Below are 120,813 nucleotides of genomic sequence, written 5' to 3' on the forward strand. Positions count from 1 at the left end.
TGGGGCCCTTTAGATGTCCAGCTGTCCTTTGCCAACAACAAATTGTCACTGTTTTTTGGGTTGAATATATGCTATATGGTCATTTATGGACCTAATAGGTATCTAAAGCCTTCTGCACGTAAATATGTATTTTATCAAAGTAATTGTTGAACTGAAATACAATTAAGAAGTATATTAACAGTGAAATACAATTAAGAAGAAGTATATTAATAGTGAAATAATTATTAAGCTCTTAACTTAAAATAATTGGGGGTCCATTACTTACATCATAGGAGCCGACACATCACAAAACACTTGTTGCTGTATGTAGGTTTTTGTTTTGTATCTTACATTTTGGAAATGTACACCCAGTTTTTTTCGCCTTTAAATTTTTTGGGAGCCCCCAAAAGAGTGTGGCCTTAAGCTATAGCTTGTTTATCTTATACATGTCTGCGATACAGAGTTGGGCTTGCTTTTATTGCAATGCAATGACAAGGGGGAAAGGCACTCTGCCATAGCTGTCAACGTTTCCCTTTTTTAAAGGGAAATTCCCTGATTCCAAATAGGATTCCTCGCAAGAAAAGGGAAAAGCTGATAGCTATGCACTCTGTGTGAAAAAGTGAGGAGGAATTAAAGAACCTTTTAATGAAGGTGAAAGAAGAGAGCGCAAAATATGGTCTGAAGCTCAACATCAAAAAAACAAAGATCATGGCCACTGGTCCCATCACCTCCTGGCAAATAGAAGGGAAGAAATGGAGGCAGTGAGAGATTTTACTTTCTTGGGCTCCATGATCACTGCAGATGGTGACAGCAGTCACGAAATTAAAAGATGCCTGCTTCTTGGGAGAAAAGCAATGACAAACCTAGACAGCATCTTAAAAAGCAGAGACATCACCTTGCCAACAAAAGTCCGTATAGTTAAAGCCATGGTTTTCCCAGTAGTGATGTATGGAAGTGAGAGCTGGACCATAAAGGCTGATCTCCGCAGAATGGATGCTTTTGAATTATGGTGCTGGATGAGACTCTTGAGAGTCCCATGGGCTGCAAGAAGATCAAACCTCTCCATTCTTAAGGAAAATCAGCCCTGAGTGCTCACTGGAAGGACAGATTGTGAAGCTGAGGCTCCAATACTTTGGCCACCTCATGAGAAGAGAAGACTCCCTGGAAAAGACCCTGATGCTGGGAAAGATGGAGGGCACAAGGAGAAGGGGGCGACAGAGGACGAGATGGTTGGACAGTGTTCTCGAAGCTACGAACATGAGTTTGACCAAACTGCGGGAGGCAGTGGAAGACAGAAGTGCCTGGCGTGCTCTGGTCCAGGGGGTCACGAAGAGTCTGACACGACTAAACGACTAAACAACATGTACTCTGCACATGCTGCTTGAACCTTGCATTGCAAGTGTGGGCCTTCCTTGCCGCAAAACAGGAGACGGGAGAGAAGGCATGAGCAAAGCAGCATGGGGCGCCGGGGCTGGATCCTGGGGCAAAGGAAAGCCGTGCCTCTCTGCAACATAGTAAAGGTAAAGGGATCCCTGACCATTAAGTCCAGTCGTGGCCGACTCTGGGGTTGTGGCGCTCATCTCACTTAATTGGCCAAGGGAGCCGGCGTACAGCTTCTGGGTCATGTGGCCAGCATGACTAAGCCACCTCTGGCAAACCAGAGCAGTGCACGGAAACGCCGTTTACCTTCCCGCCAGAGCGCTACCTATTTATCTACTTGCACTTTGACGTGCTTTCAAACTGCTAGGTTGGCAGGAGCAGGGGAGCTCACCCCGTTGCGGGGATTTGAACCTCCGACCTTCTGATCGGCAAGTCCTAGGCTCTGTGGTTTAACCCACAGCGCCACCCGCTTCCCTTCCCTGCAACACCCCCCCTCAAAAAAAAGGAACCCCGCATGCATGCCCCGCCCCCCTTAAATGAGGCGGCCCTTTGAAGTGCCTGGGAGGGAATCCAGCCTTTGGTCACGTGGCCATGCCCAGCAAAGCCCCTCCCTCCCTGTAGAAGCTTCCACATTCGCCCAGCAATGCACCGGGTCGCCTTGGCTATGGGGATCCCTCGGCGGAGCGCCCTGCTGCTCCTGTCGCTGCTGCTCTGCTTGGCCCTGGAGAGCAGCTGCGCTTTGCACACCAAGGGCGCCCTCCCCCTCGACGCCATCACCTTCTACAAGGTAGAGCAAATGGCCTTTTATTTCGTTTTCTTAAGGGGGGGGGGATGATGCTGGAAACCACACTTGCATGCTTTTTTGGGGAGGAGGAAGGAGGGGGGGGGATTTCTGCTCCGATTCCTCCCTCCTCCGGGCGGACATAGGGGCATCTCTCTCAAATCATGCCCAAAATTGCAAATTGCATTTGCAAAGCGTTGCGCGCCCGGTTTGCTTCTTGGGTAAAGCGATTGCCCATCGCGCCTGCTCTCTGCTTGGGATGGCGCGCCTGAAAAGGGATCAGCTGCGCAACCGGCCCCCTCCCCATATTACTGGGTGGCAGAGGGCATATTCCAACTGGATTATGGGGGGGGGGGTGGAGGGGGCGCGCCCGTTGGCATGAAGCAGGAAAGAAGGGGAGGGGGTGTTGGAGAGGACAAAGGCGACCTGGAAGCAGGCTAGGTGCAGCCATACTAACGAGAATCCCCGCGCATACAGTATTTGCCTTAGGTTTTTATTTATTTTTATTTTATTGCTGTTAGATCCCCCTTTTCATCCAGGGAACGCTCAAGGTGGCATGGATAGTTCTCCTCCCCCTTTTATCCCCAAAATAACCCTGAGAGGTAGGTTAGGCAGAGAGTGAGAGACTGGCCCAAGGTCACCCAGTGAGCTTCAGGGCTGAGTGGAGGATTTGAATCCAGGTCTGCTTTTTACACACACCAGCTTGGCATCACATTTTCAGGACACAAAAGGCCTCTGAACACAACATAAATCTCACCCTGAATTATTTTAGCCCCGCTGCCTTAAATTATGTTATCTGATCATACAGAATCATGCATGTTGATAGCAATAGATTGCAATATTGATTCAATGGACTGGATTAAATTAAAAATAGAGCCTTTATACCACTGTTACTATTGATATTCCTATAGTATCCTGTGTTTTTGTTGGGGGGGGCGGAAGGAGTGCTTGTGCCTGTTTTCTTAGAAATAACCTCCGCTGTCTTCAGTGGAATTTACTCCTGTGTAACTCCACAAGTATTGCAAGTGGGGCGTTTCACTCCCACTTCTTTCTCTGCCCTTAGTTTCTGATATGCAGCCTGCAGTTTAATTGCAAAATTTGTCTCCTTGCTCCACCCAGGCGAGGGAAGTGGCTTCAGACAGTCACCAATCATGGTTGTCCAAGTGGATGCCAAGGGCAGTGCAAACTTGCTTCGCTTTCCAGGGTGAGGAGGGGCACGATTCCTGAATCAGCACCAAGGATTTCTCCCCTGAGCAAAATGAAGTGAGAGTACCCCTGAGAATATGCAGAGGGCTCATTTCTAAGCAAGCGTATGGAAGGATCAGTCCTGGAGTGGTGGGTGGAAAATGGGTTCAAGACAAATTAAGAGTCCCAGCGACTCATTTTGAATACACACACACACACACACACACACACACACACACCACACCCTCCCCATTGTATATTCCTAGCCTCAGAGGTGTACTTCCTCTTGATATGGAGAATTTATTTTCCTGTAATATATAATACGCGGGACGCATATTATAGTATATAATATATAGGGACGCGGGTGGCGCTGTGGGTTAAACCACAGAGCCTAGGACTTGCTGATCAGAAGGTCGGTGGTTTGAATCCCCGCAACAGGGTGAGCTCCTGTTGCTCAGTCCCTGCTCCTGCCAACCTAGCAGTTCAAAAGCACGTCAAAGTGCAAGTAGATAAATAGGTGCCACTCCGGCGTCTGGTTCGCCAGAAGCAGCTTAGTCATGCTGGCCACATGACCCAGAAGCTGTAACCAGCTCCCTCGGCCAATAAAACAAGATGAGCACCGCAACCCCAGAGTTGTCCACGACTGGACCTAATGGTCAGGGGTCCCTTTAATATATAATAAGCCAGCAGTAGACCTCATCTTCCAGCAAAACGTTAAGAACATACAAAGACCCTGCAGGGTCAGGTTAATGGCTCATCTAGTCCGTCATCCTGTTCTTGCAGTGGCCAACCAGGTGTCTGTGGGAAACCTGCAAGGAGCTTCTGACCACAAGAACTATCTTCTTTTCTGTGGTTTCCAGAAGCTGGTTGTCAGAAGCATTGCTGCCTCCAATTGTGGAGCCCAGAGCATAGGCAGTTGGCTAGTAGAAGCCATCAGTAACCCTCTCTTCCATTCAGGTATCTAAAGAAGTGTGCATGCACACGAAAGCTTATACCCTAACAAACTTAAATAAAGAAATAATAATTTTTTATTTATACACCACCCTTCCCAGTTTAGAAAACCGGGCTCAGGGCGGCTAACAACAAATTTAAAACACTTAATTGATGCAAAAAGAAAAAAGAAAAGCATAAAATACAGTATAAACCGTGAATAACAATAAATTCAGAATTCAAAAATCAATTTAGGGGGGAAAATCCATCCAATAAACATTAGATGATCACCAGGGCTAGCTGGCTAAATTAGTCCTATTTGGGCCAGTGAGGAGACCAGGGGAGAATTAGCTGTGGGATCCCAGAGCGGGTAATCTCATAAAAGGGGAGGGGGAGGGAAGGAAGGCGAATAAAAGATCAGACTTAAGTTCAAATTGAAAGCCAGGCGGAATAGCTCTGTCTTAAACTTAGTTGGTCTCTAAGGTGCTACTGGACAATTTTTTAATTTATTCCTCTCTTCCATTAATTTGTCTAATCGTCGAATCATATAATTGTAGAAGGAACCCAGGAATATACACCTGTCCCATGCAGGGATCAAACCTGCAACCTTATCAGCACCACACTCTGACCAACTGAGCTACATACCCCCCCTGCCCTAAATTACATTTCCGAAAAGAAGTAAGAGGTGGGGAGGTAACCAGAAATGGATTTTTGTGTGTGGAAGGACTGTGAGGTCCATTCAGTTCTACCACTCAAAATAAATTCCCGGGCTCATAATTCTGTATGAAAGATCTTTTGCTCCCAGCTCTACTCAATGGGTCTCCTGGGAGTCTAGTTAAAAACAAAGCAGATCCCATGAGCATAGCATCTGTGTACCCCTGCTAGATCATATATGTTAGATTATATGTAGCGGTATTATTGCACCTGTGCTTGACTGGAATTTCAACCAGCTTAAAGAGCTTAATAATAATAATAATAATAATAATAATAATAATAATAATAATAATAATTTATTTGTACCCCGCCCATCTGGCTGGGTTTCCCCAGCGACTCTGGGTGGCTTCCATAGAAACCAAAAATACACTAAGATATCACAGATTAAAAACTTCCCTGAACTTAAGATGTCTTACTGAATGTCAGGTAGTTATTTATCGCTTTGACATCTGATGGGAGGGCGTTCCACAGGGCGGGCGCCACTACCGAGAAGGCCCTCTGCCTGGTTCCCTGTAGCTTTGCTTCTCGCAATGAGGGAACCGCCAGATGGCCCTCGGTGCTGGACCTCAGCGTCCGGACAGAACGATGGGGGTGGAGACGCTCTTTCAGGTATACTGGGCCGAGGCCGTTTAGGGCTTTAAAGGTCAACACCAGCACTTTGAATTGTGCTCGGAAACGTACTGGGAGCCAATGTAGGTCTTTCAAGACCGGTGTTATGTGGTCTCGGCGGCCGCCCCCAGTCACCAGTCTAGCCGCCGCATTATGGATTAGTTGTGGTTTCCGAGTCACCTTCAAAGGTAGCCCCACGTAGAGCGCATTGCAGTAGTCCAAGCGGGAGATAACTAGAGCATGCACCACTCTGGCGAGACAGTCCGTGGGCAGGTAGGGTCTCAGCCTGCATACCAGATGGAGAGGAATTATGCTGAGGAATTGAATGGAAGCGCTAGGGTGCAACAACTTTATAATTTTTGGAAAAGAACTTAGGATTCCTATCTTGCTAGCTGCATTTCCAGAGTACGTTTGCGTGTAGTCATAGCCGCTCAAATTTTATTAGCCTACTGTTAACATGAAGCACTTCTGCAGCAAAGTCCAGGCATTTTGCACTTATTACCTTGCTAAGTCAAAATTAAGCAAGGCTGCCTCAGAGGCGTGGGAACTAGAGCGTCTCTGCCTAAAGCCTGGGAACTGTGCAACTCCAGACAAGTCACATCCTGCACTTTTGTGCCCTGCAGCAGTTCTGTCCGATAAGTGGGGTGCAGCAAGAAACCCCACCTCCGTGCATTTCAAAAATATTTAAATTACTAAATTTTATTAAATTTTTAATAACCAAGAACAAACATCATATTTCCCTTTGCCCTTTTTTTGTTAAATGAGACTATCCCTGGAGAATAGCCTGTTTTACCCTCCTGTAAAATGAGCTCAGTGACATCCAACTCTGCAGATTCACATGAGGATTGCACCTTAGAATAGCTTTTTAAGTGAGATGCTTGGCAGGTAGAAGGGCCATGCTCAGCGGTGGGGCAGCTGCCTTGCATGCAAAAGGCTCCCTGGCCTGGCGAGGTGGACTAATGGCATGGCTCAGTGCATTATTGGAAATGTGGCATATATGCTATTGTTGTTGTTGTTTAGTCGTTTAGTCGTGTCCGACTCTTCGTGACCCCCTGGACCAGAGCACGCCAGGCACTCCTGTCTTCCACTGCCTCCCGCAGTTTGGTCAGACTCATGCTGGTAGCTTCACGAACACTGTCCAACCATCTTGTCCTCTGTCATCCCCTTCTCCTTGTGCCCTCCATCTTTCCCAACATCAGGGTCTTTTCCAGGGAGTCTTCTCTTCTCATGAGGTGGCCAAAGTATTGGAGCCTCAGCTTCAGGATCTGTCCTTCCAGGGAGCACTCAGGGCTGATTTCCTTCAGAATGGAGAGGTTTGATCTTCTTGCAGTCCATGGGACTCTAAGAGTCTCCCCCAGCACCATAATTCAAAAGCATCAATTCTTCGGCAATCAGCCTATTAGTACAGTATATAAAGCCAGTAGCTACTGGGGACCAGTTTACCTGTGAGATTGCCTTACAGCATAAATGCCCACTCAACTACTTTGGTATACGGAATTGACACAGATGCCGCATAATACCTGTATCTGCATTTGTAAGAAATCAGTCTTTTAGTATGATAGTCAGCAGCCTAAAACCACTGCCTGTTGACATCAGACGGGTGCCTTCACTGTCCTCGTTTTGGTGCCTGCTGGAAACCTGAAGGAGAGTCTCTATCCCCATCGTTGAGCCCGGACACTGGCGGTTCCTTCCCTGCAAGAAGTGAAGTTACAGGGAACCAGGCAGAGGGCCTTCTCAGCAGTGGCACCCGCCCTGTGGAACGCCCTCCCGTCATGTCAAGAAAATAACTATCTGACTTTTAGAAGACATCTGAAGGCAGCCCTGTTTGAGGAAGCTTTTAACATTTTATGTTTTATCGTGTTTTTAATATTCTGTTGGGAGCCGCCCAGAGTAGCTGGGGAAACCCAGCCAGATGGATGGGGTATAAATAATAATAATTATTATTATTAATAATAATAATTTAGGCAAACACACCCACCAATGTAGAATGTTGACGTGTTTTAATCTGTTTTTCGCTTATCGTCAATTTTGAAATTTCGAATGTTTTAAACAGCTGCTTTTAACTGTTTTCGATGATAACACAGAATCCTATTGGCTGAAGATATTTTAAGACTGAATTAATTTGTATTTGCAAATTTATATAAGATTACTGATTACTTACACAAGATTGTCTTTTTTCTTTTGTTTTTTGTTTATTTAAGATTGTTTTTTCTATGAATTTAAATAAAGTATGGCTTTAAAAAAATATTTTAAGATCTAGTGTCGATTGACTAAATTATTTCTGGAGGTCTAGGAACTTAGCTAGAGTTGGGGGTCAGCACTGGTGTTTGAGAAGGAGCAACACAGTGCCTCTCTCTTTTTAAGCGCATGCTGAATTCCAAAGGACCATTCCCAGTCCCCAGCAATAACCAATGGTCAAGGATGATGGGACTTACTGCCCAGTCATTATTGAGGGAGACAGGCAGGGTGGGGACAGGTTCCTTATCCCAGCTGTAAAGGTTGTGTGACCACTGACAGCTTCAGGTTAGATGTTCAGTAGTCAGAATGCCCCAGGTGTTTTGCAAGTGACTTTGGAAACCAGATCACTTCCAGACACCGCACATTCAGAGCTTTTGTGGTGCTTTCCTTTTAGGTGATCCCGAAGCACAAGTTCGTGCTGGTGAAATTTGACACCCAGTATCCTTACGGAGAGAAGCAGGATGAGTTCAAAAAGGTGGCCGAAAGCTCAGAATCCAGTGACGATTTGTTGGTGGCCGAGGTGGGGATATCAGGTGAGAGGCTTATGGCGGACTTGTGCACAGATTATGAGGTCTATTAATTTATCTTTTACTTCTTTTCTTTTTTAAAATGGATGCCAGATTAACTGTTGTATCTCTTAACACTGTGCAAACACCAGTAAAGGAGGCAGGGCTTTTTGCTTAGGATAAGCTGATCAGAATGATGGCTTTCCTCCTGAATCTCTGCAAACATCTTTTCCTCCTGGCTGATGCAACATACTGAGTTTAAAGGTAAAGGTAAAGGTACCCCTGCCCGTACGGGCCAGTCGTGTCCGACTCTAGGGTTGTGCGCTCATCTCACTCAAGAGGCCGGGGGCCAGCGCTGTCCGCAGACACTTCCGGGTCACGTGGCCAGCGTGACAAAGCTGCATCTGGCGAGCCAGCGCAGCACACGGAAACGCCGTTTACCTTCCCGCTAGTAAGCGGTCCCTATTTATCTACTTGCACCCGGAGATGCTTTCGAACTCCTAGGTTGACAGGCGCTGGGACCGAGCGATGGGAGCGCACCCCGCCGCGGGGATTCGAACCGCCGACCTTTTGATCAGCAAGCCCTAGGCGCTGAGGCTTTTACCCACAACGCCACCCGTGTCCTCTATACTGAGTTTAGCAGAGCTTTAATTGTATTAACTGGTTGACATTGCTGAATATTGTGTGTGTGTGTGTGAGAGAGAGGGAGAGAGATGGTCTTGTGGATTATTAAGAAATAGAGAGTAAACTCACTATCTGACTAAGATAATGAATTTTTTGTTTTTCAGGGGTTAGGGGAAGAATTTGTGTTGAAGATGCTTAGAGGGAGGCAGAACAGACAGGCATGGCTTTAATTTCCTCTTTCCCCCTGCCATTGCCCAGTCTGCAGGAGAAATTTTTCCTAAGTTCCCCACTCCCATGCAAATTCCATGCAAATTTTGATTTGAGAAGCAGGAAAACCATGTGAGAGAGAGCTAGTCATTACTGATTTTTATGTTATATGGGTGGAGTGAGAAAAGGTGCTACACACAGCCAGAAACACAGTGCTTACCGTATTTTTCGCTCCATAAGACCATAAGACGCACCTAGTTTTTAGAGGGGGAGTGCAAGGGGGGAAAATTTTTTTAAGGGAGCGCTGAGCAGAGCATGTATGCATCCCAGGCTCTGCTCAGCGCTCCCTTTCACGAGCTGTGCCTAGCGTGTGTGGGGCGCTTGCAGGCTTTTCCCCAGGAGGGAGAAGGGCAGCTCCGCACAGCTCGTGAAAGGGAGCGTGGCTCTTGGGGGCTTTGTGGGAGGTGGGGGAAGGGACTGAGGGGCTGCCCTCTGTCCCTTCCCCCCACCTCCCACAAAAGCCAGCAAGAGCTGTGCGCTCTTTAAAGGGAGCACGGCTCTTGCGGGCTTTTCTACGAGGTGGGAGAATTCCCCCACCTCTTGCAAAAGCCAGCAAGAGCCCTTCTCCATCCTTAGGGAAAAGCCCGCAAGAGCCGCACACACGCTACGCACGGCTCTTTAAAGAGCGCACGGCTCTTGCGGGCTTTTCTACGAGGTGGGGGAATTCCCCCACCTCCCGCAAAAGCCAGCAAGAGCCGCACGCTCTTTAAAGGGAGCACTGCTCTTGCGGGCTTTTCTACGAGGTGGGAGAAGGACAGCCCGTCAGTGACAGGCTGCCCTTCTCCCTCCTCGGGGAAAACCCCGCAAGAGCCGCACGGAGCGTGTGTGTGGCTCTTGGGGGCTTTTCCCGCCTGCCTCCTGCCTGCATTCGCTCCATAAGACGCACACCCATTTCCCCTTACTTTTTAGGAGGGAAAAAGTGTATCTTATGGAGCGAAAAATACTGTACTTCATTATTTCTAAGCTTGATTGTTTTGTGATGCGGTGGAGGAGCTTGAACCCTTAGAGCAGTGTTGCCCAACCTCGGGTCTTGAGCTGTTTTTGAACTACAACTCCCATCATTCCTAGCTAGCAAGCCCAGTGGTCACAGATGGTGGGAATTGTAGTCCGAAAAAATGCTGGAGACCCAAGGTTGAAAAACACTGCCTTAGAGAAACAGGGGCACTCTCATTCCATTTATCTGCTCCTTGTCAGAGAGGGAGAAAATGTAGCAGCGTAAAAGTTTCCTCCTGGATCAGGCTAACGGCCCATCTAGCTCAGCATTCTGCTCTCACAGTGGCCAGCTAGATGGGAAACCCCCGAGCAGGATCCGAGCACCTGCAGTTCTCAGCAGCTGGTAGTCAGGTGCATGATGCAGCCGACAGTGGATGTACAATACCTTCCATAGCATTTGTCATGTCTCCTGCCGGTTTGAAAGTCGCCGATTGCGTTTTGCTTTTTGCAAAATTCGTGTTGACTGCACCAACGAATCGCAGGAAACCCTCTGTGCGTGTTTGCTTAAAAGGAGCTGGGATTTGGAGAGAGAGAGAGGTTGCATGGCTTGCAATGTGTTGAGTTATGAGGTATGGGGTATTTTGAGGAAGCATAAGACTGGTGTGTGTGTGTCTGTGCATGCTCCTTTCTGCATCATCACTTTGCCTGGGAATGTGCAAGGCATGTTGCGTGACAAGTGCTGTTTCCCAGCCCCACACCGTACACAACCCCCTTCCGTTTTGCTATGGAAATGGGAGAAGCCTCTGCCGGCCCAAGGGAATCCATGATTTTACGCAAGTGAGCAGTGATCTCCCATTGCAAGCAGGAGAGTTCTGATATGGGATTCTCCCCTCTGCAGGGGGCAGGCTTTCCCTACTGGCTAGATGGGTCTTTACCATGTGTTCACTGGTCAGGATATTAGCCTTTTATTAAACGGTATTTGGTTTTGTGTGTGTGGTTTTATCTGTTTTTAATTATCTTACGTGTGAATCGCCCTGAGACAGTGGTTTAGAAGGCGATTAAGGAATTAATTGTAATAATAACATGGTGCTTCCCCAGAATAGAGATCCCCGCTAAGTTAAGTTAGGCCTAAACGGCCTCAATCCTGTATACCTGAAGGAGCATCTCCACCCCTATCGTTCTACCCGGACACTGAGGTCCAGCGACAAGGGCCTTCTGGCGGTTCCCTCATTGCGAGAAGTGAGGTTACAGGGAACCAGACAGAAGGCCTTCTCAGTAGTGGCGTCTGCCCTGTGGAACACCCTCCCTTTAGATGTGAAGGACATAAGTAGCTATCTTATCTTTAAAAGACATCTGAAGGCAGCCCTGTTTAGGGAAGTTTTTAATATTTAATGCTGTATTGTTTTTAACACTCAATTGGAAGCCGCCCAGAGTGGCTGGGGAAACTCAGCCAGATGGGCGGGGTATAAATAATACATTATGATGATGATGATGATGATGATGATGATGATAATGTGGCACTTACTTCGGTGTGGGTATAGGACTCAGCTCCTCTGTCCCGAGTCTAGAACATTTCAAAATGAAAAACGATACAGTCCAGATTTAGACACTTTAAAAACCCACAGGTTTCAGTGAGAAAGACTAGTATATGTTTATTCACTGAAACCAGGGCGGTTCAACCGCAGCTGTCTGGGAACATGTTGCATGAGTTTTTGGGCTTCCCATTGGGGCATTGTAGGATTGCAGCCATAGCCCCATTTTCAAGCCCTGCTGTTTTATTATCGGTCTTCTGTTTGCAGATTATGGTGACAAGCTGAACATGGAACTGAGGGAGAAGTACAAGCTTGATAAAGACTCTTACCCGGTTTTTTACCTGTTCCAAGATGGCGACCTGGAGAACCCTTTGCCTTACCCTGGGCAGGTCAAAGCGAGCTCCCTGCAGCGCTGGCTGAAGAGCCGGGGGATCTACATGGGGATGCCGGGGTGCCTGAAGGAGTTCGACGCCTTGGCCAGCAAATTTGTGGGTGCCACGAAAGAGCTGGAGCGCCAAGCCCTCCTGGAAGAAGGGCGGAAGCTCCTGGCCAGGGCGAAGGAGACAGAGCAGAAGTCCTCGGAGCAGTACGTCAAGGTCATGAGCAAAATCCTCGCCCAGGGGGACCAGTTTGCCGCCAGCGAAGTCTCCCGGATCAGCAAGCTCATTGAGGAGAACAAGATGAGCGAGGGCAAGAAGGAGGAACTCCAGAAGCGCTTGAACATCCTTGCTTCCTTCCAGAAGAAGACCAAGGAGGAAAAGGAGGAACTTTGACATGCTAGAATCTTAAGTGGGTCGAGGTCCCGATCTGGTGCTCCTTCATGCAAGCAAAAATGCCCTGCTCTCTTTTAACGAATTCCCCTCATAGAGAAGCTTCCCACATACACACATGCACACCCTTTTTAAACTTTTATTTTGAACGAAAAGCATCCCTTAGGTGCCACTCAGAACAGTACGGAGACTGCCATCGGTCCCAGCACTGTTGAGAGCATTTCAGGTAGAAGATCCGTTAATCCTTTGTTTCAAAAGGCAAAAAAATAAATAATCTTTCCTTCCCCCTTGCCCTTTTCTCCTCCTCTAAGAAAAAAGCTTCTCCTCACAGGTGTCGTCCATGCCAGTTGTGTTTCCAAGATGGCCGCCCTCAGGACTTGGCGTAGCTTCTTCTTCACTGGTGGGGTTTTCAAAATGGCTGCACTTGGAACACAAGGCGACCTGTTGTCATTGCTTGAATTCTCAAGGTGCAGCCAATCCTGGCCCCACCAGGCCTGTAACATTGTGGACCGTGCCGGCTGGCCCACAACCAACACAGAAGGCTTATTGAGTCATTGGGTGGGGAGAGTTGCCAGATATTCATGGCGGGCTGCAGTCAGGGTGGTGAGCTCAAAATGGCCGCCCTCAGAATGGTGCTTGGTGTTCTGGCGGGCAATGGAAGAAGATGGCCGCCCTCCCTGTTTTTGTGTGATCTGTGCTGAGGAATTCAACCATCTGAGCAAGCAGGGGGTGGAATTATTTGTGTGTGTGTGTTTTTGGGAGCCCAGGTTTGGCCAAAGCAAAACATGCATTTGAGATGGGGAGGCAAAAATGGCGTTCGTCTCTTTACTGACCAGTATTTGCAAAAATGTTTTTGGAGGGGAATTACATGGGTACTTAATTTGCTAATAAAGGTTATTGGGCGGAAAATTCAAAGTCGGGTAATTATTTCCCTCCCATTTCTTGCTGCTTTTGTCAACAAGATTAGCGTTGCCCTCTGCTGAGCGAAAGAAAATGGAGCTCTCATTCAATCTGAACTCTTGCTCAGAGTAGTTTGCGATTTGTGAGAACTGATTGTGGAAGTTGGCACTTCAATATGATTGATTTTCCTCCTTTTTTGTTTTAAATAAACTTTTAAGTGTTTGAGAACAAACTGCCCGAGGTGGGAATGCTGAGATTGGAGTTTATGTTCTTCCCTTTATCAAAACCAGCAACAATGGGGGCGGCAGTTTGGATTGGGGGCATGAGAGAGCGAGGCAAAAGGTTAGACCCTCTCCCCTGTGCTGTGCTGCAGCCTAATCCAAATTAAGTGTGCAAATCTGCAGCTGCTTTTTTTAAAAACAAAAAACGGTGGAAGCATGGGGACTTCTGGTTGGGGAATGCCCCCTGTGCTGTCCCTAGCTTGGCCCTCCGTGTAGCAGGGAAAACCTTCGGACATCACCCTACTAATGTCTGGAGACCTGATTCGAGAGCCCTGATCTCCAGTCCTCTTCAGTTTCACCAAGCTTCAGAGCCGATCCGTACCATCATATGATCTAGAAACTTGTGTGTGTTTTTGGTGACGCTGAAATCTTTGCCCAGTACCAGATCCCCCCACATAAACAATATGTGTCCACCTCACTCTCAGTGGGGAGAATTGGGTGGGAGCAGGAAGCTGAACTGCCGCACTTGCCCGATTCCTTTTGATTGCCCCCTGGAGTTTCTCCTTAAGGATGTAACTGGCCATCACTGCCCCTGTGGGAGAGAGTTCCACAGGCCAGCTATGCACTGTTTGAAGAAGTCCCTCCTTTTAGCTGGCTGCGTCTACTAGCCATGATGGCTGTACTGCTGGAAGCAGAAGGAGGGGAGAGTTGCTGTCAGGGCCAGCCCACCCATGAGGCAAGGTGAGGCAGACGCCTCAGGCAGCAGATCTGGCCTCCCAAGGAATGCATTGCCCGCTGCCGCCGCTGCCAGTGCTGTGGCACGCTGCTTGAAGGCGTTTTGTGGCTTGCCTCAGATGCCAAAATGTCTTGAGCTGGCCCTGGTTGTTGTGCTTGAAGCCTGCTTGGGAGCTGTGCTTTTCTTTAAAAATTAAATACTTTTGACAAGAAAACAGCCCTTGGGCTAGGAAAGGATAGCTGCTCCTGTTTCAGGAGACTGAGCTGGAGGGACGCTTGTCCAAACAGACAAAGGCTTGTGTCGACTGCTGGCTCTTCCTGGTTCAAAGGTGTTCAAGAAGGGTAATGAGTCTGTGGAAAAAGTAACATATCTGATTGACAGCCTGAAATTGTCCCCCTGCCCCAAGTGACTGGGCCAAAGCCACAGGGCTTCTCCTTTTTAGTGTTCATTTTCCACTGAAGGACAAAACACTGGCTCATTTCAAGAAGACACAAAAGACTTGCTCACTCAAGTGGAGTCACAGGTGCCTGTTTTGACGAGAGAGCGGTAAATCCAGCTTGGCACATCGCTCTCTGCTGCCCTTTCATTGAGTTCCTTTTAAGTTTGCAAAGCTTGGATTTTATTTGTGATGTTCTGAAATAACAAGTACCGTACGTTCTGGCGTATAAGACGACTTTTGAACCCCGGAAAATCTTCTCCAAAGTCGGGGGCCGTCTTATAGGCCAGGTATGGTTGTGGCAGGCGGCGGCGGCTGGCTTGGAACGGCGACGGGCAGAAGGATGGTAAGAGCCGCCCCCCCCCCACCTCCATCCCTGGCCGCCTCCTGAAGCAGCAGCAACCGCGGCAGCCTCCCCTTCCCACAGCAAGGTGGTGCACGGCTTCGGCCAGGGCTCTGAGAAGCTGGGCATCCCCACAACTGCCAGAACTACCAGTCGGTGAGCGCAGCCCTCCGTTTTGCTGGACGGCCGACCGGGGCTTGCTCACCTTGCCTTGGGCTGCTGCTGCAACGGCAGAGGCAGTGGAGGGGTGTGCCCTCTGCCCCTGGCGGCACTTGGCGGGCTTTAGGTTGGGGGGCTGCCTCTAATTGGCTGCAGGCGGAGGTAGTCTTATACGGCAAGTATATTCCAAACTCTATATTTTAACAGGAAAAGTTGGTCGTCTTATATGCCCAGTTGTCTTATAGGCCGGAAAATACGGTATTAGGAAAATTTTCCCTTCGGTACTTCCTTGCAATTATAAATATTTTTGATTTTCAAAAAACACACTCGCAATAATAGGAAGCAGAGAGCAGGACGATAGGGGCAGGTCTCATATAGTTGGGACTGGTGCTTTTTTTGTTTTAACTTGTTTTTATTGGGTTTTGAAAAGGGGGAAAAATCCCAAATCAATATTTCCCCATAATTCTTAAGAAACAGTTCAGCAGAGGCACCTGCCTAAAAGACCCAGTGTTTTCTCTTAGCTTCCGTTGAACCTGGGCTAGGATTGGTGTACTCACAAATCTCCTTTTTTGCACTCTTCCCACCCTTGACAATTTTGTTGAGCAAGTCGGTCATTCACTGGCATGTTACAGAACATTTTTGTCTCGCAACCCCTTAAGGGAGGAGCTTATTCAGAGCTCAGCTGCATCCTTAGGCCACAGGCCCATCTGGTCCAGCGCCCAGATTCCTGCCATGGTCCAGCAGATGTGGCCAGCAGGCGCATGAGCAGAGGATGCTCAACTGTCTTCCACTTTTGCAACCAGCAATGTATCTGGAGGTACACTGCACTTGTCTGTGGTCAGATTTCAGTGGTCAGCAAACTTTTTCAGCAGGGGGCCAGTCCACTGTCCCTCAGACCTTGTGGGGGGCCAGACTATATTTTGGAGAAGAAAAAAATGAACGAATTCCTATGCCCCACAAACAACCTAGAGATGCGTTTTAAATAAAAGGACAAATTCTATTCATGTAAAAACACGCTGATTCCTGGACTGTAGGCGGGCCAGATTTAGTAGGCTATTTGGCCGGATCCAGTCCCTGGGTCTTAGTTTGCCTACCCATTGATTTAACCTTCGGGAGGTTTAGCCACCTGAAGTCCTACCCACCGTGAAACTGCCTAATTTGTCTTGGACATATTATTATCTAGTCAGGTGGGATGCAAATTTAACATTAAAGCCATATGGTGCCTGTGATTATATTGCCACATTTTGTCAGGGCAAAACTTGAGGGCTGAGGTCTCTGCGCTTCCCTCCCCACACACCAATTTGGCAGAATCAGTCCCACTCACAAATGCAACAAGGCTAGCTTATTACGTTTTGAAATAAGAGGTGCACGTTACAAGACACTTCAGTCCAGATTCTAAAATCAACCAACTACCCCAGTTAATTCAGATTCCAGAAATTCATTCCATGCCATGTGAATAAGCCCCTCCCCCCAGAAGTACCGTATTTTTTGCACCATAACACTCACTTTTTTCCTCTTAGAAAGTAAGGGGAAATGTCTGTGCGTGTTATGGAGGGAATGCCTATGGGTGGCGGGGGGATCTGCAGCAGTCGTGAGCAGAGGATCCATGGTTCCCCTTCCTTCCCTCCTCCGTGGCTTGCTTTGAAACAGCAAAGCGGGAGAAGAGCCGCTGAGTGGGGAGGAGAGAGGGACAGAGAGCCTGCTTCTTTAAAGGAGCAAAGTGGGAGAGGAGAGGAGCCGCTTACACGAGTGTAAGCGGCTCTTGTCCGGTTGGTTCCTTTAAAGCAAGCAGGCTCTCTGTCCCTCTCTCCTCCCCACTCAGCTCGCTAAATAGCAGCAAAGTTTTTCAGCTCGCTAAGCCGGGGATGAGCGGGGAGGAGGGAGAAAAGCAGAGCCTGCTTGCTTTAAAGGAGCAAAGTGGGAGAGGAGAGGAGCCCTCTTCCCTTATAACCCTCTTCTTCATTATTAGTAGCATCCTTCTCCACCCACCCCACGCATGCTTCTTCTCCCCTCAAAACCCCTCGCCTGCATTATTAGCAGCATCCTTCTCCACACACCCCACGTGTGCTCCTTGTCCCTTGAGTGCTTTTCCTTCCCTCCCCACTTAAAACGTGGTTACAAAGCACAGATCCACATGGATCCTCAGGATTTTTGCACTGGGTCACCCCAAATTCACCATCAGATCACATAGCATTTCCATGGCTACATTTTGCACCAAAAAAATCACGCACCCACTTGCCTGGGGCCGCAGTGGTGCAAAAACGTGGTTACAAAGCATGGATCCACATGGATCCTCAGGATTTTTGCATTGGGCTACTCCAAACTCACTGTCAGATCACATGTCTGTGGCCACAGCATGAACCACAAAAATCATACATCCACTGTTTAATTTAGAATATATATATTTTTGTTTTCCTCCTCTAAAAACTACGTGCGTGTTACAGTCGGGTGCGTGTTATAGAGCGAAAAATACGGTAGGTTTAGGCCAGGGTTTCCCAAACTTGGGTCTCCAGCTGTTTTTGGAACTACAACTCCCATCATCCCTAAGCTAGCAGGACCAATAGATTTAATCAACCTTTGCCTCCTTACGACATTTGCCTAGTCAGCGCAATGTTCAGAGGATATGATTAATCCTGGTTAATAAAAAAAAACCCTCAGGTGGTCTATATTTATTAATATTACTTGTCGCAGAGATGACGGAAAAGACGAGGCCACGATCCATTTGGATCAGTGGCATAACTGCATTGGAGAGCATTGCGCGGCGGCCAGCAGATGGAGATACTGATTCATTAGTAGAAGGGACCGCAGTTTAAATTCAGGGAATTGTAGCGGCTGGTTTCTCCTCGTATTATTCTGGGGGATTGTGAAAAACGGGTAGGTGGCTGTGGATCCGCAATAAATTCTGGAGAGCAGCAAAATAAAAGTCCTTCTCCCCAAGCGAGCGCCTCTGGAATGGATGGCTTTACCCGTGACGCGGGGGCCGCATGGAGGCTTAGAGATCGTAGACTCAATAGCGCTGCAAAGGGTTCCAAGGGTCATCTAGTCCAACCCACGGCGATCACAGCCCCGGGGCTGCACCTACTTTTGATCTGCAGAGAAATTTCCCTGCCGTTTCTTCCCACCTTTATCGAGGGTCTTTTTCCCTTTCTATTTGCTCTTTGGTTTGTCTAAAACCCCTCTTTTTCCCCATTTCACTACTTAAAATTTCCGGTCCTTTTTTCCCTTCCATCATCATTACCAACAGCATCATCATCAAACCAGTAACTTTCTGCTTTCCCCCCTCTCTCCACTCCCCGCTCATCGCCCTGTTTCTCCTCCTTTTCTCCAAGGGGGCGCGGAGGTTGCGCGGCTGCGCCTGGGGCGGGACCAGCGAAGGCGGGCGCGGGGAGGAGGAGGGCGCTGGCCGGCCGCTCCCGCGGCTGCTCCGCCTGGCTAGCATGGCTTTCTCGGCGCCCGGCGCTGCCTCCGGGGGGCTCCGCAGCCAGGACGCCTGGTCCCAGCAGGTAAGCGATGCCCTCCCTCTCCAAGCAGACCCCGCACCTCTTGGACTCCAGTCCTTCCTTCCTTCTCGGCAGCCCAGGATCACCCTCGTTTTTCCCCACCAGAAGTCAGTCTCTTCTGGACGCCCCCATCCCATCCCAATTTGCTTTCTGAGCAGAGAGAAGACCCCTTTCTGAGCAGAATGGGGGATTTTGCCCCTCAGAAGAGTTATCCATGGCTTTTCCAATGGAGAAACCCACCGCTGCTTCTGGAGTCCCTTGTGCAGGCTCCTTGCGGCTCCCTGCAGCCTAATCAGGTTTCTAGTCCTCTGCGTGGAAAGATCCATCCTTCCTCCGCTTAGCTGCCCCTCCCTCTCCCTTCTGTGCTCACGTTTGGCCATCCGTGGCTACTAGTCATCATGGCCATGTCAGGATCAGAGGTATAATATTCTTTATACCTTCAGCAACAACAGCACGCCCTCAGCTACACCGGCAATATACTCAGGCTGACGAAAACGTGCAATGGTTTGGAGGCTGTGGGCAGAATAAAGGTGCCCACCCCAACTCTTCAAATGCTAGAACTTCTAGGCAGCTGGGGACGGGGGCGGATATGTATCCAGAACAAACGAGAGGAAATTGGGTACCTGAGACAACTTTCCTCCTGCTAAATTTCCCTTGTGCATTTTGTGGTATTCTCCATCAGTGTTCTCCAATTTGCTTTGCAGGAAAGACTCTGCGCAAACATTAGTAGGATGACAATGAGTGGACATATCCTGTTTGAACTTAGAACTGCTTTGAGCCCTTAAATGCTTTTAAAAGTACAGTGGTACCTCGGGTTACATATGCTTCAGGTTACAGACTCGGCTAACCCAGAAATAGTGCTTCAGGTTAAGAACTTTGCTTCAGGATGAGAACAGAAATCGTGCAGCGGCGGCGGGAGGCCCCATTAGCTAAAGTGGTGCTTCAGGTTAAGAACAGTTTCAGGTTAAGAACAAATTAAGTACTTAACCCGAGGTACCACTGTAAGGTGAATGCACAGCAGCTAGAAAGGTTCAAGCTATGCTTCAGTTAGCAGAACTTGGATTTGAGTCTATCTTCTGTTAAGGAGGCAAATACGGAAGGTTGCATTTTTAAGTGTTGCCTTGTTTGTAAAGCCTCCTGGGGCGCATTTATCTAATGGCAGTCGGCCATGAAAATCTAAATACTAATAAAAACCATAACTTACTCTGGGCATAACTGTGGAACTCACTGCCACAGGATGCCTTGGCATTGTGCTGCCTGCTGGCTCTGATGTTTTTAAGAGTGGATTAGCCAAATGCATGAAGGATAGGGCCATGAGTAGGTTATTAGCTCAACGGAGTCTTCATTTCAAGGGCATCAGAAGAGCCTGACAGCGACTCAGACCAAAGGAAGCCCATCTAATCCAAGTCCCATAGAGGCCAGCTAGAAATCCCGCAAGCAAGAACCTGATATCAGTAGCCCTTTCCCTACTTGTGGTGCTCCCCAGGGGAATTCAGTTAGTTCCCAATGCTGGCATAATACATGACCATCATTGTCAGTAGCCTTAAAAGGTAAAGGGACCCCTGACCATTAGGTCCAGTCGTGACCGACTCTGGGGTTGCAGCAATCATCTCGCTTTATTGGCCGAGGGAACCAGCGTACAGCTTCCGGGTCATGTGGCCAGCATGACTAAGCCGCTTCTGGCGCATGGAAACGCCGTTTACCTTCCCGCCAGAGCGGTACCTATTTATCTACTTGCACTTTGAGGTGCTTTTGAACTGCTAGGTTGGCAGGAGCAGGGACCGAGCAACGGGAGCTCACCCCGTCGCAGGGATTCGAACCGCCGACCTTCTGATTAGCAAGCCCTAGGCTCTGTGGTTTAACCCACAGCGCCACCCATGAATTCCATATTTACAGCTCCGTACCATGTGAAGAAGTCCCTTACAGTGGTGCCCCGCAAGACGAATGCCTCGCAAGACGAAAAACTCGCTAGACGAAAGGGTTTTCCGTTTTTTGAGTTGTTCCGCAAGACGAATTTCCCTATGGGCTTGCTTCGCAAGACGAAACGTCTTGCGAGTTCTTGCGAGTTTGTTTCCTTTTTCTTAAAGCCGCTAAGCCGTTAATAGCCGCTAAGCCGCTAAGCCATTAATAGCCACTAAGCCACTAAGCCGTTAATAGCCGCTAAGCCGCTAAGCCATTAATAGCCACTAAGCCGCTAAGCCGTTAATAGCCGCTAAGCCGCTAATAGCTGTGCTTCGCAAGACGAAAAAACCGCAAGACGAAGAGACTTGCGGAAACGGATTAATTTCGTCTTGCGAGGCACCACTGTATTTATGGCATGTATATCCCACCTTTTTCCTCCAAGGAACTCAAGGCGGCATGCATGGTCCTCCCCATGACCACACTGGCTCTGAGTATATCCACATGTTCAGCCCCTGACCAAGTGCAACCCACAATGCATTGCTTTGCCAGCCTGGTTCCCTCTATACGTGCGGAACTACACCTCCCATCAGCCCCAGTGTCATGTGGCCATGCATGCTGAGGCTGATGGGAGTTGTAGTCCAACGCATCTCAATCTGAAGGACACCCAAGTTGTTGAAGGCTGTATCATAGAATCATAGATCTGGAAGGGACTCTGGGGATCATACAGTCCAAACAATGCAGGAATATGCAGCTGTCCCGTACGGGGATTGAACCTGCAACCTTGGCCATACCAGCACCGACTGAGCTATCCCATGGTCATGCAGGGATACATCTCATTTTGCTCTCTCTTCTCTCCAGATCTTTCCTGTCATCCACTGGATCCAAGCAGTCATGGCTACTTTGAGGTACTGCAAAGCTTCTTCTTTCTAAAGATGTAACCTGGGACCGATGGAGAGGCTGGTCTCTCGTTTTAGGATAGCTCTGGAACTCTTTGAGGATTAGTTCTCTTCTCTTTTACTGGCCGTTGCTGATGTTCTTTATTTACTTATTTTGAAAGCCTGCTGTGAGTCACCTCGAGTGTCAGAGAGGCAGAAGATGAATGTTTTGAATGAATGAAATGAAAATGTCATCAGCTAGGAGTTTTGACAAATGAAAACATTTTCTCTGCCCCTGTTGGCCAGGGACCCCCTTGAAGGGCATTTGTGCAAAGACCTCGATGCCTGCTTTGGGTCTCTACATTATCTTTGTGCCATTAACTTCAGCAAAAGTTGGCAGGGGCAGATTTTTGGTAGGATGGAGAGACGTATGTTTGGTAGCCTTCTGCTGTCTGCAGATCAAGCCGCTGCTAAAAGCACAGTAATGAGGCTTGGAAAAAATGTTGGCAACCCTTTGCATATGCCAGTCCTTTTCATTCATTGTCTAAGGCAGTGGAAGCTGGAAGTAGCAAGGATTAGGCTGTGTGTGTGTGTGTGTGTGTGTGTGTGTGTGAGAGAGAGAGAGAGAGAGAGAGAGAGAGAGAGAGAGAGACAGAGAGATAGATGCAAAAGCAAGAGCTGAAGCGGTCATCAACTTCTTTTCCTGAAGATGCTCCTACGCCAGGGGTAGGCAACCTAAGGCCCATGGGCCACAAGCGGCCCACGGGGGTCATTTATTATTATTATTTTTAAATAAATTTTTATTAATTTTCCAAACACATAATGAAAACAAACAATACACAAAACAAAAACATACAAACATATAAACATGTATAATTTCATAATCTTATTTTCATGCACCTTACTTCTCGGACATTTAACCAGCCCACGAGCTGCCCCCAAATTGAGCCACCCACTCAGCGAGTCCCTGCGTGCTGCGCTAAACCAGTGCAGCACGGCGCAGGGACTCGCTTCTGCAGCGCCAGAAAACGCGTTTGCACCGACGCCGGAAATCATGTCTGCTGGAAATCGCAGGTGCACGTGCGTGATCTGGCCCACGGATGGATCTCCGCTGGAGTGAACCGGCCCAGGCGAGGTAAACCTTGCCGACCCCTGTCCTACGTCCTTTAAGCAGAAATTCGGCAGATAAGCTTTCTCCCTCATGCAGGCTCAATGATGCAGAAACTGTCACCTACAGAATTTCTGATGGCCACCTGCTGTTCAAGGCATGAGAGCCCCACTAGAAGGAAAGTTGGCAACAGTGGTGGACCTTGGCATCTCAAATTTCAGTGGCACCCTGTGCAATGCCAAAAACTGACACGCACCCCCCACACCCACCCACTTCTTTCCCTCCATTACATGTCAGGTAACCTTCTGCTCATCCAAGCAACTCTTTGTTCCCACAGTGTAATAGGGTCCAGCTTGCTGATTGGTTATGCAATGCTCCAGAATACAGCCAGATCCCCCCAGGTAAGGGAATTTCTTTTATTGCTTTTTTATTTTTATTGGTTTTTTGAAAAAAGAATTAAGCTCAATTGCACTTTATGTAAGCAGCTCAGGAGGGAGGGGCAGCAATCTCCATGAAGAATGTTTAAAAATTTCAAGGGCATTCTTCCCTCCTAGTTGCTAAAACAAATATTTCACTCCAGAGGCTGAATCATCATCTTGTTTCCTTTCAGAGCAGCAGTCTAGAGCCCTGTTATAAAGCTGGGCAAGAGCAGAGCCCCTGGCAAGAGGTCATGTCATCCATTGGCCAATAAGCGGCTGCTATTATTATTATTGGTGGGACATGGGTGGCGCTGTGGGTTAAATCACAGAGCCTAGGACTTGCTAATCAGAAGGTCGGCAGTTTGAATCCCCGCTACGGGGTGAGTTCCCGTTGCTCGGTCCCTGCTCCTGCCAACCTAGCAGTTCAAAAGCACCTCAAAGTGCAAGTAGATAAATAGGCACCACTCTGGCGGGAAGGTAAACGGTGTTTCCATGCGCTGCTCTGGTTCGCCAGAAGCGGCTTAGTCATGCTGGCCACATGACCCGGAAGCTGTACGCCGGCTCCCTCGGCCAGTAAAACAAGATGAGCGCCGCAACCCCAGAGTCGGCCACAATTGGACGTAATGGTCAGGGGTCCCTTTACCTTATTATTATTATTATTATTATTATTATTATTATTATTTTCATCATCATCATTTGCATTTATAGTCCACTTTTTTTATCCAAGGAGCTCAAAGTAGTGTGCATGGTTTTGCCCCTCCGAACAACAACCCTGTGAGGTAGGCTAGGCTGAGAGGCAGTGACTGGCCCCCAACATGACCCAATGAGATTCATGGCAAGGAGACCAGGGTTCAAATTCCCTCTCAGCCATGAAGCTCACTGAAGTGACCTTAGGCCTGTCGCTGCCTCTCTCAGGTTAACCCGCCTCACAGGGCTGCTGTGGGGATTAAATAAGGAAAAGGAATAAGCAAACCACTTTTAGATCCCTGGAGAAAAGGAAGATGGTGTATAAATGCAATAATAGAAAAGAAGATGAAGCCTTTCACTGCATGCCTGTGCAGAGAAACTTCTCCTGTTGACTTTCTGTCTGTCATGCCACCTCTGTCTGTGTGTCACACTATAGTAGCTGGCGTGGGACACACACAGTGAGCGAGGAAACCAGCAACTTTATTACAAACCTTGGAATTAACAGCAAAAAAAAAAAAAAAAAAAAAAAGGGGGGGGGTTATTTCATTCTTCATGGCTTCATGGCTTCAAGGATGCTTTAAGCACAGGTGCCCACAATCTTGGACTCTTCAGATGTGGGTGCATTTTAAAAAGATATATTTATATAATTCGAAATATTTAAAAATTTCGCATACATGCATCCTGTTGCTACAATCAGCATCTACATAGAAAAGGCCACATTGACACCATACATTTAAAGTGCTAGGGTACCACTTTAATGAGTTGTGGCTTCCCCCAAAGAATTCTGGTGTAGCACCCTGCTTGTGGTTAACGCTTAGCTGGAATGAAATATTCAACGCAGCAATAGAGAAATTAAAATAATAATTTATTTGTCAGACAAATAAATGAGAGGCACAGTGGTATATGGTTACCAAGCTCTGGCCTGGCCTCCTGCCATTATGGCCAGCACTTATATTCCCTTAATCCAGCCCCCTTTGCTCCTCCTTGGGCTGCCTCTGTCCAATCAGCCTGGTTGGATTTTCTATTGGCTGATTGCTATAACCAATCCTAAAAGATACACCCATATCCTCCTGTCCTTATATGGAACACAAAGAGCTATATATTGTTACATCTATAAATGACAAATAAGTAGTAATATATCTTACATGTGTCTCAACAAGGAATCTTAATTACCAGCTCACCTCTTGCCCTCCTTGCCCTATTGCCTTCTAAAACAAATGGTTAATCTTAAATTTTTATCTTAAACATATGTCAAGGATCTTGAGTTTCACATCAACATTGAAAGATCTCCTTCATTTGAAGGTTTCTAAACAAATGCCTGACAACTATATATCAGGAGTGCTTAATGGCGTCTTCCTGTCTGGCAGGGGGGCTAGGCTGGTGGCTGACTTAATTTCAGGATAAATACAACTCTTACAACTATATGAAATAAGAATCTAGCATTTCTTAAATCCTTTGCATAATTACATCTATGCCAATATACTTAATACACAACACAGGTAGCCTCTTAAAAGGAATAAGGCCTTTGTAAAGTAGAAAAAGGAACTCAGTAAAAAACAGCTTCAAAAAGAAGCCTGTTCAGTCTACACCCCCTCCCTCAGCCAGCTGCTTTCCCCATTAGCTCTTTCCAACATTTATTGCCCTTCAACTCTCTCAGTTTAAGAAAGAAACAGCTTTTAAAAAAGACTTCCCAAAAATGCTCTTTTTCTGCCAGCTAGATGCTTCTCCATTGCTCTTGGCCTTTTAACCTTAGGAAGAAGATCTGGCTCATTTTACTGGGAGGCACATTGGTATTATTTTACTATTTACTCATTCCTAATTATGTTTATCTCTGCTTTTTTATCTTCTGTAACATGTAGGGTCAATGTCCTCGCTCTTAGCCTGTAATTCCCTTTTTTACGACTTTGAGAATTGTTTTCTGCTATAAATCAAGGGGCCCCTTGTCTAGGAGGAAAAACATTGCCAAGGTTCTCTAAGCAGCTGGTCTTCTGCCTGGCATGAAACTTTTGAAAATCTAAGCCCATTTAATTTAGGAACCTGATCAAGATATAAGCCAATATAAGTCTTGATTAAAAATGCAGTCTATATTCAGATGCCACACTGGGAAGTGTAGTTTTTTTTTAAGGGTAGTGAGGGACCCATCACAGGTTTAACACTCAGTTCCTCTCCACAGGGAACTGTGGGAATTGTAACTCTGAGAGGGGGATAACGGGGCCTTCCTAACAACTCTCAGCACTTTTAACAAACTACAACTCCCAGAATTCTTTGGGGGGACGACCATGGTTTTTTTAAAGCGGTATCATAGCGCTTGAAATGTATGTGGTGAATGTGGTCAAAGAGCAAGAAGACAACTTGGTACATGTCAAATGTGAAGGGGCTCTTTCCGGACCCCCATGGTTACTATGCAGTTTAACAGTTTCCTTACCCCAACAGAGGGATTTCAAAGGATGCTTATAGGATTGGAACTTGTGTCCAAAATTGCTTGGTTATGAAGGGAGGCGATGGATTCCTCTCCCAATGAGGGTCCTTCCCACATTTCATGACCGTTCAAACTCTGTTTACAGGTTGAAACTTTATTTGCATCAGCCATAGCAATGAAACAACAATACGATATACGAAGGTTAAATATCTGCCGACCAAGAATCCATTTCCTGCCCCTGATGAAGTGGACTTCGGCCACAGAACCTTGTGCTGTAATAAATTGGTTACCCTTTCATGAGCCGCAAGACTGCTTGCTGCCAAAGACTACCGTATTTTTCGCTCTATAAGACGCACCAGACCACAAGACGCACCTAGTTTTTGGAGGAGGAAAACAAGAAAAAAAATATTCTGAATCTCAGAAGCCAGAACAGCAAGAGGGATCGCTGCGCAGTGAAAGCAGCAATCCCTCTTGCTGTTTTGGCTTCTGGGATAGCTGCGCAGCCTGCATTCGCCCCATAAGACGCACACACATTTCCCCTTACTTTTTAGGAGGGGAAAAGTGAGTCTTATAGAGCAAAAAATACGGTAATTCATGTAATCTTGAAATGCTTGCCCCTCCCACAGTTGTTCCTGCTAAAGAATGGAATTATTTTACTTTATTTATAGTACTCATATACCATCATATCTTAACCAGAGTGACTACGAGGTCCTTTCTGAGAAGGCTGCGCATTTGTTTGTGAGAACCAGCTCAATGGGACAGATCTTAAAGCTTCGGCAAATTTGATAGGTCAATAGCAGTATTTTAACTGAAACCCAAAGGGCCGGTCCTATCATTAGGCAGAGTGAGGCCCCTGCCTCAGGCAGCAGGGCCTGGCTGTTCCTGCTGGCTGTTATCCCACCCAGCCAGCTATTTCCCCTTGGTTGCCACCCAGGCCGTCCTGGACCCCCTAATGCAGTGGTGGCCAAACTTGGCCCTCCAGCTGTTTTTGGACTACAACTCCCATAATCCCTAGCTAACAGGGCCAGTGGTCAGGGATGATGGGAATTGTAGTCCCAAAAAGGCTGGAGGGCCAGGTTTGGCCACCACTGCCCTAATCTAACCTGCTGCCTCGAGGGGTCGTGAGCAGAAGATGCTACCCCATCATTGGCGATGAAGAAGCAGGATTCAACCCCTGGTCTGGTTGGCTTCTGTATGTGGAATGGGAAAAGGGCACCAGAACTTAAAGCAGTGCATAGTTAAAGTACAGAACTCCCTCCAGCAGGAGGAAGTGATGGCCACCAACTTGGCCGTCTTTAAAAGAGGACTAGATACCTTCATATAGGGACGCGGGTGGCGCTGTGGGTTAAACCATAAAGCCTAGGACTTGCCGATCAGAAAGTTGGCGGTTCGAATCCCCACAACGGGGTGAGTTCCCGTTGCTCGGTCCCTGCTCCTGCCAACCTAGCAGTTCGAAAGCACCTCAAAGTGCAAGTAGATAAATAGGTACCGCTCCGGTGGGAAGGTAAACGGCACTTCCGTGCGCTGCTCTGGTTCGCCAGAAATGGCTTAGTCCTGCTGGCCACATGACCTGGAAGCTGTATGCTGGCTCCCTCGGCCAATAAAGCGAGATGAGCTTTATTGTCGGCCATGACTGGACCTCATGGTCAGGGGTCCCTTTACCTTTTTAGATACATTCATGGAGGAGGACAATGCCACAACAGTGTGGTGTAGTGGTTAGAGTGTTGAAACGGGACCTGGGAAAGACCAGGGTTTGAAACCTGAACTCAGCCATGAAGCTCTGGGGGGGGGGGGCAGCCACTGCCTCTCAGCCTAACCTGCTTCACGGGGTTGTCATGGGGATTAAATAAGATGGAGGCGAAGAAGCCATGGGCTCCACCTTGAGCTCCCTGGAGAAAAAGGTGAGTTGTGAGTGCAGTAAATAAGGAAATAACAACCGCTCCCTCTGCTTCTTCCCCAGGGACGGCCTTTGTTCTACTTGAGCCTCTTGGATCTCTTTCTGGGCATGAGCTGGCTGTTGGGGGCTCTCCTCTACAATGAAGAGGCTGCCATGTCCGCAAGCCAGGAGGCAGCTTGCTACAACCTACAAGCCACAGCGGAGGTCAGAATGATGCCGGCACTTTGGCCTGTTTCAGGGATGGAGAGTGGTTTTTTTGCCTGTGGTGCTAGCGGCAAGCTGCCTAGGGAGCCAAGGTGCTGTAGTGGTTAGAGGGTTGGACTAGGACCTGGGAGAGACCACGTATAAAGACCCCTCATAGCCATGTTCCAGAGTCTACTTCATCTAGACAAAGTTCAAGATAACATCAGTCCCATTTAAAACAAATACAGTGGTACCTCGGGTTACAGATGCTTCAGTTTACAGACACTTCAGGTTACAGACTCTGCTAACCCAGAAATAGTACCTCGGGTTAAGAAGTTTGCTTCAGGATGAGAACAGAAATTGTGCTCCGGCAGCAGCAGGAGGCCCCATTAGCTGAAGTGGTACCTCAGGTTAAGAACAATTTCAGGTTAAGAACGGACCTCCAGAACGAATTAAGTTCTTAACCCGAGGTACCACTGTAGATTACAGGTGGTCAAGCAGAAGGCAATTAGAGGCAGGGCCTTCTATAACGTGGCTCCATTTTCATGGAAAACACTCCCTGGAGAAGCCAGTCTGGTCCCATCACTGTTAGCCTTCTGCTGCGTAGTAGGGATGTGGCTGTTGTCCCAGGAGGCTTTTGGGGTCCTAATTCTATACTAATTATGCTTGGTTATTTTTTCCTGCTTCTGATACAGTTTTATTGGGTTGTTTGTTTGTTTGTTTCATGGGGTTTTGTAACTGTGGACTTACTAGTGCTCTAAGAGAACTGGTCTTCCTTCCCCTACCCCATGTTGTTAGGTGCCATCAGGTTTTCCTGTTCCCCCAAAAAGCAGAATGCCGTATAAAAAAAAAATTGACATGATTTGAAGGCATCTGAAGGCCTGAGATGGTCTGCTGGAAATTGACCAGTGATCAAATGGTCAGTGGTCCACTGGTCCACCTTTGGAGAACTAGGACTTCCTTGGACACTCTTTACAAAAGCAAGACAGTCGTCCAGTTCTGAGACTGCTCTCGCTTTTCTGGTGCTTTGCAGACTGGAGCATTGGGAATTTCTCCTTGGTTGCGCCAGCTGGAATGTGTGCTGGCTGGGTGCTGAGCTGTCACAAGAGGTGTGGTTTGGTAAACATGTCAGGCAGCCCTGAGAGGGCAGGGGTGGCTTCAAGGAGCGGAGCCAGCTTCTGAGTAGGCTCTTCTAGACCAGAGCTTTCGAAACTGTGCATCGCAACACGTTTGTGTGTTGGTGTGTCGCGCAAATGTTCCTTACGCTCCTCCCGGGGCTGGAAAGGCGTTAGTTTAACCTCTGGCTTGCTAGTAAAACTGAATTACTGTGTTGTGAAATGATGCAGGTCTAAAAAGTGTGTCACCAACATGAAAAGTTCGGAAAGCTCTGGGTTGGAGGCAGAAGACAGTTGCCTCTTTGATTAAAACATACCTGCTTGCCCCAGAAACTTGCCGATCAGAGCAGCGGTTGTCGTAAGGCTGTGGGGGTTGATTGGGTTTTGCCAAGTGTTTGTTGGAAGAAGCCTTACGCTAAACCAGGAAATTAATCTGCCGAGCGCAGAATTGTCTGCTCCCACCGGGGTCTCAGGCACCACTTGATAGGGGAATTGCAAAGGTCTCTTGTTTGCTTTGGGATAGAGCGAAACCATAACATGGGTCTGTGCCAATAGACTTTACCTGGCAGTGAGCAGGTGCAAAATTGCAGCGCACTTCCTGGAACGAACATGCAGAAGACTTTCTCAAGGGAAAGCAGTAACTGGTGTTCCTGTGCTGTGCAGATGTGTTTTATACTTTTGATCCCGGGGTCCAAAGTCCCTGTGATCCCAGTTTGGAAGCTAGAGCTAAATGCTAAATACCCACCTCACAGTTGTGGGTGGTGGTGGGGGGTGTATTCAGAGCCGGTCAACCCAATATTCCAGCATCTGAAATTTCTCCAGGCCAGGGGTAGCAGGTGTGGTACCCTCCAGATGTGGCTGGGCTCCAGCTCCCAGCCAGAATGGCCATTAGCCCAGAAGGATGGGGGCTGGAGACCAACATCTGGAGAGCATCACATTGGCTACCCCTGCCCTAGATCCTAGGGAATCCTATTTATTAACATAAATAATAATAATTAATCTGTACAAACTATTGAGATTTCTAGCATATAATGCATTGGGAGGAGCGCAATTTATTTATTTATTATCTATCACAAATAGCCATTCCCAGGGAAGACTACAGTTCAGGTCATACTCTTCATGGTAGCTATACATCCTATACAGTTTTAAAATGTGGCTCTTTTGGAGAGCGGTGATTGGGTTGTTGTTCTTATTTTTATTAAATAGAATGTGGTTTTTATGTTGATCTTTTCTGTGAACTGCCCTGAGACTTTCGGGTATAGGGTGGTATATAATAATAATAATAATAATAATAATAATAATAATAATAATAATAATGGCAAAGATGCTTTGATGAGTTTATCTTTAAGACCAGACTCATTTGTATACAGTGGTACCTCGGGTTACATACGCTTCAGGTTACATACGCTTCAGGTTACAGACTCCGCTAACCAGAAATAGTGCTTCAGGTTAAGAACTTTGCTTCAGGATGAGAACAGAAATCGTGCTCCGGCGGCGCGGCCGCAGCGGGAGGCCTCATTAGCTAAAGTGGTGCTTCAGGTTAAGAACAGTTTCAGGTTAAGAACGGACCTCCGGAACGAATTAAGTACTTAACCTGAAGTACCACTGTATTGCCCAAAATGCCACCATCTTGCACAACATGTGCCCAGTTTTCTTGTCCTTTTTATCACTCCTGTTAGGAGTTATTTTCTCACTGGTAGCCAGTCTCCAGATACTCTTAAACTTTAAATCCAGGGATAATCCTGCTGGCCTTCCAAGTTCCAGAGTGCTGTTCCTTGTGAAGAGGGAGTGATGGTTAAAGTACTCTAGGAACAGTAGCTCTGGGAGGGGGAAAGGAATCGCTTAACATCTATCAGACCTGTCACAAACTACAGTTCCCAGGATTCCTTGGGGGAAGCGATGACTGTTTAAAGTGGTATCATAGTGTTTTCAGTGCATGGTGTGAATGTGGTCTGAATTAGGAAGAACCTGGACTACTCCTTGAATAGCCTTTGCAAGCCCCACTGTAGGACTCCCTGATTATAATCACTATATTCTTTCTTTTTAAATGACAGTGGCCTACTGGTTTTCCAAACCTTCAAGCTTATTGTTCCACATGTATCATCAGTCATGCCAGGAAATCCAATCTTCCTGTTTCTGTGTTTTCATTTTTTCCATTTGCTGGCATGCAGCACATCTGGTCTTTCTGACATTTCCCCCGGTCCCTAGTTTGCTCTTGCCTTTAAGAGAGCATTTGAATTATTCTGAAGCTGTTTACACATCCAAAGGAAGTTGGAGCATCTTGCCTGTATACAAAAATTGCCCACAGGCCTGTTTAGAAGCAAAATGCTGAATAAATATAGGCAGAGCGTTTAGCCAAACCACATTCCTGGGCTCTGTACCCAGAAGTTCATCTTTGAGGCCCTTTGTAAACTGCCTCCCGCAATCAGTATGCGAAGGGTTCATATGTGTCTCAAATCAAGTTAAATCTTTATCTGTGTGTAATTTGTGTAGGTAATCTTGCAGAAGAATCTGGTTTGCCAAAGTGGGAAATAGGATACTGGATGCCTTTGGTCTGAGTCAGCAGGGCGCTCTCTTCTTAGGTTCAGAAAGTGGTCAAATGTAAAAAATTTGTTCGAGAAAAGCAAATACGTTCCCTTGAATTCAAAGTTAATGCATGTGTTGCTTTCAACCACCAAAGGGCACGTTTGTGGAGCAATCTGGCCAGCACTTGTTTGTAGCTCTTTGTTTAAATTAATTCCACCCCTAAAAGCTGGGCCGTTTTGTTTGTTGTTTTCTCCCAGCTTGTTGAGATACGTCTGCCATTTTCTCCCTCTCACCTCCACTCATCCTGTTAATAATTCCTGCATGAATAAAGCCTTTGAACTTCAGAAACTGTAAGCGATTATTCCCATCTAATTGACCCAAGCTGCAAGGTCTGCTAACAAATTTTGCCAGGAAATTAAAGGCAGGAGACAGCTTTCTCTCCAAGTTCCTTGCAGTACCTGCTGGACAGGCATGACTATGGCTCAAATTCTTGAAAGGGCACTTCCTTCCCTACAGGCCTTCTTGGGGGTTGTGATCAGCAGAGAGGGCCCTTTGGCAGATCCATCACTCTAAGAAGTTCTCTAAGGTATGTGTGTGGCGTTCTGGGGTCTAGTTCTAGATCCATATGAAGATCCTGCTGGATCAGGCCAATGGCCCATCTATTCCAGCATCCGGTTCTCACACTGGCCAATCAGATGCCTGTGGGAAACTAGTGTATTTTTCCATGTATTAGACGAGGCTTTTTGACTCAAAAATCATGCCAAAAAACTGGGGTCGTCCAATACACAGATAGTGGCATGGGTGGGGGGAGAAGCGGCATGCTGTCACATGTGACCTACCGCACATGTGACCTACGTAGCAACACCCCACCCCGGGTTTCACGACACTTTCATTCGCCCCTGATCCCTAGCTAGCAGGACCAGTGGTCAGGGATGATGGGAATTGTAGTCTCAAAACATCGGGAGGGCTGAGGTTGAGGAAGCCTGCTTTAAACCAGCAGTCAGGGTGGATTTGATTTAAATCAAATCAATTTAAATCACTAGTCCGTAAGACTTGATATAAATCATTTTTTTACAGACTCATTCTTGCTGGTATAATCTTAATATTTACAATCAGATGAAAGTTTCACTTTTTGGAATAATTAATTTTTAGAGTAGTTTTTACAGTTATATTAAAAGTTACTGATTTGGTTATACTGTACAATTAGAAATACATAGACAGTGAATTATGAAATTATTTTGAGGTTTAATAACTTAACTGTTTATAATTGGCCTTTATTGGAAGGAGAAAAATAATCACTTCCTTAATAACAATTGATTTAACTAAAACAGTAACATTATAGCATATGTATCCATATTTGTTAACTGATGTGGTTAAACAATTAAAAAAAAACTTAGACTGAGTTTTAGCACACATGAAAAAAAAACAAATCCTTATTTCCTGATGAATAGCCTTTGGACTATAATGTAACTTAAATCTTGAGGAAGATTTTTCCTCCAAAAGCATTTTATTTTTAAAATCCGATTTAAAGCAAAAAAAAATCCAATATAAATTTTTAAAAATCCAGTTTTTTTATTAAAAAAACTCATTGATTTTTATCCACCCTGCCAGCAGTCTAACCACACTATCTCTTTCTGCATGCCACTGCAATATATTTACCAAACTCCAGCAGAGCCATCCCTCAGCAACACTCCCGGCTTGCTGTCTCTGCTTGTTCCCATGTTCTCTCCAGTCGCCTGTCCAGAGTTGCCAAAGAACCATTTGTGTTCTTGAGGATCCTCTCGTGACCCCATCCAAACGTGAATTCCATGCTCCACTGACATGCAACAAGGTCCTTGTGTGGCTGTTGTACAATTTACCTGCTCCCCCGCCTCCCCGCCCTCAATTAAGTCCAAATGGCCTAGAAAGCTTTTAATAAAATTCCACTCCATTTGGCCAGCACAATGGAATCGGAGGAAAGCAAAGCAGTTATAATGATGGGCGGGAAAAGGACAGGACAAAAATATCAGAAGAGCCCAGCGGGGTCAGACGTAAACCGCATACACGCTGACCCCGTTTGGAGCACTAAAATGAACTTTCAATCCAGAGCATCTGAACCTTTTCAATCCAGAGCATCTGAACCAGAGCATCTGAACCTTGGACTGTCACTTCCGTCCAAGTGGAGACCTTTGTCGAATTCAGATCAATGAGTGTGACCTTCCCGAGTACTGTAGTGGGAAATCTGAGTGGTGCCCCAATGATGTGTACATGCAAGACGGGACGCCGTGCAGCAAACACGATTCCCATTGTTATGCCAAGCAGTGTTGGACTCACAACTACCTGTGCGCCAGGATCTTTGGCTATGGAGCCAGAGCGGCTCCAGCATCCTGCTTTCAGTCTCGGAATACTGTGGGGGATAAGTATGGCAACTGTGGCAGGGATTGGTCAGGAAGTACTTTTGTGAAATGCCAGCCTCAAGACGTAAAGTGCGGGAGAATTCAGTGTAGCAACGTCAGAGACGTACCTTCAATACCACACTATACCGTGACTCCCACTGAGTTGTCAGGCGCTGGTGCTGGCTGCTGGAGCGTGGCCTACCATGGCGGGACAGATTTGGTGGATCTCGGAATGGTGCCTGACGGCACTCCATGTGGCCCTGGGAAACTCTGCAAGAACCAGACGTGCATTTTCAGGAAGAAGGCAGTGTGTGATCCCAATAAACAGTGCAGTGACAGAGGTGTTTGTAACAACCGCAATAACTGCCACTGCAACAACGGCTGGGCCCCTCCGAACTGCAAGTTTTGGGGCTCTGGGGGAAGCATTGATGGTGGGTCTCCAAGGCAGAACTGGAGCACAAAAGTCGTGAAACGAACTTTTGAAACAGTGATCCCTCTAGGAGTCCTGGTTCTTGCCGCTATCACTTTCATTGTGCCAAGGCTGTGGAAGCTACCAGGATGGTTTAGGCAATTCACCAGCTCACAGGTTGGAGGGAATCTGCAAGGCAGCAGCCCAGATGTTGACAAAGTTGATTCCTGACGCTTTTGCAAAGTAAAGGAAGGATTGAACTGTACAGATTCCAAAGAGTAATGCTTGTGGACATTTCAAGGCATCCTTGGACCTCCTGTTAGAAGAGATCTGAAGGCTGTCTTAGGGAAGTTTTTAATGACTGATGTTTTATATCATATTTTTATTTTTATTTTTTTAAAAAATAATATTTATCACTTTTAAAGGTACCCCTGTCCGTATGGGCCAGTCTTGCCAGACTCTAGGGTTGTGCGCTCATCTCACTCTATAGGCCGGGAGCCAGCGCTGTCCGGAGACACTTCCGGGTCACGTGGCCAGCGTGACAAGCTGCATCTGGCAAGCCAGCGCAGCACACGGAAACGCCGTTTACCTTCCCGCTAGTAAGCGGTCCCTATTTATCTACTTGCACCCGGGGGTGCTTTCGAACTGCTAGGTTGGCAGGCGATTTATTATTTATTACTTTTACAACAATTTAAATAACCCAACATTATTTGTAACCTCAAAAGGGTTGCCTGTGTTCCAGATCTCCAGTCCAATCAGGACAATACTTGTGTACAGCACCCGGAAGTGCACACCCATTAAGTTAACTATGTCCAAAATGAGGTATGCCATCCTGGTTTCATTGGCACCTTCAAACTGAAACAGCTTCTCGTCCACAACAATGTAAAGCTCAATGTATTTTGGGTGCCTTGGGTCACGCCGGGTCCCCCTTTCCGCCCTCAGTTCTTCTGCCTGACGTTTTGCAACTGGAGCTCTCATTCCACACATACAAGGCTTTGGTTCGTTGATCAGGTAGAGAAGGTGCTGAAAAGCTGAAGAATCGTGGAAAGGCTCTATGCCATAATTTCTGTCTCTTGATACTTAGGAATCCTGTCAAGCCAGAGCAGGTCTTAAGAACCACAAGCGAATTGGCTACGCCATCCACATGCCCTTCGTGGTAGCATTCAAGAGGGATGTAGGGATGACTTTCGATCCGTCTGCCCTGGGAACCGTATGTGAAGAGTGGGAGGTTTTTGACCATGAAGTCATCCTTCCTGGGCTTCAACTGAATGATGTAGTCCTTTCCTGATACATTGAGGATATAGGAAAGGTCATCCTTCTTGGCTTTCCCTCCAAAAAGCACCAACTGCCTTGGGGTGATCACTTCATACCACGTATACTCAGGAGCAGGAAATGAGCTGGTGGGAAGGAGGAACCCCAGCAAAATAACAGGATTCGTCAACTGCAGAACCAACCATTTGTGGAGGCCACCGCTGCCACGTGCCATGATTTGCTTCCACTATTCACTATCCTTAAACAGCCTAGGGTAGAGAGGAGACAGACTGGGCTTTCTGACTTAACATCCCCACCAACTTCCGCAACTTTAGGGCCTAGGCACCACCATTTTCTCTTCTCAGAAGCTGTTGGGGTCACCTTTCCGGGTGATAAGAAGGACCAAAAGGAGGAAGGGTGGACACCAGAGAGAGGAAGATACCCCAATAATTATATTCCTCTAGTCCCAGGAATTCTCATTTAATCTTCTAAAGTGTGTTTCCAGAGACTTCTAGACGACAAAGAGGGAGGAGGAACCACCATACCGGAGGTTCAAATGTCCTCTCCTGTGGTGGAAAATTCCATGGCCAGGCTAACAGTTTCTCATGCTTTTTTGAATGTGGACATTCCATCGGCTGAGGCAGGTGGGCATTGGAAGAGCACGGAACACGGGAGAGAGCAGCTGTTTACTATTCTCGATGTGGATCAGGACCCACTTATTGCTGGAATCCTGGCCAAGAGGGCTAACCTAGGCCACATTCACACTGTGGGTTTAAAGGGGAATTGTGAAGGAAGAGTATACATGAGTAGCCAACAGTGACAGGGGGAAAGGTCAGGTGGGCTAAAGCTCAGAATGATCTCAGGCTTGCAAGAGAGGTGGAAGATAATAAAGCCACTTCCGAACTGAAGAGGAGGTGGGGTTGTGGGCCCACGCCCTCCCCACGCACGCGGGGGCTGGCTCACAGCCCCCGCAAGAATGAGGGAATCCTCGGGCGTCTCATCTCCCTGCCTAGCCAATCGGCTGGTCGGGGTGGTGGTGGCCTGGGCTATTTATGCCCGGAGTGCCTGAGGACCGCCCTCTCTTCGCCTCTCCAGCTGATAGCCGATAGGCCTAAGCCAATACCGCTCAATTCCTGCAATCAATAAAGTTGTGGCTGTTTTCGCCCATTAACCTTAAATACCGTGTCATGTGTATTTATTTCTCAAGGGGGGAGGGGGACTTGCCACACAATAAAGGTTTATTTGGTTATGTTCAAAGCAGCAGGAAGAAGAAGCAAGTGCTAGGTCCTCTGCGGGGAGAAAACGGAGAAATGCTCTTGAGTGACAGAGAGAAGGTGGAGGCTGCTCAGCACCTACTTGACCTCTATCCAAAAGGAAAGCCGTGCCCAACCTGGTGATAACACAATAAACAATGCAAGGAGGGAACTGCAGTCCAATAGAGGAGAAGTGGTGGGAAAGGAACACCTAGCTACCTTAAACAAATTCAAAGCTCCAGGGTCTGATGAGCTGTACCCAAGGGTACTAAAGGGGCTGGAGAATGTAATCTCAGAGCCTCGGTCTATAATCTTTGAGAATTCCTGGAGAACGGGTGAAGTCCCTACAGACTGGAGGCAGGCAAATGTTGTCCCTGTTAAGTTGTGGGTGAACATATCAGACGACACAGCGATTCTTCAAACAGCTCTTCTTTATTCAGAGGCCAGAACAGAAATTGAGCTGAAGGGCTCAGTCAGCCTGCTTATATAGAGCTCCAGTACACATCATTGTTACAACTTTCTAAAAGTATCCAATCACTGAACGTCACTTTCGATCCCTTATTTGCATAACTATCTACAGTATCCCCCTGCTGGCCCAGGGTGAGAACTTCAGTATAACAGTCCCCATCTTCAAAAAAGGGGGAAAGAAGACCCAGGTGAACACCGACATCAATACCAGGAAAGGTCCTAGAACAGATAATTCAAAAGTCAGCCTATGAGCATTTAGAAAAGGATGCTGTGATTCCTAAGACCCCGCATGGGTTTCTCAAAAACTAAGTCATGCCAGACAAATCATATTTCTTCTTTTGATAGAGTTACAAGCTTGGTGGATTGGGGGAATGCTGTGGACATAGTGTATCTTGATTTCAATAAGACTTTTGACAAAGCCCACCCATGATAATCTTATGAGGAAGATGGTAAAATGTTGGTTGAATTAGGTTAACAGGTGGATTTGTAGCTGGTTGTAGCTGGTTGTAGCTGGTTGACTGACTGAATGCTGGGTCTGGTGAGACACTTGCATGTTTGCATGTCTGGGCCAGTTCAAACTGCTCTGGGCAAGTTGGAACCTACCTGAACCTTTTCCAACTGGTTTGGGCAGGTTTGAACCTCTTGGACTGGATCCAACTGGTATGAACTGGTTCCAACCGCTTCTCACAGGGAGGGAACCGCCAGAAGGCCCTCGGAGCTGGACCTCAGCATCTGGTATGAATGATAGGGGTGGAGACGCTCCTTCAGATATACAGGACCAAGGCTGTTTAGGGCTTTAAAGGTCAGCATCAACACTTTGACTTGTGCTCGGAAACGTACTGGGAGCCAATGTAGGTCTTTCAGGACGGTGTTATGGGCCTTTTCTTCCCCACGCTTGCCCTGCTTATAGAAAAGTTCTTAAGATCTTTCTCTCCTGTTGGAGAACAGTTTGAAGACACCAGCAGTGGTACCTCGGGTTAAGAACCTAATTCGTTCTGGAGGTCTGTTCTTAACCTGAAACTGTTCTTAACCTGAAGCACCACTTTAGCTAATGGGGCTTCCTGCTGCCGCTGCACCACTGGAGCACAATTTCTGTTCTTATCCTGAGGTAAAGTTCTTAACCCGAGGTATTATTTCTGGGTTAGTGGAGTCGCTTCAGGTTACAGACTTTGCTTCAGGATGAGAACAGAAATCGTGCTCCGGTGGCACAGCAGCAGCAGAAGGCCCCATTAGCTAAAGTGGTGTTTCAGGTTACATACCTCGGGTTACACACACTTCAGGTTACAGACTCCGCTAACCCAGAAATAATACTAACAATAATATGCAGAACTTTTCTTCCTCTGGATTTGTCATTTTTCTTCTTATAGGAACAGTTATTATGGCAGGTGGGTGCTGGAAAAGCCATTTTAAAATCCAAGAATATGCCAGTCATTTTAAAATGCAAATAACCACTTAAAACCTCATATTCTGCAATTCTGTGTCATTTGTGTACAGCTCCCAGAATTCAGCATCCTGAAAATGGCACGTTTTATTTTTATTTTTTAGAAGTAAGCGGCTTCAAAAATGATGAAAATCATTTTGACAGCATGCAGGCAGTTCTTAGTGAAATCCCAAGGAGCTGGAGGGAGTTTGGCTGAGTAAAGGATTCCATACTCGCACAGATCCCAAGTTTATACACAGTGTGATTGCAGAATTGTGGGTCACGCATGTTGCCCAACCATGTTCCTCCTTTTTCCAGATCTTCTATGTTGCCTCCTTCTTGTATACTGTCAATTACACCTGGCACCTTTACATAGACCTGAAGATGAAATACAACCAGAATCTACAAAACCGGCCGCCCCAGGTAAATTTCGTTTTGGTAACAGCTTGTATATTTTTAAGAATAACTTCGTACACCGCTTAGAATCATAGAATCATAGAGTTGGAAGAGACCACAAGGGCCATCGAGTCCAACCCTCTGCCAAGCAGGAAACACCATCAGAGCACTCCTGACATATGGTTGTCAAGCCTCTGCTTAAAGACCTCCAAAGACGGAGACTCCACCACACTCCTTGGCAGCAAATTCCACTGTCGAACAGCTCTTACTGTCAGGAGTGCGCTTACTGCTTGATGCGGCAAAAGCTGTGCGATTCACACAGATTGTGACAAAGAAATCGCAAGCAGAGAGTCAGTGCATAATAGCAAAATGCAAAACATTAAAACAGATACTGACATGATTCCTGTGGGCTGTTATGATGCTTTGAAGAAAAGGCAGAGCGATCCACGATGACCCTAAAGACTCACTAGCAGGGAAGGCCAAACAGTGGTATCTTGGTTTACAAACTTAATCCGTTCCGGAAGTCCGTTCTTAAACCAAAGCGTTCTTAAACCAAGGCGTGCTTTCCCATAGCAGTGGGGGACTCAGTTTACAAATGGAACACGCTCAACAGGAAGCAAAACATGTTCTTATTCCAAGGCAAAGTTCACAAACCAAAGCACCTACTTCCGGGTTTGCAGCGTTCTTAATCCAAGTTGTTCACAAACTACCGTATTTTTTGCTCTATAAGACTCACTTTCTCCCTCCTAAAAAGTAAGGGGAAATGTGTGTGTATCTTATGGAGCGAATGCAGGCTGCACAGCTATCCCAGAAGCCAGAACAGCAAGAGGGATTGCTGCTTTCACTGCGCAGCGATCCCTCTTGCGGTTCTGGCTTCTGAGATTCAGAATATTTTTTTTCTTGTTTTCCTCCTCCAAAAACTAGGTGCGTCTTGTGGTCTGGTGCGTCTTATAGAGCGAAAAATATGGTAAATTGTTCTTAAACCATGATATCACTGTATTGGGAAAGATGGGCAGCTTCATATAAGATAAATGTATATGGGTGTGGGTTTGTATTGGAGTGTAGGTGTGTGGCACATAATGGTTAGAGTTTTTGACTAGGACCTGGGAGACAAGGGTTCGAATCCCCACTCAGCCATTAAGTTCACTGGGTGATGTTGGACCAGTCCCTGCTTCTCAGCCTAACCTATGTCACAGGATTGTGGTGGGGATTAAATGACAAGGGGAACCATGTACGCCACCTTGAGCTCCTTGGAGGAAAAGATGGGACCTAAATGCAATGAATGCACACACACTTAAAATTAATAATTACCAAAATTCATGCAGTCCTATGGAACTCCTTCCCACAGGAGGCAGTGATGACCACCAGCTTGGATGGGTTTAAAAGAGGATTAGACAAATTCACAGAGGAAAAGGCTATCAATGGCTACTAGCCATGATAGCTATGCTCCACAGTCAGAAGCAGAAATGCTCTGCTGGAGCACACAGGTAGAGAAAGCACTCTTGTGTTTGGGTCCTGGGTGGTTGCTGTGAGAACGATACGATAATCTTTATAATCATTGTCCCATACAGAACAACGAAATTGAGAAAATCTACATAAGACATTCAGAAACCAACAAGCCTGCTATCCCAGCTATTCCAACCTGGTTGGCCCCCTCAAAACTATGATACCCCATTTTAAAATACAATATACTCCCATAGAGTATACTCCTTATACTGCATTTAAAACCAAAATTGCATTTGGGTAGAAATTGTTTCTCAGGCGGCTAGTCCTAGTCTTTATAACCCTGTACCTTCTTCCAGAAGGCAGAAGCTGAAAGAGATCATTTCCGGGGTGCGCACTATCCTGCGCTATCTCTGCAGCTTTCTTATGGCACCTGGAAGCATAGATTTGATCCAAGGTGGGAAGAGTGCACCCACTTATTCTCTCCGCGGTCTTTACAACCCTGGACAGCATTGTTTTTCCCCTGATCCAAAAGGCTCTTCAAACATTCTTAGAGAACATGAATTTGATACCTGCAAATTCTGGGAGTGATTCCCCTTTATTTTATTTTCATACAGGGCTGGGGACATTTTTTGTGAGGTTGTGGTGTGGTGTGTATAGGTGTATAACCCTAAGAACATGGTGCGTGCCCATGGAGGCTCTCCAAAATTTCATGAACACCTTTCCTGCTTGTAGTTTCTCTACCTTCCACCACGGCCTGTTCATTCTGCTATATTGCTGGCCAGTTTGACACCTTCCTTGCTATCCTGAACACAGAGTTGCAGGGAGCATTATTAAAAAAACAAGTAAGATGTTTGCTCTTTTGGTTAACGATCTACTAGGGGGGGGGGGAACCATAACTGGCCTGAGATATACAATCACATGACCTGCATCATGTGATACAGCCTCCTACAGCAGGCTACTACAAATACTTTGGATCTCAAGCACTGATCCTTGATGTGAGATTCACGCTGTTACAAGCAGAAAATTCTGAGTGTCTGTTGGGGAAAAGCCATGGAGTCTGGGCTTGTCTTGTACCTGCTAATCCGCTCCCTGATGGGAAAGTGACGCATAGACTTGCATCCATGCATAGCCATGTAATGTTTGGTGGGTGTTGTCTAGGGTGGTCCGCAAAGGAATGGTTGCTGTTTGTGGTGTCAGTAACCTGAGCAGAGCAGGTTGTCCTGGAAGAGGCGGGCGCAAAATCGCTCCCTTGCCGTCATCTGCCCTCGAACAACACTCTTGAGGAGCGAGCGTCACTGTTTGGGAACAGAGGGGCACAGTTCTGAGAAAAAGACAAACCTAAATAAATACTTCACCTGCTCTGTGATCAGCAGTCCCTCCACAACTGGCTCGACTCAGAACGGACACCGCTGTCTCAAGGAACACAAGGAGTCCTCTGTGTACTTTCTGCAGGTGGAGGCAGCTGCACGATTTGTGAGCTGGATTGCTAGGTTGGTAAAGCAAGGGACAAGGGTGGGGCTGTGGGTTAAACCACAGAGCCTAGGACTTGCTGATTAGAAGGTTGGCGGTTCGAATCCCCGCGACGGGGTGAGCTCCCATTGCTCGGTCCCCACTCCTGCCAACCTAGCAGTTCGAAAGCACATCAAAGTGCCAGTAGATAAATAGGTACCACTCCAGCAGGAAGGTAAACGGTGTTTCCATGCGCTGCTCTGGTTCGCCAGAAGTGGCTTAGTCATGCTGGCCACATGACCCAGAAGATATACGCCGGCTCCCTCGGCCAATAAAGCAAGATGAGTGCCGCAACCCCAGAGTCGGCCACAACTGGACCTAATGGTCAGGGGTCCCTTTACCTTTACCTAAAGCATTTCCAGTTACCTACCAGTGGCAACAACCAAAGAGCTGGCGAAGAAACATTTCTCTCCCTCTCTCCTAACACAAGAACTCGTGGACAGTCAATGAAGCTGAATGTTGTAAGATTCAGAACAGATTCAATAAAGTCCTTCTTCGCGCAACACATGGTTAAAGAATGGAACTCACTTCCAGGCGAGGCAGGGATGCCCGCCAACTTGGATGGCTTTAAAAGACAAATTGGACAAATTGGGGGAGAGGAGGCCTGATGAGGGTGGAGCTTGTGAGTTGTGCATTGGGAAGAGTTTGCATTTAAATGCAAGGAGTAGCAAATTTCTCCCCCTTTGTTGCGAACTACAACTCCCAACATTGGCCAGACTGATTGAGGCAGGTCTCTCTCTCTCTCTCTCTCTCTCTCTCTCTCTCTCTCTCTCTCTTTCTTTCTCTCTCTTTTCACCTTCACTTACCTCCTCTTTCTCTTCTGTCAACTTTTGCCTCCTCACTCTCATGAGTGCTGCCCATAAATCCAGGTCTGAAAGAGAAAGAGAAAGAGAAAGAAGGGGGGGGGAGAAAAACACCCCCATTGCATAACAAGTTATTTGTCTCCTTGGTGTGGGATTTTCCCTTGTCAGCCTCTTCCTCCTGGTTCTCAAGCATCTACAGTGGTACCTCAGGTTCCATACGCTTCAGGTTACAGACTCCGCTAACCCAGAAATATTACCTCGGGTTAAGAACTTTGCTTCAGGATGAGAACAGAAATCGCGCGGCGGCAACAGGAGGCCCCATTCGCTAAAGTGGTGCTTCAGGTTAAGAACAGTTTTAGGTTAAGAACAGACCTCCAGAACGAATTAAGTTCTTAACCCGAGGTACCACTGTACTACCCCCCCCCACCCCCAATAGCTGGAGATGCTGAGGGCAAGCTGCCCCCAGGCACCTAAAGATTCAGGCCTGGACCACAAAACCACAGTGTAGCCTGTGCCTGGGTACCCAAAGCAGCCACAAGACTCAGGAGGAAAGGGTCTACAAACCATATGAGGAATTGTTGAGGGAGTTGGGGACGTTTAGCCTGGAGAAAATGAGTCTGAAGAGCCGCCACATGGAAGATGGAGCGATCTTGTTTTCTGCTGCTCCAGAAGAGAGGATCAAATCAATGGATTCAAATGGCAAGGAAGGAGTTTCCTGCTAAACTTCAGGAAGCACTTTCTGAAGGCAAGACATGTTTAACAGTAGAAACTAGAATTAGCTTAGAAGGTGGGAGCCTCTCCTTCACTGGAGGTTTTTAAGCAGAGGTTGGGTGGCCAGCTGGCAAGGATTCTTGAGCTGTGACTCCAGAATTGCAGAGGGTGGACAAGATGAGCCTTGGAGATCCCTTCCAATGGTACAATTCTCTGATTCCACATCTTCCTGTGAGGAAGATCTCTTAGGACACAAACACCAGATGTTGGCATTTGGCATGGCCTGGAAACCCAACACTGCCAGCCCTTACTTTGAACTTCCCAGTGGCTGGAATAACACCTATCTTTACCTCTGTGTAACCCCGCTGCAGGTTCCTGCAGCCTGCTTCCTTGCTTTCGCTCATGACCCTTCCGTGGGATGAGTGATGGATGAATCTGTCAAATCAGTGTCTCTTTTTCCAGTACACTTGTACCTTGGTTAATGAACGACTTTCGAGTTGAACGTTTTGGCTCCTGAATGCCACAAACCCGGAAGTGAGTGTTCCGGTTTGCCAATGTTCTTTTGGAACTCGAACGTCCAGTGTGGCTTCCTTGGTTTCTGGTTGGCTGCAGGATCTTCCTTGGTTCCCGAACGTTTTGGAAGTCAAACGGACTTCCGGAACGGATTCCATTCGGCTTCCAAGGTACCACTGTTCAGTCTTAAGTTCAGTTCCCTACAATTCTGCATGTGCGTGTGCTTCCCTGCCCCCCTTTAAAATGTTATTCTGAAAATTCATCAGCATATGAATAGCTAGGAATGCTCATGAGAAATCTCAGATTGCCCTACGAGATCTCGCGAGAGCATCCCAGAACTGAGCGCGCCTTGCTCTTCCAAGCAAAATGGAGAGCTTAAAAGCTCTTTTTGCACCTAATAAACAGAGAGTGCAGAGTGCAGAGAGAAGTGCCATGGTGCATCCTCAGGAACACAGCTGGACACCTTCATCTGCCCCAGCTGCAACAAAACATGTCTCTCCCACCTTGGTCTCTACAGCCACAGCAAGCGCTGCAAATTCCAACAGCTTGACTCCATCCCCAAAGTTTCACTCCTCCATTGTCTCCCAAGATAGATGGAAGCCAACAACTAACCTGGTAGGCCCAAGCAGGCTCAGCGTGGAAAGAGCTGCTAAACTCTCCAACTTCCTTGAGAATTGACTAGTGCAATTTGAGCCAGCCCACCTCCATCCGTGTGTGGTTGAAATTGTGCAAGTCAAATGAGCGTAAGATGATGGATTACTGTCACACGCAATTATTTTATGCATATCAAAACGGTGACTCCCCGTCTTGTGTCAAAACTATACAAAGCAGTAAAATCCCTTGTGTGTGTGTGTTTTCTTTCTTTTTTAGATTCTAAGCTACGCAAATCACATTGGCCGAACAGCTATCTTTTTGTCTGGGTAAGTTTAAATGGTTTGGAATAGGGCTTCCTCCATTCAGAGAGAAAGGTTTTGTTTTGTTTTTATTAAATTAAATTTTTATTGAAGTTTTAACAACACCATAACAAACCGAGAAAAAAGGGGAAAAAAAGAAAAATGACATACAAATACAAAAAATAAAACACGTATAGCTTCAATTTTTACTTTCTTTTAGCTTACTTTCACGACTTCCTCATACCTTCCCTTTCTGTATTCTAATTTCAAATTCAATTGCCAGCAAATCCTTACCCTACTTTTGAATTAGTTTTAATAACAATTATTTTCTTCAAATTATCCCTTACTGCTTTTACCCCCTTAATGACCAATCCAGCATTTTTCTAACATTCATTAATTTTACAGTATTTTTTTAGATACTCTTTAAATTTCTTCCAGTCTTCCTGCGCCGTATCCCTTCCCTGGTTTTGTTTTTAAAAAAGCAAAAGTAGTATATATTTAAGCAGCCAAGCAAACAACAATGTGGTTAGTGGAGAAGGTTGGTAAAGAAAGATTTGTCTTCCTCTCTTATTACACTATAAAGTGGTTTAACAGTTAGTCTCCATGCCCAAGGAATTCTGGGAATGGCAGCTCTGGGAGGAGAATGGGGGGTGGGTCTCCTAACAACTATCAGCACTCTTAACAAACTAAAGGTAAAGGGACCCCTGACCATTAGGTCCAGTCGTGGCCAACTCTGGGGTTGAGGCGCTCATCTTGCTTTACTGGCCGAGGGAGCCGGCATACAGCTTCCGGGTCATGTGGCCAGCATGACTAAGCCGCTTCTGGCGAACCAGAGCAGCGCACGGAAACACCATTTACCTTCCCGCCGGAGTGGTACCTATTTATCTACTTGCACTTTGACGTGCTTTCGAACTGCTAGGTTGGCAGGAGCAGGGACGGGGCAACGGGAGCTCACCCCGTCACAGGCCTTCTGATCGGCAAGTCCTAGGCTCTGTGGTTTAACCCACAGCGCCACCCGCGTCCCTCTTAACAAACCACAGCTCCCATAATTCTTTGGGGGAAGCCAAGATTGTTTAAAGTGGTGGTGCTTTAAATGTACGGTGTAGTCAAAGGGGGCCCAAATATCTGATTCCATATGAAGCACATTCGGATATCCACTCACTCTGGACTGTGACCAATCCTGTTTCTTTGTTGTCCCTGGAAAGAAGATTTACGGGAGGCCTGTCTTAACTGGGACGCTGTCCATTTCTTCTTCCAGCTCTGTCCCTCTCTTACTGATGGTTCCCGTCTTTGGGCTGGGCAACTATTACGAATGTTATCAGAACTTCACTGCGGAACATGGGTGAGTCAACCTGACCACACTTCAGTTGTTGCTGAATGAATCAAGACTTGCACCTTCCACAGCACTGAATGGAGCCCTCTAACAATTAGACATTTATTTAGCCATTGCAAAGCTATCTGCATACCGCAATTCCATTTTTTAAAAAATCAAAGCGGTTTGCAACAATGCCAAACAACAATTTAAACACTTCTTCAGCTGACTATGACGGAAAATGCTTCTTCATTTTTTTCATAAGCAGAATACCAATTCCTTCCTTAGCATTACTGGGGATATAAGGTGAGCCAAATGAAGATGGTTTGGCTATGGAATCGAATATGTATTAATTGTTAGCTGCCAGGAGGGTTATCACAAGAAAATGGAAGTATTTAGAGGGATTAACTAAGGATTTATGGTATAGCTAAATCTGGTCTGTAGTTACTGCTGGAAAAAATAACTAAAAAATCAAGGTACAGTAGAGGGCAAACAAAAAAAGCTTCACTTTCAAATACGTTGCAAAATTTAATTTTGTATATTAATGATTACAAGCTCCAAATGACTCTTAGTAATCATTGAATCATAGAATGGGAACCCCAAGGGTCATCTAGTCCAACCCCTGCAATGCAGGAATCTCGGCTAAAGCATCCATGACAGATGGCCATCCAACCTCTGTTTAAAAACCTCCAAGGAAGGGGAGTCCACAGCCTCTCAAGGAAGACCATTCCACCAGCTCTTACAACTTTAAGTGAGAATTTCACTTATATTTATAAATAAAACATCTCTGTTTACATATCTTATTACCACCCCCACAACACCAATCATATATTTTCCCCGAGGAATGTGCATGAAACAACCAAATTTGAATTTTGTGCGTATGTTTAATTTTAGTTTTCATTCAATTTTGTGGTTCTTCTCTTGTTGTGTGTCGTTGCAGTGTATGCCCTTGTTTAAATAAATAAAAAGAAAAATATAATTTTAAAGAGAAGGGGGGGGGGGGAGAAAGCCTGGCTTCAAAGAAAAGTTTTCAGTAAACATTTGAGAATTAGTATAAAAGGTGAATGTTTGACTCACTCTCGGCAGAGCCTTACGCAGGAGCTGGCTAATGACACTAAAGGCTCGCTTCTGTGTCGATCTCAGATGAACCTCGCCAACAACGACGCTCCTGCAGGTGATCTCAGTGATCAAGCTGAGATATAAGTGTTCAGTTGGCCCCTGAGATAGCCTGGACCTGTGTCATTCAGGGCTTTGTAAAATAATACAAGGAGCTTGAACCTGGCCCAGTTGGAGATGTCAGCCAGGGGCCCCATCAGCACTCTGGCCACCAGCAGAAGCTTCCAAGGGCAGCCCCACATTGAGCGTGTTGCAGTAATCCAGCCTCGAGGTTCTCCACTCATGGGCTACAGCCATCAGGCTACTTGGGGTGCCTCTAATGGGGTGCCTCCTTCTGACGATGACTGGCCCTGCCTGTGTGAGCCTCTATAGCCTGTCCCACTGGCCTGTGAGTCCATATTGTGCTTTATCAGGGACTAGGGTCCCCTTCTAATAATAAATAATAATAACAATAACTTTTATTTATACCCCGCCCTCCCCAGCCAATACCGGACTCAGGGCGGCTAACACCAGGTATAAAAACAATTAATTAAAATACAACTTAAAAACAAGTTTAAGATACAACATTAAAATGCAGCCTTATTTCAGTAGAAACTCAAATCAAAAACTTTGGGGGGGGGGGATGAAAAAGTCAAGTCTTCACCAAGGCCAACTATCCAGACTGGTCCTACGTGGGCCAGAAAAAAGCCAGGGAAGTCCCCAAACAGGAGTTCCATCACAGAAGGAGAAAGGAAAAGAAAGGGGGGGAGGGAATCAAGTTGATTCCAAGTCAAAGGCCAGGCAGAACAACTCTGTCTTACAGGCCCTGCAGAAAGAAATCAGATCCTTCAGGGCCCTGGTCTCATGAGGCAGAGCGTTCCACCAGGCCGGAGCCAGTGTTGAAAAGGCCCTGACTCTGGTTGAGGCTAATCTGACTTCCTTAGGGCCCAGGACCTCTAGGGTGCTGCTATTTATGGACCTTCTATCTCCTTTCTGTCTGGCAGGTGCCTCTTGATGCACACGGAAGTCAAGTTCATCACGGGTCCCCATCAACATCCTTGCAGTGTGATGTTCTCTTACGGCATCGGAGTGTTTTTCATCTCATTCCTGGCCAGCTTCATTGCTATCCTGGTAAGAGACACAGGTGCTCATTGCAAAAATGCTGACCTCTGGAAAAGAAGAGCTGGGCTCCAGGTGATCTGGAACTACAGGTGTGGGCAGGGAGGTATTCCAGAAGCCAGGGTGGGGTCTAAAACAGGAGGGATCAGTTACGGGTAGGTAGCCATGTTGGTCTGCCATAGTCGAAACAAAATAAAAAAATTCCTTCCAGTAGCACCTTAGAGACCAACTAAGTTTATTATTAAGGGACGCGGGTGGCGCTGTGGGTAAAAGCCTCAGCGCCTAGGGCTTGCCGATCGAAAGGTCGGCGGTTCGAATCCCCGCGGCGGGGTGCGCTCCCGTTGCTCGGTCCAAGCACCTGCCAACCTAGCAGTTCGAAAGCACCTCCGGGTGCAAGTAGATAAATAGGGACCACTTACTAGTGGGAAGGTAAATGGCGTTCCATGTGTGCTGCGCTGGCTCGCCAGATGCAGCTTGTCACGCTGGCCACGTGACCCGGAAGTGTCTCCGGACAGCGCTGGCCCCCGGCCTCTTGAGTGAGATGGGCGCACAACCCCAGAGTCTGGCAAGACTGGCCCGTACGGGCAGGGGTACCTTTACCTTAAGTTTATTATTGGTATGAGCTTTCATGTGCATACACACTTCTTCAGATACCTTCAGCTCATACCAATAACAAACTTAGTTGGTCTCTAACGTGCTACTGGAAGAATTTTATTTTATTTTATTTTGAGGAGGGATTCAGGTTCTGAAGGGCCAGAGATAGGGGCATAGAATCAAAACTAGGCAGAGATCAAGACCCAAAGCAGTACCCACAGGAAAGACTCAGACACGAGACAAGTCGGCTGGACTGGAGAGTCAAGCCTTGAGACCCTTAGGATCAGAACATGGGACGCTGCCTTGTACAGATCATTGGCCCATCTGGGTCAATATTTCCTACACTGACTGGGGTTTTGGACAGGGTTCTCACCCAAGCCCTACCTGGAGATGCTGTCGGGGACTGAACCCGGGACCTTTTGCATGCAAAGCAGATGTTGTATCTGTTATGTGCTGAAGTTCTCACCCTGGGCCAGCAGGGGGGATACTGTAGATAGTTATGCAAATAAGGGATTGAAAGTGACGTTCAGTGATTCAGCTCAGTGATTCAGCTCAGAGAGTGGCCGCATCTGGCTGTGCTCTGATATCCATCGATCCCACCTTCGTCGCCAGTGTTAAGTTGTGGGTGAACATATCAGACGACACAGCGATTCTTCAAACATCTCTTGCTTATTCACAGGCCAGAACAGAACTGAACTGAAGGGTTCAGTCGGCCTGCTTATATAGAGCTCAAGTACAACGTAACTGTAAATTTTCTAAAACTATCCAGTATCACTGAGCTACAGACTGGTGTTGCAACCCAGAGGGACCGTAGGGTCTAGTCCACCAGGCTTAAAATGGAAAGGGGGAGCAGGCAGCGCAGGTGGTGAGACTTCGGGGATCCCCAGTTTGGGACAACACTCCCCACAAACTCCCCACAGTAGAATCATGGAATCATAGATATTTTTTTCCTGGGGTGACATCACTCCCCCTGTAATCCTGGCAGCCTCGCTCTCCCAGCTCTGCTATTGCTTTTTGCAAACTAACGCACAGCTGGAGTCTATCCCCTTTCTTGCCTGAAACTGAATGTCCCGCCTTTTCTGCCATCGCCTGTTTTTGTTCTTCAATGGCACCTCTCTCAGCCAATCTCCTGAGGAAGCTGGCTTGACTTATTTTTTAGGCCTTGCCAAATCTTTTAACCGAACCCCTCATTTACTAATTTCAGAAACTGTGGGGAGAACCGGGCACCCAGGAATTTTAGGAGACCCTTGCTCCCTGCAAACCCATAACTATATACTTCATGCTTACCCAACAGTTTCATAATGTGAAGGCAGTCCTCTGTTTTCATTTTTAGCTGTGTGCGTAATAAAGCTGTACCCATCTATTGCAAAAGAGTCTTTGTGCTTTAAACCATGTGTGAATTTTATTCTGTTAGTCAATTTTTCCACAAGTGCTGCTTAACATACTTCATTGTACCAGTTTGTCAAAGAAGCAGCCCCCCCAGATTCTTCCAGCATTTCATTATTACAAGCCTGGCCACCAGGGGTTTGAACTGTAACTTAGTGCTACCTCGTGCAGAAAGGCTGAGCAGAACCAGCTCTGGACATTTAGACGTGTTTGGTTCAGTATTTGCTTTTATTTCAACAAATTCTTCCTGGAACTGAGCCACTTTCCCACATGCCCACCACATGCTGATGAGACCCCAATGTTCTCTAGCATTTTGATGACTAGGAAGAGCCAATGTAGGATGGGCGTATCGGTGTGAGATACCATTTTTGCAATACAGTGCAATTGCATCTTATGGGCAATTGACTTGCACAATTTCAACCCTGCAAATTGAAACCTTGCAGATTAATTACATGCAAGGTGGACAGCATAAAAAGCTCATTTTGTGCTGTGTTTTCCTGATGTGGAAAGAGCTTTTAAGCACCCCACGTTGCCTACTGGGCTCTGGGATCCTCTCATGAGATTTCATGGGAACTTAGATGGCCCTACGAGATCTCGTGAGAGCACCCCAGAGCTTGTATGCTGAATGTGACTTGCCCTGTAAGGAAAGCAGAGTGCTTAAAAGCTCTCTGCCTTGCTTGGAGGGTAAGGTCTGCTCTCGTGCCAGCTCAGGAAAGTAAGGAGGGTCACAGGAGAGCAGTTCAAGTATATGTGGTTTTGCATATATGGGGCTGTGCAATATCTGGTTTCCAACATCGCAATATATCACCAGCTAAACATAGCAATATACCGATATATCAAGTTGTCTGAAATAAGGCTGGAGCTATGTAGAGGCATTGGCTGGCTTCACGGTTTCCCCCACATTGTGATTTTTGCATAGCACACACACACACACATCACGTTTTGCGATATATTGCCAGGTCAAAAACTATGACGCCGATATCACAGTATAGACTTCAAACCACTTTTGGACGCTGTATCAATATATCGCCCAGCCCTAAATGTAACTCACATGCCAGATGCGATTTTGCTGTATTTTTATTTACACATTGAGTGTATTGCTCATGTTAGTGAGATTTATAGCAACACCTTCCTCTGAGGAAGTCAGGGTGTATTTAATCCTGGGCTTCATTGCTGCCTGGGGCTTATAGCCCAAGCCCTCCTCATTAAACGTGATCAGAAGGAACTACAGTGGAACCTCTGTTTGTGGACGTAATCTGTGATGGAGGCACGTCCGCAACGCGCAGCGTTCGCATCCTGAAGCGCCGCGTCTGCACAGGCGCAATTCGGTGCTTCTGTGCATGCGCGATTCAGCGCATGTGCGAGCGGCGAAACCCAGAAGTAACCTGTTCTGGTACTTCCGGGTTTCTCGCAGTCCGTAACCCGAAAACACGTAACCTGAAGCGTCCGTAACATGAGGTATGACTATAGTAGATTCTGATAACTGGTTTTGGTTTTTTTGCAGGTTTTACTTACCCAAGCCAGAGGGCTGTACAAGAGGTTTCTGAATTCAACTGGCTATGTGGGCGATCAGGAGTGGGCGATGATTAAGATGGTAGAGCAAAGAGTGTTTTTGTACCCCATGATATTTTTTTGCTGCTGGGGTCCAGGTAAGGAAAGCTGGGGAATGCCTTTGACAGTCTGCCTTGCTGCGTGTCTAGAAAGTCAATGAGAGTTACTCCCAGATAAGTAGATATACTTATAAGTAAATATACTTATAAAAGGTAAAGGTAAAGGTACCCCTGCCCGTACGGGCCAGTCTTGCCAGACTCTGGGGTTGTGCGCCCATCTCACTCAAGAGGCCGGGGGCCAGCGCTGTCCGGAGACACTTCCGGGTCACGTGGCCAGCGTGACAAAGCTGCTCTGGCGAGCCAGCGCAGCACACGGAAACGCCGTTTACCTTCCCGCCAGTAAGCGGTCCCTATTTATCTACTTGCACTCAAGAGTGCTTTCGAACTGCTAGGTTGGCAGGCGCTGGGACCGAGCAACGGGAGCGCACCCCGCCGCGGGGTTTCGAACCACCGACCTTTCGATCGGCAAGCCCTAGGCGCTGAGGCTTTTACCCACAGCGCCACCCGCGTCCCTAGATATACTTATAAGTAGATATATATATGTGGCTTGTCCTCTCAGATAAGTTAATTTAAAGGAAATAAATAAAACAATGTTCCTCCTTACCTTTTCTCCCAATAACCCACAAAGAAGGCATTCTGGAAAGTTAGGGGCGGGTGGTGCTGTGGTCTAAACCACAGAGCCTAGGACTTGCTGATCAGAAGGTCGGTGGTTCGAATCCCCGCGATGGGGTGAGCTTCTGTTGCTCTGTCCCAGCTCCTGCCAACCTAGCAGTTCGAAAGCACGTCAAAGTGCAAGTAGATAAATAGGTACCGCTCCTGCGGGAAGATAAATGGCGTTTCTGTGCACTGCTCTGGTTCGCCAGAAGCGGCTTAGTCATGCTGGTCACATGACCTGGAAGCTGTACACCGGCTCCCTCAGCCAATAAAGAGAGATGAGCGCCGCAACCCCAGAGTCGGCCACGATGGACCTAATGGTCAGGGGTCCCTTTACCTTTACCCAAAGGGGGAAAAAGAGAGGGGGTGGAATAGGAAAGAAGCAAGCTTAGATTTGTAAACGTGATGATGGGGTGTGTGTGTTGGTATGTATTGTTTTTTTAAAAAATAAGTAAGTACGTTGGACCTTTCAGCTGAATTCTGATAATTGATAAAGCTCTCAAATTATTGTTAAAACATCGGGCAGTGGGGAAAGGGTGTTGTATGTAAATCAGGGGTGGGTGATCTTTGTCACCTTGAGGGCCGCAGTCTCTGATGGACAGCCTTCCAGGGGCCACTCACTATGAAGGCCTCCCTTGTTCGCTTATAATAGCAATGGCGCCCACCTGAGAGGTGCCGTTCCAGCTGAAAAAAAGCCCTGGTTTAAATTGTTTTAAAAGTACTGTATTTTCAGTTGTATTCTTTGAAGCAGGCTTCTTCAACCTTGGCCCTCCAGATTTTTTTGCCTACAACTCCCATGATTCCTAGCCAGCAGGACCAGTGGTCAGGGATGATGGGAATTGTAGTCTCAAAACATCTGGAGGGCCGAGGTTGAGAAAGCCTGCTTTAAAGTTTTGAAGTTTGCCACCCTGGGACTTCTTTGAGAGGATACAGGTTTAATAAGTAAAACAAATAATTGGCTGGGGAAATAAAAACACCTACCTGTGCCTGACTGAAGTCACTTTGGGGCTACAGCGATGCGATTTTATTGGTGACTGAGTCCTCCCCTTTTGATTTTTCCAGCCTTTATCCTTGGAATCTTCAGACTGACATCTGTGGAGCACACCAGGCCGTACATGGGATTTTGTGTTTTAGAGGTAAGCATTGTGTTAATCTTTGAAGCCCTGAACAACTTAGGTCCAGGCAGTGGCGTAGCGTGGGTTGTCAGCACCCGGGGCAAGGCAAGTAATTTGCGCCCCCTAACCCGTGGATTTTAGCACAGGAGTGCGAGCGCCCCCCCCCATGTTGCGCCCGGTGTGGCCGGCACCCTTGGCACCCCCCACGCTACGCCACTGTTCCAACGTTCAGCTTCACTGGATGCCCACGAGTTATATTGTACGGAGAGAGGGATAAAAACTTTCCTCTCTGTCCACTCTCTCCTTGCCATGCCTAGTTTTGCAGGCTTCTCTCCTGTCGCCTCTTGCTTGCCTTTTCTCTAAACTAAAAACAAACCCAATGCTGCCGCCCTTCTTCAGGGCACTGGCTCCATCCCCTTGCTTAGATTCCCCCCACCAAAGCTGAAAGCAGCCTGAAGTTCCTCCTGATCGTGAATGGGAAACAGCTGGCGAAGCCGGCGGCCTGCCAGGGAAGGGATCTCTTCCTAACTCCTGCTCCACGGAGCCCGTTCCTTGCAAGCGCTCCCTGTCCCTCGGATGGCGAGCACCTTTGGAAACGCGGAGCAGGCACTTGCCAGCGAGCAGCCCCCCCGCCCCTTCCCAAGCTAATCCTTTTAAAACCGAAAGCCCCTTAACCCGCTGGCGAGAGGCTTAGCCGGGCCTCGCCCGCCCACCGGCTTCCTCTCGGAGGGTTTTGGGGAGCACAGGGCGCGGCGAGGCCCCTCGGAGCTCTCCTCCCTCCCAGTCGGCAGAAGCAGCCGCCGCCTGTGGCTGGGCCGAGGGGATGGCGGCGCGTCGGGGTGCGGAGGCTGCCCGTGCCCGGCCAGGCGCCGGTGGCGGCGTCGGCGCTGCTGCAGCGGCTGCTCCTCCTGCGAGCAGTGAGTGGAGCTCAGCCGCAGCAGCGGCGGGGCGCGCGTGTGCTAGGGTGCAAGGCTGGCGGTGGCGGCGGGGAGCCCGGCGGAGGAAGGAACTTGTCCCTTCCCTCTAGACTCGCGCCCCCCCAGATGTTGCGCCCGGTGCGGCCGGCACCCTTGGCACCCCCCACGCTACGCCACTGGGTCCAGGGTAACTCAGTGATCGCCTGAACCCTTGATCACCTGCAGGAGAGTCTTTGCTCGTTCCCCGAGTTGATGAGGCAAATTTGACAACAACAAGAAGCAGAGACTTTGGTGTCATTGGCCCAGTCCTGTGGAACACTCTGCCACTAGAGATTTAGCAGACACCTTTTTGTGCCAGGTTTTCAGTGCCAGCTGAAATTTTTTTCTTTTCCATCAGGCTTATGCAGGCAATTAAGAATACATTCCCCCCAACAGTTATCCAATTTCTGATTTTAACATTTTTATATGGTTTTCATTGCATGGTTTTATGTACAGTTGTTGTTTATTTTTAAACTGAATACGGTTCTGAGAAATACAAATTCAAATGGGAGCAGCCCTGTTACCTTGCTGAAAACAAGCAGGTCTGGGCCTTGTCAGTGCCTGAGCAGGTGATTGTGGGAATGTTCAGGGTGGCAGGAGAGGATATATTGTTTATTAATATCCTTCCTAACTTGCGCTAGCAACTTCCTTTACTTAGCAGAGTTTACATTCCTCTTCTCATGCACAGCAGATAACTGGTTGCAGGCTCGTGTGAGCCTCTCACTATTATACAATTCAATCTGTCTCAGATTGAATTGTACGTTCCTGGTAAATTCCCTTGAATCCCTCTTAGAAAGAATAAAGATGCCACAATCTTATTCAAAGATGATAAAAATAAGTTTACTCACATCAGTTCACAGTTGGATCCCTGAAGGCAAACTTAGTTACCCATATGGGGTAATAATCCCATTTTTGCTGCTAGCTGAGAGCTAGCAGAGCAGTCCTAGCTAAAAGCTGATCCAACGAAGAAGGAAATCAGAGAGAGAGAGGGATGCTGCGTGATTTGTCCTTTTGTTACCTGGACAGGTAAGGGCACGCCCACCTTCTATCACATGCAAAAGGAAGGATGCTCTAGCTAGGAGGAGCAGGAAGTTTCAACTGGCTGGACCAAACATTCCTTCACATGTCTTCTCTAACATTACAAGGAATGTTGTACTTGACTGCTTCTCAGTGATTGCAAGGGAGCTACATTTGTTTCCCTCTGGCTTCCGTGACGGAAGCTGTCAATGCAAGGAAAATAAATAAAAATAAAAGAAACAATGTGAGCCTCAGGTCAACCCCTGACAGCACCACTGACATGACCAGCGCTGCGGACAATGGGACCTATGGGCTAGCCCTGCAGGGTGGGCCCTTTGCCCCGACTGCAGCTGGGGTAATAAAGCCACATGAAAATGAATCCTAAAAACTAATAGCAAACTCATTCTCCACCTGCCAACTGCACCGTCCACCTTCCGAGAGGGAGGAAAGCATCACCCAAGGTTTGCAGAAGTTCAGAAAATACGTTGGGGTAAAGGTAAAGGGACCCCTGACCGTTAGGTCCAGTTGTGACTGACTTTGGGGTTGCGGCGCTCATCTCGCTTTATTGGCCAAGGGAGCCAGTGTACAGCTTCCAGGTCATGTGGCCAGCATGACTAAGCCGCTTCTGGCGAACCAGAGCAGCGCACGGAAACGCCGTTTACCTTCCCGCCGGAGCGGTACCTATTTATCTGCTTGCACTTTGATGTGCTTTCAAACTGCTAGGTTGGCAGGAGCAAGGACCGAGCAACGGGAGCTCACCCCGTCGCGGGGATTTGAACCTCCGACCTTCTGATCGGCAAGTTCTTGGCTCTGTGGTTTAACCCCATTAAAACAGCCCAGGGAAGACAGAACAGGTTTACCTGTCATCTGCAGCCTGGTGAGAGTCCCTTTTTTAAAAACCATTTTTTATGAAGACAACTCTGCATGCAGCTTGTTCGCTTCAGCCCTGCGCAAGCTGGCTAGAACTTATTGCCTAGGCTTGTAGGGTCCTGCCCGTCTCCACTTCCCCCTCTTTCCATCTTCGGGGCTCAGTGGTGGGAGGGAGGGCAGAGATAATCACCAGCACCCCCTCCTCCTCCCAAGTTTGGGCTCTGAAATTTCACGGGACGGGGCAAGTGTACTGAGCGTGTTCAGGAGCTACACAATGCTGATCGACTTTTGCTTTTGGGCAGGTGGGTTTGTTTTTTTATAGAAAAAACAGGATGGAGAAGGAAATGGAACTGTCATGCTTAACTAGGCCTTTTCCAGGAGGGGAGGCGAAAGGGGCTGCAGTGTGCTGAACCCCGCTGCAACATTTTGTTGCAGGTTCTACTCGTCTTTCAAAATGGCACTGGGGTGCTCCTTCTGAAAAGCAAATGGGGATTTTTTTTGGGGGGGGGAATGAAGGTGGCTGCTCTTTGGGGCCACTTGGTTTATGGGATTTCTACCCCAGTATCTTCTCAGATGACAATCTACACTGTCCCCCCTCCCTGTGTTGCCATTTTATTCTCACGCCAACCCTGTGAGGTATGTCAGGCTGAGAGGATGAGCAACAGGTCCAAGACAACCCGAGGAGAGCCGTGGGCAGTATTCATGTTATTTCATGTCAAAGATTTATATTGGGGAGGGGCAGCGGCAAAGCACCTTGTTTCGAATGCAGAAGGTACGAAAGGGGGGGCGGGGCTGAAGCAAACAATTTCAGAGGAGGCCTTTTTGTCTGTTTAAAGATGTGGATAAGGAGACGGAATACATTTAAGGGAGCAAAACAGGGCGATAGCCGAAGAAAAGCACAGTAAGCAGCAGCAACAGTGAGGATAGGAGACTCCAGAGAGGCTGGAAACGGACTAGGCCTCAACATGAATGCAAAGTACCGTATTTTTCACTCTATAGGACACACTTTTTCCCCCTCCAAAAGTTAAGGGGGAATGTGTGTGCGTCCTATGGAGCGAATGCAGGCTCCTTGGCTTCAGCGATAGCAGCGCGAAGCCTCTGAAGCGCAGAGGGAGCGCTCCCTCCGTGCTCTGAAGACTTGGCGTTGCTTTCGCTGAAGCCTGGAGAGCGAGAGGGGTCGGTCAGCGAAAGGAACCCAAAGTCTTTGGAGTGCAGCACGAGTTCCCGCTGCGCTCCAAAGGCTTCAGGTGGCTTTCCTCGAAGCCTTTGGAGCACAGCGGGACCTCACGATGCGCTCCAAAGGCTTCGGGTTCCTTTTGCTGAAGCTGGGAGAGCAAGACTCTCCTGGCTTCAGCCGAGAAGGAGAGCTGCACAGCGCCCCTTCAGTGAAGCGGGAGGAGAAATGGAAGGGGCGCTGTTTATCCTGCCGCTTCGCTGTAGGGACGCTGAGCAGAGAGGGGGAGAATTATTTTTTTCCTGTTCTCCCCCTCCTATGGCCCTGTGCGTCCTATAGAGCGAAAAATACGATATTTCATGGAGTTGGACCAGTGGCTTTCAGGCAAGGGTGCCTCCTAGGCCTACCTGGAGGTGCCAGGTTTCGAACCCAAGACCTTCAGCATGCTGATCAAGGGCTTTACTGCTGCGTTGTGTTCCTTCCCCAAAAAAGTAAATTAAGGTGCTAGTCCTCATGGTCTTGAGGGGGTGTGTGGGAAAGAGCTGATTGAAATGGCACCGCTGGATTCCGCTGCTTCAACTGGAATTTTGCTGCTCTCCAGCTCTGCTGCAGCCACTGACCCTGCCCGTCTCCCCATCTCTCTCCTAGGCCCTGACGGCATCATCCCAGGGCCTCCTGAACTGCGCTGTTTACTGCTGGACCCAGCATACGTTCCGCTGCATGAAGCGCAGGGCCTGCCAAGACGGCGAGACCCAGACGCCGCTCCTGCGGTCCCAGAAGAGGTTCTACGAAAGCACGCTTCCTGCCGCTGGCCGCCAGGCAGAGGCCAAGTCTGCTGCGGGCTCCACGGCGCTGTGAGCAAGGGAGCTTTTGGAGTCCCTCTGGCTGAGCACCCGAAACTCTCTCCTCCCACTCCTTTGGCACCCCCTCCTCGCTGCCACGTATTGCCAGAGGGGAAGGTGGGCAGCCCAGCCACCTTGGCCCACCAGGCTCCCCACCCGATTCCCACCCGTCCCCTGCCATGTTAAAGAGGCCTTATCCAGTCCAGCGCCCTGTAACCTACGAGGTGGGAGGGAACGGGCAAGAACTCTGGCATTCAGAAAAGGACTGGTCTACACAAGGAGCAAGACCACGACTGGCCAGCGGCGGCAGCAATGGCACCCTCTCCCCAATGAGCCTTTTGGTGGAGCAGGAAAGCTGAGGCTTCGTCATGGGACCTGGATGGTGTGTTTGACAACCATTATTTATATGGGCGAGGGGGAGCCTCTTTTAATTCTGCAGCAGTTCCTGAACAGGAGATTATTCCAGGACTGTGTTGGAATCTGGATGTGTGTGATAATAGGCTGCTGTGGGGCCGACCTTTTCTTCCTCAGAGCTGCTTGTTTTTGTTGTTTTCCACTCAACAGTAAAGACAAAAGGGAACATGTGGCATTTATTGTCTTGGATATTATTATTATTACTGTTAACATTTATATGAGCCAGTGTGGTGTAGTGCTTAAGAGCGGTGGACTCGTAATCTGGTGAACCGGCTTCGCTTCCCTGCTCCTCCACATGCAGCTGCTGGGTGACCTTGGGCTAATCACACTTCTCTGAAGTCTCTTAGCCTCACTCACCTCACAGAGTGTTTGTTGTGGGGGAGGAAGGGAAAGGAGATTGTTAGCTGCTTTGAGACTCCTTAAGGTAGTGATAAAGCGGGATATCAAATCCAAACTCTTCTTCTCCTTGTATCTCATCTTTCCTCCAAAGAGCTCAAGCTGGCTTACCTCCTACTCCTCCCCACTTTATCCTTACCACAACCCTGTGAGGTAGGTTAGTCAGAGATACTGTGACTGGCACAAGAGCCACCCTGTGAGCTCTCCCAGACCTAGTCCAGCTCTCTAACTACTGCGCTATCACTGACTCATACACACACCACACCAGTGTGTGTGTGTACGCTTGTACACACCGAGGGGGCCCTTTGAATACATTGCGAGTTGTGCACATCTCTGCATGCTTACTTGGAAGCAAGTGCCACCCCTGCAATGGGACTCCCTCCTGGGCAAGTTTGAGCAGCCATATAAGCATGTCTCTCTTCCATCATTTGCTCAGCCTAAGCTCAGTTTTGGCCAACATGGTGTCCTCCAGCCACTTTGAACCCAAACTGCCCTCAGCCCTGGCCATCAAATTGCAAGAAGAGAATCTTGTGCTCAGGCCCTGCTTGTGGGTTTACCACATGCCTCTGTTTGGCCACTGTAAGAACATGATGTTGGACTTGATGGGCCATTGGCCTGACTCGGCAGGACTCTTCTCAGGTTATCTCTTTGCTGTTTCACCCTGGATGAAAAGGGCAAGTGAGGGAAAGCCAAGTTTGTACACATGGTTAATTGTGCAAACCCAGTTCCTAAATGCTAGTGAAATGACACTTAACGGTCCTTGAAGTTCTGAGTTAGTCACCCAACAAGGACAAACTGTTTTACTACTGCTAGGTTACACAGCACGGAGTGAAACATTTGATTTCATTAAACTATTTCAGTGCATTCTTCTTAAGGCTTTTGCAAATTTTATTAGAGCAAAGACCGTATTACAATTGCTCCTCTTATAAGGACTATATACAGGGGAAATTTATTTCTGGGATGAGGGAGCATGTGCGCCGCCCCCGACATAAGGCTGAACTACAGTTCCCATCAGCCCCTGGCGATGTCCGATGTCAGTTCCCTGACAACTACTTTAAGGAGTTTCAAAGCAGCTAACATTCTCCTTTCCCTTCCTCCCCCACAACAAACACTCTGGCGCAGCATGGTCAACAGCCAGGGATGATGGGAACTGGAGTCCACTTGCCACCAACCTCTGCTTTATTATAGATGCTTTGGAGTGCAGTCGATGTCTTAACAGGAGGTCCAAGGATGCCTTGAAATGTCCACAAGCATTACTCTTTGGAATCTGTAGAGTTCAATCCTTCCTTTACTTTGCAAAAGCGTCAGGAATCAACTTTGTCAACATCTGGGCTGCTGCCTTGCAGATTCCCTCCAACCTGTGAGCTGGTGAATTGCCTAAACCATCCTGGTAGCTTCCACAGCCTTGGCACAATGAAAGTGATAGCGGCAAGAACCAGGACTCCTAGAGGGATCACTGTTTCAAAAGCTCGTTTCACGACTTTTGTGCTCCAGTTCTGCCTTGGAGACCCACCACCAATGCTTCCCCCGGACCCCCAAAACTTGCAGTTCGGAGGGGCCCAGCCGTTGTTGCAGTGGCAGTTATTGCGGTTGTTACAAACACCTCTGTCACTGCACTGTTTATTGGGATCACACACTGCCTTCTTCCTGAAAATGCACGTCTGGTTCTTGCAGAGTTTCCCAGGGCCACATGGAGTGCCGTCAGGCACCATTCCGAGATCCACAAAATCTGTCCCGCCATGGTAGGCCACGCTCCAGCAGCCAGCACCAGCGCCTGACAACTCAGTGGGAGTCACGGTATAGTGTGGTATTGAAGGTACGTCTCTGACGTTGCTACACTGAATTCTCCCGCACTTTACGTCTTGAGGCTGGCATTTCACAAAAGTACTTCCTGTCCAATACCTGCCACAGTTGCCATACTTATCCCCCACAGTATTCCGAGACTGAAAGCAGGATGCTGGAGCCGCTCTGGCTCCATAGCCAAAGATCCTGGCGCATAGGTAGTTGTGAGTCCAACACTGCTTGGCATAACAATGGGAATCGTGTTTGCTGCACGGCGTCCCGTCTTGCATGTACACATCATTGGGGCACCACTCAGATTTCCCACTACAGTACTCGGGAAGGTCACACTCATTGATCTGAATTCGACAAAGGTCTCCACTTGGACGGAAGTGACAGTTTTTACAACATGGCCCAGAAGAGCACTGTGCACGTGGCTTCAAGGTGCAGTCAGCGTTGCAGCAAAGATTCTGCCTGCACCTCTGTGTGCCGCCGCAGTCACATTCTTCTCCCTTATCCAACACTTCATTGCCACAATGCTTGATAGATGGTATTTTTTGGGGCCTGTTGGCCAGGCAGTCCAGGTTCCTTGCCAGCACAAGTTCTGCAAAAGTGTGAATGCTGCAGTTGCTGAACTTGTTCGTTTCTGCCTGGTACGAATGCATGACACAGGTTTTGTATCCTCCACAAACACAGTTGGATTCGTTGTGTTCAAGCCCCATGTGATGACCCAACTCATGGGACATGGCCCTTGAAAAGAGAATTGGGTTCTTCTGCAAGTAGCTCAAAACCCCTGCAGAATAGCTTGGCCTGCAGATGGCATTACCGTATGACTTCCCGAGGGTGTGCTCGAACTCCTGGTGAGTGAGCAACAGGGCTGTGTCGTGCTTCATCCGCTTCGCAAGAACGTTCACTCTCCAGCTGTTGAAGTTATTCAGAAGCAACCCAACGTCTTTTGTAACCTCAAAAGGGTTGCCTGTGTTCCAGATCTCCAGTCCAATCAGGACAATATTTGTGTGCAGCACCCGGAAGTGCACACCCATTAAGTTAACTATGTCCAAAATGAGGTATGCCATCCTGGTTTCATTGGCACCTTCAAACTGAAACAGCTTCTCGTCCACAACAATGTGCAGCTCAATGTATTTTGGGTGCCTTGGGTCACGCCGGGTCCCTCTTTCCGCCCTCAGTTCTTCTGCCTGACGTTTTGCAACTGGAGCTCTCATTCCACACATACAAGGCTTTGGTTCGTTGATCAGGTAGAGAAGGTGCTGAAAAGCTGAAGAATCGTGGAAAGGCTCTATGCCATAATTTCTGTCTCTGATACATAGGAATCCTGTCAAGCCAGAGCAGGTCTTCAGAACCACAAGCGAATTGGCTACACCAGGGGTCTGCAACCTTTAAGACAAAAAGAGCCACTTGGACCCGTTTCCGAAGAAAAAACAACTGGGAGCCGCAAAACCATTGCGACATTTAAAACAAATATATCTCCGGAGCTGTGATCTGACAGCGGGCGGGAAGGTGATGTCGGGACGGTGCATGACTAACGCACGCACCGCCCCCATGCGACGCCACAGCCAGTACAGCGCCCGCTACAGTGGGGAGTGTCGGGGCACACAATGCGCCTCCTCCCCTCCCTAGTATCCACCCCGGAGCCACGGCAAAGGTGTAAAAGAGCCACATGCGGCTCCGGAGCCGCGGGTTGCAGACCCCTGGGCTACGCCATCCACATGCCCTTTGTGGTAGCATTCAACAGGGATGTAGGGATGACTTTTGATCCGTCTGCCCTGGGAACTGTAGGTGAAGAGTGGGAGGTTTTTGACCGGGAAGTCATCCTTCCTGGGCTTCAACTGAATGACGTAGTCCTTTCCTGATACATTGAGGATATAGGAAAGGTCATCCTTCTTGGCTTTCCCTCCAAAAAGCACCAACTGCCTTGGGGTGATCACTTCATACCACGTATACTCAGGAGCAGGAAATGAGCTGGTGGGAAGGAGGAACCCCAGCAAAATAACAGGATTCGTCAACTGCAGAACCAACCATTTGTGGAGGCCACCGCTGCCACGTGCCATGATTTGCTTCCACTATTCACTATCCTTAAACAGCCTAGAGTAGAGAGGAGACAGACTGGGCTTTCTGACTTAACATCCCCACCAACTTCCGCAACTTTAGGGCCTAGGCACCACCATTTTCTCTTCTCAGAAGCTGTTGTGGTCACCTTTCCGGGTGATAAGAAGGACCAAAAGGAGGAAGGGTGGACACCAGAGAGAGGAAGATACCCCAATAATTATATTCCTCTAGTCCCAGGAATTCTCATTTAATCTTCTAAAGTGTGTTTCCAGAGACTTCTAGACGACAAAGGAGACGACAAAGAGGGAGGAGGAACCACCATGCCTGTTCAAATGTCCTCTCCTGTGGTGGGAAATTCCATGACCAGGCTAACAGTTTCTCATGCTATTTTGAATGTGGACATTCCATCGGCTGAGGCAGGTGGGCATTGGAAGAGCACGGAACATGGGAGAGAGCAGCTGTTTGCTATTCTCGATGTGGATCAGGACCCACTTATTGCTGGAATCCTGGCCAAGAGGGCTAACCTAGGCCACATTCACACTGTGGGTTTAAAGGGGAATTGTGTCTGCCTGGTACGAATGCATGACACAGGTTTTGTATCCTCCACAAACACAGTTGGATTCGTCGTGTTCAAGCCCCATGTGATGACCCAACTCATGGGACATGGCCCTTAAAAAGAGAATTGGGTTCTTCTGCAAGTAGCTCAAAACCCCTGCAGAATAGCTTGGCCTGCAGATGGCATTACCGTATGACTTCCCGAGGGTGTGCTCGAAACTCCTGGTGAGTGAGCAACAGGGCTGTGTCGTGCTTCATCCACTTCGCAAGACCGTTCACTCTCCAGCTGTTCAAATTATTCAGAAGCAACCCAACGTCATTTGTAACCTCAAAAGGGTTGCCTGTGTTCCAGATCTCCAGTCCAATCAGGACAATACTTGTGTGCAGCACCCGGAAGTGCACACCCATTAAGTTAACTATGTCCAAAATGAGGTATGCCATCCTGGTTTCATTGGCACCTTCAAACTGAAACAGCTTCTCGTCCACAACAATGTACAGCTCAATGTATTTGGGGTGCCTTGGGTCACGCCGGGTCCCTCTTTCCGCCCTCAGTTCTTCTGCCTGACGTTTTGCAACTGGAGCTCTCATTCTACACATACAAGGCTTTGGTTCGTTGGTCACGTAGAGAAGGTGCTGAAAAGCTGAAGAATCGTGGAAAGGCTCTATGCCATAATTTCTGTCTCTGATACTTAGGAATCCTGTCAAGCCAGAGCAGGTCTTAAGAACCACAAGCGAATTGGCTACGCCATCCACATGCCCTTCGTGGTAGCATTCAACAGGGATGTAGGGATGACTTTCGATCCGCCTTCCCTGGGAACTGTAGGTGAAGAGTGGGATGTTTTTGACCAGGAAGTCATCCTTCCTGGGCTTCAACTGAATGACGTAGTCCTTTCCTGATACATTGAAGATATAGGAAAGGTCATCCTTCTTGGCTTTCCCTCCAAAAAGCACCAACTGCCTTGGGGTGATCACTTCATACCACGTATACTCAGGAGCAGGAAATGAGCTGGTGGGAAGGAGGAACCCCAGCAAAATAACAGGATTTGTCAACTGCAGAACCAACCATTTGTGGAGGCCACCGCTGCCACGTGCCATGATTTGCTTCCACTATTCACTATCCTTAAATAGCCTAGAGTAGAGAGGAGACAGACTGGGCTTCCTTACTTAACATCCCCAACAACTTCCGCAACTTTAGGGCCTAGGCACCACCATTTTCTCTTCTCAGAAGCTGTTGTGGTCACCTTTCCGGGTGATAAGAAGGACCAAAAGGAGGAAGGGTGGACACCAGAGAGAGGAAGATACCCCAATAATTATATTCCTCTAGTCCCTGGAATTCTCATTTAATCTTCTAAAGTGTGTTTCCAGAGACTTCTAGACAACAAAGGAGACGACAAAGAGGGAGGAGGAACCACCATACTGGTTCAAATGTCCTCTCCTGTGGTGGGAAATTCCATGGCCAGGCTAACAGTTTCTCATGCTTTTTTGAATGTGGACATTCCATCGGCTGAGGCAGGTGGGCATTGGAAGAGCACGGAACACGGGAGAGAGCAGCTGTTTGCTATTCTCGATGTGGATCAGGACCACTTATTGCTGGAATCCTGGCCAAGAGGGCTAACCTAGGCCACATTCACACTGTGGGTTTAAAGGGGAATTGTGAAGGAAGAGTATACATGAGTAGCCAACAGTGACAGGGGGAAAGGTCAGGTGGGCTAAAGCTCAGAATGATCTCAGGCTTGCAAGAGAGGTGAAAGATAATAAAGCCACTTCCGAACTGAAGAGGAGGTGGGGTTGCGGGCCCATGGCCTCCCCACGCACGCGGGGGCTGGCTCACAGCCCCCGCAAGAATGAGGGAATCCTCGGGCGTGTCATCTCCCTGCCTAGCCAATCGGCTGGTCGGGGTGGTGGCGGCCTGGGCTATTTATGCCCGGAGTGCCTGAGGACCGCCCTCTCAACAAATTTGTTGATTACGTTTTTGTTCACATGTATGCTTGTGTGGAGCATTTTAGAAGAAGTTGGTGGGGGTAAAATGCCATGTCGAATAATTGTTTTGATTGGAAATGATTATTTTAATGACAAAGTATTCAGGTCCGATAGTTCTGGGTGATTATGTCAAAAAGGGATCAGTTTGAAGTCATAAAACCTCAAAATCTTCCATAAATTGGTGTGGCAAAGCATAAAGTTGGGGGATCAAAACTAAGTTAATGGGGCTTGGAGTGCCACAGTACAAACCCAAAGATTGGAGACTGTTCATTGACAGCAGCAAGCGATCACTGAAATGTGTTCTGCTACACAACGGCAACCAGTTTGCCTCTATACCCCTGGCTCACTCTACTATCCCACATGCACAGAAAACATGGGTACTTGGTGAAGCCAGACTGTTGTCCCAACAAAAAGTTCACCATCTTCAGGTCAACACAAATAAACCACTTATGCTGATCATAACCAGTTTTCTCCAGCACATACTTCACCGCTTCATAGTTCTCCTTCAGTGTACTCGAGTGACAATTATTCGACATGGCATTTTACCCCCACCAACTTCTTCTAAAATGCTCCACACAAGCATACATGTGAACAAAAACGTAATCAACAAATTTGTTGTTGACCAGTGTTATATTCTCTGCAGCCAGAGATGGAGAAGCTCTATACAGTCAGCAAAAACAAGACCTGGAGCTGACTGTGGCTCAGATCATCAGCTTCTTATAGCAAAATTCAAGCTTAAACTGAAGAAAGTAGGAAAAACCACTGGGCCGGTAAGATACAATCTAAATCAAATCCCTTATGAATACACAGTGGAAGTGAGGAACAGGTTTAAGAATTTAGATTTGCTGGACAGAGTGCCTGAAGAACTATGGATGGAGGCTCACAACATTATACAGGAGGCAGCAACGAAAACCATCCCAATGAAAAGGAAATGCAAGAAAGCAAAGCGGCTGTCCAACGAGGCCTTACAAATAGCGGAGGAGAGAAGGCAAGCAAAATGCGAGGGAGATAGTGAAAGTTACAGGAAATGGAATGCAGATTTCCAAAAAAATAGCAAGGAGAGACAAGAAGGCCTTCTTAAACGAGCAATGCAAAGAAATAGAGGAAAACAGCAGAATGGGAAGAACCAGAGATCTGTTCAAGAAAATTGGAGATATGAAAGGAACATTTCGTACAAAGATTACCATAATAAAGGACAAAAGTGGAAAGGACCTAACAGAAGCAGAAGACATCAAGAAGAGGTGGCAAGAATACACAGAGGAATTATACCAGAAATATATGGATGGCTCGTACACCCCAAGTAGTGTGGTTGCTGACCTTGAGCCAGATATCCTGGAGAGTGAAGTCAAATGGGCCTTAGAAAGCACTGCTAATAACAAGGCCAGTGGAAGTGATGGTATTCCAGCTGAACTATTTAAAATTTTAAAAGATTATGCTGTTAAGGTGCTACACTCAATATGCCAGCAATTTTGGAAAACTCAGCAGTGGCCAGAGGATTGGAGAAGGTCAGCATACATCCCAATCCCAAAGAAGTAAAGTGCCAAAGAATGCTCCAACTACCGCACAATTGCACTCATTTCACACACTAGCAAGGTTATGCTTAAAGCTCTACAAGGTAGGCTCAAACAGTATGTGGACCGAGAACTCCCAGAAGTGCAAGCTGGATTTAGAAGAGGCAGAGGAACCAGAGACCAAATTGCAAACACGCGCTGGATTATGGAGAAAGCTAGAGAGTTCCAGGAAGATATCTACTTCTGCTTCATTGACTATGCAAAAGCCTTTGACTGTGTCAACCACAGCAAACTATGGCAAGTTCTTAAAGAAATGGGAGTGCCTGATCACCTCATCTGTCTCCTGAGAAATCTCTATGTGGGACAAGAAGCTACAGTTAGAAATGGATATGGAACAACTGATTGGTTCAAAATTGGGAAGGGAGTATGACAAGGCTGTATATTGTCTCCCTGCTTATTTAACTTACATGCAGAATTCATCATGCAAAAGGCTGGGCTTGATGAATCCCTAGCCGGAATTAAGATCAACAACCTTAGATATGCAGATGACACAACATTGATGGCAGAAAGTGAGGAGGAATTAAAGAACGTTTTAATGAGGGTGAAAAAGGAGAGCGCAAAATATGGTTTGAAGCTCAACATCAAAAAAACGAAGATCATGGCCACTGGTCCCATCACCTCCTGGCAAATAGAAGGGGAAGAAATGGAGGCAGTGAGAGATTTTACTTTCTTGGGCTCCATGATCACTGCAGATGGTGACAGCAGTCATGAAATTAAATGACACCTGCTTCTTGGGAGAAAGGCGATGACAAACCTAGACAGCATCTTAAAAAGCAGAGACATTACCTGGCCAACAAAAGTCCTTATAGTTAAAGCCATGGTTTTCCCAGTAGTGATATATGGAAGTGAGAGCTGGACCATAAAGAAGGCTGATCGCCGAAGAATTGATGCTTTTGAATTATGGTGCTGGAGGAGACTCTTGAGAGTCCCATGGACTGCAAGAAGATCAAAGCTATCCATTCTGAAGGAAATCAGCCCTGAGTGCTCACTGGAAGGACAGATCCTGAAGCTGAGGCTCCAATACTTTGGCCACCTCATGAGAAGACTCCCTGGAAAAGACCCTGATGTTGGGAAAGATGGAGGGCACAAGGAGAAGGGGATGACAGAGGACGAGATGGTTGGATAGTGTTCTCGAAGCTACCAGCATGAGTTTGACTAAACAGCAGGAGGCAGTGGAAGACAGAAATGCCTGGCATGCTCTGGTCCAATGGGTCACGAAGAGTCGGACATGACTAAACGACTAAACAACAACAACAGGCCTCTTTCTGCCGGTCCAAGCTGGTTTAAACAGGTCTAGGCTGGTTTGATCCGGCCCAAGCCCATTTGAACAGTTCCAGACAGCTTCCAGCAGGTCCAGGCCAGTTGGAGCAGGTGCAGGCCATTTGAAACTGGCCCAAGCTGGTTAGAACAGGTCCAGGCCGGTTGGGACAGTCTATGTCACTTGGAACCAGCCCAGAGCGGTTGGAACCAGTTCATACCAGTTGGATCCAGTCCAAGAGGTTCAAACCTGCCCAAACCAGTTGGAAAAGGTTCAGGTAGGTTCCAACTTGCCCAGAGCAGTTTGAACTGGCCCAGACATGCAAACATGCAAGTGTCTCACCAGACCCAGCATTCAGTCAGTCAACCAGTCAACCAGCTACAACCAGCTACAAATCCACCTGTTAACCTAATTCAAGCCACATTTTACCATCTTCCTCATAAGATTATCATGGGTGGGCTTTGTCAAAAGTCTTATTGAAATCAAGATACACTATGTCCACAGCATTCCCCCAATCCACCAAGCTTGTAACTCTATCAAAAGAAGAAATATGATTTGTCTGGCATGACTTAGTTTTTGAGAAACCCATGCGGGGTCTTAGTAATCACAGCATCCTTTTCTAAATGCTCATAGGCTGACTTTTGAATTATCTGTTCTAGGACCTTTCCTGGTATTGATGTCGGTGTTCACCTGGGTCTTCTTTCCCCCTTTTTTGAAGATGGGGACTGTTATACTGAAGTTCTCACCCTGGGCCAGCAGGGGGATACTGTAGATAGTTATGCAAATAAGGGATCGAAAGTGACGTTCAGTGATTGGATAGTTTTAGAAAGTTGTAACAATGATGTGTACTGGAGCTCTATATAAGCAGGCTGACTGAGCCCTTCAGCTCAGTTTCTGTTCTGGCCTCTGAATAAAGAAGAGCTGTTTGAAGAATCGCTGTGTCGTCTGATATGTTCACCCACAACTTAACAGGGACAACATTTGCCTGCCTCCAGTCTGTAGGGACTTCACCCGTTCTCCAGGAATTCTCAAAGATTATAGACAGAGGCTCTGAGATTACATTCTCCAACCCCTTTAGTACCCTTGGGTACAGCTCATCAGACCCTGGAGCTTTGAATTTGTTTAACGTAGCTAGGTGTTCCTTTCCCACCTGCAGTTCCCTCCTTGCATTGTTTATTATGTTATCACCAGGTTGGGCACGGCTTTCCTTTTGGATAGAGGTCAAGTAGGTGCTGAGCAGCCTCCACCTTCTCTCTGTCACTCAAGAGCATTTCTCCGTTTTCTCCCCGCAGAGGACCTAGCACTTGCTTCTTCTTCCTGCTGCTTTGAACATAACCAAATAAACCTTTATTGCGTGGCAAGTCCCCCTCCCCCCTTGAGAAATAAATACACATGACACGGTATTTAAGGTTAATGGGCGAAAACAGCCACAACTTTATTGATTGCAGGAATTGAGCTTAGGTATTGGCTTAGGCCTATCGGCTATCAGCTGGAGAGGCGAAGAGAGGGCGGTCCTCAGGCACTCCGGGCATAAATAGCCCAGGCCACCACCACCCCGACCAGCCGATTGGCTAGGCAGGGAGATGAGACGCCCGAGGATTCCCTCATTCTTGCGGGGGCTGTGCGTGGGGAGGCCGTGGGCCCGCAACCCCACCTCCTCTTCAGTTCGGAAGTGGCTTTATTATCTTTCACCTCTCTTGCAAGCCTGAGATCAATCTGAGCTTTAGCCCACCTGCCCTTTCCCCCTGTCACTGTTGGCTACTCATGTATACTCTTCCTTCACAATTCCCCTTTAAACCCACAGTGTGAATGTGGCCTAGGTTACCCCTCTTGGCCAGGATTCCAGCAATAAGTGGTCCTGATCCACATCGAGAATAGCAAACAGCTGCTCTCTCCCGTGTTCCGTGCTCTTCCAATGCCCACCTGCCTCAGCCGATGGAATGTCCACATTCAAAAAAGCATGAGAAACTGTTAGCCTGGCCATGGAATTTCCCACCACAGGAGAGGACATTTGAACCGGTATGGTGGTTCCTCCTCCCTCTTTGTCGTCTAGAAGTCTCTGGAAACACACTTTAGAAGATTAAATGAGAATTCCAGGGACTAGAGGAATATAATTATTGGGGTATCTTCCTCTCTCTGGTGTCCACCCTTCCTCCTTTTGGTCCTTCTTATCACCCGGAAAGGTGACCACAACAGCTTCTGAGAAGAGAAAATGGTGGTGCCTAGGCCCTAAAGTTGCGGAAGTTGTTGGGGATGTTAAGTAAGGAAGCCCAGTCTGTCTCCTTTCTACTCTAGGCTATTTAAGGATAGTGAATAGTGGAAGCAAATCATGGCACGTGGCAGCGGTGGCCTCCACAAATGGTTGGTTCTGCAGTTGACAAATCCTGTTATTTTGCTGGGGTTCCTCCTTCCCACCAGCTCATTTCCTGCTCCTGAGTATAGGTGGTATGAAGTGATCACCCCAAGGCAGTTGGTGCTTTTTGGAGGGAAAGCCAAGAAGGATGACCTTTCCTATATCTTCAATGTATCAGGAAAGGACTACGTCATTCAGTTGAAGCCCAGGAAGGATGACTTCCTGGTCAAAAACCTCCCACTCTTCACCTACAGTTCCCAGGGAAGGCGGATCGAAAGTCATCCCTACATCCCTGTTGAATGCTACCACGAAGGGCATGTGGATGGTGTAGCCAATTCGCTTGTGGTTCTTAAGACCTGCTCTGGCTTGACAGGATTCCTAAGTATCAGAGACAGAAATTATGGCATAGAGCCTTTGCACGATTCTTCAGCTTTTCAGCACCTTCTCTACGTGACCAACGAACCAAAGCCTTGTATGTGTGGAATGAGAGCTCCAGTTGCAAAACGTCAGGCAGAAGAACTGAGGGCGGAAAGGGGGACCCGGCGTGACCCAAGGCACCCAAAATACATTGAGCTGTACATTGTTGTGGACGAGAAGCTGTTTCAGTTTGAAGGTGCCAATGAAACCAGGATGGCATACCTCATTTTGGACATAGTTAACTTAATGGGTGTGCACTTCCGGGTGCTGCACACAAGTATTGTCCTGATTGGACTGGAGATCTGGAACACAGGCAACCCTTTTGAGGTTACAAATGACGTTGGGTTGCTTCTGAATAACTTCAACAGCTGGAGAGTGAACGTTCTTGCGAAGTGGATGAAGCATGACACAGCCCTGTTGCTCACTCACCAGGAGTTCGAGCACACCCTCGGGAAGTCATACGGTAATGCCATCTGCAGGCCAAGCTATTCTGCAGGGGTTTTGAGCTACTTGCAGAAGAACCCAATTCTCTTTTAAAGGGCCATGTCCCATGAGTTGGGTCATCACATGGGGCTTGAACACGACGAATCCAACTGTGTTTGTGGAGGATACAAAACCTGTGTCATGCATTCGTACCAGGCAGAAACGAACAAGTTCAGCAACTGCAGAATTCACACTTTTGCAGAACTTGTGCTGGCAAGGAACCTGGACTGCCTGGCCAACAGGCCCCAAAAAATACCATCTATCAAGCATTGTGGCAATGAAGTGTTGGATAAGGGAGAAGAATGTGACTGCGGCGGCACGCAGAGGTGCAGGCAGAATCTTTGCTGCAACGCTGACTGCACCTTGAAGCCACGTGCACAGTGCTCTTCTGGGCCATGTTGTAAAAACTGTCACTTCCGTCCAAGTGGAGACCTTTGTCGAATTCAGATCAATGAGTGTGACCTTCCCGAGTACTGTAGTGGGAAATCTGAGTGGTGCCCCAATGATGTGTACATGCAAGACGGGACGCCGTGCAGCAAACACGATTCCCATTGTTATGCCAAGCAGTGTTGGACTCACAACTACCTGTGCGCCAGGATCTTTGGCTATGGAGCCAGAGCGGCTCCAGCATCCTGCTTTCAGTCTCGGAATACTGTGGGGGATAAGTATGGCAACTGTGGCAGGTATTGGACAGGAAGTACTTTTGTGAAATGCCAGCCTCAAGACGTAAAGTGCGGGAGAATTCAGTGTAGCAACGTCAGAGACGTACCTTCAATACCACACTATACCGTGACTCCCACTGAGTTGTCAGGCGCTGGTGCTGGCTGCTGGAGCGTGGCCTACCATGGCGGGACAGATTTGGTGGATCTCGGAATGGTGCCTGACGGCACTCCATGCGGCCCTGGGAAACTCTGCAAGAACCAGACGTGCATTTTCAGGAAGAAGGCAGTGTGTGATCCCAATAAACAGTGCAGTGACAGAGGTGTTTGTAACAACCGCAATAACTGCCACTGCAACAACGGCTGGGCCCCTCCGAACTGCAAGTTTTGGGGGTCTGGGGGAAGCATTGATGGTGGGTCTCCAAGGCAGAACTGGAGCACAAAAGTCGTGAAACGAGCTTTTGGAACGGTGATCCCTCTAGGAGTCCTGGTTCTTGCCGCTATCACTTTCATTGTGCCAAGGCTGTGGAAGCTACCAGGATGGTTTAGGCAATTCACCAGCTCACAGGTTGGAGGGAATCTGCAAGGCAGCAGCCAAGATGTTGACAAAGTTGATTCCTGTCGCTTTTGCAAAGCAAAGGAAGGATTGAACTCTACAGATTCCAAAGAGTAATGCTTGTGGACATTTCAAGGCATCCTTGGACCTCCTGTTAAGGCATCGACTGCACTCCAAAGCATCTATAATAAAGCAGAGGTTGGTGGCAAGTGGACTCCAGTTCCCATCATCCCTGGCTGTTGACCATGCTGCGCCAGGGGCTGATGGGAACTGTAGTTCAGCCGTATGTCGGGTGCGGCGCACATGCTCCCTCATCCCAGAAATAAATTTCCCCTGTATATAGTCCTTATAATAGGAGCAATTGTAATACGGTCTTTGCTCTAATAAAATTTGCATTTTCCCCCAGTTGCAAAAGCCTTAAGAAGAATGCACTGAAATAGTTTAATGAAATCAAATGTTTCACTCCGTGCTGTGTAACCTAGCAGTAGTAAAACAGTTTGTCCTTGTTGGGTGACTAACTCAGAACTTCAAGGACCGTTAAGTGTCATTTCACTAGCATTTAGGAACTGGGTTTGCACAATTAACCATGTGTACAAACTTGGCTTTCCCTCACTCGCCCTTTTCATCCAGGGTGAAACAGCAAAGAGATAACATGAGAAGAATCCTGCCGAGTCAGGCCAATGGCCCATCAAGTCCAACATCATGTTCTTACAGTCGCCAAACAGAGGCATGTGGTAAACCCACAAGCAGGGCCTGAGCACAAGATTCTTTTCTTGCAATTTGATGGCCAGGGCTGAGGGCAGTTTTGGCTCAAAGCGGCTGGAGGACACCATGTTGGCCAAAACTGAGCTTAGGCTAAGCAAATGATGGAAGAGAGACATGCTTATATGGCTGCTCAAACTTGCCCAGGAGGGAGTCCCATTGCAGGGGTGGCACTTGCTTCCAAGTAAGCATGCAGAGATTTGCACAACTCGCAATGTATTCAAAGGGCCCCCTCGGTGTGTACAAGCGTACACACACACACACACTGGTGTGGTGTGTGTATGAGTCAGTGATAGCGCAGTAGTTAGAGAGCTGGACTAGGTCTGGGAGAGCTCACAGGGTGGCTCTTGTGCCAGTCACAGTATCTCTGCCTAACCTACCTCACAGGGTTGTGGTAAGGATAAAGTGGGGAGGAGTAGGAGGTAAGCCAGCTTGAGCTCTTTGGAGGAAAGATGAGATACGAGAAGACGAAGAGTTTGGATTTGATATCCCGCTTTACCACTACCTTAAGGAGTCTCAAAGCAGCTAACATTCTCCTTTCCCTTCCTCCCCCACAACAAACACTCTGTGAGGTGAGTGGGGCTGAGAGACTTCAGAGAAGTGTGACTAGCCCAAGGTCACCCAGCAGCTGCATGTGGAGGAGCAGGGAAGCGAAGCCGGTTCACCAGATTACGAGTCCACCGCTCTTAAGCACTACACCAGACTGGCTCATATAAATGTTAACAGTAATAATAATAATATCCAAGACAATAAATGCCACATGTTCCCTTTTGTCTTTACTGTTGAGTGGAAAACGACAAAAACAAGCAGCTCTGAAGAAGAAAAGGTCGGCCCCACAGCAGCCTATTATCACACACATCCAGATTCCAACACAGTCCTGGAATAATCTCCTGTACAGGAACTGCTGCAGAATTAAAAGAGGCTCCCCCTCGCCCATATAAATAATGGTTGTCAAACACACCATCCAGGTCCCATGACGAAGCTTCAGCTTTCCTGCTCCACCAAAAGGCTCATTGGGGAGAGGGTGCCGTTGCTGCCGCCGCTGGCCAGTCGCGGTCTCGCTCCTTGTGTAGACCAGTCCTTTTCTGAATGCCAGAGTTCTTGCCCGTTCCCTCCCACCTCGTAGGTTACAGGGCGCTGGACTGGATAAGGCCTCTTTAACATGGCAGGGGACGGGTGGGAATCGGGTGGGGAGCCTGGTGGGCCAAGGTGGCTGGGCTGCCCACCTTCCCCTCTGGCAATACGTGGCAGCGAGGAGGGGGTGCCAAAGGAGTGGGAGGAGAGAGTTTCGGGTGCTCAGCCAGAGGGACTCCAAAAGCTCCCTTGCTCACAGCGCCGTGGAGCCCGCAGCAGACTTGGCCTCTGCCTGGCGGCCAGCGGCGGGAAGCGTGCTTTCGTAGAACCTCTTCTGGGACCGCAGGAGCGGCGTCTGGGTCTCGCCGTCTTGGCAGGCCCTGCGCTTCATGCAGCGGAACGTATGCTGGGTCCAGCAGTAAACAGCGCAGTTCAGGAGGCCCTGGGATGATGCCGTCAGGGCCTAGGAGAGAGATGGGGAGACGGGCAGGGTCAGTGGCTGCAGCAGAGCTGGAGAGCAGCAAAATTCCAGTTGAAGCAGTGGAATCGGGCGGTGCCATTTCAATCAGCTCTTTCCCACCCACCCCTCAAGACCATGAGGTCTAGCACCTTAATTTACTTTTTTGGGGAAGGAACACAACGCAGCAGTAAAGCCCTTGATCAGCATGATGAAGGTCTTGGGTTCGAAACCTGGCACCTCCAGGTAGGTCTGTGAGGGACCCTTGCCTGAAAGCCACTGGTCCAACTCCATGAAATATCGTATTTTTCGCTCTATAGGACGCACAGGGCCATAGGACGCACTGGACCATAGGAGGGGGAGAACAGGGGAAAAAAAATTCTCACCCTCTCTGCTCAGCGCCCCTACAGCGAAGCGGCAGGATAAACAGCGCCCCTTCCATTTCTCCTCCTGCTTCACTGAAGGGGCGCTGTGCAGCTCTCCCTCTCGGCTGAAGCCAGGAGAGTCTTGCTCTCCCAGCTTCAGCAAAAGGAACCCGAAGCCTTTGGAGCGCATCGTGAGGTCCCGCTGTGCTCCAAAGGCTTCGAGGAAAGCCACCTGAAGCCTTTGGAGCGCAGCGGGAACTCGTGCTGCACTCCAAAGGCTTCGGGTTCCTTTCGCTGACTGACCCCTCTCGCTCTCCAGGCTTCAGCGAAAGCAACGCGAAGCCTCCAGAGCGCGGAGGGAGCGCTCCCTCTGCGCTTCAGAGGCTTCGCGCTGCTATCGCTGAAGCCAAGGAGCCTGCATTCGCTCCATAGGACGCACACACATTTCCCCTTAATTTTTGGAGAGGGGAAAGTGCGTCCTATAGTGTGAAAAATACGGTACTTTGCTTTCATGTTGAGGCCTAGTCCGTTTCCAGCCTCTCTGGAGTCTCCTATCCTCACTGTTGCTGCTGCTTACTGTGCTTTTCTTCGGCTATTGCCCTGTTTTGCTCCCTTAAATGTATTCCGTCTCCTTATCCACATCTTTAAACAGACAAAAAGGCCTCCTCTGAAATTGTTTGCTTCAGCCCCGCCCCCCCTTTCGTACCTTCTGCATTCGAAACAAGGTGCTTTGCTGCTGCTCCTCCCCAATATAAATCTTTGACATGAAATAACATGAATACTGCCCACGGCTCTCCTCGGGTTGTCTTGGACCTGTTGCTCATCCTCTCAGCCTGACATACCATACCTCACAGGGTTGGCGTGAGAATAAAATGGCAACACAGTGTAGATTGTCATCTAAGAAGATACTGGGGTAGAAATCCCATAAACCGAGGGGCCCCAAAGAGCAGCCACCTTCACTCCCCCCCTCAAAAAAAATCCCCATTTGCTTTTCAGAAGGAGCACCCCAGTGCCATTTTGAAAGACGAGTAGAACCTGCAACAAAATGTTGCAGAGGGGTTCAGCACACTGCAGCCCCTTTCGCCTCCCCTCCTGGAAAAGGCCTAGTTAAGCATGACAGTTCCATTTCCTTCTCCATCCTGTTTTTTCTATAAAAAAACAAACCCACCTGCCCAAAAGCAAAAGTCGATCAGCATTGTGTAGCTCCTGAACACGCTGAGTACACTTGCCCTGTCCCGTGAAATTTCAGGGCCCAAACTTGGGAGGAGGATGGGGTGCTGGTGATTATCTCTGCCCTCCCTCCCACCACTGAGCCCCGAAGATGGAAAGAGGGGGAAGTGGAGACGGGCAGGACCCTACAAGCCTAGGCAATAAGTTCTAGCCAGCTTGCGCAGGGCTGAAGCGAACAAGCTGCATGCAGAGTTGTCTTCATAAAAAATCGTTTTTAAAAAAGGCACTCTCACCAGGCTGGAGATGACATTCCCCTACCCCAACATAATGGGGTTAAACCACAGAGCCTAGAACTTGCCGATCAGAAGGTCGGAGGTTCAAATCCCCGCGGCTGGGTAAACTCCCGTTGCTCGGTCCCTGCTCCTGCCAACCTAGCCGTTTGAAAGCACATCAAAGTGCAAGTAGATAAATAGGTACCACTCCAGCGGGAAGGTAAACGGCGTTTCCATGCGCTGCTCTGGTTCGCCAGAAGCGGCTTAGTCATGCTGGACAAATGACCCGGAAGCTGTACACTGGCTCCCTTGGCCAATAAAGCGAGATGAGCGCCGCAACCCCAGAGTCAGTCACAACTGGACCTAATGGTCAGGGGTCCCTTTACCTTTACCCCAACGTATTTTCTGAACTTCTGCAAACCTTGGGTGATGCTTTCCTCCCTCTCGGAAGGTGGACGGTGCAGTTGGCAGGTGGAGAATGAGTTTGCTATTAGTTTTGAGGATTCATTTTAATGTGGCTTTATTACCCCAGCTGCAGTCGGGGCAAAGGGCCCACCCTGCATGGCTAGCCCATAGGTCCCATTGTCCGCAGCGCTGGTCATGTCAGTGGTGCTGTCAGGGGTTGACCTGAGGCTCACATTGTTTCTTTTATTTTTATTTATTTTCCTTGCATTGACAGCTTCCGTCATGGAAGCCAGAGGGATACAAATGTAGCTCCCTTGCAATCACTGAGAAGCAGTCAAGTACAACATTCCTTGTAATGTTAGAGAAGACATGTGAAGGAATGTTTGGTCCAGCCAGTCAAAACTTCCTGCTCCTCCTGGCTAGAGCATCCTTCCTTTTGCATGTGATAGAAGGTGGGCGTGACCTTACCTGTCCAGGTAACGAAAGGACAAGTCACGCAGCATCCCTCTCTCTCTTTGATTTCCTTCTTTGTTGGATCAGCTGGAGCACACAGGTAGAGAAAGCACTCTTGTGTTTGGGTCCTGGGTGGTTGCTGTGGGAATGATACGATAATCTTTATAATCATTGTCCCATACAGAACAACGAAATTGAGAAAATCTACATAAGACATTCAGAAACCAACAAGCCTGCTATCCCAGCTATTCCAACCTGGTTGGCCCCCTAAAACTATGATACCCCATTTTAAAATACAATATACTCCCATAGAGACTCCTTATACTGCATTTAAAACCAAAATCGCATTTGGGTAGAAATTGTTGTTGTTTTTTTTAAAGATTTTTATTAAAGTTTTCAAAATATTACAAAAAGAAAAAAGAAAAAGAAAAAATACAAAGTAAAAACAGTTAAAAACAATTCAATCTTTCTGTGTCTTATCTCTCATTCGCTTGTTCCCCACACCTCCTCACACCTCCCTTTTTTGTATCCAGTTCAATTAGATGGTTCAGCAAATCCTTTCCCTCTTTGTTTTTATCCTAATATTTAATCTTAATATATTATAACTTTAGATTATCCCCTGTTAACAATCCATTTTTACACATCTTTATAACATTACTGCTGAAAACCACTTTACTTCAATCCAACATCATTCTAACAATCATTAATTTTGCAGTATTTCTGTAAATAGTCTTTAAATTTCTTCCAATCTTCTTCCACCGACTCTTCTCCCTGGTCTCGGATTCTGCCGGTCATTTCCGCCAGTTCCATATAGTCCATCACCTTCATCTGCCATTCTTCCAGGGTGGGTAGATCTTGTGTCTTCCAATACTTTGCGATAAGTATTCTTGCTGCTGTTGTGGCATACATAAAGAAAGTTCTATCCTTCTTTGGCACCAATTGGCCGACCATGCCCAGGAGAAAGGCCTCTGGTTTCTTCAGGAAGGTATATTTAAATACCTTTTTCATTTCATTATAGATCATCTCCCAGAAAGCCTTAATCCTTGGGCACGTCCACCAAAGGTGAAAGAATGTACCTTCAGTTTCTTTACATTTCCAACATTTATTATCGGGCAAATGATAGATTTTTGCAAGCTTGACTGGTGTCATGTACCACCTGTATATCATTTTCATAATATTCTCTCTTAAGGCATTACATGCCGTAAACTGTTTTTACTTCATACCTGTGGTCCATAACTGTTCCCAGTCAGCCATCATAATGTTATGTCCAACATCTTGTGCCCATTTAATCATAGCAGATTTCACCGTTTCATCCTGAGTATTCCATTTCAACAGCAAGTTATACATCCTTGACAAAGTCTTAGTTTTGGGATCTTAACAGTTCTGTTTCCAATTTTGATTTTTCCACCTGGAATCCAATTTTCTTGTCCAAATTGTATGCCTCCATTATTTGATAATAATGAAGCCAATCTCGCACTTTGTTTTTTAGTTTTTCAAAACTCTGCAATTTCAATTTATCTCCCTCTTGTTCCAAAATTTCCCAATATTTCAGCCATTTGGCCTCCATATTGAGTTTTTTCTGAGCCTTCGCTTCCATCGGTGACAACCACCTTGGGGTTTTCTTTAAGAACGCTTTGGTTTAAGAACAGACTTCCGGAAGGGATTAAGTTCGTAAACCAAGGTACCACTGTATTTCAGTTCACATTTTTAAATGTTAAAGGACAAGCAGTTAAAATGTGTCATAAATAATAGTAATAGCATTATTTTTATTTATTTATTTGACAGGCTTCTGGAGCCGATAGTTTTGGGCTGCCTGGCTTATGCCTTCTCTCAGGGCTATTGAGAGTGGAGATGTATGTTTTTAGGACCCACCTCATTCCTTGATTGTAACTTGCTTTGGACTGGCTTTAATAATGTGTTTAAATGTTGTATCCTGCCCTGGGACGTGAGGGTGGAGGGTGCGATGATGATGATGATGATGAGAAGAAGAGGAGGAGGAGGAGGAAGAGGAAAAGGTGGTCCTGGGGAAGGGTCTCTCAACCTCAGTCCATCAGGCCGTTGATGGTCCCTTCAGGAGCTGGCTGTTGTCTGTGCCCTGGCTGGCTCGATCTGCTTCTGCTTGTCCAGGCGCCATCCTGCCTGCCCACCCCAGGAGCCCATGCTGGTGCACCTCCTGCTCACTTCTGCGCCTGAAGAGGCCTCTGAGCATAGGGCTCTGCGCATAGGGAGCTCTGGCCTCAGGCTCAGCAGGAGGAGCTGGGAGCGTGCTGAGGGTTGCGCCACTTTAGATGGCAGCAGGGGGAGCAGGGAGTGGATGTTTTCAGTCGCTTCCCTCTCTCAAGAACTCTGTGCTGACTAGGAAACCTTCATGGCAGAAGACTGCCCAGAGACCTCTCTCTCGGACATGCTTCACATGTGAGGCAAATGCCCAGCAATAGGGCTCCTCACCCCAAGTCCAAAGTGGTGCAGTCCATTGTGCTGCCTCATGAACCACCACCACCTCCTCCTCCTGCTGCTGCTGTGGGGTGGGGGCACCCCAGGGGTCCCTGACCAACCCGACCCCTCCTCACTTTGGGTAGGAAGCCAATGAAGAAAAGAAGCGCCCCGTTGCCTCCCAGTGAGAGTTACCCACCTGTGGGACACAAAGGACCCTGTTGGGTTGGGGGAGGAACAGACCCAGTGTTGGGGGTCAGCACCTGCAGGCGTCTGACCTGCAGGTCATCCCAAGCAGGGGGCCCTCTGCCGTGGCCACAGCCCTCCTGCTCTGCCTGCCCCCTCTAAGCCAGTGAGCAATGAGGGGCGGCAGGAGGGCCAGCCTCACCTCGCTCTTCCCTGAGCCCCAAGACAGAAGGGGCTCCTGGGGGCAGCAGGAGAAGGAGGCAGTCCACAACGGGAAGCTGAACCTCTGGTGGAGGGCGGTGCAAAGAGCAGAGCCGGCTCTGCCATTAGTCAGAGAGTGGCAGAAGATGCTGGTGGGCACAGCACTGGCAGCCCCACTGGCTGTTCTTCTTCAGCACCCTGACTTTCCCCTTCCATTGGAGGGCGGAGCTATGTGTGCCACGCAGCCTGCCCTGTGCTCCCCAAACTGAGATGCTGCCCCCGCGTGTGGTGGAGGACATGCATTTAAAGTAGACACCCCAACACACAAGAGTCCTGGGAACTGTAGTTTGTTGAAGGGACTGAGAATTGGATCTCTGTGAGGGGGACGATCTGCAGTTCCCAAGGTTCTTTGCTGTGGGGGTTGGGAACGTGCATGAAATGCTCAGCATATTCGCAGCCACGGTCCAGTATTGAAAGAAGACTCTGCTGCCAGTCCAGTCTGCAGAGTAACAGGGGGGCGTCCAGCTATTGGGCTTATCAGGCAGCGGCAGAGAACCACCTGAATTCCTCCTGGATCAGTGCTTCGTCTGGGGCACTATGAGACAATGGAATGGCCACCCGGCATCCCCATGTGTGGGGACTACCCCCCACCCTATAGCAGCTGCTCCAAGGTGCTGGGTGCTGTAGGCACCCCACGCAATGAGGGGGGGGGCAGTCTCTTGAATTGGCTGCTTCTTTGTGGGCAGGCAGTGTTGAGAAAGAGGGGCAATTCTAGCTTACGGTTGAACTTCGTGCCAAATGTGGGGACTTTGGAAAGCCTTTCCCCCACATTAAAGTGTACAGATCAAGGACAGCTGGCTTTTGGTATTCTCTGAGAGACAATTCCACAGCCAGAACCATAACAGTCTAAAATGCTTCCTTCACTGAGTGGCGGTGCATTGTTTTTATGGTTCACCTACTAGCTTGGCCATTGCAGGGAGATGCACTTGGAATTGCAGCCTTTGCCAATTTAGTGCCCTCCAGATGTTGTAGGACTACAACTCCCATCAGCCCCTAGCCAGCAGCCGCTGAGTTGTGGTCCCACAGCACCTGGAGGGGGCCAGATTGGCCAGTGCTGCCACATGGAGTCATCAGCTGACGTGGGACTGAGAACCACACGTGCCTCTGCAGGAATCTGCTCACGGTCTTGTCACTGCCTCTTGCCTTACGGAATTCGGGAAAAGAAAGAGAAAATCTGCCCTTGCAGGTGGAACTAAGGAAGGGGTGTTAGCAGGTTAACCACACCCTCATTAAAATTTGGTGTGGAGTAAAGTTGGCTTAGGACAGAGGTCCCCAGCCTTTTGGACACAGGAGCACATTTGGAAACCTAAGAATTTGTTCTGGGCACCACAGAATATCCATTTCACAGAGGAAAAACCGGTGTTGCTCAGAACACACTCCAGCACCTCCATACACCCCAAAACAAAACGCAGGCCTCCCAAAAACTGCTCAAATAAAATAAAATGGGAGTGTGTCAAGGGGTGCCCACAGGGGCCATATCAGGGAAACCATAATCCTGCAGTAACCTTTGCCAGCCTAGAACTGTATCCAACGCTGGCCATCCAATCTAAAGCTCAGAATAGACCCACGGAAATTAATACACACAGCTAACTTAAGTGCATTAATTTCATTAGGTCTACTCTGAGTAGAACTTGGTTGGATACAAAAATTAGTGTTTTTGGACCTCCACTCGGATCAGCCCCAGCTAGTATGCCCAGTGGCGTAGCGTGGGTTGTCAGCACCTGGGGCAAGGCAAGTAATTTGCGCCCCCTAACCCATGGATTTCCGCCCCCTAACCCGTGGATTTGCGCCCCTAACCCTAACCCCCAGATGTTGCGCCCGGTGCGGCCGGGCCCCCCCCCTGCACCCCCCACGCTACGCCACTGAGTATGCCTGTGCTTGCAGGGGTCTGGAGAGCATCAAGTTAGCAGAAGCTGCCCAGTACAAACGCCCCCCCCCCATGAGAAACTTCCATGGCGGATTAGTGGCCATTTATCCAGCACATGAACCCTCCAGGGGAAACTGTACCTGCCGTATTCTGTAAGATACTGTTGTGTTAACGTCTTCCTTTATACTGACATCAGTAACTTTCAGACTCTCCTCTTCAGGGCTTATATGAACTTTGCTATTGTTATTTAGATCTGAACTATGCCTTTAGGTTGGGTAAAAGGTGCTTAGTTTGTTACTTTTCTCTTTTTAATGCATAACATATTAAAACTTTATTTTTTGCAACTCAAGAGTGGTACTACTAAAGTAAAAGCAGGGACTGTCTTAAACTAAAAAAAGGGTTGGTTTACGCAATAGAAACCAAACCAACTTGTGCTGAGTGAGCTACAAGAATATGGGATCAGGATCTAAGATTCAACTAGGTCAAATCTCAACTTGCTTTCTCCTCTCTCTGCATTGCTCCCTCCCTCCCTCTCACCTTGCATTGCTTTCTCTTCTCCTTCCCAGGGCAGGGTTGAAGTCGAGATTGGGAAGGAGGGACTGAAGTTTGAGAAGGGAGCCTTCACGTATTACTACGGTGTCTCTGCCCTGACAGCTCCTTCCTCAGGTGAGTCACACGTTTCTTCCCACCTCTCCCCGCCACCGAGAGCCCTTTCGGGATGAGAGATTTGCACCAGAGCTTGAGCTGCTGGCTACTTTTTGAAAGGGCCAGGGCTGTAGCTCAGCGGTAGAGCATCTGCTTTGCATGCAGAAGGTCCCAGGTTCAATCCCTGGGAGTGTCCCTGTGTTGAAACCCTGGAGAGCCGCTGCTGGTGATTAGACCACACTGTGTTAGATGGTTCTGACTTGGTACTGGGCAGTTTCTTATGCTCCTGTGTTTTGAACCGACCGGCAGTGTTGGCTCCGCCCACAGATTGGACCCCTGCAAGCCCTTTAGCTCCCCCCTCTGCAGCCTGAGCGTCAAGAGAGGCACCCACAGACTTCTTCCCCTGCACACTTCAGCTGCTGAGTCACTTGGTTGTCCATCGGCATTTATTGTTGGCTTTTTTAAACATACAACAGCAGAGGAAGGGGAGCATTCAGGAAAAGCTACAGACCTGCATTTAACAAGAACAGATAATAGGTTTAGATAGTTGTTGTTTCGGCTGCATTCATGAGAACTTGAAAAAAACATTCTTTTTTTTAAAGGCAGGACTTGCAGAGTTCTGGGTTAGAAGCCACATTCCTAAACTCCCTGCCTCTCATTTGCAACACTGATGTGTTTTCCTTCAATAGTTCATCAGTCCCCAGTGTCCACTCTCAGGAGGATGAACCCGGGTGATCAGCAGCTTGAAAGCACAGAGACCACCACTAACTGTCCTGACTCCACTGTCCGGGGACTCACTGATCTGCAGCTCATCAAGGTAAACACCATAAAAAGAAAGACTCTGGAGAAGTAGGCTGTTGGCCACCAGCCAAAGATCTTTGGAAATCAGTTCAGCAAATAGGATTTCTCTTTGAAATCTGTAGCATTTCTCCATAGTCTGTGACTTGGGCTCACCTGCTTGAGTAAGTTCCTTCTTTTGACCAAATTGCAATCTTAGGCCTCCATCCAGTCGCGTGCTGATCCACAGCATATATGATGCCCTGCTGGGGACTGGATCATCTCCCTGCTTTTGCAATCTCAGGAAAGTGACAAAAATATGAGGTATATTGAGCTTCTAGGGGGCCGCATTCAGCTAGGCAAGATGTACAGGCAAGACTTTGGCAAAATTCTCTGGTGATCACAGATCACTAGGGTTGCAACTTTAATTGATTGCATAACCAGTTAAAAACCCCAAAGGCTCATCTAATGCAGCGTCCAACCACATCCCTCTGGGAGGTCCGCAAGGAGGATCTGAGTGTGATGATGGCACTTTCCCCTCTTTGCTCTTAGCCAGGGACCCTTGGCAAACACAGAACAAACCAGCCACGTGATTTCCAAGCGGATGGTGGCTGAGGTGCCGATCATCTCTCACTGACCTGTGGCTTCTTTCCCACAGGTTACCCGGTTGCAATATCGCAATGCTCTCATAGCCTCGAAGATACAGAACTCCCAACAGTCACCTGACACCGTTGAATCGAAAATCATCCCCAGCAGCCAGACAAAGCTTCTGAATGACAAAAATGCCACGCCAGGTATGTGCTTGTTCCGTTGTGGGTCACCAGGTGGCGCTGTGGCTCAGCTCCCTTATGCCACCCGTGCCGGGACCTGCCATTTTCTCCTCCCGTTTTGGACCACGGCTGCCCGCTTGGGTGGAGATGGGGCAGGATTCCTGCAGGCGCTGCTTGGGTGGAGATGGGGCAGGATTCCTGCAGGCACTGCAGATGCAACACAAGGGAAGAGGAGCGAGTCAGGAAAATCGGTTGGTGTATGTGCACAGAGTTATCATTATTGTCTAGTCAGTTTATTATGCACCCTTCATCCTCAATTCCGAGGGCAGGTTGCAGTTTAAAATTCAGTATCAAAAGCACGTAAAGCAAATTACCACCACAGAAATAAGGTGGTTCCTAACTATATATACCTCAGGTGCCAAATGCCAAGGTAAAGAGGTTTGTCTTCAGTATTCCCTGAAAGCAGGACAGTGAAGGTGCCAGACACAGCTCTGTGGGGAGGGAATTCCACAACGTGGGGCTGCCACAGAGATTGTCCTCCCTCAGGCCACCACCTCCCAAACTTCTGAAGAAGGTGGAACGACCGGGGGGGGGGGGGGGCTCTGCTGATCTTACATCTGTCTGAGAAAATTGGCAGGGAGGAAGGTAGCAAAAGTCGTTTGGGGCTTTAAACACTAGTATGAGCACCTTAAATTGTGCCCAGAAATGAAGTGGCAACCAATTGTCTCTCCAACTTCTGCCAAAAGATTTGGTGATGGCTGCTGGCTTAAATGACTTTAGATGTGGCTTAGACCATTTTGTGGAGGATTGGTCTTGCCATGGCCTGGTGGCTAGGTAGGAGCTCCATGTGCCAAGGAATGACACAACGGAGCAATCCCTGCTGAGGAGCTTTAGTAGGCCTTTGTCTTCATGTCCTGCTTGTAGATTTTTAGAGGCTGTGGGATGCTGGACTAGGTAGACCAGAGGCAGCCAACGTGGGGCCCTCCAGGTGTTTCTGGACTGCAGCTCCCATCACCCCTCACCACCAGCCAGTTGGAGTTCAGCAACAGTATGAATGCTTATTAAGACTCAGTATGAATGCTTAATGTGGACACCCTTGAATGCATTCATTGCACCGCTGGCCTAAAACATCTGGCAGGGGGCACCTGGTTGGCGAAGGCTGCCAAAGGGCATGGGGATCAGGGGTGTTTACCAAGGGCTTCATGAAAAAGGGAGGTGGGGTTTCAAGGGAGGAGTTTGAAAGAAGGAAGGGAGAGGAGGCTTGATTTTCTGGGAGGCAGTCCCAGGCATTGACAATGAGCCTGAGACACAGAAAGACATGGCAGTCGCAGGAAGGGCTGTATCTGTCATCTGGGGACATAAGAGCTCAGAGACAGGCAGGTGGGGGAGGCAGTGAAGGTGAGGAGGCGGCGCTTGGTCTGGATGCAGGAGCACAGGGGCATTGTCGGTGGGGCTCCTTGCCCAGCAAAGCTGTGTGTCTTTCCTTTCCACGCGTTTTCTTCTGCACTGTCCTTCCAGGAGCTAAACACTGCCATCTCTCCTCTTCTCTTTCTTCCTTTCTCCCTCCAGCCTTCCCGCTCAATCTCTCTTTCTTTGGCACAATTGAGAACTGCATTTAATACAGGCCTCTCTGCCATAGTCTGGAGTGCCTTTTTTGTTTGAAAACCACAAGGTAAATATATCCAGTTGGTTCCCTTCCTGCATTTCCCCTCCTTGCAGTGCCCTCTGGACCCAGGGGAAGGGACAGCAGCAGGCCCTCTGGGGGTCCTTCAGCCCCATCTCCATGGCTCATGGTCAGCAACACCTGGAGGGCCATAGGTTGCCTAGTCCTTGTTTAGTCTCCCAGTTGGGTGATTGCTGTAGGACAAGCAGAACTTTTTAATGACCCAGTCACCCTAGGGACTAACTGGGTTACTCCTCCCCTCCTTCCCCACGGAATCTGCATCTCATCAGGAGGGAGCTGCCAGGGGGAAAGGCTCAACTAATCAACCCCTGGCCTGATGGATGGGTCATTAAGAGCACCCATCTTAGGTTAGGTCTACTCAGAAGTAGTAGAATGATTGTATCATGTCAGACTGCAAGTGGGAGGTGCCAATTTGCATGCTTCCCTTACTTCTTCTCTTCTGCAGGTTTTCTGCTTGCGGGGGTTTGTGTTTGTTGTTTAACGAGGGCAGCACCGACCCTCCTGGCTGCACCCTAAAGTGGAACAGTTCTTTCTACCATCTAATTTTTGTAGCATCTGCAAACCAGACCTTTGTCTGTTGGATCGCTAATTGCCCCCCCCCAATCCTGCCTTTCCCACCTTAACCAGATGTGGCTCTTTTGTGCAGGGGAGGAAGGGGTGGGCCCACCTTGCAAGAGGGCAGGGGAGATCCCTGGGGGGGGGGGCGGGGGTTGGATTTCACCGTTCTGATTCCATGCTAGGCTGCTTTCCTCCTCCCTTCAGTGAGACTCGAGAGAGAGAGAGAATCTGTCTCATTCCCAGGGCTAAAGCGTGTCTCCACTCTTCACATGGCAAGAGTACAGGTGGTAGTTTATCAAGTGGGTATTTGCCACACTGTGTTATGGAAGAACTTGGTGAACTGGCTGACTGTATTATCCTACCCCCCACCATGCACAACCATATTTGCGGGGTTGTGTGTGTGTGTGTGTTCCAATTTCGTGGGAGCAGAGAAATTGGCATTGGACAAGATACTCAGCTTTCTAGAATCTCAACTTATTTGTTATTTATTTATTTCCTGCACCTTTCTCTCCCAAGGAGGTCACATGGTTCTTCCCTCCCTCCCCCACCTTCCTCATTTAATTCCCACGACAACCCTGTGAGGTGGGATTAGGCTGAGAGGCAGAGTGACTGGCCCAAGACCGCTTATGGCTGAGTGGGAATTTGAACCCTGGTTGCTTCTCCTCGAAGGCAGTGGTGTGCTTGAAAGAACCAGGGTGGCCAAGTGGCTGGCATTTCAGACTGCCAAGACCCAGGTTCACATCTCAGCTCAGCCATGAAGCGTACAGGGTAGCCTTGGGCTCTTCCTCTCAGTGCCTAACCTCCCTCGCAGGGCTGTTGCTTGCTATGAGGATGGAAAGCATGCCACCTTGAGCCAGAGGCAAAGGTGAGCAGAGCGACCGCTGTGGAGCTGACCTTTCTGCAAGGGGCTGCTTTCTGCACACACCTCTCCATTCATTCATTCAAACAAACAAACAAACAGACAAGCAAGAGGCAGGATTGGAGCTCAAGAAGGGTGAGGGCTAAGCCTGGGGAGAGAGCAGAGGGCCAAAGAGAGGGCCTTCCAGTCCTGAGGTCCCATTTGGAGAGCTGCAGGCTCCCCATTACACTTTCTTTCATACAGGATGCTCAGTTCCTGCTCATGGCTCAGTTCTTTGTTGCCAAACCACCGAGAGCCCAGCAACGATGGGGTATAAACATTGCCATTCTTTCTCTTCCTTGCCACCCCCCACTCCCCATTCCAGGGAAAAGCAGAAGCAAGCTCAACCTTCTGGAAGAGGAGAGCCAGAGCACAGGGGTCTGACCCGCTAGAGGATTTGGGGGCAAGGGGTCTCGGGAGGCCCCCTCTGAAATCTCGGTCGCCTTCTCCTGGAGTCCACCCGTCCTTCCGAGGAACCTTTCCCTTTGGCTCCTGCGTCCCAGAGAGACTCCTGGAACTGTGAGGAAACTGGCCAGCAGCCTCTTGGGTTGCTTCTGGTGCTCTGACCCGGCTCCAGCACCCAGGACGTCCTCTGAGCAGCACTTGACGGACAAAGGGTGGTTGAGTTTGGGGGGGGGCGGGAATCTCTAAGACTGTGAACGGCAGGGAACAGCCACCCTGTGCCTACGGACTGGATTACTTTTGCGGGAGTCGGTGTGAGCAGGGACCGGCAAGGGTGTCATTGCAATAGCGTTCCCTCTGCTCCACTGACTGTGTTGATCTTTTCCTCCCCGCGTGCAACAGATCTCCCTTCCACCCAGCGGTCTCATATGTACATTCCACCCACCCTCCAGGCACACTTCAGTTTGTTAGTCCCCACACCAGGCTTTCACTGGTGGCTCCAGCGCTTGGCTCTGGGGCACCCCCACCCACCAGCCTCCCTCTGCAGCAGCTCTTGCGCTTCCTGCCTTGGACTGTAGCTGCACCCAGCCGCCATGCCAGGCCTGACTCCAGGACCTGAAACTTGCTCCTCCCACATTCCAAGCACACCCGCCTTGCTGGTCTTCTGAACGCCAGCGCCAGGCTCCAAGGGCATTTGAAGCAGCCGTGAGTCTCACCTGGCGCCAGGCAGGGCATCAAACCATCCTCCCCAAATTGTGCCAAAGTCCACACTCCCTAGAGCTCTGTCTTGCCAGGATTGCACTGCTCGCCCTCTTTCCAGAAAGTGGGTCCCCATAGCGATCAGGTGGTGGGCTCTGTCTGTGCCAACCCAGGAAATGCTGCTATTCTGCCAAGCAACCCTTCCTTCCCAGAGGATGCCTGTCTCCTGGCCACTTTCACCTAAAGTTTCATTCTCTTCCCCCTTGCTTTGCGTCTCTAGTTCTTCAATCCAACACAGGTTTAAAAAACAGTTTGCGCAGGTGGGAACGGGGGCGGGAGCCATTCCGACCCCGTGCTGGTGTTTCCCAAATACTGGAGTTTAAGTGACTCCTTGGCCCATCAATCTGCCGGCATTCCAGGCACTGAGTCTCCCACCTTGTGAATGCTTGCAGTGCATGGAGGATCTGCAGCATTTTGCTGCAGTTTACCCAAGAAGGCCTGCTGGGTGGAAGGAAGTCCTCAAGGACCGCCATTCCTCCTCTAACTGCTCCTTCTGGCTCCTTGTCTTTGTGCTTAGAAGAGCAGCTGCTGTTGCATTTCCCTCTGGACTAGCCTTCCCCAGCCTGTGCACTTCAGATGCTTTGGACTACACCTTCCCATCAGCCCCATGCAGCACGGCTCCTGCTCAATGGCTGATGGGAGCAGGAGTCCAGCACAACTGGAGGGCACCAGGTGGAGAAGGCTGTTCTCGGCTATTCCTCCTTGGCTGCCGAGTTCTGGCTGGACAGGCAGCACAGGATGCTATGCTTGCCCTCCACGCTAGCTTGGGCAGAGAGAAACAGTCCCCCCACCCTTAGTTGCTACTTACAGTATTCCCCCACTGGAGTTCTTGTTTTTAAAATGAAATAAAGGACTGAAGAGCAAGAGAGGGAAAGAGAGAAAGTTGGTTTCCCTTTCTCCCTCTCTCGTCCTCTCCCTGTCCATAACCAACAGCAGAAGTTGTCTAAAAGCAATGTATAATTTCAGGTAAATTATTTGTAACCTGCCTTTATGTTGTAGTTTTTCTGCAAGGACTGTACCTTCAAAATGGAATAGTCTAATCTTATATATCTATTGATAAGTTCCTGGCTTTAAGGAGTGTTTGGTACGCTGCGTCTGTAAGGACCTCTCAAAACAATTCAGGAGCTGTTACCATGAGCGGCTTCTGCGAAGGGGATGTAAATGCCCCACCTTTCCTCTTCCTCCTTAGGTTGCCCATGGCTCTGGGAAGGAGGACCTCCTTTGCTTTCCACCAAAGACAGTCTTGCTTACCTATGGTGACAGGGACCACAGCCAGGCTCTTGCCAGGGTCGCCTCCCAGTCTGCCATGTCTGCTTGAGGAGTCCCAGGCTGGGGGCCCCCATTCCACAGGCTACATCCCCAGTAGCCCTTTTCTCTGTCCTCAAGAGTTGGTGCTGGGCTCAAATGTGCCCTTGAACTGTGAAAATGGTCTCTGGGAGAATTTATTCTGAACAAAAGGCCAAATTAATTGTTAACAATGTGGTTACGGAGGAATTTAAGATAGAAAAAGGGACATGACAAGGTTGCCCAATTTCCCCATTGCTTTTTATATCGGTCCTGGAGGTCCTTTTAAATATGATTAAAAGGGACCAATTGGTTAAAGGCATACAAGTCGGAGCTAAACAGTACAAACTGAGAGCATTTGCAGATGACTTAGTATTGACATTACAGGAGCCAGAATCTAGTACTAAAAGAGTTTTGGAACTGATTCAAGAATTTGGTCAGGTTGCAGGATTTAAGCTGAATAAGCTAAAAACAAAGGTTTTAGAGAAAAATTTAACAGCGATTGAGAGAGAGAGGTTTCAGAACGAGACAGGTTTAACAGTGGTTAAGAAAGTGAAATACCTGGGGATTAACATGACAGCTAAAAATGGGAACTTATTTAAAGACAACTATGAAAAATGCTGGACGGAAGTGAAAAAAGATTTAGAAATTTGATCAAACTTGAAGCTTTCACTGCTAGGCCGCATTGCTGCGATAAAGATGAATGTATTGCCAAGAATGTTATTTCTGTTTCAAACATTGCAAATTTTGGACAAAATGGATTGTTTCAAGAAGTGGCAGAGAGACATTTCTAGATTTGTCTGGCAGGGCAAGAAGCCTAGAATAAAATTTAAAATACTAACGGACGCAAAGGAAAGAGGTGGATTTGCCCTGCCAGACCTTAAACTTTATTATGAATCAGCAGCTTTCTGCTGGTTGAAAGAATGGCTGCTTCTTGAAAACACAGACATCTTGGATTTAGAAGGTTTTAATAATGTATTTGGATGGCATGCATATTTATGGTATGATAAGGTCAAAGCACATAAAGCATTTAAAAACCATATTGTCAGGAAAGCATTGTTTAATGTCTGGATAAGATATAAGGACTTGCTTGAAAACAAAACCCCAAGGTGGTTGTCACCGATGGAAGTGAAGGCTCAGAAAAAGCTCAATATGGAGGCCAAATGGCCGAAATATTGGGAAATTTTGGAACAAGAGGGAGATAAATTGAAATTGCAGAGTTTTGAAAAACTAAAAAACAAAGTGCGAGATTGGCTTCATTATTATCAAATAATGGAGGCATATAATTTGGACAAGAAAATTGGATTCCAGGTGGAAAAATCAAAATTGGAAACAGAGCTGTTAGATCCCAAAACTAAGACTTTGTCAAGGATGTATAACTTGCTGTTGAAATGGAATACTCAGGATGAAACGGTGAAATCTGCTATGATTAAGTGGGCACAAGATGTTGGACATAACATTATGATGGCTGACTGGGAACAGTTATGGACCACAGGTATGAAGTTTACGGTATGTAATGCCTTAAGAGAGAATATTATGAAAATGATATACAGGTGGTACATGACACCAGTCAAGCTTGCAAAAATCTATCATTTGCCCGATAATAAATGTTGGAAATGTAAAGAAACTGAAGGTACATTCTTTCACCTTTGGTGGACGTGCCCAAGGATTAAGGCTTTCTGGGAGATGATCTATAATGAAATGAAAAAGGTATTTAAATATACCTTCCTGAAGAAACCAGAGGCCTTTCTCCTGGGCATGGTCGGCCAATTGGTGCCAAAGAAGGATAGAACTTTCTTTATGTATGCCACAACAGCAGCAAGAATACTTATCTCAAAGTATTGGAAGACACAAGATCTACCCACCCTGGAAGAATGGCAGATGAAGGTGATGGACTATATGGAACTGGCGGAAATGACCGGCAGAATCCGAGACCAGGGAGAAGAGTCGGTGGAAGAAGATTGGAAGAAATTTAAAGACTACCTACAGAAATACTGCAAAATTAATGAATGTTAGAATTATGTTGGATTGAAGTTAAGTGGTTTTTAGCAGTAATGTTATGAAGATGTGCAAAAATGGATTGTTAACAGGTGATAATCTAAAATTATAATATATTAAGATTAAAGATTAGGATAAAAACAAAGAGGGAAAGGATTTGCTGAACCAACTAATTGAACTGGATACAAAAAAGGGAGGTGTGAGGAGGTCTGGGGAACAAGCGAATGAAAGATAAGACACGGAAAGATTGAATTGTTTTTAACTGTTTTTACTTTGTATTTTTTCTTTTTCTTTTTTCTTTTTGTAATATTTTGAAAACTTTAATAAAAATCTTTAAAAAAAACAACAACAATTTCTACCCAAATGCGATTTTGGTTTTAAATGCAGTATAAGGAGTCTCTATGGGAGTATATTGTATTTTAAAATGGGGTATCATAGTTTTAGGGGGCCAACCAGGTTGGAATAGCTGGGATAGCAGGCTTGTTGGTTTCTGAATGTCTTATGTAGATTTTTTCAATTTCGTTGTTCTGTATGGGACAATGATTATAAAGATTATCGTATCATTCCCACAGCAACTACCCAGGACCCAAACACAAGAGTGCTTTCTCTACCTGTGTGCTCCAGCAGAGCATTTCTGCTTCTGACTGGAGCATAGCCATCCTGGCTAGTAGCCATTGATAGCCTTTTCCTCTGTGAATTTGTCTAATCCACTTTTAAACCTATCCAAGCTGGTGGTCATCACTGCCTCCTGTGGGAAGGAGTTCCATAGGACTGCATGAATTTTGGTAATTATTAATTTTAAGTGTGTGTGCATTCATTGCATTTAGGTCCCATCTTTTCCTCCAAGGAGCTCAATGGTTCCCCTTGTCATTTAATCCCCACCACAATCCTGTGACATAGGTTAGGCTGAGAAGCAGGGACTGGCCCAACGTCACCCAGTGAACTTAATGGCTGAGTGGGGATTCGAACCCTTGTCTCCCAGGTCCTAGTCCAAAACTCTAACCATTATGCGCCACACACCTACACTCCAATACAAACCCACACCCATATACATTTATCTTATATGAAGCTGCCCATCTTTCCCAATACAGTGATATCATGGTTTAAGAACAATTCACCATATTTTTCGCTCTATAAGACGCACCAGACCACAAGACGCACCTAGTTTTTGGAGAAGGAAAACAAGAAAAAAATATATTCTGAATCTCAGAAGCCAGAACAGCAAGAGGGATTGCTGCGCAGTGAAAGCAGCAATCCCTCTTGCTGTTCTGGCTTCTGGGATAGCTGCGCAACCTGCATTCGCTCCATAAGATACACACACATTTCCCCTTACTTTTTAGGGGGGGGGGGGAGTGAGTCTTATAGAGCAAAAAATATGGTAGTTTATGAACAACTTGGATTAAGAACGCTGCAAACCCAGAAGTAGGTGCTTTGGTTTGTGAACTTTGCCTTGGAATAAGAACATGTTTTGCTTCCTGTTGAGCGTGTTCCATTTGTAAACTGAGTCCCCCACTGCTATGGGAAAGCACACCTTGGTTTAAGAACGCTTTGGTTTAAGAACGGTAAACCAAGATACCACTGTATGGCCTTCCCTGCCAGTGAGTCTTTAGGGTCATCGTGGATCGCTCTGCCTTTTCTTCAAAGCATCATAACAGCCCACAGGTATCATGTCAGTATCTGTTTTAATGTTTTGCATTTTGCTATTACGCACTGACTCTCTGCTTGCGATTTCTTTGTCACAATCTGTGTGAATCGCATAGCTTTTGCCGCATCAAGCGGTGTACGAAGTTATTCTTAAAAATATACAAGCTGTTACCAAAACGAAATTTACCTGGGGTGGCCGGTTTTGTAGATTCTGGTTGTATTTCATCTTCAGGTCTATGTAAAGGTGCCAGGTGTAATTGACAGTATACAAGAAGGAGGCAACATAGAAGATCTGGAAAAAGGAGGAACATGGTTGGGCAACATGCGTGACCCACAATTCTGCAATCACACTGTGTATAAACTTGGGATCTGTGCGAGTATGGAATCCTCTACTCAGCTAAGCTCCCTCCAGGTCCTTGGGATTTCACTAAGAACTGCCTGCATGCTGTCAAAATGATTTTCATCATTTTTGAAGCCACTTACTTCTAAAAAATAAAAATAAAACGTGCCATTTTCAGGATGCTGAATTCTGGGAGCTGTACACAAATGACACAGAATTGCAGAATATGAGGTTTTAAGTGGCTATTTGCATTTTAAAATGACTGGCATATTCTTGGATTTTAAAATGGCTTTTCCAGCACCCACCTGCCATAATAACTGTTCCTATAAGAAGAAAAATGACAAATCCAGAGGAAGAAAAGTTCTGCATATTATTGTTAAAACAGCCTTGGGCCGAGGCTTGTCTCAGCATGGAGTTTGAAGGCAGAAAGGGCTAAGGGCAGAAATAATTTGGCATCCCCTACCCACCAACATCCTTTTAAGAAAACAACAACACAGGAACCTTTTATAACTGTATTATATTATGAATACCATGAGGAAGAAGAGTTAAAGTTCCTCCTTTCATAATACCAGAATCCCGGGGGACCAGCTGATTGGCAGTAGATTTCGGATGGACAAAACAAAGCATTTGCGGAGAGGCATCCTGCGTCATTTACGGTGGTCCTGTAAAAAAGCTTGTAAATTCTGGAAAGCAGTTTTTACTACTACAGTGGTACCTCGGGTTAAGTACTTAATTCGTTCTGGAGGTCCGTTCTTAACCTGAAGCACCACTTTAGCTAATGGGGCCTCCTGCTGCTGCTGCGCCGTTGCTACATGATTTCTGTTCTTATCCTGAGGTAAAGTTCTTAACCCGAAGTATTATTTCTGGGTTAGCAGAGTCTGTAACCTGAAGTGTGTGTAACCCGAGGTTTGTAACCTGAAACACCACTTTAGCTAATGGAGCCTTCTGCTGCTGCTGTGCCACCGGAGCACGATTTCTGTTCTCATCCTGAAGCAAAGTCTGTAACCTGAAGCGACTCCACTAACCCAGAAATAATACCTCGGGTTAAGAACTTTACCTCGTTTACCTCAGGATAAGAACAGAAATTGTGCTCCAGTGGTGCAGCGGCAGCAGGAAGCCCCATTAGCTAAAGTGGTGCTTCAGGTTAAGAACAGTTTCAGGTTAAGAACAGACCTCCAGAACGAATTAAGTTCTTAACCCGAGGTACCACTGTATAAGCAAGTTTACGCCACAGTCCGTAGTACCTGGCCCTACCCTGGCATTCTCCTCCATCTGAAATGGGGTGGGATACATGAGTCCCTGGAACATCAAGGTTCAACGCTGAAACTGCTGGTGTCTTCAAACTGTTCTCCAACAGGAGAGAAAGATCTTAAGAACTTTTCTATAAGCAGGGCAAGCGTGGGGAGGAAAAGGCACATAACACCGGTCTTAAAAGACCTACATTGGCTCCCAGTACGTTTCTGAGCCCAAGTCAAAGTGCTGGTGCTGACCTTTAAAGCCCTAAATGGCCTCGGTCCAGTATACCTGAAGGAGCATCTCCACCTCCATCGTTCTGCCCGGACACTGAGGTCCAGCACCGAGGGCCTTCTGGCGGTTCCCTCACTGCGAGAAGCCAAGTTACAGGGAACCAGGCAGAGGGCCTTCTTGGTGGTGGCGCCTGCCCTTTCCCCCTGTCACTGTTGGCTACTCATGTACAGTGATGCCCCGCAAGACGAACGCCTCGCAAGACGGAAAACCCGCTAGACGAAAGGGTTTTCCATCGCGGAGGCACTTCGCAAAATGAATTTCCCTATGGGCTTCCTTCGCAAGACGAAAGCCCATAGGGAAATTTCCGGGACAGCGGGGAAGCGCAGCGCGTCTTCCCCACTGTCCTCGGACCTCCTCCGTAGCCTGGCAGCGGGAGGAGGTCTCCCCGCCCCTCCGCCAGGCTTCGGAAGGCTGCTCCGAAGCCTGGCGGGGGGAGGAGGTCTGTCCGCCCCTCCGTCAGGCTTCGGAAGGCTTCTCCGAAGCCTGGCGGGGGGAGGAGGTCTGTCCGCCCCTCCGCCAGGCTTCGGAAGGCTTCTCCGAAGCCTGGCGGGGGGAGGAGGTCTGTCCGCCCCTCCGCCAGGCTTCGGAAGGCTGCTCCGAAGCCTGGCGGGGGGGCGGAGAGACCTCCTCCCGCCGCCAGGCTTCGGAGCAGCCTTCCGAAGCCTGGCGGGGGGGCGGAGAGGTTTTTTAAAAACCCCGGGACAGCGGAGGACTTAAAATCGCCCCGGACAGCGGAGAAGTCCCCCGCTGTCCCGGGGTTTTTTAAAATGCTGGGGGTGGGAAGAAAAGCCCCCCCCCCAGCCTTCAGAAGAGGTCGGGGGACAGACTGTCCCCAGACCTGGTCTGAAGGCAGTTTCCATAGGAACGCATTGATTGATTTTCAATGCATTCCTATGGGAAACCGTGCTTCGCAAGACGAAAAAATCGCAAGACGACAAAACTTGCGGAACGAATTAATTTCGTCTTGCGAGGCACCACTGTATACTCTTCCTTCACAATTCCCCTTTAAACCCACAGTGTGAATGTGGCCTAGGTTAGCCCTCTTGGCCAGGATTCCAGCAATAAGTGGGTCCTGATCCACATTGAGAATAGCAAACAGCTGCTCTCTCCCGTGTTCCGTGCTCTTCCAATGCCCACCTGCCTCAGCCGATGGAATGTCCACATTCAAAAAAGCATGAGAAACTGTTAGCCTGGCCATGGAATTTCCCACCACAGGAGAGGACATTTGAACCTCCGGTATGGTGGTTCCTCCTCCCTCTTTGTCGTCTAGAAGTCTCTGGAAACACACTTTAGAAGATTAAATGAGAATTCCTGGGACTAGAGGAATATAATTATTGGGGTATCTTCCTCTCTCTGGAAGGGGAGGGGATGAATTTTTTTGACTTTAAGAACCCTGCAAAACTGAGCACTGACAGTATTTTTGGGGGAGCTCCATTTGAGGACTAAAAGGGGGTAAAAGGAAATTTGGGAAAGGAGATATCGCTGACTTTTATATTGAGGCTTGTGGAGGGAATCTGCCTGCCTCCTTATCTCCCCCGTGTGACTGAGACTGACCTTGGATAAAAAGTAAAAAGCCATGGATGGGGGAGAGAAAGGAGAAAAGGCAGAGAAAGCAAAGCAAAGGAGGGGCTCTAAGGCTCCAACTTTTGAAGAGGCTGTGATGCAACTGCTACAGGAAATTAAAACAGAAGTAAGATGCAATCAACAGAGCATACAGGAATTAAAAAAAGACTGCAGATTTGAGACAAGAGTTGAAAGGGGTTAAGACAAGGGTTAAGACAGATATGCCTGTTGTCTTTGTCCATGGAGTTTTCTTGGCAGGGATACTGGAGTGGCTTGCCGGTTCCTCCTCCAGGTGGATCACGTTTGGTCAAAACTCTCCACTATGACCTGTTCATCTTGGGCGCCCTGCTCGGCATGGTTCATAGCTTCTCTGAGTTATTCAAGCCCCTTCGCCACGGCAAGGCAGTGATCCATGAAGGGGAGGCAGTGATCCATGAAGGATCCATGAAGCTGAGGCTCCAATACTTTGGCCACCTCAGGAGAAGAGAAGACTCCCTGGAAAAGACCCTGATGTTGGGAAAGATGGAGGCACAAGGAGAAGGGGACGACAGAGGACAAGATGGGTGCAGGAGGCAGTGGAAGACAGGAGTGCCTGGCGTGCTCTGGTCCATGGGGTCACGAAGAGTCGGAAACGACTAAACGACTAAACAACAACAAGACAGATATATCAGGTCATGAACTAGGATTGACGCAATTGGAAACTGTGAGAGTTTCTGACCTGGAGAGAGCACAGCAAGAAGCCTCAAATTCAATTGCATTTCTACAGTTGAAAGAGAGGGAAAGCCATTTGAGATTGAGAGGGGTACCACAGAAAGAGGAGGACAATTTGAAGGACTGGCTAATTGATGAATTGATGAATTTTCAGCTTGTTGGGATCTTGATGAATTGATGAATTTTCAGCTTGTTGGGATCTTCCAAAAGAAGAATGAAATTCCTGGATTGATTAGGCCTATAGATTTGGACCAAAAAAGGACTCTAAGCTTACACATCACTGTATGGTAATTTTTAAGACCAAAGAGCAAAGAGATATTATTTTAGGCCACCACTACAAAAAAAGTTTAAAGATTGAGGACAAATTGATTATTTTGTTTAAAGAGATCCCGAAACATTTTTTGGCCCTGAGAAATAACTACACAGAATTGGCCAGCAGTGCTCTAAGAAGGAAAAACATCTTTTTTAGGTGGGAGTTCCTGGAAGGTGTCTCAAATTTCAAGGGAGACAGACTGTTGGGGAGAAAGAGAGATTCTTGGAGAAAAACGCAAAGGAACTTGGACTGGAAAGCTCCCATCCATTGGGGGCAGGGGCAGCGACTCCTTAAAAAGTCAAGATGGCTTTAAAAATTTACTTCTGGGATGTAAATGGTTTGAATTCAGCTGAAAACGAAAGCAAGTTTACAATGTTTTGGTAAAACAGAATCGGGATATAATTTGCTTACAAGAAACACATGTTATTAGACTTCATAGAAAGATCTTTCAGAAACTTGGACAAGAATTTATTTAATCAGATAAAGTTAAAAGAAGAGGAGTGGTTTTCTATGTTAAAGAAAAATGGAATCCCAAAATTCTATTTAAGGATGAGGAGGGGAGATGCATTGCAGTTGAAATTACAGCAAAAGGCGATAAATTTCTTTTGTTGGGAATTTATGCACCGAATGATGGCAAAGTAGAATTTTTCAAGAATCTGGATTTAAAATTTATGGAATATTTGGATTATAAATTAATTTTAATGGGAGATCTGAATGGGGTAGCATCAACACTTGCGGGTAAAACACAAGGACAGAAATCCCAGAATGCTGGCAGTCTACCAAAGCCTTTTTTTTTCCATGACAGATAAATGTGATCTGTCAGACATATGGAGGCTACGAAATCCAATGGAGAGAGACTTCACTTTTTTCTCAAATGCAAATCAATCATTTTCGAGAACTGACTATTTATGGATATCCAGAGACTTGGCTCCTAGGGTTATTAAAACTGAAATTTGCCCAAAGACTTGCTCGGATCATAATGCAGTGTTTTTGGAGATGAAATTATATCTGCAGGGATCCTTCAGATGGAGGATGAATGATGAGTTGTTGAGGAATGAACAGACAATTAGTAAGGCCCAAAAGACTCTAAAAGATTACTTTGAAATAAATATGAACACAGAGGTGGAAACAAGAATTATTTGGGACGCAGGTAAGGCTGTAATGAGAGGTTTCCTCATACAACAAAATTTGATAAAGAAAAAGATACAGAATGAGAAAAAAGAAAATGTTCTGTCTCAAATAAAAGATAAAGAAAAGAGTTTAAGATCAATGCCTAAGAGTCAACAGATTCAAAAAGAAATTAAAGCTTTGCAGATCCAATTTTCTCAAATTATTAATCAAGAAATAGAATGGAAAATAAAAATGATGGAACAGAGAAATTATGAATCTGCAAATAAATGTGGAAAATTGTTGGCTTGGCAATTAAAAAATGCAGAAACAAAGTACTATTACAAATATTGTATCTGAAGGAAAATCTGTGGGAAACTGCAGATATAAGAAAATGTTTTCAGAAATATTTTAAACAACTGTATAAAAAAGGTAAAGAAGATAAAGATAAAATTGAGCAATTTCTTAAAGTAAATGAAATGCAAAAAATTCCCAAGGATAAAAGATTCCTACTTAATGGTATGATTGCAAGACAGGAGGTTGAGATAGCAATAAATCAGATGCAGCTAGGCAAAGCCCCAGGACCAGATGGTCTTTCTGCAAAATATTATAAAACTTTGAAAGACTGGTTAATCCAGCCGTTAGCAGATGTGTGCAATGAGATTATAAGAGGGGACAAAGCACCTGGAAAGATGCATTTATAACTCTGATTCCAAAATCAGAACAAGATAGATCTGATGTGAAAAACTACAGACCGATTTCATTACTCAATGTGGATTACAAAATTTTTGCAAATATATTGGCCAACAGATTGAAAAAGGTTTTAACAGATTATATTCAATAAGGACCAGGCAGGCTTTCTGCCTGGGAGACATATGAAAGATAATATTAGGAATATAATTGATGTATTAGAAAGGTTGGAAGTCAAAAGAAACGTTAATGTTCATAGATGCTGATAAGGCCTTTGACAATGTTTCTCGGTTTTTTATGAATTTTTTTTTTAAAGAATAGAGGTTGGAGGCCTTACCAATTATTGATAATGTTAATTGTTTTAAAGAATGGCAGAAAGTGCTGTCTAAATTTATCTGGCGGGGGGTGGGAATCAGAATTAAATATAAACTACTTACAGATGTAAAATAAAAAGGTGGATTCTCCCTGCCAGATTTGAAGATATATTTTGAAGCTGCTGCCTTCTGCTGGATTAAGGATTGGATTCAATTAGACAATGAAGATGTCCTAGATTTGGAGGGATTTGACAATCGATTTGGATGGCATGCATATTTATGGTATGACAAGATAAAGGCCCACAGGGGTTTTAAGAATCATGTAATTAGAAAGTCGTCATATAATATTTGGATAAAATATAAAGATCTCTTAGAAAGGAAAACACCCAGATGGCTTTTGCCAATGGAGGCAAAGGCCCAGAAAAAGCTAAATATGGAAACCAAGTGGTTGAGATATTCAGATTTGTTATTGGAAGATAAAGATCGATTCAAATTAAAACCATTTGATGAAATTAAAGATAAAATAAATTGGTTACTTTACCACCAGATTAATGAACTGTACAAATTAGATAAGAAAAATGGTTTTGCTTCAGAAAAAACTAAGTTGGAAACGGAGTTGTTGGATTCTAAAGTTAAAAATTTGTCTAAAATGAATAATCTATTGTTGGAATGGCATACATATAGGATGAACAAGTTAAATCTGTGTTGATAGACTGGTCAAGAGATGTGGGACATAATATAATGTTTGAAGACTGCGAAAGGTTGTGGAGGAAAGGGGTCATGTTCACTGCATGTACGGTGTTAAAGGAAAACATTATGAAAATGATATATAGATGGTACTAATCCCCTGTAAAATTAGCAAAGATATATCATAATAGTGATAATCTATGCTGCAAATGTAAAGAAAAAGAAGGTACCTTTTTTCATATGTGGTGGACCTGCCCCAAGATGAAAGACATCTAGGAAAAGATTTATAATGAATTGGGGGAAAATGTTGAAATATACATTGATTAAGAAACCAGAGGCCTTTCTTCTTGGAATAACAAGTTTAGAACTGCCCAAGAAAGATGTTAGATTGTTTTTGTATGCCACAACTGCAGCTAGAATTTTACTAGCCAAGAATTGGAAAACACAAGAAGTGCCAACAGTGGAGGAATGGCAGATGAAGATGATGGACTGTTCAGAGCTAGCCGACCTGACCGGAAGAGTACCAGGAGGAGTACCAGGAGGAATGGATGAAATTTAAAGACTAGGCCGGTTTGTGTCAGTCCAATCCTGTGTGAACAGGTCTAGGCAGGTTTGAACCGGCCCAAGCCAGTTTGAGCAGTTCCAAGTGGTTTGGAACTGGCCCAGACAGGTTGGAGCAGGTCCAGGTCATTTGAAACTAGTCCCAGCTGGTTAGAACAGGTCCAGGCTGATTGGAACCAGTCCAAGCCAGTTGGAACTTGTTGAGACCGGTTGGAACCGGTCCAAGCCAGTTTGAACAAGTCTAGGCCGGTTTGAACAGGTCTAGGCCAGTTTGTGTCAGTCCAAGCTGGTGTGAACCGGTCTTGGCCGGGTTGAACAGATCTAGGTCGGTTTGAACCGGCTCAAGCCAGTTTGAACAGTTTCAAGTGGGTTGGAACTGGCCCAGACAGGTTGGAACTATCTCAGACTGGTTGAAACAGGTCCGGGTCCATTGGAACCGGTCCAAGCCTGTTGGAAGCAGCCCAGAGCTGTTGGAAGCAGTTGATAATGGTTGGATCCGATCCAATACGGTTGGAAGCAGACCAAACCAGTTGAGAAAGTCCAGGCGGATTCCAACTTCCTAGAATGGTTTGAACTAGCTCAGACTGGTTTGAACTGGCTCAGACTCATTGGAACAGGTCTAGGCTGGTTTGAACCGGTCCAAGCCGGTTGAAACAGGTCCAAGCTGGTGTGAACTGGTCTTGGCCGGGTTGAACAGGTCTAGGCCAGTTTTTGCCAGCCCAAGCCAGCTTGAACAGTTCCAAGAGGGCTGGAACTGGCCCAGACAGGTTGGAGCAGGTCCAGGCCAGTTGGAGCAGGTGCAGGTCATTTGAAACTGGCCCAAACTGGTTAGAAAAGGTCCAGGCCAGTTGGAACAGGTCTATGTCACTTGGAACCAGCCCAGACCAGTTGGAACAAGTTCATACCAGTTGGATGCTGTTCAAGCCGGTTGGAGCCAGCACAAACCAGTTGGAAAAGGTCCCGGGGGGTTCCAACTTGCCCAGACCAGTTTGAACTGGTTCAGACTGGTTGGAACAGGTCTAGGTTGGTTTGAACCACTTCAAGCCGGTTGGAAGCTGTTCAGACCGGTTTGAACCAGTCCAAGCTGGTTTGAACCAGCCCAGACCAGTTGGAAAAAGTATTGGCCTGTCTAAGCCGTTTTGAACTGCCCCTGACTGGTGACCCCGGGGGAGTGCCTAGTTGATGTGCAGCCCCCTCCTCTGGCAACCTGCACAGAATTTTGCTTGATGGTTGCCATTAATTTGATTTTAATTTGATTTAATTAATTTTATAATGAATGTTTTTAGAATGTCGGACTATTTTGATTGTTGTTAGCCGCCCTGAGCCCAGCTTCGGCTGGGGAGGGCGGGATATAAATAAAATTTATTTTTATTTTTATTTTTATTTTTATTTTTTTTATTTTTATTTTTATTTTTTTTATTTTTATTTTTATTTTTATTATCAGCAGGGCTCCCCCTGCTGGTGTTGACCCTTCCGGGTCTTCAAGCAAGCAGGCTGAAGCTGGATAGTTGGATAAGACCAATGCCTAAGCCAACACCACTCATCACCTGTACCCAATAAAGTTGTGGGCAATTTTACAAGTACTATTACAAATATTGTATTGGAAGGAAAGTCTGTAGAGAACCCTGTGGACATAAGAAGATGCTTTCAGATATATTATAAACAACTGTATAAAAAGGGTAAAGAAGATAAAGCTAAAATTGAGCAATTTATCAGAACTAATGGTTTGCAGAAGATTCCCGAAGGTAAAAGGATCCTACTAAATGATCTAATCACAAGACAGGAGGTGGAAAACGCAATAAATTTAATGCAACTTGGCAAGGCCCTGGGACCAGATGGTTTATCAGCAAAATACTATAAGACATTGAAAGATTGGCTTATCCAGCCATTGTTAGAAGTTTGCAATAAGATTATAGGAGGGGACAAAGCACCCGGAACCTGGAAGGAAGCCTATATTATTCTGATTCCAAAACAAGATCAAGATAGATCGAACGTCAAAAATTATAGACCAATTTCCCTACTTAATATGGATTACAAAATCTTTGCCAATATATTGGCCAACAGACTTAAGAAGGTCTTGTCAGAATATATACATGAGAACCAGACAGGTTTTCTGCCTGGAAGACATATCAAAGATAATATCAGGAATATAGTAGATATTCTGGAAAAATTGAAAGCAAAAAAAACTGTAAAGCAATGTTAATGTTCATTGATGCAGAGAAGGCCTTTGACAATGTATCTTGGAATTTTATGACACAAAATTTAGAAAGTATTGGGGTGGGTCGGGAATTCTTAAATGGTATCAATGCGATTTATCATGAACAAAAAGCTAAAATTATAGTAAATAATGTGGTATAGGAGGAAATTAGAATTGAGAAGGGAACAAGGCAAGGGTGCCCACTTTCCCCTCTGCTTTTTATCTCGGTCCTTGAGGTCTTGTTAATTATGATAGGGAAAGAAGAACAAATTAAAGGTATAGTAGTAGGATCCTAACAATATAAATTAAAAGCCTTTGCTGATGACTTGGTGTTGACGCTTCAAGATCCAGACTCCAGTGCAGTAAAAGCACTGGAGATGATACAGGAGTTCAGACAGGTAGCAGGATTAAGTTAAATGAGAGCAAAACCAAAGTATTAGAGAAAAGTCTGGACAATGAGGAAAGAAAATTATTACAAAAAAAGACAGGCCTAGTCTTTGTGAAAAAAGTTTAATATCTGGGGGTTAATTTGTCGGTGAAAAAATTGAACTTATACAAAGATAATTATGAGAAATTATGGAATGAAATCAAGAGAGATCTGGAGATTTGGTCAAATTTAAAATTGTCATTAATAGGTCAGATTTCTGTGGTTAAGATGGATGTATTGCCAAAGATGCTGTTTTTGTTTCAAGTCCTCCCAATTATTGAGAATGTGAAATGTTTTAAAGAATGGCAGAAAATTTTATCTAGATTTATCTGGCAGGGGAGGAAACCCAGAATTAAGTATAAACTACTAACAGACTCAAAAGAAAGAGGGGGATTCTCCCTGCCAGATTTGAAGATTTACTTTGAAACCGCAGCTCTTTGTTGGGTTAAGGAATGGATACAACTGGTCGAGGCCAGTTTGTGCCGGTCCAAAGTTTGAACTGGCCCAGACTGGTTGGAACAGGTCCAGGTCGGTTGGAACAGGAGTATGTCTCTTGGAACCAGCCCAGACCTGTTGGAAACAGTTGATAACGGTTAGATCCGATCCAAGACGGTTGGAACCAGACCAAACGAGTTGAAAAATTCCAGGCGGGTTCCAACTTGCCCAGACCGGTATGAACTGGCCCAGATTGGTTGGAACAGGGCCAAGCCGGTTGGAAAAGGTTTATGTCACTTTTAACCAGCCCTACCTGTTGGAACCAGGTCATACCTGTTGGATTCGGTACAAGCCGGTAGGAAACAGCCCAAACCAGTTTGAAAAAGTCCAGGCAGATTCCAACTTCCCCAGACCGGTTTGAAGTGGTTGGAACAGGTCTAGGCTGGTTTGAACCAGTCAAAGCTGAGTGCAACAGGTCCAAGCCGGTTAGAACCGGTCCAAGCCAGTTTGAACCAGCTCAAACTAGTTGGAGAAAAGTCCAGGCAGGTTCCAACATGCCCAGACCAGTTGGAACTGCCTCAGACTGGTTGGAACTGGTCTAGGCTGGTTTGAACCGGTCCAAGTTGGTTGAAACAGGTCCAAGCTGGTTGGAACCAGTCTAGGCCAGTTTGAACCTGTATAAGCCAACATCCAGTTCAGCAAGGTGACCCTCTATCGCGAGGATGGCGTGCATCTTTCCAATGCGGGAAACGATGTTTGGTTGGTTGACATATCTGCGGGGATTAGGGATTGGTTGCAGGTCTGAGGGTATTGGCGGTGAGCTTTGCTCGAGTGGCGGTTAGGCATTGGTATGGGTATTGTTATGTAGATGTATGGGAGGGAGGAGTGGCATCACCTCCCCCGGATATTGAAGGCTAGTCCGGTAAAGGATTCAGGGGTGTGTGGCCCCATCCAAAGCCTATGGAGGCCAGGGCCCAAGGCACGCCCCCGAGCAGTGACCCCGGGGGAGTGCCTAGTTGCTGTGCATCAGCAGGGCTCCCCCTTCTGGTGTTAACCCTTCCGGGTCTTCAAGCAAGCAGGCTGAAGCCAGATAGTCGGATAGGACCAATGCCTAAGCCATTACCGCTCATCACCTGTAACCAATAAAGTTGCAGGCAATTTTAGCCCATTAACCTTAAAATAACGATGTCATGTGTCTCTATTCCTACTGGTGGGAAGCGGGAACTCACCATGCAACCTGGCTTGGCCAATTTAGCTCACAATGTGTTCTCAAAGTCTCTGGGGTCACTTTGACAGCACTGTCCCGTGAGAAAGCCCTTTTGAAATTTCCTATCATACAGCCTAGTGGAGTGCTTGAATTACAAGCTGTTGAACTTTCCCCCCAAATCGCTATGTCCCATGTGAAGTGCTTATCACCAGATTCTCAGAGATTCATTTCCTTTTGTTCCCGATCAAAATGCAGTCGCCTGATTTGGAAATGCGGTACTGAAAGGTCCACATTCAGTGCCCCGGCACCCTGTTACCATCAATTCTGTTGGAACTGGTCCAAGCCGGTTTGAACCAGCTGAAACCAGTTGGGAAAAGTCCAGGCGGGTTCCAACATGCCCAGACCAGTTTGAACTGGCCCAGACTGGTTGGAACTGGCTCAGACTGCTTGGAACAGGTCTAGACTGGTTTGAACCGATCCAAGTCGGTTGAAACAGGTCCAAGCCGGCTGGAACCAGTCTAGGCCAGTATGAACCGGTCTAGGCAGGTTTGTGCCGGTCCAAGCCGGTTTGAACCGGTCAAGGAAGGTTTGTACCGGTCTAGGCCGGTTTGAACCGCTCCAAGCCGGTTGGAATTGGTATAGGCCAGTTTGAACCGGTCCAGGCCAGTTGGTGCCGGTCCAAACCAGTTTGAACAGGTCCAGGCTAGTTTCTGCCGGTCTGACCTGGTTTGAAGAGGTCTATGCCGGTTGGAACTGCTCTGTGCCACTTGGAAGCAGCCCAGACCTGCTGGGACCCGTTCATACTGGTTGGATCCGGTCCAAGCCAGTAGGAACCAGCCCAAAGCAGTTTGAAAAAGTCAAGGCGGATTCCAAGTTCCCAAGACCAGTTTGAATTGGCCCAGACTGCTTGGAACTGGCTCAGACTGGAATATAAAGGACGACAGTAGTTTCAGATTATCTAAATGGGGATTAACTACGATAACGGGAACCTTCCCCCCGGGACCAGCACAGTTTGCTCCCGCCACAACCGCACTCCCCCTTCGTTGGGGTGCGTTCGGGAAGAGCCAGAGGCCATGGCTGACCAGGCAGCTGCGCTGGTGGCATTGGCCCAGGAGAACCAGGCCTTGACCCACACCGTTCAGCAGCTAAGCGATGTGGTTGCGGCGCTTCAGCAGCGGTTGGATGCCCTTCCAGATCCTGGGGCCGACGCCCCAGCTCCAGGCAAGTACCCAGTGGCCTTGCCAGAGAAATTTGATGGGGCCCTGGCCAGCTTTCCCATGTTCCTCGCCCAGGCCAAGTTGTATATTCAGGGGCGAGCCCGGAACTTCCCTGACGACCGCACCAAGGTGCACTTTTTGATCAGTTTGTTAAAGGACCAGGAGGCCAAGTGGGCTTTGCCACTGCTCCGGCAAGACTCTCCTTTGCTAACAGACTATGTGGGGTTTTGTAACCACTTAGAGACTGTGTTTGGCAACCCTCTGAAGGAGAGCCAAGCCAATCAGGCAATTCGTCAGTTGAGACAGGACAAGTCCACAGCCGCCGCCTACGCCACAGAATTTCGGCTGTTGGCACAAGACTTGTCTTGGAACGACTCTGCACTTCGGGACCAGTATCTTGAGGGACTGTCGGACGAGATACTGGACCAGTTGGCCACGATGGATCGTCCCACCACGCTGGATGCCCTCATTCAGCGGAGCCTGCAGATAGACGATCGATTGGAGGACCGTTGCCAGGCCTGGGACCGCCAGCACTCCCGGCTCCTGGCGCCAGTCCTTCCCAGCAGGTCCACGCCCACAGCCGAGTTGCCAGACAAGCCAACGCAGCTCGGGGCTGCGCGACCTCGCCTCTCCCCCTCGGAGAAGACGGGAGGGGAACCTGTGTCTTTACTGCAGTGGGAGTGGACATTACGCCCGATCCTGTCCCGAGAAGATGCCAGTCGCAGGGAAACCGCCAACTTTGGTAGCCGAAGGCCCTAGCAACCTGGGGTCCCAAACCATGCAAGAGGGGCCCTCACCAGTGGAATTGCGACATCTAATGGTTCCAGTGCGTCTCTACCCTCCAGGTGGGCCCTGGATTCTTACCCACGCTCTGGTAGATTCGGGGGCAACCCGCTCCTATATGGACGCTGCCTTTGCCACTCATCATCAGGTGCCAGTTCAGAACAAGCCAGAACCGGTACAGGTGGAGGCAATTGACGGACGGCTCCTGCGTTCGGGTGCCGTCACTCGGCAGACCCAGCCCTTGGTCCTGTGTCTCCAGCAGCACCGGGAGATGCGAACTTTGGACATTGCCTCCATGCCCCGGTTCCCCCTGGTGCTCGGGATGGACTGGCTGGAGGCTCACAATGTTCAGATTGACTGGGTCAATCGGACTGTGCACTTCCCAGACCCATGTCCCCATGTTCGGTCCAAGATGCTAGCAGCCGCACGCACTGAGGAGGCTGCATCCACGCTCCCCGCCGAGTACCAGGACTACCAGGATGTGTTCGAGGAACGGGGGGCAGACCAGCTGCCGCCGCATCGGCAGCATAGACCTCCTGCAGCATAGACCTCCAGCCCGGAGCGCCCCTACCGGTGAGTCGCTTATACTCTCTAACAGAGCCAGAGCGCAAAGCTTTGCAGGACTTCTTGCGCAAGAACCTGGAGCGTGGTTTCATTAGGCCTTCTACCTCGCCCACCGCTGCGCCTGTGCTCTTCGTTAAGAAGAAATGTGAGGAGCTTCGCCTATGCCATGATTACCGGGCCCTGAACAAAATTACCATCCCAGACCGATACCCCTTGCCCCTTATTTCAGAGTTGCTGGAGCGGGTGCAAGGGGCGCAGGTGTTCACCAAGCTAGACCTCCGGGGGGCCTACAATTTAATTCGGATCCGAGCCGGGGATGAGTGGAAGACAGCGTTCGGGACCTGGTACGGGCAGTTCGAATACCTGGTTATGCCCTTTGGATTGTGCAATGCACCCGCTGTGTTCCAACGGTACATCAACCACGTGTTCCAGGACTTGCTAGACAAGTACGTGGTGGTGTACTTGGATGATATTTTGGTTTTCTCCCGTGACCCGGCTCGCCACGAGGGTCATGTCCGGACCGTGCTGCAGCATTTGCGCGAGCACCGTCTGTATGCAAAGCTCAGCAAGTGCGAGTTCCATCAGCGGTCAGTGGACTTGCTTGGTCACCGACTCTCTCCAGATGGGGTGCAGATGGATCCTGGGAAGGTGGCAGCGGTTCGGGAATGGGCGGCACCTCGGAACCGCAAGGACCTACAGCGTTTCCTGGGGTTCGCCAACTATTACCGGACCTTCATTGCTGATTATGCTCATCGCACCACCCCGTTGACCCGGCTACTGCGCCCCAAGACGCCTGGGACAAGGAGGCAGAGGATGCGTTTCAGGGGTTGAAGGCCTGTTTCCAGAGAGCGCCAATCTTGCAACATCCTGATCCCTCTCGACCCTTTGTGGTAGAGACCGACGCCTCCAGTACGGCTCTCGGTGCCGTCTTGTCTCAGCAGTATGGACCTGATGCGCCACGCTTACCCTGCGCCTTCTATTCCCGCCAGCTCCTTCCAGTGGAGCGTAACTATACTGTATGGGAGCGGGAACTACTGGCCATCAAGGTGGCCTTTGAGGTCTGGCGCCACCATCTTGAGGGGGCACGACACCCGGTGGAGGTGAGAACTGACCACTGGAACCTGGAGTACCTCCAGACCACCCGCAAGCTGAACCAAAGGCAGATCCGGTGGGCGTTGTTCTTTTCCCGGTTCCAGTTCCGGATCCGCTACATCCCTAGCTCCCAAAACCAGAAGGCGCCCTGTCCCGGAAACCTGAAGACAACGCAGACACGGTACAGCAGGCAGTACCCACCATGATCCTACCACCGGCTGCATTCCTGGCCACCCACTGCAGGCTCGGGTGCGGGAACAGCAGCGGGTCGACGCTTGGGCCCAGGAACGACTCCGGGAAATGGCCGAAGGGTCATGCCCTCGGTATCCGGGGCTGATCTTGCATCAGGGCCTTCTGCTGCACCACGGTTCCCTGTACATCCCGCCAGGGCCACAGGTTCTCCGGATGACCCATGATGCTCCAGCAGTGGGGCACTTTGGGCGGTATCGGACCACCCATCTGGTAAGCCATGAGTTTTGGTGGCCCCGCCTGAAGGCTGACGTGGCTCGCTACGTCGCTGGTTGTGATGTCTGCCGGCGGGCCAAGGGCCCTACCGGGCAACCCCCTGGCCTACTTCAGCCATTGCCAGTCCCACCACGTCCTTGGCACACGGTTTCGCTGGACTTTGTAGTGGACTTACCCCCATCTCGTGGCTGTACCTGCCTTCTAGTTTTCTCCGACCATTTCACTAAGATGGTGCACTGTGCCCCCTGCCCAACCGTACCCACAGCTAAGGAAACCACTCAGCTGTACCTTCAGCATGTCTTCCGCCTGCATGGCCTACCTGAGCGTGTGGTGTCCGACCGGGGCGTTCAGTTCACATCCCGGTTCTGGCAAGCATTGCACCAGACCCTCGGGACAGAGGTCTGTCTCTCGTCAGCCTACCACCCACAGACCGATGGCCAGACGGAACGGGCGAACGCGGTGCTGGAGCAGTACCTCCGGTGTTACTGCAGCTACCAGCAGGATGACTGGGTCGACCACCTAGCATTGGCGGAGTGCGCCTACAACAGCGTGGTGAACGCGTCCACCCAGCAGACCCCGTTCCAGGCCAGTTACGGTTATCATCCACGGCTGTTTCCAGATGTGCTGCAGGCATCCGCGGTCCCTGCGGTGACGGAGTGGCTTCAGGAGCTCCAGTCCCAGCAACAGCTATTGATGGAGCAACTGCGCCAGGCCAAGGAGGCGTACAAGGCCCAGGCTGACCGCCACCGCCAGGTGGGGCCGGAACTCCATGTCGGTGACCTGGTATGGCTCTCTACTCGCCACCTCCACCCCTCTCGACCTTCGTGGAAGTTGGACACCCGTTTCACCGGCCCGTTTCCTATCGTGGACCAAGTCTCACCTGTGGCATTCCGTCTCCGGTTGCCCGCAACCCTGAAGGTTCACCCGGTCTTCCACAGGTCCCTTCTGAGTCCGGTGGCCCCACCCGATGAGTTCCATCCGAACTGTCCCCGACCGCAGCCAGTTTTGGTCCAGGGGGAGCCTGAGTACGAGGTGAAACACATTCTGGACTCCCGATACCGCAGGGGAAAGCTGCAGTATCTCATAGACTGGAAGGGGTATGGACCGGAGGACTGTTCCTGGGAACCAGCAGCCAACGTCCACGCGCCTGCCTGCCTCCGAGATTTCCATGCGGTGTACCCCAGCAAGCCGGGTCCAGACCCTCGATTGAGGGGGGGGGGCCTGGGAGGGGGGATGGTGTGATGGCCTGGGAATCCGATTCAGAGAGTGAACCGGAGGAATCCCAGCCTGCACAGGAGTCCCCGCCTCCAGGGCCGGCTGAACTGGGGCAGGGCCTTGATTCTGAGGAGCCTGCACCTGTGCCGGATCCTCAGGGGCAGGCACCACGTGAATCCATTCTGGCTCCAGAGGTGGTTGAGGACTCAGTGCCTACAGGTGAGTCTCCCCCTGGGCCCAGTAACCCTTCAGCCTCTCCTGAACTGCAGAGGCTTAGGGCAGAGAGGCGAAGGGAACCGGTTTCTCCCAGGAGGAGTGCTCGCCTTAAGGCCAGGAGAGGCGGGGCTCCTGGGGGCCGGGACCACCCCTGGCCTCAGAGAAGATAAAGGCCAGTCAGCCTGGTCCCAGGTTGCGGGAGCAACGTCGTCATTGAAGAGCTGTTTCGGCCAGCATCCAGACCTGATCTTCCAGTGTTCCTGTTCCCCGCCCGGCTTCCTGCTTCTGATCTTCGAGTGTTCCTGTCCCTGCCCGGCTTCCTGCTTCAGACCTCGCCTCGCACCTTGTGAACTATTTCCAGGCTAGTGACTCAGGACTGAACTTTGACTACGATAACGGGAACCTTCCCCCCGGGACCAGCACACTTTCCCTGTGACTGTGGAGGCTTTTCCTCCTCTACCCTCTCTTAGAAACAGAAAGAGGAGAGAAGCCCAAAGGGAACAGTGCAGTGATGAGATTTTCCTGGCCCGGTCTGTGGGTGCTATTGGTGGAGGCTTCATTAGCATCCTCACCATCGGCATACATCCAGGAGTTGTGGCTGAACAAAATCGTGAAGCACTATTTGCCTTAACATGCAGGTTGGTGAAAACCATCAATGCCACTACACATATACTCCGACAGTTGCAGTCTGAGATTGAGGATTTGAAGCAGATAGCAGCAGCTCATAGACTTGCTCTTGACTATCTTCTCGCCAAATCAGGAGGTTTTTGTAAAATAGTCCCGGAAGGCAAATGCAGAGTGAAGTTTCATGACCTCAACAACACTATTGAGGACGAGTTGCCAAAATTACAGGCCCTTATAAATGATAACCATTGCTGCGTCTGTCGATTCTTGAGCATATTTTAAATGGGTAACAGGTGTTCCTTATAGGTTTGCAACATATGCTTCTGGTTTCTTATTGAATGGTTTTTTTAAAAATCTTAATGATTTCTTCATGAACTTTGATCCAAAAGCTTTTTATCTCCTTACACCCCACCCTATATGGTACATTGTTCCTATCTCGGTGTTACATCTCCAGCACACATTGGTTTTTTGCTTATAGATTTCTGCCGATTCCTTGGAGCAGGGGTTAGGTACCATCGGTAGATCATTTTCATTAGATTCTCCCTTATTGTATAACATGCTGTAAACTTGATGTCAAATTTCCACAGCTAACATTATGTTGTGGCCAAAATCCTGTGCCCACTTTATCATAACGTCCTTTAGCATCTCATCCTTGAGTTCCCATTCCAAAAGTAGATCATACATCCTAGATAGGGTCTTTTTATTAGTTTGTACTAATTCCTTTTGTAATAATGACTTCTTTTCTCCAAAACCAATTTTCTTATCCTGATTAAATATATGCACTATTTGGTGATATTGAATCCAGCCGTTACAATACTGTTTACCGTATTTTTCGCACCATTGGATGCACTTTTTTCCTCCTAAAAAGGAAGGGGGAATGTCTGTGCGTCTAATGGAGCGCATGTGTGGTCCCTGGAGCCAAATCGCTGTTGCCCTGCATTGCTGGGGTGCTCTTCGGGGATGGGGGGAGGAGCCACGGTGCTCTGCCGGCAGCCTCCGCTTTCCCCTGAAGCCCCGGCAACGTTTGCAAGCAGCGGGAAGGCTGTGCGCTCCCGGGCTGCTCTTTGGGGGTGGGGGGAGGAGCCACGCGGCTCTGCCAGCAGCCTCTGCTTTCCCCTGAAGCCCTGACAAGGTTTGTAAGCAGAGGGAAGGCTGTGCGCCTTTGCCCTGCGCTCCTGGGGTGCTCTTTGGGGGGGGGGGAGCCAGACTGCTCTGCCTATAGCTTTTGCTTTCCCCTGAAGCTCCGACAAGGTTTGCAAGCAGCGGGAAGGCTGTGTGCTCCTGGGCTGCTCTTTGCCCCGCGCTCCTGGGATGCTGGGTGGGGGTGGGGAGCAGCAAATTGCTGTCTCTCAGTGCCTCCTAATTCAACTGCAAAGGATTGCCTAACTGGATTCTGAGCTCCATTTGAAGTTTAAAAATATTAAGTTTGGGGATTTCTTCAAGTAGCAGTTTTGCAGAAATAGTCATAAATACATGCAAAGCATCTCCACAAACCAGTAATAGTGAGCTCAGCTAAAGCCGAGCAGGCATCTGGCTCAGGAACAGATTAAACTGCACAACTATAACCGGACATCCTGTGTGTTTGTGTGTGGACCATGTTCCTAGCAGCTAATCTTTATTGCTGAAAAGAGGCACTGATATTCCACTCCAATTCTATAACTCATTATACAAATTCTTACAAGTACAGTCCACCTATACCAAGCCAAAAACATTGTGTTCTCTTGTTATTGAATGGAAGCTATTTATCTGCCCTCTTTTCCTCCTCAGTTCTTTGCTGAGTCACCCCATTTTGAATCTTCCTTTCAAAACAACCATGCCTGTTTTGAGAAAACTTCAGAGATTTAGGAACTGGAGCACAATCATTTTATCTCTTTGCTGTTCCTCCATACTCCAAGCACTTCTCATTTGCACAGCCCTGGTTTCTCTCCCTGACTATTAATATTCTTGATTAATAACAGTAAAATGCTCAAATTTTAATTTTTGTGACTGCTGCCGATACTGACTTCCCAGTGATAATGAAAACAGCTACATTATAATGGAATGTCTGTCCTTTTTCCAATCTCTTCATACCGTGGCTCGCTTTATTATTTTTTTTTTTAAAAAGATATTTATTAAAATTTTCAAAATATTACAAAATGAAAAAAGAAAAAAGAAAAATACAAAATAAAAATAATTAAAAAACAATTCCATCTTTCCATCACTTATCTTTCATTTGCTTGTTTCCCGGACCTCCTCACACCTCCCTTTTTGTATTCCAGTTCAATTTGTTAGTTCAGCAAATCCTTTCCCTCTTTGTTAATCCTAGTCTTTAATCTTAAAATATTGTAACATTAAATTTTTACCTGTTAATAATCCATTTTTTCATATTCCTTATAGCGTTATAGCTAAAAACCACATAACTTTTTATCCAACATCATTCTAACATTCATTAATTTTACAATATTTCTGTAGGTAGTCTTTAAATTTCTTCCAATCTTCTTCCACCGATTCTTCTCCCTGGTCTCGGATTCTGCCGGTCATTTCTGCCAGTTCCATATAGTCCATCACCTTCATCTGCCATTCTTCCAGGGTGGGTAGATCTTGTGTCTTCCAATACTTTGCAATAAGTATTCTTGCTGCTGTCGTGGCATACATAAAGAAAGTTCTATCCTTCTTTGGCACCAATTGGCCTACGATGCCCAGGAGAAAGGCCTCTGGTTTCTTCAAGAAGGTGTATTTAAATACCTTTTTCATTTCATTATATATCATCTCCCAGAAAGCCTTAATCCTTGGGCACGTCCACCAAAGGTGAAAGAATGTACCTTCAGTTTCTTTACATTTCCAACATTTATTATCGGGCAAATGATAGATTTTTGCAAGCTTGACTGGTGTCATGTACCACCTGTATATCATTTTCATAATATTCTCTCTTAAGGCATTACATGCCGTAAACTTCATACCTGTGGTCCATAACTGTTCCCAGTCAGCCATCATAATGTTATGTCCAACATCTTGTGCCCATTTAATCATAGCAGATTTCACCGTTTCATCCTGAGTATTCCATTTCAACAGCAAGTTATACATCCTTGACAAAGTCTTAGTTTTGGGATCTAACAGTTCTGTTTCCAATTTTGATTTTTCCACCTGGAATCCAATTTTTTTGTCCAAATTGTATACCTCCATTATTTGATAATAATGAAGCCAATCTCGCACTTTGTTTTTTAATTTTTCATAACTCTGCAATTTCAGTTTGTCTCCCACTTGTTCCAAAATTTCCCAATATTTCAGCCATTTGGCCTCCATATTGAGCTTTTTCTGAGCCTTCGCTTCCATCGGTGACAACCACCTTGGGGTTTTGTTTTCAAGCAAGTCCTTATATCTTATCCAGACATTAAACAGTGATTTCCTGACAATATGGTTTTTAAATTCTTTATGTGCTTTGACCTTATCATACCACAAATATGCATGCCATCCAAATACATTATTAAAACCTTCCAAATCCAAAATGTCTGTGTTTTCAAGGAGTAGCCATTCTTTCAACCAGCAAAACGCTGCTGATTCATAATAAAGTTTAAGGTCTGGCAGGGCAAATCCACCTCTTTCCTTTGCATCCGTTAATATTTTAAATTTTATTCTGGGTTTCTTGCCCTGCCAGACAAATCTAGAAATATCTCTCTGCCACTTCTTGAAACAATCCATTTTATCCAAAATTTGCAATATTTGAAACAAAAATAACATTCTTGGCAATACATTCATCTTTATCGCAGCAATACGGCCTAACAATCGAAGCTTCAAATTTGTCCAAATTTCTAAATCTTTTTTCACTTCCGTCCAGCATTTTTCATAATTGTCTTTTAAATAAGTTCCCATTTTTAGCTGTCATATTAATCCCCAGGTATTTCACTTTCTTAACCACTGTTAAGCCTGTCACATTCTGAAACCTCTCTCTTTCAATCGCTGTTAAATTTTTCTCTAAAACCTTTGTTTTTAGTTTATTCAATTTAAATCCTGCAACCTGGCCAAAATCTTGAATCAGTTCCAAAACTCTCTTAGTACTAGATTATGGCTCCTGTAATGTCAGTACTAGATCGTCTGCAAATGCTCTCAGTTTGTACTGCTTAGCTCCGACCATACCGTGGCTCGCTTTAAAGCAGCAAAGTGGACAGGAGGCACCCACTTTGCTGTTTGAAATAGTTTAGTACAACATTTGAGTCAGATTTTTTTTCCTTATTTTCCTGCTCTAAAAACTTGGTGCGTCTTTTGGTCAGGTGCGTCCTATGGAGCGAAAAATACGGTAATTTCTTCATACGATTTGATTTTTAATTGGCCCTGTTCTACCTTTATTAATTGTTGGTAAGTTCCCCAATTTGTGTCCATGTTTGTCTTTTTTACCGTTATCATCTCCACTGGGGATGCCCACCAGGGTATTTCGGGCTCTAATAGTCTGTAGTACTTATCCCAGACCTTGTATAATGAAATTCTTACTATATGATTTTAAAAGTCCTTATGCACTGCCACTTTGTTGTATGTTAGGTAGGCGTGCCATCCAAACCTTGTATTCCAACCTTCTAAATCTAATATATCAGCCTTCTTCAAGAAGGTGGGGTTGTTTTAAATGGTTGTTAAATGTGTTTCGTTGATTTAGATTTTGTATTGGTGGGCTGGAGTGTTATTTCAGGGCTCTTGTATTGTTTATTAGTGTGCATACATTGGTCTTGTGGCTATTTTTAGTATGTTTTTATTATTTTAATTTATATTATGTTCTGATATTTTTATTATGAATTTTGTGCAGTGATTATTCTTATTATTTATTTTGTGCTTCGTATACTTGGTGTTGTGAACCACCCTGAGATTCAAAATCAATAAAATCAACAATCCAAAACAACATCAACAAGAAACACAACAACAACAAAAAGGTTTCCTACCGCTGTGTACGGAGGGTCGTGAGGGCAGCACCACTCCTCTTGGTCCATCCTGATGGCTTTGATGTTCCTGGCGCTGGTCCAGACTGGATCCCGCGGAGAGCAGAAGATGGTATCTCTGCAGCACAACTCTGGTGTCCACGTTGCCTTGGCCTGGCACTACTGCGGATGTTCTGTCAGGAGGAGAAAGGGGCTCCTTGAGAAATGTCCCCTCCAAACAGCCCACCAGATGTCCCAATAGCCCACCAGATGCCTCACTCACCTGGCATGCAGCTCAGGAAGTCCTGTGGGTAAGGTTCCCTGTGAACACAGTGGAGCAGCCTCCTCAAAAAGCGCTGGACCCTGCCTTTCTTCCGATGTCTATAGGCCCGCTGCACGATGTTCAGGCAGCTCCTCCCTGTCCGCTTGAGCCCTTCTTCCTCGTGCTGCTGCATCTCTTCCAGCCCTGAGTGGCAAGGGAGAAAGGTTGAGCAAGGTGGAGATACACAGGAAAAGAGCCATCCATCAACAATATGAAAACAGCCGTCAGCTGTGTTTGTGTGTAAGAGAGAGCAGTGAAGTCACATTCCAATTCTCTTTGCATGTTCATCTTGTGGCACCTCTGCCTGAACATACATCTGAGAATTTGCCTTCCCCTGAAGACCTTTCTCAGCAGAAGCATCCCTCCCTGCCCTCCGTACGTCTCACTCACATGTTCCATAGGATGCCATGTCTTGATTGTGGATGAAAGTGGCATCCCGGAAAGCCAGATGACCTAGAGAGAGAAAGAGGCAAGAAAAGGGACGTCATCTCGATGCAAAGCAAGCGGAGACAGAGGCAGCTCGGCAGGAGGACAGGTATGCTCTAGAGGCCTCCACCCTCGCGGAGCACTCAGAGCAAGATCTGGGCACAGATGGAGGCCTACCTAGCAGGTGGCCTGGGGACATGTCCATCCTCCCTGCCATCGTTACCAAGACGTTTCTGTCCATCCCTACCAGGGAAGGACGTTGCTTGACTTACCCAGAAGCAGAGCTGCCACCCTGGAGACTGATAGCAGCCTGTTGGCGGACGGCTTCGTACATGATAAGGCAGCACTCCGAAGGATGTCCTTGCTGAAGGTCTTGCTCTGTGGGCAAAGACAAAGGAGAAGTGGCATCAGAGAGGCTTGAGAGCGCAGCAGAAGAGCCTTGCACTCCCAAAGACATGCCTGGGCAAAGCTGCCAATGAAGCAGAGGGACCTTACCAGATGCTTGGCAGCCTGGTGGAGAGCAAAGTGGAGGCTAAATTTGTGGGGATGAGCCCACCACTTCACTTGTGGGGCTAGATGTGAAAGAGCCCTCCTTGCGGCCTGCAACACAAGAAGAGAAGAGGGTTACAAATTGCGGTACATAGTCTCGGAAGCTCCTGAGAACAATCCCTCCCTCCTACTGCATAAGTCCACCTCTTTGGCCCTCACCTTGGCCACCTCGTCCTCGTCTTCGAGGTGAATGAGGACCACAACCAGTTCGTGAATGGCTTCTTCTTCTTCTTCTGTTGTTGTTGTTATTATGGGAAGCCTTTGGTCTCTCACCCAGCCCCAAAGCAGCCCCAGATGTTGGATGGCTGATGCCCAGACAGAGGCTTCTTCCTGTAGGCAGAAAATATCAGAGGTTGTGTTTCTCATCAGATCACTTTCCTTTCTCCTGCCCACTGGGGTGTTTTGAGGCTGCTCAGCCCCCTATCCTCCTCCTGGGGGAGACTGGGGGCAGGGGTGACTCTCCCCCTGTGTTTTCCAGGCAGGCTTCCAAGAGAAGGTGCTCCAGAGGAACACCCTCCTGAAGCCAGAACATCTCCGCTGCATGCCAGTCTAAACCCCACCCTTCCTCTTCCAAAGCATTCCTCCTCCATTGGGTGTGGTGTCATGTTTCCCCTCATACTCACATGGGCAGCCAGGCCGCAGTAGGTTTCTGCCAGCATCTTCAGGTCTTCCTCTCCCAGCTCCCTGGAATGGTAGGCCTGGTCTACCAGCTCTATCAACTCTGGGAGGACATCAGCTTCTGCAGAAGGGAGGGAATCTTAATCTTTTAAATTGTATTTTAATCAACTTGTTTTTATTATTGGTTGTTAGCCACCCTGAGCCCGGCCTTGGCTGGGGAGGGCGGGGTATAAATAACCTCCACTTACCTCCAGGAGTCTTCGGGACACCATCCTCTCCTGTAGTGACGGAGCGAAGGTCACTACAGGCCACTTCTCCCAACCTCAGGATGCTGAGGAACCTCAAACGGTCACAAGCTCCGTTGCTAGGCAACGACAGTTGAGAACATGGAATTCCCGGCCTCAGTGCCAAGGTTCTAGGAGAGTCCGTGTGGCCTAGTGGTTAGAACAATGTTAATGCCATGCAACGCTAGGGTGATTATATGATGCTGCACCCCCCTGCAATCCCTACACAGATCTGGCTGGCACAGGCCACAAAACCACAGCTCGCCCCTATACACGAAGCCAAGCCAGAGCACAACTAAATGCAGTACAGCCATCTTCTCAGAAAAACTCTTCACAAAGTTCAAGAGGTCAAGACACAAAGGCTTTAGCAACTAATCCACACCTAATGACCCACCTAAGTGGTACTCAGGATATCACTCAAGAAATCACTCAAGATATCCCTCAAGCAATTAAGGAACAAAAGAAGAAAAGGCACACTAGCCTGGGAACTTCCTCTCTGCCCAGAACATTGGAGGCTATACACCACACCCCTCAACAGTATTTATAGGAACTCAAACACTGAGATCCTGCTCTGTTCCAGTAACAAGAAGCCGAAAGCACCAGCCTGAAGATGACGAGTGAGACCTCGTCGAAACGTCGCCTAGACACCCCAACTTTTACACGGGAAGACACCCGAGGACACCAAAACCTGCATATATATATATATATATATATATATATTCTTTGAAATGTCCAGTTTAATACTTTTTCTATTATTTATAGCCTGCTTTGCAGGCTCTTGTTGCCTCCTAAAGAAGCTGAC

General features: G+C 47.7%; 7 protein-coding genes, 1 long non-coding RNA gene and 1 other non-coding gene across 11 annotated transcripts; 5 read left to right on the forward strand and 4 right to left on the reverse strand.

Annotated features, from left to right (window-relative positions):
* Positions 1-1,961: 1,961 nt before the first annotated feature.
* On the forward strand, positions 1,962-13,363 carry ERP29 (endoplasmic reticulum protein 29). Its single transcript, XM_028741320.2, has 3 exons — positions 1,962-2,146; positions 8,211-8,349; positions 11,946-13,363. Exons 1-3 carry the CDS (start codon positions 2,003-2,005, stop codon positions 12,449-12,451), a joined length of 789 nt encoding a protein of 262 aa, XP_028597153.2. The 5' UTR covers positions 1,962-2,002; the 3' UTR covers positions 12,452-13,363.
* Positions 13,364-18,588: 5,225 nt separating this feature from the next.
* On the forward strand, positions 18,589-59,654 carry TMEM116 (transmembrane protein 116). Its single transcript, XM_077931166.1, has 11 exons — positions 18,589-18,746; positions 21,504-21,550; positions 22,966-23,029; positions 28,114-28,254; positions 39,369-39,473; positions 45,299-45,348; positions 46,580-46,663; positions 48,733-48,859; positions 52,332-52,476; positions 54,154-54,227; positions 58,872-59,654. The coding sequence occupies exons 1-11, from the start codon at positions 18,681-18,683 to the stop codon at positions 59,079-59,081; spliced, it is 1,113 nt and encodes a 370-aa protein (XP_077787292.1). The 5' UTR covers positions 18,589-18,680; the 3' UTR covers positions 59,082-59,654.
* LOC144328368 (uncharacterized) lies at positions 37,816-43,036 on the reverse strand. The gene is made up of 4 exons (XR_013393554.1): positions 42,248-43,036; positions 41,239-41,322; positions 38,234-38,362; positions 37,816-37,849 (listed from the first exon to the last, which is right to left on the reverse strand). It is a non-coding gene; the product is annotated as an uncharacterized LOC144328368 (long non-coding RNA).
* A 1,362-nt stretch (positions 59,655-61,016) lies between the features above and the next one.
* LOC114602980 (disintegrin and metalloproteinase domain-containing protein 21-like) lies at positions 61,017-63,723 on the reverse strand. The gene is made up of 2 exons (XM_077930944.1): positions 63,362-63,723; positions 61,017-63,049 (listed from the first exon to the last, which is right to left on the reverse strand). Exons 1-2 carry the CDS (start codon positions 63,721-63,723, stop codon positions 61,180-61,182), a joined length of 2,232 nt encoding a protein of 743 aa, XP_077787070.1. The 3' UTR covers positions 61,017-61,179.
* A 656-nt stretch (positions 63,724-64,379) lies between these two features.
* LOC144324900 (disintegrin and metalloproteinase domain-containing protein 9-like) lies at positions 64,380-65,371 on the reverse strand. Its single transcript, XM_077931167.1, has one exon. The coding sequence runs from the start codon at positions 65,369-65,371 to the stop codon at positions 64,463-64,465; it is 909 nt and encodes a 302-aa protein (XP_077787293.1). The 3' UTR covers positions 64,380-64,462.
* Positions 65,372-71,414: 6,043 nt separating this feature from the next.
* On the forward strand, positions 71,415-73,670 carry LOC114602979 (disintegrin and metalloproteinase domain-containing protein 21-like). Its single transcript, XM_028741708.2, is given in 1 exon segment — positions 71,415-73,670. A coding segment is annotated over 1 exon segment (2,256 nt).
* Positions 73,671-81,303: 7,633 nt separating this feature from the next.
* LOC114602745 (metal transporter CNNM3-like) lies at positions 81,304-90,814 on the forward strand. The gene is made up of 5 exons (XM_077930945.1): positions 81,304-81,483; positions 83,825-83,924; positions 84,593-84,720; positions 85,339-85,474; positions 88,916-90,814. Exons 1-5 carry the CDS (start codon positions 81,304-81,306, stop codon positions 88,972-88,974), a joined length of 603 nt encoding a protein of 200 aa, XP_077787071.1. The 3' UTR covers positions 88,975-90,814.
* Positions 84,024-84,099, forward strand: TRNAA-UGC (transfer RNA alanine (anticodon UGC)). The gene has a single exon. It is a non-coding gene; the product is annotated as a tRNA-Ala (tRNA).
* LOC144328369 (uncharacterized) lies at positions 85,472-120,204 on the reverse strand. 3 transcript variants are annotated; one of them, XM_077931168.1, is made up of 9 exons: positions 119,976-120,204; positions 119,733-119,848; positions 119,269-119,439; positions 119,056-119,160; positions 118,833-118,938; positions 118,096-118,278; positions 117,837-118,006; positions 94,865-94,969; positions 85,472-85,620 (listed from the first exon to the last, which is right to left on the reverse strand). In XM_077931168.1, exons 2-7 carry the CDS (start codon positions 119,766-119,768, stop codon positions 117,993-117,995), a joined length of 615 nt encoding a protein of 204 aa, XP_077787294.1. In that variant the 5' UTR covers positions 119,769-119,848; positions 119,976-120,204; the 3' UTR covers positions 85,472-85,620; positions 94,865-94,969; positions 117,837-117,992. The 3 variants fall into 3 exon arrangements, with proteins under 3 accessions (XP_077787294.1, XP_077787296.1, XP_077787295.1); XM_077931169.1 differs by lacking the exons at positions 85,472-85,620; positions 94,865-94,969 and adding an exon at positions 114,043-115,550; XM_077931170.1 differs by lacking the exons at positions 119,733-119,848; positions 119,976-120,204 and having other exon boundaries at positions 119,269-119,485.
* Positions 120,205-120,813: the final 609 nt, after the last annotated feature.

Source organism: Podarcis muralis, chromosome 7, assembly GCF_964188315.1.
Source record: "Podarcis muralis chromosome 7, rPodMur119.hap1.1, whole genome shotgun sequence".
Lineage (NCBI taxonomy): Eukaryota > Metazoa > Chordata > Lepidosauria > Squamata > Lacertidae > Podarcis > Podarcis muralis.

Excerpts from the sequence above, each read along its gene's own strand:
- ERP29 (XM_028741320.2), top strand. The coding sequence starts at position 2,003 with ATGCACCGGGTCGCCTTGGCTATGGGGATCCCTCGGCGGAGCGCCCTG. Across the intron at positions 2,147-8,210 it reads ACGCCATCACCTTCTACAAG|GTGATCCCGAAGCACAAGTT; the intron begins GTAGAGCAAATG and ends CTTTCCTTTTAG. Across the intron at positions 8,350-11,945 it reads GGCCGAGGTGGGGATATCAG|ATTATGGTGACAAGCTGAAC; the intron begins GTGAGAGGCTTA and ends TTCTGTTTGCAG.
- TMEM116 (XM_077931166.1), top strand. The coding sequence starts at position 18,681 with ATGGCTTTCTCGGCGCCCGGCGCTGCCTCCGGGGGGCTCCGCAGCCAG. Across the intron at positions 21,551-22,965 it reads GCAGTCATGGCTACTTTGAG|TGTAATAGGGTCCAGCTTGC; the intron begins GTACTGCAAAGC and ends TTGTTCCCACAG. Across the intron at positions 52,477-54,153 it reads TTTTTGCTGCTGGGGTCCAG|CCTTTATCCTTGGAATCTTC; the intron begins GTAAGGAAAGCT and ends TGATTTTTCCAG.
- LOC114602980 (XM_077930944.1), bottom strand. The coding sequence starts at position 63,723 with ATGGCACGTGGCAGCGGTGGCCTCCACAAATGGTTGGTTCTGCAGTTG. Across the intron at positions 63,050-63,361 it reads GTGGATGGCGTAGCCCAGGG|GTTGCAGACCCCTGGTGTAG; the intron begins GTCTGCAACCCG and ends TTTGTCTTAAAG.
- LOC144324900 (XM_077931167.1), bottom strand. The coding sequence starts at position 65,371 with ATGGCACGTGGCAGCGGTGGCCTCCACAAATGGTTGGTTCTGCAGTTG.
- LOC114602745 (XM_077930945.1), top strand. The coding sequence starts at position 81,304 with ATGAGGGGCGGCAGGAGGGCCAGCCTCACCTCGCTCTTCCCTGAGCCC. Across the intron at positions 83,925-84,592 it reads CCTGACAGCTCCTTCCTCAG|TTCATCAGTCCCCAGTGTCC; the intron begins GTGAGTCACACG and ends TTCCTTCAATAG. Across the intron at positions 84,721-85,338 it reads CTGATCTGCAGCTCATCAAG|GTTACCCGGTTGCAATATCG; the intron begins GTAAACACCATA and ends TCTTTCCCACAG.
- LOC144328369 (XM_077931168.1), bottom strand. The coding sequence starts at position 119,768 with ATGCTGGCAGAAACCTACTGCGGCCTGGCTGCCCAT. Across the intron at positions 119,161-119,268 it reads ACGAGGACGAGGTGGCCAAG|GCCGCAAGGAGGGCTCTTTC; the intron begins GTGAGGGCCAAA and ends CTTGTGTTGCAG. Across the intron at positions 118,939-119,055 it reads ACCAGGCTGCCAAGCATCTG|AGCAAGACCTTCAGCAAGGA; the intron begins GTAAGGTCCCTC and ends CTTTGCCCACAG.